Below are 134,877 nucleotides of genomic sequence, written 5' to 3'. Positions count from 1 at the left end.
TGCTTTAGTTCCCTGCCCTTGTACCAGATTAGATGAATGCCAGTACATGGGAATGAACGGTTGAGATCAGGGAGGAGGAAAAGACCCATCTCCCGTAACACCATCAAACTCTTTTAGGTTGGTTTAGTTGTATCAAACAGTTGTACTGTAGCATAATTGCATGTTAGATATATGAGTGTACCTCCCAAAAAAGACAAATATATATAGAAAACATGATTTTTACTTCTAAATAATGTTCATTTTTCAATAACATGCGGAATGGGTAAATATAACCAAAAATGTGTGCAAAGTGGAAGAAAATGGGAGGAAAGGCAATTTTCCTGTCTTTCATGCCTTTCTCCCTTAAACTCTGCTGCGAGTGCTATTGGTGACTTCCACTTTATGGATGCACTCGCTTTTTTCCAAGTCTAAAACTCACAACATGCCCTGGTTAACACTTTCCCTCCACCCCTCGCTCTCTCTTTTATGTGCAATTTGCCAGCACTTCACACACGTTCAGGTCCAACGTTTCCCCAGAACACCACAATTCATCTGCGTGCAAAGGGAATGCTCTGAAAAGGCACCAAGATGATTTTAAATAACGGCCGCAGCTCGGAGCGGTGACCCTTTTGGGGCCCGGCGGCGCTTTGGGTCTCTGGGCTGAGAGGGCGGCCCGGGGCCCGCGCGCTGCCCGCCGCCCTGACGGGGAGGCCGGGGGAAGCCAGGCTGCCGCCAGCCGCCCGCGGAGCTCCGGGCCGCGGCCGTTGGCGCCCGGGAACGGATCAACCGGGGAAAAATTTAATGAAATATAACAAGGGTAAGTGTGGAGTCTTGCACCTGGGCAGGAACAACCCCAGGTTCCAGTGTAAGTTGGGGAACGACCTGTTGGAGAGCAGTGTAGGGGAAAGGGACCTGCGGGTCCTGGGGACAGCAGGTGACCGTGAGCCAGCACTGTGCCCTTGTGGCCAGGAAGGCCAATGGCATCCTGGGGTGTATAAGAAGGGGGGTGGTTAGTAGGTCGAGAGAGGTTCTCCTTCCCCTCTACTCTGCCCTGGTGAGACCTCATCTGGAATATTGTGTCCAGTTCTGGGCCCCTCAGTTCAAGGACAGGGAACTGCTGGAGAGAGTCCAGCGCAGGGCAACGAAGATGCTGAAGGGAGTGGAGCATCTCCCGTGTGAGGAAAGGCTGAGGAGCTGGGGCTCTTGAGCTTGGAGAAGAGGAGACTGAGGGGTGACCTCATTAATGTTTATAAATATGTAAAGGGTGAGTGTCAGGAGGATGGAGCCAGGCTCTTCTCGGTGACAACCGATGACAGGACAAGGGGCAATGGGTGCAAACTGGAACACAGGAGGTTCCACTTAAATATGAGAAGAAACTTCTTCACAGTGAGGGTGCCAGAGCCTGGACCAGGCTGCCCAGGGAGGTTGTGGAGTCTCCTTCTCTGCAGACATTCCAACCCGCCTGGACACCTTCCTGTGTAACCTCATCTGGGTGTTCCTGCTCCGCGGGGGGATTGGGCTGGATGAGCTTTCGAGGTCCCTTCCAACCCCTGACATTCTGTGATTCTGCGAACCGCTGCGCACGCGCGGCTCTCCAGCCCCCTCCCAGCCAATCCCCGTCCCCGCTCGCCCTCGCTCGCCAGCCCCGCCCCTTTCTTTGAACATTACCGCAGCCGCCGCTCTCGGCCAATCGCCGCCCGCGCTGCCGCGGCGTCGCCCAATCGGAGAGGAGGGGCGGGGCGGGGGGGCAAGGCATGACGCAGCGAGTTTTTCCCCTCGCGGCGCCCGGCGCCCGCTCTCCACGGCGGCGAGGTCGCCGCTCCGGCCTGTGACGCGTGACGCACAGGTACGTGAGGGGCTGGCGAGCGCGGCGGTCACGTGGGGCGGGCGCTGCTGCCAGGCGCCGCGGGTCCCGTGCGCTCGCCCCGCCGCTCCGCCGCCCCTCCCCCGCCGCATGTCGCTGGCGGCGCGTCCCGCTGCCCCTCAGCCGCCCGCCCAGCGCCGCCGCCTCCTCCGCTGCCGCCGCCGCCCTTGATGTGGTTCGGGGCCGGGCGGGGAAGAAGATGCCGCCGTCCAAGTCCCGCAAGATCGCGATCCTGGGCTACCGGAGCGTGGGTGAGCGCGGGGTGAGGCGGGGGTGGGGCGCGTGTGAGGGGCTGACGGGGACGGGCCGTTGGGGCGGAGGTGGCGGCGCCTTCCCCCGGCCCGGGCTCCGCAGCGCCCCGTGAGGGAGCGCGGCCCGGCGGCCCCGCCGCATCGCCCTCCCCCGCGGCAGCAGGTGCAGCGGCGGGGAGGGGAAGGGAAGGGAGGGGAGGGCCGGGCCGCTTCCCGCCGCCGGGAGCGCGCAGCCGCGGCGGGCGGGCGGGCCCCGCCATGGCGGCGCCGCAGAGCGCGGCGGGCCCGGGGCTGCGGGGCCGCCGTGCCCTTAATAGGAAGTTTCACCCCCCGCGGCCGCCGCGCTCCCGGCCGGGCCTTCCCGCAGGGCCGCTCGGGGGAGAGGAGGGCGGCGAGGAGGTCCCTGCCCCGCCGGGGGCCGGCGGTGTGCGGGCGGCTCTCCCCGACGCGCCCGGCTGCCGCCGCTCCTGGGGAAGGGGGGTCCGGGCCGGGGTGCGGTGCGGACCGGGAGCGCTCCGGCCTGCTGGCTCAGGGACGCTGTGCTCGAACTCCCTCCAAACGTGCCCATACGTAGGATTTAGAGCCGATTTTTAAATACCGAGGGGAATCCCGTTGGTCTATTCCCACTTCTGGGTTTTGTTTGTTTGTTTTCCCTCCGTAGAGATGCTCGGCAGCTGCATCCGCAGCGTGGCGTGTCCAGCCGGGTCTGCTCATTAGGGCCGTGGGGTTGTGTTGCCTCCGTGTGTCCTCTGCATAGGACATGCGGCTCTTGCACGGTGCTCCTGGCACCATCCACGCAGGCTCCTCTACGTGGAGGAAATTCCTGGAAGCGTCCAGCACGAGTCCGTCCGAGCGGACAGGGGTTTGTTCTGTAGCTGCCCACACCTGTAATCCTTTCGCCTCCTACCTTCACCGTCTTTGACGGAAAACAGTTTCAGATGTTTCAGTGTTCGGGTTCTTAAAGTAGAGGGGAGTAAGCCGTAGTACAGCTATCCTGATCCATCAAACCTAAAAGCGTAGATCGGTGTGGAAGATAACGTGCGGTTGGAAAAAAGAGATGCTACAGTTAGATACTGTGCTGCTCTAAAAAGGGGTTTTACACTAAAATAGTGGCTAAATCAGTAATCCGTCTTTTGTTGTGCACTCAGCAGAAAGAACGCTTAAAACAAAGCTTTTTTTCTTTTTTTTTTTTCCCCAAGATCATGGAAAGGCTAAACAAACCTTTCTTAGATGTTTTGGATGTAACTGCAGCCACACTTTGAGACGGGGTGATGTAGAAAGGATGCCGAATTTGTCTAGTCCTTGAAAGGAACAGCGAGCAGTGGCTTGATCAGTTTACACAGTGTATTTGACGTCACTTATTGCAGTCTGTTTCACTGTCTGTCCTGTGTTATGTTTTATCTCTTTCTTTGAGCACTGGCAAAACCAAGCAATGGGCAGTATCAGTGGGAAGGAGGAATGCCTGAAATTCTGTTGTTTAGAAGTCTGTGATGGGGACTAGGTGCGCTGTTGAGCTTTGGTCTTTCATCTGTTGACGATGACAAGCAGCAGTCAGAAAATCAGATGATAGTATAGACTCTGTTGGAGAAGAAATAGAAGAACTAGTGTAGTATTGTTAATCTGGTTGGTGATGTTTGAGCAGTAGTACTCATGTGGAAAGGATGAATAAAAAGTTACTTAACATCTATTAAGACCTACTGCTGAACTCTTTCAGATGAAGTTTCCAGGGACTAGTGTGATATTAGGCTTGATGGGACAAGATCGGTTTTATTGGGACAACTGCAAGTTGTAGGAACATAGAATTAAGAGCTGGGGTTGGAAATTGTGGTTTACTGTAGTTTTCCTTTAATTGTCCTTGATAATTCTGTGTTACCCCTTAGGTAAAAATCTTGCATGTTAAAATGGCAAAGTTACTAATCTTAAATATGGGAGCATTAAATCTCTAAGCAAATACTTACATAAAAAGTTCAAGCAGTTGAAGCAGGTCATTGGTGTCTTCCATCTTTTAAAGTTTTTAGAAAAACAGTAAAGTTGAGCTGTAAGATTTAGGTTGGGTCTTCTGCTTATCCAAGTGTAACTCCTAAAGTCTAGGAGGACAGCTACTTAGTTTGGCTTCAGATAAACTTTTGAGTAAGTCTGACTTTGTATCATGATGACAAGAATATTACTTGAACCCTGGGTGAGAAAGGATCTAATCTCTTCATAGGACAAGCTTTTGGGTGGTAGAAAATGCAGAACGTGTGTGGGGAAAATGCAACGTTTGAATAGAGCTGATGTTCATGAAGTGGGGGCAGTAATTTCAAAATCTGAAGGACTGGAAGAAAATGTTTTCTGAATTTCATTTTATAATTAGGGAGCTACATTAGCATTAGCCATTAGCATTAATCTTGACCCTGGAATGAGGCAGGCCAACTCTGGTAGGTTGTAAAATATTTACAGTTTTATGGGTTAGCATAAATGCTTAAGTGATCTGCTCTGTGAAGTTGCATCCTCCCCTCATAATTTCTATGGTGTTTGAGGTGAAGCTAATCAGGAAATGACAAGCTTTTTTTCCCTGTGTCTCTTTCAGTTATGTATTGAAATAACCAGGTTTTGATGACATTTCAAGCAGTGAGCTGTTCCCTACAGTTGATGATTCAACAATTTTGAGGATCATTCAGGTCATGAGCCTGTATAGTAATAGACAGACACGTCCTCCATGGGGATCTGCGAAACTTGTCTGAATCTTCTACTGGCTTCATGCTAATCCCTTGTTTCTTTTATTTACTTCAAATTTTATTGTTATCCCAGTGCTCTTCTCAAAGAGACTAGAAGTTGGGAGTGGTGTTCTGATATGACAGTCTCGGAATAGAAGATTCAGGAGTCTGCTTGTTTGAATACACTCCCTCCATCTTTCAACAGCACCATCAACCCTTCTGTACGTGAAACTAGTGTGTGTGCTGATGGGAGAAATCACGGCGGAAACCTCACAGATTCCCAGGCAGACGTACTTCTGAGATGCAGAGTATTTGCCAGCAACTTCGGGACTTGTTTTTTGGTGAGGAAGGCCAATTATGTGTGGATGTAGCATACAGGTTGTGGCATGACGCTAGACGGAATCACACAAGAATGTCTCCTTTGCGTTTTGCTCAGGCAGAAATTGGTCTAAGTTAAATTCCATGATGTAAGCGTGCTTGTCTCAGTGAGGTTCTGAGTAGAAATCGGGTGGATTTCATCCCCGAATCTGATCATTTCACAATGGGGAGGAACTTGACTTTGATTATTCTTGTTTGATGAATGACCAGAGTGGACCAGTTCCTGGAGATTTGACTCTCAAAAAAACATCTGTCCTGTGCATGATGAAACATAAGATTTAAAAAAATTACTGCCTTCACTAAAAAGAATCTTCATACTAGTGTTTTGGTCACAATTTATTATATCTGAAATGTATTTGGAAATAATGGATTTGCATGGGAATAAATCAAGCAAGACTAAGATTTTTTTTTTCTGAATCTCTTCAGAGTAGCAGCTGCTCTAAAAACCAGCATATAGTTGTCCCAAATGCCTTGTGCTCAGTTTGGTTCTTTTTTGTTTATAGAAGAAATATGTAAATTCAGACCACAAATGCCTGTATCAAAGAAGAGGTTTCTTTAGATCATCTTGTAAAGTAGCTTATTACCGGGATTCTCTTTTATATTGAGCTGATGGATTTCAGATAAGCAGGGAAGTGTTTGGATCAGCTGCTTCAGTCGTAGGTCACAATCTCAGACTGGTTTTGGTTTTGGGTTTGTTTTTTTCTGTTTCTATAACTTATGCTGCTGGTATTACAGATACACTTGCAGAAACTGGAATTGTTTCTGAATTTTACACATTTGGACTGGTGATCTGAGAATGCTCTCCTGGTCAGTTTATAGCTCTGAGAGTGAAATCCACTTAAGTTAGTGGTGACTTACCTATTTTCTTCCCCAGCTAAATAGTACTCGGTGACTTTCAGGTTTTATACACCAGCTTTTTGTGCCGGTGGACAGCAGTCCATACTTCAGGCAGAAGTAGTTGTGCTCTGTGACTGCGGTATGCAGGTAGTAAAAAAACTGGTGGAACAAAATCATATGCCAAGATTAGATTTATATGGAAAGGCTTCCAGGTGGTGGTAGTAAGCCAATAAATGCTTCTCCCCTCTATATTTTGCCTGGAAGCGAGAAAGGCAGGAAAAAAAAGTAAAGCGCTTAATACGTACCTGTAAATAGTAAGAATAATTGTTGAGACAAAATGTGGCTACTGGTTTTGAAGACGCGAGTTGTTTTACTACTAGGAGGTTTGTATTGTAAAATGGAGTTGAGGCTTTGCTTTTCAGTTCTGAGAGATGGCATCTGTTCGCACAGCAGTATTCCACCCCGAGGAGAGATCCCTTTGATATTGGATGGAGGGAAGTGGTAATTTTAGCAGGCAATAAATTGCCTGTTTAAATGTCAAGAGAGAAGGAATGGAGAAATTACTGCTGTCGTGTGCTGTAATTTGGTTTACAGGGCTGGTTGTGTCCGCAATGTTAGAAATCCTGAGATTTAACAGGAAAATTGAGCGGTTCAGGATCCAACCGATATGCAAGGTTAAAATTTTGCCAGGTTCCTAATAAGTACCAAGATGATTTTCATAGCGCTTCCCTCGTCAGGGCTGCGTTCCCTCTGCCTGGGTGCAGCCATGCTGCTGGAAGGAAAGGTTGCGGCTACCAGAGAACCGATGTGAGGCTGGAAATGCCAACTTTAATTGCATTTTGTTGTGACTGACCATGCTGTTCGGCAGTGAAAGTTGCTGCGGTGCATTCGATAACAAGAACGGGAGCACTAGAGGTGGTGTGTTCAGCTGTAATATCAACCCACCGCCAGGTTATTTGAGGACAGCGTTCCAGGATTAACTCTTCAGTTGCCTACTCTGATTGCTTTTAATGGTAACGCTTGCAAGTTTTGCTTTTATATTTGAGTGGTTTGGTATTTGATTACTCAACTCAGAGTTAACATGGAGGGGAGAAACCAAATGAAATGTAGATCCTGTAATTTCGAAGCTATTTAAAGCTGAAGCTCTTCCTTTAGATACACTACACTGCTTTAAGTGAAGGTTCTGAGGAAACCAGCCACCTCTGCGGTATGTGCTGCTGCGGAAATTCAGCATAACCATGCATTTGGGATTAGAAGAGCAGGCTGAAATGTGATGAACCACTGATGGTGATTAACTTCCTGCAGCTCCCCTGAAGGTGACATTCAAGGGCGTATTTTAAAAACTGCTCGACTTAATTGTGCATTCAGCCCAAAATCGAAACAGCTTCTCTGTGGGATGTTCATAATGTACTCAAGCTCTGTGAATCCCGCATGAGTCAAAATTGTTTGGTGTCAGCCCAAATCATCCTAAATCGGAAACCGCAGACATGAAGCACAGTATGGGAAAACATGAAGCTGCCCTTGTCATGGATCTGTCTCCTTAAGGACTTGATAGGTCTCCTTTTGTTTTCCAAGGCCTATATTTGAAGTGAATGCCAAATTTGATGTGGATTTGATAATGTGAGAAACTAAACTGTGCCTCTTGAGATTGAGGGGTGGTTGTTGCTTAAAATGTCTCTTTTCCAATCCTGGTCAGGACATTTGCTTTCCTATACAGGTCTTGCACGCTGGTGGCAGCTATTCTGCAAATGAGGGTATATGGGATGGGGAAAAAGGGAAGAATGTGGAGAAAGTCTAGGTTATATGTTGCCTAGCAGAGCTCTTAACAGGATTTAAGATTACGTTTACCAAGAACACATGAATGTGGCCTGTTAAATATTACATTTCCTTCTTGAGAAATGGGATGTACGGGGGAATTGTTTTTTGGGGAAAAGATGCTTGTATTGAACTTGTAACAAGGAAGTAAACTGAGGCAGTTTTTGAACAGAGTGCCAAAAGAGGCTTTCAGGTACAGCTTTTCTCAAGAGACATCTCTGCCGCTTTCTTTTTTAATCGCCATGTAATGAAGGCAGATGCAAATGAACGACGTAGGGAGAGCTTCCCTTGGCAGAGTCGCCTTCCTGCCCCTGCCCGGGTGCTGGCACAGGCATGCTGGAAGCCTGGGCACCAGCTCAGGGAATTGATTGATTTGAAAAGTAAAGGAACCAGAAGGAAAAGTTTTTGGGAAGGGGCTCAGGAGCATGAGCCGTTTGGAGGAGGTGGAATAGGCTCTTTGCTGCTGTGCAGACTTTGGTTCAGTCAGACCTATTATGAAAAACTACATCTGTATCTTCCCGTGCTGCTCCAGATGAGTGTGAATGCTTTTTCGTAAACTTTCAGCAGTGGGCCTTTTGAACCTGAGTAGTTATCTTGATAGAAAAAAAGATAGCCCTGTAAAGGTGGACTGTGCTTTTCAAGATTTCTCGTTCAAATAACCTGGGTAGTCAAATCTGATCCTTTCATGCAGAATCGAGGAAAAGAAAGATGTTTAACCTGAAGTAAATGTAAACCTTGTCAGGAAGTCTTCAGATTCAGATGATGCTTCAAGCGATATGATCTGGAGTTTTCTGGAAACACTTGGTAGTAAAGATGCTGCAGTGGATCGAAGCCAAAGCTCCAGACTGTGATGTGCAAGGCATTCAGAATCACTGGTTGCCTCCCTACTTTGAAAAGCAACAGAGCCTTTAAATTTGTTTCTACTGGCTTTCAGACTAATCTTCAGTGTTTGCTAAGATACCCTACAAAATACCTGTTGCCTGAAAATACCTGGTTGACTCCTCAACCTGCTTAAGGCTCCTCCTTTAGTTGTAAGTATTTATTGACGCTGCTCGAGTATGATGTTGATTCTCAAATGTTTAGAAGCGCTGGTCGTTCCTCAGTTTACCATCTGCACTTTGCTGCACATGCAAATTTTAAGTATAGTTGTAAGAAGGATGTGGGACAAGACAGTGGTGAAAGAGGTAGTGGTATAAACAGATGATACAAGTTCTCAAAGTGCAAATTTTGGATTGTCAAGCATGATGTGCCAGTCAACATGAAGCTAGGACAAGCAAAGAATAGCTTGTGAGCCTTGGGGACTCCTGCAGAAGGGAAAACTACTTGGAATTTCTTATGGGATTTCTTATGTGGATTGGAGAATTTGATAGAACGTGAGGAGGAAATTTATAGCAGTTTAATTTGGATGAAATCCTTAAGAGTTTGTGGATCATGGCCAAAGATTAATCTTTTAAGGCATAAGACTAAGTGAGTGATTTCTGAAAGCCCTTTAAGGAGCAAAAGACCTTAATGTGTGACACTTGGAAGACCCATTAGGAAAAGCTGTGGTGCTTCTATATTAAATAGATATGAGCCGAAGAAATCATGATTCCCTGAAAGATTATGCTTTAAACAGTGAAGTTTCCTTTTAGCTTTCTTTTTTTGATATTACACTGAAGTCTTAAAGAATGAGTGATTAATACTTCTGGAATAGTTATCGGTATTCTTACGTATTCAAGGTTACAGGAACCAGAACAGCATGCATGACAAATCTTAGCTAGTTATTTGTGTTCTGCGGAGTATTGAGTTAAATGAATTTTAATTTGGAAAAAGAGAGAATACATAAGTGGTCTTCAGTGTGTGGGTGTGAACATGTGCAAGTGTAATATGAAATTAGGATATGAAAGTGTCTCTTGACAACATTGTCTCCTGAGTTAGTGGGATACATCTGTCTGGCTTCAACAGCTTGTCAGATTGTATTGCCAAAACTTCATTCAATATGTATGACCTCCGTTCAAGGTACTCTTCTATATGCTAAAGAGTTAGGATGCATAATATGCAGGAATACTCCATTAAATCTGTCCTACAAATTGTCAAAGCAATCAAGCACTTGACACTAATGCAGTAAAGTGTATTTTGCTTTAAGGCTTGGCCCTTCATTAGTAATGAATTTTTTGTTCTAAAATCTGTTCCAGAATTAGCATTTTGAATTGGAACTGGAAGTTTTTGCTGTGAAACGTGCATATAAACAAGCACCATGTTTCTTAGTTTGCTGCAGTATCTTCTGAATGGCTTTTCTGGAAATGTCTTTTTCTAATAGATGTTCTGCTTCATCTGTATGGCCTGGCACTGATGAATAAGTCCTAAAGAAAGGTGTCAGTTGTGCTATTTTAACTTCTTTCACGTGTAGAGGGAAAGGTGGTCAGAATTCTTTATAAACCTTTTGTCGGTTGCTAAACTTAAAAAAATGTTGAAATTCAAGTTAAACCAAGTTTTTTCTGAGAGAAGAAGACTAAGAAATTGCCTGAAAGTTTCAAAATCATGTTCTTTATAGAGAGCGTATCAAGGAGTCTTATGAGACTTAAACTGTTTTTCTGCTTGTCCTTCTTCAACTGCAAAATATCTTTTATCCTTCAGGGTGGTGGTAGGACAGAGGAAGAGTTAAAGTGAAGTTACTAGAAATGTTTCAATGAATAATAGCTTGTTGAAATTTCTTCTAGATAAGTATCTTAGATGGTGTTGCTAAGCCTGATGTCAAGTTGTGCTTTTGTCACAACCAACCACTATGAACAAGTTAATGATAGTACAAAAAAAAAAATATGATGCCTTCTCTCTTTGCATTTTCAGGCAAAAAGACTGATCTTAAAAAGCCATTATCTCATATACAATTTATAGCTAATGATGAGGCTGTAGGATATATGTTTATTGTTTTCTGCAAGTGGTTGTATGAACATCCTGTTATTTTGACATACGGCTGCTTATGTGAACGTGGGCTGTATGTCCCAGAGGTTGAAAAGGTTTAATGGTGGAGCTTGGGGAGGAGAGAATAGGATGGTATGACAAGGGGTGTATGGACCCAAGTTTTAAGGGCAGCTTATTGTGGAGAAAATTGGGCCGTGCCTCTCCTGTTCCTACAGCATGGAAGTGTGGAAACCAAAAATGAAGATATGGGTTGTTTCCCAATCAGCAAGGCTGTGGAAGTAAGCAACTCCTGAGAGTCTTTGCTGTACTTATGGCAAATCTTGACTTATTTGCATGTCAGTTAACATTTTGTCCACAATGAGCTGGATTAAATGTGATCTATCTGGATAATAACAGAGTAATAATCACTATTGCACTTTTCAAATTTTGTGTGTATGTTGATACACAAAGACTTACATAGCAGACAAATACAATGCACTGCTCTGTCTTTTGAAGGTCAGCCTGAAGTTTAGTTGCCTTAAACTGTAGCTTGATACTCAACTCCATGTCCAGGTTGTGTTGGAAGGTGCAGAATCCAGCTTCTCTTGGCAAGTGCTTCCTCAGGTGCTGGAGCTGCACTGGCTGGAACATACTTTGCTTGTGAAAGACAGGCTAAAAAGAAAAATAGTTTACTGTCAGATTGCAAGTGTTTTATCTCCCTGGGCTATTTTCAAGTGGTTGGGATGGTAGGGTGTTGGTGGTGTGTGGTTTTTTTGTGTGTGTGTTTGGTTGGTTTTGTTTGTTTTGGTGTTGTGGGGTTTGTTTTGGTTTGTTTTTCCAGTGCTTTTTGTTGTTGTTCTTCCTTGCAAGTGTCAGAGTTCTGATTGTGACCTTTCTGTACCATATAGTATTAAAATGGAGAATAAAAACATGTGATTCCTACCCCAAAACTCTTAATGCGGAGTACCTTATAAGCCAACAAGTGGGTACACACTGGGTAGGAAGGTAAGCAAGCCAGCTGACTGTAATGACAGGCAAGAACTTTACAGTATGCTGTCGCAAACAAGGGTTACCTGTTCTGTCTTCTGTGCCCTATGGCAAAATCAACTACGTCAGGTCATATCTGACAGATCTTTGGCTCAAATTCCCTTAAAATTTCCCAAGGCTGGGGGCTCTAACGGTTCTTCTGGTACTCTGCGTAGTGTTATCCTTACCCCAGAGTATTTTTTTTTTTATGGGTGTCTTATCCACATCTGTCATGCTGTGGTTTTGGTATGTTGTTACTTTGAACCTTCCTTACTGTTAACAGCCTGTCTTCTGTATTTGGGAGCTACTCTGTTTTGTTAATTGGGTGTGTAAATGAAGAGGATCAGAGTTAGTGGGGAGGGGTTAATGACTAACTCCAGCTGTATGAAGTGCTGTGATATGAAGATGGCATTTAACAGGAACCTTGATTAATAGAGGGGAGGAACTTCGCATTTTACACAGAAGGAACACAGAAGATGCCTATGAAGTTAATTCAAAGGAGATCTAGAATTGAATTTGAGGAGAGAAAACAGTAACTTACCAAAAGTTGATCTGAGTCTGATGCGGGGAGACAGTTTTTGTAGAGGAATGTACAGTTCAGGCATGCTGTTTGTGTTGGCATGAGCATATATAGATCCACAGCAGCCTTCTGCTAGCACAGGAGGATTAAAGTGGTGAAGGCTCAACTATCTCAGTGTCTACCTATGCATTTGTTGACAAAAGTGTGATGGAGTCAACCACGTCCTGCTCCACTGGTAGGAGTGAGAGTCAACACTAATCTTTATCCCTAAAAACCATCTTTTTCTGGTTTGTGCTAAGAGACATTGGTATTGTCAGGGGTGGTAGCAAAGTTCCTGATGCTTCATGCAGCTTTGGGACCTTCTACCAGTGCAGGTCAGAGCAGGTGAGCAGTGCTGTGTGCCGCTGTTGGATGCCCATGGCAGCATGCTTTCCGTGAATGTCAGGGTTTGGCTGCCACGTGCATCGCTGGCATTTGTTGACGTTGGGTTCATCAGACTTTGGACCATCAGTGGGGACATGAAGAGCCTCTTACATGGACTGAGTACTTCATAGTCAAGCATACTGCCGTAGGCTGAAGCTGCCCTTTGTTGCTAAGATCTTCTAGTTATTATTATGCAGATATATATACACACACACATACACACATATTTAATATGTTGTAAAAGTAGCCTGCCTTTGTTGGGACAAATCAGTAGTATCTTTAGGTTTTGCTGCAGGTTGGTGAAGAGCTCCGTGGACCTCCCCTCAGAGTAAGGATGAAATTTCTTAGCTATAGCTGCTGGATATGTGTCGCATTGTTTTCTTGTGTGATGTTACCAAGAGAGGAGGGGATTACTATCTTGTCAGGATTTAATCAGATACTTCTGTCATTCTACAATAAGAAGTAGAGAAATACATCTCTTAATATTGTTCTTGCAGTTCCAAGAAGACCCTTGAGGCCCTGTATGATATGCGTTTCAGTAGTACTGCCAAGAGGGTCCATTCCTCACCGTTTCAGCTACATTTCTAACAGTTTACTTGGTGTTACAATACACTCACAATCAAGCTCCTAGACTTGCATTTTTAAAATGACACCAGGAAAAATTCACTGATCTTTTCAAAGACTTATCCCAGTGCTTGGGGGTGGTAAGTAATGATAAGGTGTGTTGGCATCAGTGAACGCTGTGGTTCCAGTCCTCAAAAAGATCCTTAGGGAGGACCTGTGACCTGTATTTTGGTGAAACAGCACTGATCTGTTGAAGGACTTAAGGTCTTTTGTCTTGGTAAGGGTTCTGTGCTATTAAAGCTTTCTCTGTTATTGGTGTAGATCAGGTGATCTAAAAATGTGAGATTTGCAGTGGAAGGAAGGAAAGAGTTTATCCTGTTTTCTAATAGAAATGTGAAGTTTGAAATCCTAATTTGTACCTGAATGCTGCTTTACCAGGTGGTCAGTAGTAGCGTGTGACTTAATGTGACTGATGCTGTCAACTTCAGCCAGTTGTGTAGAACTGAAAAAAAAGGAAAATGATGGCTGCAAACCCCCCTTAAACCTTCACAGCTTCTTTATGCCCCATGGTGTGTGTAGAGTGGAGTTTTTCGGCTTCTGCCATTAAATTCAACTGCAAGTGCAGTTACGGCAGCGTCTGTGCGGCGGGTGGAGAGCTGGTGTGGGGAAGTGCAGTTGGAAAGATCTGCTTCTCAAAGAAGTGATAAAACCTGCTAGTCCTGATGTTTATTGGCTTGCAGAAAAGTAATTGAGGTTGTAAACCCCAGTAATCTTTAGTGCCAGGGAGAAACAGACTGGAAGTTGGGAGTTCATTCCCTTGTGTTGAAACTAAAACCTTGAAGATGGAAAAGGGGAATGCATGGAATGTATTAAAGCAAGAGATGCACATTTTTATTTCTAATAACATAACATTAAAAAATTGATTTCATGATGAAACAATGACAGTTCCTGAAAGTATCTTTCAAAGACATTTTGTATTGTATGTAGCTGATGATCCAAGGAAAGGTCAGGTTCATTCAGACACCTAATTAGCTGCTTGATGTGTGTTCATGGAGAGAGAGGACTTGGCTTCCACCCAGCAGTACAAGTTGAATTTTGCCTCTTTGGGGGAAAATCAGTACGAAGTTCAGGCTCTTTTCCTCTGTGTCATAAACTGAAACATTAGGGTCTGATCCTTAAGCTTAATAAGGTTCCCTTTAGAAATGCAGTGTATCAAGTTGTACTGCCTTAGTTTAGGAATAGACTTGCTAATTACGCTAGCAGCACATGCCCAATAAGTGGAATTGCTTTTGAATTTCTGCCACCACCTGAGATATTTTAGGCATGGGGTTGTGGGGAGGGAGGTGGGAAGGTGCCGCAGGGATACCCAGTTTCTGCAAGAAGTTTGAAGAGAATCTGAGCGCATCCTGGTTGACTGTATTGGGTGTGAATGTCTGAATTTCCTTTGTAGTTAGGAGAGCCCAGGATGTGGTTCCTCTGACCTGGTTAAAGTATCCTGGATGCAGCCACCTATGCATGTATACCATACCCAGGACTTTTCTGGGTATTTTAGGCTTCGTACGAGCTCTTCCATTTTTGAAACTGATAGTAAACACATGGAATTAAAATTGGTTTACCTCCTTAAAAGGGAAATATCAGGCAAACTGTGGCACTCTGCATTTCTGCCAGCAAGGGTAGCAATCAAAGGTAACTGAGCTGTGCACTGAAATAACTAGAACATTTCTTCTGACAATCCTTTGCTGTGGTTGCTGACTTAAATGGAGACAAAGCGGACACCTGGAAGTGACAACTAAGCTGTTGCAGCAAAACAGGAATTTTTCTGTACATATTTGCCTGGACACCTAATATGTTGTGACAAAGTGCAAGTGAACATTGAGGGGTGAGCACTGCAGCAGGATGGAGCAAGCTTGCTGTTACATATGAGGGAATAAAGCACTTGCTCTTTGCTTTTCTTCCAGAAAAGATGATCTAAATAGCATTATTAGGACTTGGGTTGTGTTTTGAAGGCTCTTTGTAGCCAACCTGCAAATACACTTGTGAGTTTGACTAGCTGCTTTGAAATCTGAAGAAAATCAAGGAAGTCAGATGACTTCCGAAATGACAGCCTCTCGGATTTCGTCTGGCTTGCAGAGGAATACCTTTGATAAACCTCAAGAAGATTGTGCAATACGTGTGTCCTTTTCTCGCTGCAGGCTGTGTTCTTGGTGTTACAGACTGTCATGTGAACCTCCTTTTTAACAACAGGAGTGGTTCTTGCTACAATTCCTTAGACTGTCAAATGTATTTCCTTACATCCTAATATGAAGATAGATCAGGAGAAGGCTGGGAACAGTTGTAGCAATGGGATAGAGTGCCATAAAAATTGAAAAAGAGCTTGTGTTGTCCTGAAATGCTGATCTGCTCTTTGGTTTGTCATGAAGGTCTCATCTGTTCTTGAGGTCCCTCACTACTTTACCAAAAGGTATCTCACTGAGGTCCTCAGACTTTGGCTCTTACAGGATTGTAAGGGCAGATCCGTTAGTCTGTCATTTGGAAAGCTCAGTCAGCACTTTGAGAGACTAATGCCACCACTCTTCGGTTGCAGATCGAGCATGAGTATCATACGAGCAAGTGCAGCAATTGAGCTCTGTGTTGGTGAGAGTTTTCTGTGTTAAACATAAAAAAAAATTTAATCCTGGTATCATAATGTTGATGTCACAAGGAAATCACCACAAAATAAGTAAAACTGTGTCTCAGTGTAGATGTTCATAAGTGATAATTCCTTATGATTATAAGTCTATTAGTAGATTTAAGTTTCATCTGAGTAAAACACAAGCTGCTCATTGTATCACTGTCTCCAGAGGTTTAGAAACAGAATTTTTTATCGGCCCAAATGTATCATTTTGATAGTCATTAGAATGATTCACTGAGCTACATAGCAATGGTCAGCAAAATAGCAACTATAGTACATAGCCATAATTAGTACCTGGGGGGAAAAATGTTAATTAACCATGGAAAGTTGCTAATGATGAAGCCTGAGATGGATGATGAGCTAGTGATGGGTTCTGAGATCATCTGCTATCTTGTGAAAAGATTTTTGTCAAAGACTGATGCTGTAATTCCATTTGCTACCCAGTTAAAAAACCTCCATCTGCTCCAGGAAGTTGTTCTGCCCCATTCTGTGCTCTGAGGGCAAATAGATAATCTGCACTGTGGGAATGCTGGTGTCTCTGTTTTGTGCATCTTGGTATTCTGAATTAAAGAAGATAACGATCCCAACATTCCAGTTAAATTGAGTGTAACTTTTAGTATGAAAACTTCCTATCTGAAGCATAGTAAGTTGGGCATAGCTGCGTGTGATACGTTGAAAGCTGGGTATGCATTAAGTCTTATTTAATCTGACTGGCAGCATCTTGAACCCTTTTGTGACAAAACCTAAGCTACATTGTTCTGTAGGTAAGGTCTATGTAGAGACTAACTTAAGTAAGATGCTAGGCTTGTCGTTGGAGTGGATTATTTCCAGCCAGCTGTTGTTTAATGATTAATCCAAGTACATAAGCAGGCATTTCAATGGGAAAAGGTGAGTTAAAGAAACTGTGCATCTAAAATTCTAACAGAATGGAGAATTGCAACTCTTCAGTAGCTGTCATTCTTGACCCTGTCAAACTGTTTACTGATTGCTTGTGCAGATGATTTCGAGCATTGAGAAATCCTTCCTGTTGAGATAAACTGCCCGCCGGTGCCAGTGGCCGTCACGGCGGAGATGCCACGTTAGTGGCAGCTGCGGAGCCGGGCTTGCACAATGCCTTGCTTGTGGAGCTGGTGTTGGACCTGCTCGCTGGCCCTTGCATCATTTCTCCCTCCTGAGCTTGGGGGAATGTCATCTGGGCTTTCCCTCTGCCTGGAGAATGAAGGATGTGAGGGGGTCGGCAGGCAGGTGGTGGGTGCCCAAGAGACGATGTGGCCTCTTTGTGGGGGACACCCGTTCTTTATGAACCCACCCATGCTCGGTTACTCATGTTCTTGGTAAACTGCCTAGTGTTGTAAAACTTGAATTTTTAAGGCTAGATTAAATACCACAGCTCTTGTCAAGGCAAAACAATTGCCAAATGGAGTTTTTAGTCATCCTTTTGCTTCTTGGACAATTGCAATGGCATTTGAAACTGATGTGCTGTGACTGTACTAGTCAGTGTTTATGGGACATTCAGCTTTATGTAGCGAGTGTTCTCTTGTATGAACAGAAATATGACAGCTTTATTTTTTGAAATGGCTTTCTGTCTGGAAACCTGTTCCTTTTCTGTTTTGACAGTACAAAACTCTTTTCTTTACCACTCCCACATCATATGATAAATAACAAATTGTGTATGCAAATAACTCTGGATAGTTCTAGACAACTTCAGTTGAGCTTTGGCCATCTGAGACTTGTATTCTAAACCCTTGTAAAACACATTGCTCCCAGCGCTTACCTTCTGTCTTGTTCCTCCAGGGAGTGGGAGAGTCAGCAAACTTGGAGCATTTTGCTTACAACTCCTCTGCCACAGAGAGTAGTATCTGGTGCTTTGAGTTACCATAGCAAGTACAGCTGGAGGAGTCATCCTGTTGCCCTGCCCCAGTGTTGCCCTTATGTGATTCATTTAGTTATTCCTAATAATTTTAAGCTCTCTGATTCTGAACAGAGTCAAAAGGTTAAACCATAATCTTCTCCAGTAAGATTTTGCAAGTGCTTTTTCATCTTAAAATCACAGGTCTCCATCAATTTAGTGAACCACTTCCAGCAGACTTTGCCTTGCTTTTGCCTTGCTTTTGCTTCTCCTTTTGGTCTCAACAAATGTTTGTTTTCCTAAAACTTGAGGACAGTGGAGATGCTAAAAGTACCGGCACGGAGAATGCTACGAGGAAAAGCTTAGCAAACTAAAAACCATTTGGTGTCTGTTCTGAATGAGAACACATTAGAGCTGAGCCTTTTTTGAGGTGTGCACTCTTGAGTGATCAATTAATCAAGTCTTTGCTGCTGAAATCAGGCTCTTGTCGTTTTAGGCTGAAGTGTGCTAGTGGTGTCTGCACATCGTGACTGCGGTGCTCCAAGTTAGCACGTCAGTAAATGCAACTGGGTGCAGTTCTTGGCCCCTGCTTTGTGGGTGTCATGTTTCTGTTGTAAATGCAAATGTTGCCTGATCTTTCTGGAGAAAGAGGAGATAGAACTAAATTGTCAACTTTGTTTTCCTCTCCACGAGTGTGGGTCAAAGGCCTGGAATCAAACCTGTGTGACAAAGTTCAAGCCGAGCTGTTTACAGTCTCCTGCATGAGACAAGGCAGGGAGGTGTTAATAACTCGGGTTTAAAATTTCTCTTGTCCCCTTTGGAAGCTGTGGTTTAGTGCACTTAACCTGAGGGGGTAGGTGGCTGGATCCAAGGCTGGAGAGCTTCCCGTGGCTCATCTGGGACAGCCAGTGACCTCTGCTGAGCACAAACACATGCTTACTGGAACGCTCCTCATAAAGCTTGGAGGAATTTGGGAGGAGAGTGTTGGAATACTGGTTTGGTCTGTATCTGTTTCCTCCTCTTTCACTGTTAGGAGGAAAGCAGTAATTAATACAGCTGGATGCTAAATGCTGCATTTTCTGTTGGCTCCACTTCTTTCTAGTATTCAGTTTCCAGATTTAACACAGACGGTAGCAGTCGAGTCTTTCAGTTAATCTTACTTCTTAGGAGGAAAAACGTTCAGTGATGATCTGTGCTTAACTTAGCTCCTCTTATCTTGAATATGTAAGAGCCTAATATAGGAATAGTTAACTGGTTTAAAGTTGAGTGCTTAATGTGCTGGTATTGGCAAAGAATTTGGAAGCATGAACGTGGGTAGCAACTTCATAAGGTTATAGCTGAAGAAGAAATAGGTCGAAAGTTCATTCGTTCTCTAGGTGGTGTCCAAAATACACAGTTTCAGAAAGCTGTGAAGATGTGTAGCCCCAGTTCCAAGTCTGTCCTTATTAGGATGATTTTAGATGTTCATGGTTGCTCCCTGCGCCGCCCCCCCCCTCCTTTCTGGAGCAGCAGTTTGAAGTACAATTTTCTGTAAACTCATGCACAGTGAGTGATGCCTGTAGTTGCACTGTTACATGTATCAGAAAAAGGTAACTAAGAACTTAATTTGAGAAAAGACCCCTCTTAAAAGGTGGCGTGCTGGGGTTTTTCACATTGTATCTTGAATAAACTGGCATGATTGATAAGAGACAGCAAAGGGATAAGCATGGCGGAGCTGGGCAGTGATGTTAAAATAAAGCGGTGAGTTGGTAAAGGTTACGGCTTTTGGAAAATCCCCAAACGATGGTGCTTGTGTAACATTTTCATCATTCCTCCTGGACAAGTCAATCCTGGAAGTGTTGCAGTTAATGAAGGAATTGACTGGACATGTAATTACAAATATTAATCCGAATTTCCCTTGCATAATGTTCATCTCTGTACTTTGTCTGACTTGCGATTTTTTTTTTTAGAATGTCTTTAACAAAATGACTTGCTAAGCATGCTGATAATATTAGTAAAAAATCAAATGTGAACAGGTCAAGAGCCTTGTATGATGAAGCAAGAATGGAGAGGTTGGAAGTGGAAGACTGTTTTTTACTATCTTCTGAAGGAATGCTGAGGAAATAACTTTCTACAGTGAAGTATAAACATAGCATAGTCTAAGCACTGCAGATGGGCACTCTTTATCCAAAGCAATTAATTCTTGAAAATAGTTTTGCTACAAACTAGTTCATCTACAACATTGGCTACTACGATGTCATTGAAAGGCTTCCACTGAATAGGTTGGTTTTGTGTCTAAATTTTAACTTGAGGTTCTATTTTGTTTGTGCTTGTTGCCAATGAGAAGAATATAAAGCAGCATGAAGAATCTGCTCATGTCCAAAAGCAGCTAATGCACTTGGCAATCTTCGTAAGAGTGTATTTGTCCAGTAAACATAATGTAATAGGATCTAGTGGATTCCCAAATGTAGAAGATGTGCTGTAATGGAAATAGTGTTAAGACCTTCAGTAACGCTTTGAAAAGTCTTCAGCTGCAGAGCTTTAAAGGTGCTTTTTATGGTCAATGTATGTGATTCGTTTGTACCATTTCGTAAAATCTTCCAAGACTAAATTAGTTTTCATTTTCTCAATCTGCTACTAAGTGCAACGTTTTGCATTGCTCTTTATTGGAAGGTGTACAATCAGATCAGCATAGCTGAAACTGGGGACGTTGTCTGTAAAAGTAGCAGTCAGATGGCTTTAAAAAAAAATCCAATGATGCCTCTTCAATCAATGTGCTTAAAAGACATTAACAGGGTTAATAAAGAGGAGAGTACATTGGTCTGAGGAATTTTGAGATCATCCTTTTGTTGTGGGAAACACGTCCAGTCTCCTAGTCAAACCCAGTTTGGCTAATTCCATCCAAGTTCCTAGTTTTCTGTACAATGACTGAAATTATTTCTAGTTTTCTATGCTTCTCAATAGAAAAACCTTCCAAGTATGACAGTTTGTTAAATTTAGTTTTATGAAGATTGGACACTGCAACTTTTAGATTTGTTTTAAACTGGAGGAGACACTTAAATTATGCTGTGTTTAAAACAAAAGCAGAACACGTGCCGAGTAGCTCTTGCACTACTTTTTATATGTTCAGGAGACGCAGTTACTAGGAATAGGCACTTCAGTTTAAAAATAGGTCAGTTGTCGTGCATAGATATTTCAGTGAACCATACAAAGCTCATATTGGCTCTTATACAAACATTAGTGTATCTACTAGTAAGTGTGAAGTGGTAACAGCCGGAAGACTTGTTTTCAATACAAATCATCTTTTCCTTGCTTTACAGGAAAATCTTCACTGACGATTCAGTTTGTGGAAGGACAGTTTGTTGATTCATATGATCCAACCATAGAGAACAGTAAGTAACTGACAAGCTGTTCTTCTGTACCTAACTAACTTTTATCAGAAGCCATTGTGGTTATACATACTACTCATGTGGGCGTTTACATATTACCATTAAAGCTGATTAATTAACTGTTAAGTTTTATTAATCTTTTAAACAATGCTTACCAAGCTTATGGTATTGCAGCGTGGAAATCACTGTGCATTTCTCTGAACAGCTAAACTCTTAACACTAAATGAAGGAAAACCTAATCAGTCTGGCTAAAATACATCTCCTTCTTGCATTATATGTATGTTGTTGGACATCTGCTTCCCCTAATACGGTTGGGGCATTTCAAATTGAGTATGTCATACCTATATGAAAATGTGCCGCTATATACAATTATGGCAAAGTCTCAAATGTCTCATGTGGTCAGTATATCCAGATGAACACAAAGCCAGCAGCACCAGCCAGGAGCAAATGACAGTAGACATGGTAGACATGCTGGGGCCACGATAACATGATAGTTTTTAAAATTTCTCTTTGCCAGCTGCTTGCTAACAAGCCTGGTACACAATCGGCTTGCTGCAAATACTGCATAACTGACTTCTCAAGTGCCTTTTTTTCTCTTAACAGTTTTTTTAACATTAGTGCCTTTGTAAATAGCGGGTAAGTAAAGATACTAATACTAAAAATGCTGCCAAGAGCAGTAAGTCACTTGGGAGGTGAGTTACCCTGTATTCCTTACAATCCCTCCACCTCTTTCTGAGCTAGCAGTGGTCATAAAGTGCTTGAGCAACTGTGGTACTAGGCTGAGTAACTCGATTGTATTTGCTCACTTTAATCATGTGGCAAATAAAACTTTGATTTCATGATTGTAACCCTGGACGTCTTGTGTTGTAATGACTTGTGAAATTCACCGGTAGTGCATTTTTACGGTTTTGAACCCGTGCAGTAGGATGTTAAGCCTGTGTGATATTCTGGAAGTTTGGATGAAGTAGTCAGCAGAACAGGGTTTCTTTTGGATGTATATGGTAATAATTACAAATCAGTAGCTATCAAGATATTCTACTCAGGATTATTTCTTAAAACTAAAATTCAAACGCTACTTTTTGAAGAAGCTCTACGTTTGCTTTAGCAAGTTAGGATGGATAATTTGCCCCTTGACCTGAACGACCTGTATTTATATTATACATACAGATGTCATTAATATTTACACTTTTCATCATCCCTTTTTACTTTGTTAGAATTATAAATAAGATTTGTTTTGAATTAAAGCTGCTAACAAAATATTGGGGATTAAGTTTCTGCATTCAAAATCGTAATATCGATTGGCACGGGTTATTTTTACCGTGCTACGTAAATGCAAATTATTTAAAGTAATCTTTTTAAAAGTTTTATGCAGGTATATGGGAATGAGTAAAACTTGAGGGACATGGCGTCAACATCTCTCCAAAATACTGAATCTTTATCTTGGTTTGGGATTTTGACACCTTGGTACAGGTTGGCTTGTTTCATCCTTTACAAGGTCTTGTCGTCCACAGAAACCTTTTGTCTGTAACTGTAGTTGTGTATCTCACACTGGCAACATTTCTTAACTATTCGAAAATACAGTCTGGATGAATTCCACGTTTATTTGGCTCCTGTAGTTTGTGCCGCTTGCTTGATCTGAACTCTAAACATTGAGCAAGTCATGGCCATGAAAACTTTGGATGGGGGCATCTCGAAAAGGCTTAACTTTTCACTTGATTTCTTACTTGTTCAGAAAACAAAGAGCATTATTCATCTGGTGAAAAACCATGTGATCTGTGGCATGGCTAGATGAATTTACTTTCTGAAAGGTAGAAAACTGAAGGGCCCTTCTTGCATCAGAACACATTGCTGGGAAGTACAGATTGAAAACATAAAAGATGTGCATAGAGATTCAAGACAGCAGAAAGTCTGTCCCATCCTTAAGGCCCGATAAAGAAGATGTTTTAAAAATGCTTCTGTGGAGAATGGAAGAGATAACACTTTCAAATTTACCACTAAAATGTAAAATATATTACAGGCATCTTTTAAAAAAAGAAAGACACATGAAGCTAGTTTTGATGGGATTAGTATAAAATCATTCTTTTGATTTAAGTTCTTGATCTTTTTAAAGTGCTTTTTCTGAATATAAATCTTTGATCAATCTAGTCTTTTAATGCTCCCAGCTGTATGTTTCTGATTCCGTGCAGGGTCATAAGACACAAAGTACACGATCAACCCTCTTACTGTTTTCCTAGCTTGCAGTTTCAAATCTGGTTGACCATGCTGGCAGAAGGGGTTGAGAAGTCCATGTTCTTATCCTAGGGGCGGCGTTGGAGAGTGTTGCATTTTTCCAGTGCTTTATAGCAGGTTATAAAACCTTTTCAGTTTTGTCTAGTGATTGGGTCTACTTCAGTGTCACAAAACTTGGAAATGAAAAAAATACAGGCTAAAGAATAGTCTGGCCTGTGTGATTGCTATTTTGTCTCCAGAAAACTGTTACTGATAACTTATCACAGTATTTCTACCAGCATGGATGAAAGGGTAGAAAGTTGCAGTACTGCTGGTAGCTTAATGTTTATGTTTTTTTGTCTTCAAATAATAAAACTTGCACAAAAAATTGAGTCTAAATTGTATAGAAGGCAAGCTATAGTTAAGCTCTTAAAGGAACAAGTTGCACAGAATATAAGCCTTGAGTGACAGGAATAAGATCTATTCTTCTAGTAGTTTCATTTTGCCAGTATAAAAAATTTCTGCCTTCTTCAGAAGTGGTAAAGGGAAAATAAGCTGCGTCAGATTTCACTTAAGAGTGTCAACTTTAACAAATACTTCACTGCAGCATTTTCCTTTGCTTACTTTACATTATAACCAGAAAAGTTAGTTAATTAAGTTAACAAGCATGTTGAATTCAGGTGTTGCTACTAAACTTGTGCATCAGGAAGAGTAACTTGTAGCATTTTGCAGCAGCAGAGGCGAGAATTAATTGCTCAGCAAAATAGGTTTTTCCCTTTCTGAATGTCCCAAAAGGAGTGACACCACGATGGGTGGCTGTTCTGAGACAGGCAGGTTGAGGAACTAGTGGAATGATCACTCGTGGGAGTGCTGGAAAGAGAGGGAAGATCCTTGTGGAGCAGGAGCGTGTGCCCAGGGCAGTGGTGGAGTCACCATCCCTGGAGGGGTTTAAAAGACGTGTAGATGAGGTTCTTAGGAACATGGTTTAGTGCTAGAGTTAGGTTAATTGTTGGACTTGATGACCTTGAGGGTCTCTTCCAACTGAATGATTCTATGAGGGTGTCCATGTGGACACTGAGCTGGATTGGGCTATGAAGGCAGATTAGCTAAGACCAGAACAATTTAAAACTCAAAAATTTTACTGGAATAAATCTAGAATCTTAATTTATAACTCCAAGCAGATAGGTCAGAAGGATTAGTTAATAAAGATGTGTGGGTAACTTCAGCCACCCCCATCTTTGCAGGGATGTCTTTGCTTATTAATTCAGTGATTTTTGTGTTGCAGGAAAGCTGACTTGACTGCCCAAGTCTCAAACATGTTTCCTTCAGCTCCTCTGAGGTCTGTCTGGCTGCTTTCTCTTGCAGTTTCGGAGAGGCTGCAAGCACTGTGCTGCAGCTCTGTCTTTGCCCCTGAACAGGCTCAGTAACTCCCTAAGGGGAGGAACAGTCTTTCCCCAAGGGCTTCCTACCTCCATCCCTTGGGTTTTTTTAAATGCACCTGTGAGTTAGAAGCTTATTAGAAAGGGCGAGGGAGCTGGAGGAACCCTTGTAGTTGTGGAGGAGATACTTATATAGGTTTAGATGGGTCCACTAGAAGTATCTCTAAGGTTCAGCTCTTCTGTGCACATCATGGCAGCTGCCCTGGAAGGGTGAAATACGCTGCTTCCCAGGAGCTGCTGCTGGGCAGCCTTCCCAAGGGGTGGAAATGAGGCTTCTGAGAGAAATTAAATACAGCTCTGTTGCATTGCACATCTCAGTGTTGTAAAAGATGTCCTGGCAGATTAGTGATGGGCATTGACTTTACAGTGAGGACAAGTAGAACGGGATGCGGAAGGTAGTAACTGAGGAACCCTTGCAAGGTGGTTGTATTTGGCTCTATGGGGCTAATGGCACACCACTGCTGTACCTTTACTCAGTAGCACTATTGACCTAAAAGCCTGCATTCGTAGCCTGGTGCTATTTTTTTTATCATATTGGCTTGTTTTCACAGCAGTTGTCATTTGAGTTGCATATGCAAATTATTTAATTCATCTTAGTCTAACTGAAATATACTCGCATCTGAGCTATAGCAGCACTTAGGGCTGCACTTTCCATGTAATTTTCCCAGAACTTTCTCTGAGGGCAAAGTGGCTTTAGTTTCTTTGCAAGGCAGCAGCTGACTGCTGCACCCTCAGCTATACACTTATATCTGTTGGGTGCTATGCTGTTCGCTGCAGCACCAAATTCTGCAATTTTCAGCAGTGCATTAAAACTAGGAACAGTTGTAGGTGAAGGTGAGGATTGCAGCTTTCTTCCTATAGCCACACTTGGGTTGTATTACAAGCCATAAGCGTGTCCTGTTCTGAGATCTGTGTGCCTCATGGAGCTAAAACCGGCCGTACCCATGGCCTTACCCCACACCCCTGCTTCAGCTCATGAGCCGTGCTTTGCAGATGCTCAAATTATAACTAGTACTGCAGAGATTGTCCAGCTCTGCCGAAATCTGTCCTTGGCACGTCAAGAAGAGCCACACCGTGCTGTGATCGTATTATCGGTTGGTTGTCTTGCTCCTGGGCGCAGCAGAAGACGACATGTCCCACCATAGGAGGTGATGGAATTAGAAGCGAAGACTACTTCTGGATCGAGGGGACTTGTGGATCGCTAATCACATTTAATACAGCTGCAGCTTTTCCCAAGATGAAATTCTTACTGGGAGTATTTTTTAAAAGCTTCAGCAAAGATATGGGAGTCATTAACTATGACTGCATCAAAGCAGATTTGTGTTCACAGTGGGCTGTTTGAGCGCTACAAGCCTCTGCACTGAAGTACCAGTTCTCCTCACCCAGTCTGCGGTGACTCCTCCAGTTTCCCTTCCCCTTGCTCTGTCACGCTCTGCTTCCACTGCCGATGGTGATGATGTCTCTGGGTCTATTCTCAGCTTCTAGAATAGTCTGAAAAAGCTGCCATCTGTCTCTCTTTAAATATTAACTTCGTGAGGCTCTTGAAGCTACTGTGATTGCAGAGTGCTTTTATTGTGTATGTGAAGTGTCAAGAGACTAGAGACTTACTTTTAATATACCTGTTAATGCAGTCCCTCTCCAAATGAGTCCATTTTCCCTCCGGCTTGCAGTGGTGATATTGTATATAGCAATGCAGCACGTTAACATCCGTTCAAGCAAACGATTGCTTCTGTCCCCACCCCAGTGTTCAGCCAAGGCAAAAAGCTGTTGTGGATTCTTGCTTCGTAACACTAAAATTTTATGCAGCAATAACAACAGCATCCAGCCGGCGATTTGAGAGCAGCTTGCATGCGCGAGTGTTAAAGCGGCTTTCTTGGGAACAGACAGGCTATGGTAGGAGCTCTCTGAGGCTCCATTTCAAATTGCACTTGTCTGTGTTATAATGGAAACTGTAGGTATGTTTTACTCTGTTTATTTAGACACTCTGCATTACTTTGGCTTTGCTGTTTGAATTGCTCCTTTTTTTTTTTTTTTTAAAGAGTGCTTTGATTCACTAGGTGGGTTGAAACCTCCAGTTTCAGATATTTCAGCCCACTTACTCAAGATAATACTCGCATTGTGGAGACTTGACAGGGCAACAAACATTGTCGGGGAGGAGGAAGGTTGGTGAACTTCGGCTCCTACGAGACCCCGTATGAAGCCCAGAGGGTGTAGGCAGGAGACTGTACAGCGGGATCGAGAACATTCAACTCTGCAGCTTCGGGAAGCTGTTAGACAATTCAGAGTATGATGAACAGGTCACTGCAGTGTTTGCTGTTTCCCTGCTCATCAGTGCAATGAAAGATGCAACTTCTTAGGACTCTTATTGTTTGGGAAAACCACCTCAACCAGAAGACAACACAGACTTATTATGTCAGTACTGTCCAGTAATTGTGTCTTGAGCCAAAGTGAGGCTCTGGAGCCAGGTTTGTGTGCTCTCATTAGTACATGAAGTGCTTGGTAGTACATTATTCCTACAAAGGCTGTGACGCTGTTTGCTTTTGCAGTTGCATAATACAAACACTGAGTAAGATTCCTCAGCTCACGGTGCGTTGGCATTTCATGAATCTGAGGAAGAGAAGCAATTTTCGTTGTGTTCAGGGACTGAATGTCCTTCCTGACTGAGGACTAGATAGGCTGGGAGCAACTGTAAGCTTCTAGCTAAACTCTCATTATATAGGTTTGGTATATTTGTAAGTTAGGCTGTGTGTGGTTCAGGCCCTGAAGAATTTTTTTTTTTTTAATCCAGATCACTCATGCTATTTACATTTAGGAAACTGATTTTGCTGAAGTGCTTGGAAACTGAGGAAAATATCCTATAATAAGTTCAAAGTTAGCTTTGATGCTAATTGTATTTAAGCGTCTTGTGTTACCACAAGTTCCAGTTGCCTGGAAGTCTCTCAGAAGCACATGTAAAAACTTTTTACTCTCTCAAGTAAGTAAAGAAGAAACAGCTGAATCCAATGTGAGAATCTTCCAAAATTTGAAATTTTATAATAAATTTCTGAGTTTCATTATCTTCAGTACGCTCATTTAGATTACAGCCACCTGATCTAGCCTTTTACTGATCCTTTAAAGCCTAAAACTAAAGTTATTTTTTGTAGTGCCTTGGCTGATGATGGCATAGATGAATGAGTTCCAATGCCTTCCTTGTGTGTAGTTCTGACATGTTATTTCTTGTTTCTTGTAGCATTTACAAAACTGATCACAGTAAATGGCCAAGAATATCATCTTCAGCTGGTTGACACTGCTGGCCAAGTAAGTTATCTTTCTTTCTTTGAATCTTTCTGCAGAGTTAAGACAACAGGTACTCATAGTGCTGCAGAGCTAAGTCAGTACCAACCACGTGTTCAGAGGTGAAGATTAACTTAAATGATTCTGCCTTGTCGTTTAGTCACCAAAGATTTTCTGCAGTGTTTATTTAAAGGCTTTGTTGATTTGGTTTTTCGTTTGGTTGTGTGTTGTTTGTTTTTTTTTTTTCTCCTGTCTGAAGGTATGTGTAAAAAAATAAAAAGTGAAGAAGGAACTGCCTTCACTCTGATGTACCAGAAGTTCATAAGCAGCTTGACTGATATTTACAGACTAAACTAGGAATCTTGCTTTAGGTGGAAAATGTTGCTTCAGTACGCCGTGAAGAAGTTTTTCATTAAATTTTCTCAATTGTGTGCTCCAGTACATCACCATGACTTGTATCACCATGACTTGTGACACAGTCATGGGCAGTAGGCAGAAATGCATATAGGTAGTACTTACTGGACTACCAATAAACTGCTGCAGTTTGTTTACATTTTTAAGTGAGTGATGATTTACACGTACTTCTGAGCCTTCATGTAATGATGGGGAGCACAGGAGGAGATGGGGAATGCGTGTCCTGTAGCTTGGTCAGTAGCTTCCTGAGGTACAGGTGTTCATTACATAGCACTGCTTGGCTGAATTTGCACTGCACGTTCCATGCAGTTTTTGAAAGACTAAATTAGGGAAAAAACCAGAACAGGGACTGTTAAACCCCTTATCTTTATCCTAAACTTTTTATTGCTTACCTTCTGTGAGTTCTGATATATTATTGCCTTTGGATTTTTCCAAACTATGAGTAGCTTTAAACAATGTTAGTGTTGTAATTACATGCTGCCAGTACTTAAGACTGCAGAACTCTTGCTCATACCTGGAAGACTATTCAGAAGGTTGTAACCTTCCGGGTATGTTTGATCACTTTCCTCAAAGAGAACTACATGACTTAAGAGCAACCATGCTGCATTTATATGGTATCAGCTTGTGGTGCTAATCAGCAAAGCTATATCCACTTGTAATGAGTCAGAGGTGTCTGAAGTGATTAAAAACACAATAGTGGCCACTCATGCTGGGGCAAGATCTTGATGGGGACTATTCTGCAAAGCAGAGTAGGGTTGAGGGGAGCAGGCTGTGTGGTGTGAGCAGCAGAGCAAGCTCTATGGGTTTCACTTTGTACCAATATGTGTGCTTGCCTTACATCTCAAATTGTAGCATGGAGATAAAACTGTCTCTTTGAGGAAGAAACGGCCTCTGAGAAGGCAGTGTCGCTTTACCAGTGACCTACCTGACAGAATCATAGAACATTTTGGGCTGGAAGGGACCTTCAAGGTTCATCCAGTGCCACCCCTGCCATGAGCAGGGGCATCTTCACCCAGCTCAGGTTGCTCAGAGCCCCGTCCAGCCTGGCCTGGGATGTCTCCAGGGATGGGGCATCCACCACCTCTCTGGGCAACCTGGGACACAGTGTTTCACCACCCTCAGTGTAAAACATTTCTTCCTCATGTCCAGCCTGAATCTCCTCTCTTTTAGTTTAAACCCATCACCCCTTGTCCTGTCCTAACAGACCCTTCTAAAAAGTATGTCCCCCTCAATTGCTGAAGCTTATTTTCAGGGTTGATTTACTTTTCTACAGTGTTATAAACCAAAAATAAGTTCTTTCCCAGCCTGTGGTCGTTTCCAGATTTGTTTCTTCCTGTGAATGACTTGAACTTTGAGTTCTGGCTCCCAGGTTAGAGGGGAGAGATGATGTTGGGTTATGGAAGGTGTGGCTTGAACACGTTTCCTTCTGAAGTCTGTCTTGCTTAGTCATCCATAGGGAGTCCTCATGTGTATACAGCATAGCAAGGATTATATTGTAGATTTGTTATGTACTTGAAAACTTGGCTATGATTTGAAAAGTTACAGCTACATTGTTTTATCACTTGGCAAAGTTCTTAATGTGACCCACAAGTTCCAAAAGCATAGCAGCTTTTCTTCTAACAAGCTAAAAATTAAGTAATGAATTAGAAACAGTTGAGGTTATGGCAATTATTTTTCTTGGTACTCCTGTCCTGTGCCCCTTTACCTTTCATGGTTTTCTGTCCAGATTTGTGTAGTTCAGTTAAACTCGAGTCTCGGTACAGGATCACACGAGAGGAGCACAAAAGGGAATCTTACCTAACACTGAATTCCAGCTGGGGCAATCCTCAGAAATTCCGAGTAAAGCCCAACAACTACAGAGTTGCACTTTCACCTGTTTTACACGCAGACTGGCTTGGATCCCTGCGGTGTTGACTTTGGGATTACACGGCCAAATGAAATGGCAGTTTGGCATTTTGCTGAGGATGGGGGGGGCTGCCCTCAGTGTGTAGCAATAAAGGCAAATAAGGGCATCTTTTGTCAGGTGTTTTTCTTTCAAACTTTTTTGGCTGAATCTGTGAAGTTGATTTATAAAGGGTTTTTCCTCATTTGCCAGTTAAGTAAGTTTGATTCCTTTTGGCTGTCTAGATTTAAGCTGTGTGACTGCACTGTTCCATCTGTTCAGTCATGACAATATACAGAGAGGTTATGTGATCTTAAGCTAAAATTAACATCTCAAGGAGCACAGGTTTAAAAATTGGAGAACTTGTACATTAGGAAGTGTGGCTCTTGTCAAAATGTAAATGTTTCCTGGGAACATCTATCAGAACAACTGAGATGTTTAACATGGGATTCATAGTGTTTGTGTTGCATTTCCTGCAATATGTCAGTCTGTTTAATTTCCCTATTTGGTCAATTCCTTTTCTACAGGGGTAATAAATACCATTACTAAGTTTCTGTGAGGGTGTGTGTGGTTTTTTTTTAGCAAAATGCTTGTCATATAATGAAAACTTCTAGTTGTAGTAAAGTAACTAATAACTATTTTTCTTGCATCTACAGTTGGTAAGCATTAATTAGTTGATAAGCCACACTTATTTGCTTTGAAACATCTCTTAGGTAATTTAGATGCGATCAGTGCCACCTGAAATTATGAATTACTAGATCCTGTTGAAATGAGGAATTTGCAATGTATCACCAGCAAGATAAGAGGCGCACCAGTGAGATAAGAGGCATAATGGCTAATTAGTGGTAGGACAGAGTGGATGTTTTGTACTAATACAAACTGATAATTAAGTAGGATAAAAGGATTTGGAATAGCTTTAGCTGATCAGTAGTCTTAGAGGGAATAAACCAAAAAAGCTGTAGATTAACCTTCTAGAGTACACAGACTGCTTTAGCTTTCTCTTAGTTTGGTAAAGATTCCATATCTGGCATTATGGTGAAAAAACTTAATTCTGAAAGTACTACTCATATAAGATGGTCCTGCACCTCATGTCCTAAAGTGTGACTAACTTACTGCTGTCATCTCCTAGCATCGAGTTCTGAACTGTGGCAGTAAGTAATTTTAAATGCAATTATTCCTTCTACAGGATGAATACTCCATATTTCCTCAGACGTACTCCATAGACATCAATGGCTACATTCTTGTTTATTCAGTCACGTCAATAAAAAGGTAATAAAATCTGTTGTGTTCTTCTGATTCAGGTATTAACCAGATATATTCCGAGTTCAACTCCTGCCTCTGCTATATTTTGTTTGCATGTGTTTAATTCATAATCTATCTTTCCCTTAGAAGTACAGTGAAAATTAAAATCAATTTTTTCAGAAATTTCACCTCAGATCCAAATGTCACAGACACTTTGCAGACTAATATGCAAGGTACCATGTAAGATATGAGACAGGGCTGAACTATGTTGTTTTGAGGTCTAAGTACATAGAATGGTTTCAGGAGTAAGTAGAGTTCATTGCTCTAGCATCAGACACAAAGGCAGGCTTAAATATGAACATAAAGAGCCCTGTACATTTATGTGAAGTACCTGATTAGTTGCTAGATCGGTCCCTCAGCCTTGTGGCTCATTATAGTACTGAGATTTTTTTCACTTCTTGTCTTGGATTGTTCTGGTTAACCATCAGAAATTTTCATAGACATATCAATATATGACTTTTGGCCTGTAGACTCACTCTTGGAACGCTGCAGCAAATAAGATTATTTGAAAAATTTCCCAGAGTATTTAGTCCTTGCTGTCAGCTGTCCGTTCTGACACGAGGGCAGAGTCCATCATAGCTGAAGTCTTGCAAGATTCATCTCTGCCTTTGTAAGGCTTTGTCATCTTCTATTTTGTCTCTTCCCCTTGTCTTCTTGCTTTGTTTAAATACTGTTCATTCTTGAATAGAGCTTAATTTTCTAATATTGTACAGCATCTTTTTATGACAGCCAAAATAATCCTATTTTCCTTCATTTTTAAGTAAAATTGTTAAAACCTTAGACCTTTCATGCTCATCAAGTAGCAGGTGAGGTTGATGCTGCCCTTCTTCTTGCAAGGAAGCTCATCAGCTTTTTCCGAATGCTGGAGTGTTCCATGTCCTTTCCCCTGAATCAGACAAAACGGGTCTCAAACTCATCTCAAAAAAGCCCTCATCTCAAGTGCTTTTTAGACCATCATAAAATACAGGTAAAACAACTTGCCGTTGGCTCTTCAGCACTTCTCAAAGAAAGGATATAGTCTGGTTATGAACTTTCATTGCTTGCAAGGTCTTTCATATTGAACAGATTTTCACAGTCCTTTATTCTTGGTTTTCATTTTTAGTTCTGAAGTAGTGAAGGACAAGCATGTGTGATCAGAAGGAAATGCAACAGATGTCAGACTTTCATGTCTCTCTGGAGATACTAAACTCCTTTTCTTTTTTTCTTTTTGGTCAGAGATGCAGTGTTGGCGCTGAGTAACTTGTACTAAATAGGAGTTACTGTTCTCAGCCTTAAGTAGACAATCTCCCACTCATAAAGTGAATAGAAAAATGTTCATTGATAAGTGCTCCGGTGAGGACAAAAATGTCTTTGAGTAAAATCAGCATAGATCGCGTGGAGGCTTCTGCAGCTTGTGCTGTTCCTGGCTTGGCAGCTAAAGGACACAGTCCATGTTCTTTTTCAGCTACTCCAGTTGTTGCCTCATGATGTCTTGAACTTAGCAGCCCAGCTAAAGAAACGAAATCTGTTTTCTGTGGTAGCATTCAATCAGTTAAAATAGAAACTAAATTATGAAAATACTAACAGAACAAGGTATGTTAAAACCGTAGGTAGATAGTATTTTCATGAGTATTTTAGTCTTGATCTGTTTATTGCAAGTTTTTTGTTCCTTCCTTTAAATTTCCAAGTATCAGTGAACCTGTCGTCTTCAATTCCTTAGATTGAAGACAGCGTCAGGTAATAGGAAAGATCTTCCACAATACTCTGGTGATTTAGATGACTTGCCTAGGTAATCAAACTACACTCACTGCCCGTCTAGACTTCTGTCAAAGTGTGTATATTGATCTGAGTATTGATCCAGCAGGGGTGAGAGCCTTGACAGCAAACGTAATAGAAATACCTTTTCAAAATTATCTTCCCCGCTAACCTCCAGTGGGAAGTTTAAAGGGGACTTGAGTCAAAGCTGACACCCTGCATTTTTCATATTCTCGGGCTCTTAGCAGCAAGGTTACTGGAAGACTTTTGCTCTAGTTCAGCTTAATTAAATTCCAATTTTGTATCTTGCTAGGTCCTCCTTGATTTTGTGTAACACATCTATCTGACAGATAGTATTTTTCTTTTATTCTTGTTTCACACATTTAGCTGTTTGCTGTAACTCTGTTTGAAAGGATCTGTTGTGGTCTCCAGATCTCTTGCTGTTTCACAGCTTGATGTGATGATGCCCTTTTTGGATTGGTCAATATCTGTCTTAAAGCTTGCCTCCGCTCCTTCTACCCTTATTAATTTGGAAAGCTTTCTTGAACATTAAAGTGATCTGGTCGAGCCCGTTTCATTCGTGGCAGTTCTTAGCAGCTTGTTTCTGTGTCAGAATTGTGTTTGAGTTGAAATAGCACCTCTCTTTTGCATTCCACCTTGATCTCCTAACAAAGATCAGCTCTTTAGTCTTTTTACTAAAAATGGAACTCGTGAACTAGTACTGGATAAGCAGTTACACAGAACTGGGCAGTGAAGAGCCCGCGTTGAACAAGGACTTTGCTGCCCTGTGCGCTGGAACCTCAGGTGAGGGCTCTCCGGGTGCTCTCGTCACGGCATAGCTTTTTCTGGCTGTGCTGGGGACAGCCGACCTGACAGTGGAAAGGAAACACTGATTGTATTGTGTTAGTGATTTAATTATCCCGTGGCTCATACGCTAGATCTTTCCTGTTGCTTCAGACTGAGAAACAGTTTTGTGGTCTGTAGCAGAATTTTTTTTGTAGTTTTATTCCGCTTTCAGTTTGCAAGGTCACCTAGTTCTATGTTTAGCAATGCCTCTCAACTTTGTCACAACCAACCTCCATTTAACTCTTATTTTTAAATAATTGCAAGGATGTAAGTCTAAGACAAGTTCTCAAGACCAGAATCTCACTTACACCTTTTCAGCATAAACTCTTTGTAGCCTTAAAGTCCTTTCATTGATTTCACATTTTTACATAATCTGTAGTACTGTATTTGAGTTAGTAAATTCTGCCAGACTAGGTAACACTTCTGTTTGAAAAGAATTCATTTTCTTGATAGGATATACTAACAGTATTAGCTGAACATGGAGAGGTATTGTGTTCTACTCAGTCTCAGAAATTATTGCTGGTCAGACAACTTGACCTGCTTGACAGAAAATCGTTTTTAAATATGGTGGCATTTTTTGTTGCAGAAATGAGAAGTTTTAATGAATAGTGGTTTTAGGCACCAGTTCTTTGAGAGCTCTTAGTTGGAAGGCTGTCTAAGCACTGCTCTATTTTTAAGAGTTTCAACTCTAATCGAAATGCAGTGCAAGTCAAGACACTGCCTGTAGCTAATAACCTGAGAAGCTGGAAAAGTTTTGGTCACTTTTTTTATCATACAGTTGTGTGTATCATCCATGAACCTGTGCCTCTCTTAATTCAAACAAATCCGAATTGTGCAATCCATGTACCAGTATTTGGTACATACTGTAATTAGAGGAGCACAACATCTGCTGTGCAACCCCATTTATCGCTTGTTCTCAAAAGTGCTAAAAGTCAAATGCAGTGGAGTTTGTTAGTGAGGTTTTTGGCTTCGTGGTATTTCACAGTGCTGCTTCTTATCTCTTGTCATCCAAACTTATGTTATGTGGTAGGTGAACAGATAACAAGTATGTCAATAATCACTGTTTCTGTACCATCTTGTAAATCAATTTACTCGATTTCCAGAAATAATTAGAATTTGGGCGTCTTTTGGCTTCCACATAAATAAAATGAAAGAAGAATTCGATATGAACTAAGTGTTCTTAAGTAATGTATTCCTTCAAGATGGAATGTGTTTAACTTAAAGCAGTTTCAAAGAGAATGTATTTACTTGGACATGCTGACCTAGAGTTGTTGGACCGTAGCAGTTAAATATGATGGCAGATTGGGAGGCGGGAGGAGCTTTTAGTGATGCTCTGTGAGATGCATCAGTCTTGGGTAATGTTATTTATTTCTGCAAGTATCGTAACTGGGGAGGCTGTAATGGTAGATATAGGTCAGTCTTTGCTGCTTCTGGAACCATTTTGTCTGTTGTACACAAACCAGTAACACTTTCAGCATCTTTGTAGTTCTGCCACTATGCGTAGACTAAGTTTTAAACACAGCAACCTACATATGCATTTAATTGCTTGTGTATTGGGTATTAAGGATAAACATCGGAGTGCATGTGTGACTTCATCCCTTTATTTTGCAGTTTTGAAGTGATAAAAGTTATCCATGGCAAGTTATTGGATATGGTGGGAAAAGTCCAGTAAGTAGTGACACTTTCATCTCATTTCATTGCAGGCATGTTGCTAGTACTTTGTTCAGTATACTATAACTGTTCTGAAGTTCTGAACTCTCTTTCACAGAATACCCATTATGCTGGTTGGAAATAAAAAAGACCTGCATATGGAACGGTATGTGAACTCCAGTACGTGTGAAACGCAAGACGGCAGCTGGCATTCCTGTGGCTGCACTGAGCTAGTTTTGTTCTTGGCTTTCTGTAACTAAAATCAAATTGTAGGTTAACATAAGGTACTGGCAAAGGAATTGTGTCAGAATGGAACTAGGAGCCATGAACTTCTGTTGTAATGTTGACTTTTGCTATAAGGTTCCAGGGAAGGTCATTTAATACTTAGTTTTTTTCAAAATAAGTAACAGAAGTGTATTTTTCACAACTGTAGAATACCAGATGATATTGCAGATTACAAAAACAAAGCAACACTTTGGGACAGCTGCTCTTCTGGGTCACAGAGGTGTTTTACCTGGCCCAGTGGTGTATTTGACAGCAGCTGAAAGCAAATGCTCTGGATCAGACTTCACAAAACATTCCTATTATATGCATTTATGTGCTTCAGTACTCTGAGGACTTTCCTGAAGTGTCAAATTCCAATTCTTTTGCAAGTTATAAAGAAACATACTTGTTTTTTCTTCATTCAGGGTGATCAGCTATGAAGAAGGGAAAGCTTTAGCAGAATCCTGGAATGCAGCTTTCTTGGAATCTTCTGCTAAAGAAAATCAGGTAATGGATTTAAGATTCACTTTATTCAAATAGCAATGGAATGGAATGACTCATAGTTTCACTTAATAAAGGAAGCTAAAATATTTGCATGTACTCTATAGATATTTCGTGGAGATGGTTGGAAACAAAATGGTTGTCTGCATTCAGATTTATGTGTATAATTTTTTCCTTGCAACTGTAAAGGGAAGGAAGAAGTGAAGAACTGAAACTTAAGTTTTGTTGAACATAGTAGAACAGTCAGTGACAAACTAAAACTCGAATCCACGTGGTGGGTAGAACATGGTCTGTGATCTGCTGCAGTTACCTTAAATAGGAGTCATTGTGGTTGCAGAAGAGTGAGTTGGTATAAAGGGATGAACCTCACATTTTAAGGTGCTAAGCAAGGTTTGGCCTCTCTCTGAGGAATAATCATTTTGTGGGGACATAGTGGAGGGGAGGAAAGGAAAGTGTTAGAATACAGCAGAGGATGTCAGATACTGCTGTGATACAACTGCCGTGCAGTTGCACAATCTGACCCAATACAAACCGCACACATTTACACTTCTTGATCTCCTATCACAGAAATAAAGTGTTTAATAACGTGTTAAATAACATGTTATTCCTGTTTTCTCTCATTTTCTTTAAAAAGCCTCCTAAATACATTCTGGTATTTGAATTTGTTCCTTTAGCTGTTAATTATACTTTGTCATTGATTTTTTTTTTTTGACATCTTACGTATCTAAGCTACAAGAGCCTCCTAGTTTGGGTTTGAAGTAATGGATAACTGCTCTGGATTGAGGGGGCATCTTTTCCCCCCTGCCTCCTCTTTTCTTTCTGTGGGTTTTTTTTTTTCCCCTATAGGTCTCAACAGCATAAAAGCTTTTGCATTTAGGGAATATAGACTTATGATAAGGTCAAAACGATGTTACTAGGCAAGTTTTAAACAAATGAGCCCTTATGCAAAAGAAACGTGTACGCTGTGTGATATTGAACCTAGCATGTGACATCCTCGGTCTCCCTGATAACATCAGCACAATCAAAAGGTCCATCCCATAGCTAGTACAGGACCTGCTTACGTAGCCTTTCTTTCCCTCTCCTCCAGCCCCAAAAGCAAAACAAACAGCTTTTGTTCAGTGTTTGTCAGCAATTCTACAAGTTACTTGAGTAAAGTTGGATTTTCCCTGGAAGAAAAATGTGGAATTTTTTCTGCAGATAAGGAATTCTTGGAGTTAGTTTATCAGTACTTGTGTTTCTGGCGAAGACTTGCATTAACCTTGTCTTAATTGTGCATGATTAAAGCATGAAATTGCTCAGTATCTTCTCTGTACTGCTGGAGAGCTTCAAATGCATAGCAAAGGAAACTAAATTGACAGTGTAAAGAATAAACCAGTTAAAAGCATCTGATTTCCGCCCCCCACAACTTAATACTTGTGGATTAGGCAAAGCAGTTGCCTGTACTCATTTTCTTTTGTCTTATGTTCACAATGTGTAACAGGGTAGCAATTCATATCTAGCAGAATATCTTAACTGATAACTCCTCTGAAGTTTGTATTGTTCTTTGTTCAAGAAAAAAAAAGTTGGGTATATTTATGCAAAGAAGGTACAAGCTTTGGCATGTCGTGCATATTAAATTGCTGCCCTAACAAAGTCCCATTGACTGCCATGTATTTGTGTCTGTTCCTTAGTCTCAAACTGGATTTAATTACACTGACAGCTGAAATTTGTGTAGCAAACTTTGGAGCCTTCAGGGAAATTGGAATGGCAGTTGTATGTCAGGTATTCAAAATTCTGTACAGTCCTGTATAAATCCCACAAAAAATCAGAAGCTGTATTCATTCTTGCTGTCAAAGTTGTTCTTACCAGGTCTTCCTTTCAGCAGGATCCTTCAGGGTAGCAATCACAGGTTGCTGTGAGTTCTGTCCCTCTAGAGTCAGATGCTGATTATTAGAAACAGGTGCTTGAACACAATTCCTCCTTCGTGCCTCTCACATAATACACTGGGTCGATTTGTCTGCCTTCAGAAGTCTGGGAGGTCGTGCGTCACTTCTGAGATGGGTGCCCACAGCACATGATGACCTTGCGGGCTCCCTGGCTCCTTTCTCTCGAAAAGGGGGTGGCAGAGCATCGACTCTCCTCGCTTCCTGCTTTGGCCAAAAAAAAATCATATTTGGAGCATCTGTGGGAGTCCTGGGAGCATATCCCTACTGTACTGGGCAACTAAAATAGTTATATCGATTAACTTCAGTAAATTAGGCCTGTTTCGGTAGGAGTTATCAAAAGATATCGCATTTGGGAACTGGCATGACTTTGAACAGATGGAAAGTGAGAGAGGGAAGGATCAAAGCTGCAGTGAGGATAAATGGTAGCAGCTGGCAAGAGTTCCCAAGGTCAAATATATTTGAGGCTACGTATCGGCTCCTTCAGCCCAGGTGACCTGGTGGGACTTTTGGAGAAGCCTGCGTATCAGTAATGTATCAGTCATCTAGGGAAACCCCTGGGCTTTGGGAGGGCAATTCTGAGACTTAATGGGAAAGACCTCTTTTAGATTACCATTGGGCTGTTACTGGTGTATCTTCTCAAGCTGCTTAATTATTACCAGATATGTTGAACTGCTTTGGCTAACTTGAGGAGCTTCAAGCCTTTCTTGTGGGATTCCCTACTTGTTTCTTCTAAGCCATTTTGTAGTACTTCATCTTAATCCCACTACAATAAAGTGGTAATGGTTTAAAATGCAACCAGAATCCAAATTGGTCTTAAACCCAGTTGAAGTTGGGAGCCAGCTTTTTCTGGAAGAATTTGGGGAGTAACAAGCAGCCAAATTCAGTTCATCCAGTTATGCAAAATTCATTAGATAAACTTGTTTTAGAAGGAGTGAGGAAATAGCAAAAAATCTGCTTGCCAAAACAGCGCTCTCTTAAAAAGCAGTTGCTTGGGCATTGCTTCTTTCTCAAGGGCAGCTTCATGTTGAAGCTCAGAAGGTGCAGTGCTCAGTAGATGCTTCCGAGTGGCTGGGCACCTTAGGCCATCTCCAGGGGTCTGACACGATCACCTTGGGAGGGTGTGTTTGGGCTGGCAAGGAACTGGGGGGTGGAAAAACCTCTCTTCCTGACTATTGTTAAAGTTCCTTTGCCCAATTCTGTGCCAAGATCAACTAGTAGTACGAGCAGCTGGAAATTTCCTTTTAGAGATAATAAAACAGTCGCATAGCTGAAAAAATACAGCATGCCAAGGGATGTGCTGCCCGTGGCAGCTGTGGGGCTGGGACGGGTGTTTGCACCTTCCCGCGCTGGCTCCAGAAGCACGTTCCCAACTCCCCACTCGCGTAGAGAGGGTTACACCTCCCAACCTGTCTGTGTGACACCAGAGGACACATCTGCAGCAGCTGTTGAGCCGCTGGTGTCTCTTGCCTGGTGCAGAGCTCTCCAGGCAGCATGTGTTGCCCAGGCTGACATCTATTTTGTTTCCTCAGGGGAGAAAGGTTTAAGAAAGCCAGATGGTTTTCTGCAGGCTAGGTGTGACCCACGTTGTGTAATTGCACCATATGGAGACAGACGCACATTAAGTCTGGCCATGTTCGTTATTCCTTGTCACAAAACACAGCTTCCTGCGTTGCTTGAAAGCTCATTCAAAAACGCTTCTGTGTATTTGGGCTGAATTACAAATTCCTAAGGGTTAACTGCAGGACAGTGATTAAACCTTCTCGGTGAATACATATTTTCTGTGAAATGAATTAACAAGCCCTGTAAACTCCTACATCTTAGTGTTTTGAACAACGTGGCTTTGACAGAGTATGTACAGCTTCTTGGTTGACAGAGTAAGTTGTGGAGGTTTTTTTAGTAGGGGCATAAAGAACTTTTGCATTAAAATGTAACCATTGAAAATGTCGACCCTTGTGTAGGGAAGCATTGGTGCAGTATATTTGTAAATCTGCATATCGCCAGGTTTTGATTTAAAGGAGACTCTTCATTAGTGGCACCAGTTTGATAGCAACTGCAGTCCTGACCATGGTTCTCCAAGAGTCAGATTTGCCCAGGAAATGTGTTATAAAGTACTGGGCTAATGAGCTACTTCTGTCAGAGTCAGCTGGGATTGCAGGGGAACTTCATTATATGGAGCAAAACTCTATTTCCAGCTGCTGAAGTATTTAAAATAGTTCGAGAGTGCACAAATGGTATAAATGTGGGAAACTTTAAAATTCAGTCTAATCGTGTTAGGATTCTATTAAGATTGTTGTTGGGTTGCTTTAGTAAATGGGATTAGTTTGGAAGTGATTTAGTTAAGAATTACACTGTGTGGAGGTAGAAAAATATGTTAGGTCAGAATGCATAGTCATAAATCAGAGGGTGCTCTTCTGCCTGCTGATTAAAACCAACAAAACCCCCTTTCTATTCTCTTTCATAATGTGACTGCTTTTATATAATGAATATGCTTTACTGCTTGAGAAGCGTATGCTTGGAATTCATGAAATGGATGGCTAGAGGTTAGATAAACTTAAAATGGCATGTCTGAGATGATCAGGAGACCATTTCCAAGCTGAAGATTTACGTGCTGAAGTACTGATCATATGGTGAATCTTCAACTTGAAAACACTGTAGAGAAGAAAAGCACTTGAAAATTGTCCTTGACCTTAGTATAGATTTTTTTAAAAAATTCTTAAATTACTTCTAGGCAATCTCAGATGCTGCATATTGTAGCTGTAGTTCCTCCATATTCTGGTGGAGGCTAGAGTACAATTTTGAAACGTATTGAAACTGGGTGAATCCTGAAAATACTGGTCAACTGTGTAAGGTATTTACTATAAGGAGCATTCCTGGTGATGTCCCAGGTACCTTACTCTCTCCAGCTTTCAGGATCTTTAAAAGCAAACAAACTGCCTCTGAAAACCTAGCTATACTTAATAAAATTCTTCCGCAACATGTCCTGAATCATTCAAATGGTCTGACATCCTTTCCTAATGTCTCTGTTTTGGTTAAATATATTTTCTTGGGAGATTCTATCTTTCCAATACTCCACGCTCCAAGCTCCTTTCAGGCAGGTCAGAGATCAGAAGGTCTCCCCTCAGCTCCTGTTCTCCAGGCTGAACCCCCAGGTCCCTCAGCCGCTCCCATCACACTTGTGCTCCAGCCCCTTCCCCAGCTCTGTTCCCTTCTCTCAACTCGCTCCAGCACCTCAACGGCTTTCTTGTCGTGAGGGGCCCAAAACTGACCCCAGGATTCGAGGTTTGGCCTCCCCAGTGCCCAGTACAGGGAGACGGTCACTGCCCTGGTCCTGCCGGCCACACTATTCCTGATCCAAGCCAGGATGCTGTTGGCCTTTTTGACCACCTGGACACACGCTGGCTCATGTTCAGTTGCTGTCAACCAACACCCCCAGATCCCTTTCCCCAGGCACTTTCCAGCTGCTCTTCCCTGAGCCTGTAGCGCTGCCTGGGGTTGTTGTGACCCAAGTGCAGGACCCGGCACTTGGCCTTGTTAAACCTCATACAATTGGCCTCAGCCCAACCATCCAGCCGGTCCAGATCCCTCTGTATGGCCATCCTACCCTCCAGCAGATCAACACTCGCACCCAATTTGGTGTCATCTGCAAGCTTACTGAGGATGCACTCGATCCCCTCATCCTGATCATTGATGAAGAGATTAAACAGAACTGGCCCCAATACTGAGCCCTGGGGAACACCACTTGTGACCGGCTGCCAACTGGATTTGGCTCCATTCACCACAACTCTTTGGGCCCAGCCCTCCAGCCAGTTCTCTACCCATTGCAGATAGGCCCATTCAGGCCATGAGCTGCAGCTTCTCCAGAAGATGCTGTGGGATATGGTGTCAAAGGCCTTACTGAAGTCCAGGCAGACATCCACAGCCTTTCCCTCATCCACTAAGCAGGTCACCTTGTCATAGGAGATCGGGTTGGGCAAGCAGGACCTGTCCTTCATAGACCCATGCTGCCTGGGCCTGATTGTCCTAGATGTGCTGTGTGATGTCACCCAGGATGATCTGTTCCATGACCTTCCCCGGCAACCTGGATCTTCCTCCTTCTGGCCTTTCTTGTAGATGAGTGTCACATTTTTCAGCTCCAAGTCAACTGGACCTCCCCAGTTAGCCAGGATTGCTGATAAGTAATTGAAAGTGGCTTGGTGAGCACCTCTGCCAGCTCCCTCAGCACCCTTGGGTGGATCTCATCTGGCCCCATAAATTCTTGTGTGTCTAAGTTGAGTAGCAGGTTGCCAACTGTGTCCTCTTGGATTATTGGGGCCTCATTCTGCTCTCCATCCCTGTCCTCTAGCTCAGGGGGCTGGGTAGCTGGAGCACAACTGGTCTTAACTGTTAAAGACCAAGGCACAGGTGGCATTTAGTAGCTTAGCCTTTCCCTCACCTGCTGTCACTATGTCCCCCCGCATCCAATAAAAGATGGAGATTCTCCTTAGCCCTCCTTTTGTTGCTAATGTATTTATAGAAACTTTTAAAAATCATCTTTTATGGCAGTAGCCAGATTAAGTTCTAGTTGGGCTTTGGTCCTTCTCATTTTCTCCTTGTATAACCTCACGGTGTCCTTGTCCTCCTGAGTTACCTGCCCCTTGTCCCAAAGCATCACCCTTGGAGCCTGCACGCTTTGTTTCATCACCTGGCTATCCTATAGTTCAAGCTGTTGAAGATATAAACCCACTTTCTCTCAGAATGACTTTATCAAAAGAAAATGCTTAATATTAGATGGTGCCTAGTTTGGCTCGTGTTTCCCCCTCCTGTTCTTGTACCATGTCTAATAGTGGTCTTACCTACAGGCAAGGCGAGAAAGTCAAGAATATTAAAGTAACTCTCCTGCTGGGCTGTGCAAAGTCAGTGTTTAGAGCTGAAAAATCTGCTGCCATCTGTAATTACTTAGAATCTAAGAGATTACTTAGAGAAAACAAATTGGTTTATTCTCTGGAGCAGCACAGCGTCAAAATCTTCAATGTTGTCAGTCACTCAGCACAAACTTACTGTTTAAAATAAAGCCGGATTACAGTTATTAGCTCTGCTGTGAGTATGGCTCAGTTTAAACTTGCCCTCCCTGCAGTGACAGAGAAGATAGTTGAGGATTGATGTGAGAAGGGGGTTACGTGTTCAAAACTGAAATTACTGTATTTTCCCTCTTTGATTTTGGAATAAGTGTTGGACACATTTTTATCTGTTGACGTAGCCAGTAAAACTGTTTTAACTTTTTTATTTATTATTATTTTCTCACTAAGTGGGTGGTTTCTTCTTACCTACTAATTTTGTGCTCTCTCTTTGCAGACTGCCGTTGATGTTTTTAAGAGGATAATTTTGGAGGCAGAAAAAATCGATGGGGCAGCTTCACAAGGGAAGTCTTCATGCTCAGTAATGTAATTCCACTGCAAAACCTGAAAACACTGGGAATACATTCTACCTGAAGAAGCAAAACTGCCCATTATCTTTAAGGATAAACTATGCTTCTTTTTTTTTTATTTTTTTTTTCTTCTGTTAACCTGAAAGATAAACAGTTGGTTTGGAGCCTTTCCCTTCAGATTATGTTAAACTCTGACTCCTGTGCAAATGGCTTCACTTCCATTTTCAAATTTTAAGCAATCATATTTTCAATTTATATATTGTATTTCTTAATATTATGACCAAGAATTTTACTGGCATTAATTTTTCAGTGTAGTTTGTTGGTTAGAATAATCATCAAAATGATGCATATTGTTACACTACTATTAACTAGGCTTGGATATCAGTGTTTCTTTGTGTTAAATGTATACTTGTAAATAAAATAGCTGCAAACCTTAAATTCTCTGTTTATAATTTTTTTGTCGATTTCTCCGTAACAACTTTTGTGTGAAGAATGTTCACCCACTGACCTTCAGAGGAGGCCGGAGATCCGTGGAGCCGATGGACTGGGTTTTGCTTGGGAAGTCGTGACTGAACGCAAACACTTGTGCATTTTGGTTTGTGGAGGGGAGATGCAAGCGACACCTTTGATTTGGAGGGGACAGCTGAGGGTTCGGTCAGACAACCCGCACTGTGTTTTTCCGCTGTTAAGAGTCTTAAAGGGTGTGTGGATCTGTCCCTGTTCATGTGGACTCGGAACTAGGAGCACTTTTAGGATGGAGTTACCCAGGTCACAAGCGTAGACTTGCTAAGAAAACAAAAGTGCTGTTGGGTTTTGGACCAGAGCCTTAACAAGCCTTAATCTCGTAAGTCTGGAAACAAACTGTGTCAACTGTATGTTTAAAAAAATGTGCAGGTGACCTACTTAGTATTTAAAAATGAAACAACCCCCAAAACAACAGCAGCAAAACCAAACGAGGCTGATTAGTGGAACAGTTAATTAAATGAACTGTTTCTCATGCATTTTTGTGTCCATTCGAAAACTCGGTTTTTGGCAGGAGTAAAACAGAAGGGAAACGTGCATTGGTTTTGCAGCCAGCATCAGTCTGTGCTAAAGGATACAAATTCAGCGTGTCTCATCTCTCCATTTCTTCTACAGTGGCTACCTCACATTATATAGAAGATTGTCTAAACCCTTCGATTAACAGCATACATAGAAAAACTTAATATTTTCTTTGGTCACCATGAGATTAACTTGCTTCTTGGCAAAAAATTGCCTTTTTTCCCCATTTAGGCAATTTCCCGAAATTTCTGAGATTTGTTTGTTATCTGAATTTTGATCCCTGGTGCTAAATACAGGTGCTGTAGCTGGACGACGGTCACACGCGATAGATCACTGAAGTTCAGCCAAGCCCAAGTGCTCGTTCTGGGAAACCAGTACCCGCTTTTGTTTCACAACTGGACCAATGTGGAGCTGGGCAGCAGGTTTCCTTCACAAGAACCTGCGACACCAGAACAAGGGTGGTTTGGCTGATAACGAAGTGGTTGAGAATTCAGAAAATTATCTTCTGTGGAACTTGGGGCAATACGTGTCTGTTTGGTAGTGTCGTTGCCTCATCGTGAGGTGGGAGGTGACTCGTTGCATGGCCCAAGTCTTTGGCATCACGTCACAGACACAATGCCATGCGTTCTACATCAAAAGGTAGAAGTTGTGGAATACCAGAAACCTCAAAGACCATATTTATTCAATTTTTTTCTGTAAAATAGTGGCTGCGGTGTACCGGTGATCCATCTAGAGCCTGAAATAGCTGCTGCATTGGTGCTTGAAGCGTGCCAGCTGCTCAGGCTGTACGGGGGATGGATGAGGAAATGTGCAACTTGATAGTCCTGGGATTAATCAAGGCCCTGCTTTCTAGGGATGGGGCTTTTCAGGAGGGCTGAAAGGCCGGTGTAGGTTCTCCAGTTGATTTCGCGATGTCAACTTCCATGACTTCATGTACTCAGCGCCGCGAAGCACAATACGGCTCCCGCATTTTCTGTAATAGAATTGCATTCATCAATGTCCGTTACTTCTCCCATTGCTGGCTCATCCAGTAAGAAACGCAAATTATTCCACTCGTCCAAGCCTTTCTCTGCTAATAAGATGTAAAGACCAGCCGTGTGCAATTGTCTTGCAGTTTTAATGAAATGCGTCGCCAAGCGTGATCAGCAAATTCCTTGTCCTTTGCCGTACGGAGATCTCGATGGGATGGCACCTTCCAGCAGCTGGAGTCAAACAGCGCCTGGGGCAGCCTTGTGTTTCCTTCTACTGACTTCGAGAGCTGGCACGGGTCAGGTTCTTCACCACGAGAGCCCGAAAATGGGGTGGTGGGCAAGCTTGGAAGTTCTGTGTATGTACAGAAGCAAGAAACAAGTATTTGGCAAACTGCTGCTCGCCTGGGATTGATGAAGTTATACAGGCTCATCTGGCAGCTGCCCTGATCCTTCGGGGGCTTCTGGAGGATTGCGAGAAGTGGTGCACGGATTAAAAGGTAAGTCACAAAGGAAATAAGTTCTTTGGCCCAGGCTAGAAAAAAGTTGATATACGTTTAGTGGGGCCCAGCCTTATTCTTAAGGGATGATCCTTGGCAAAGGTGAAAGTGCAAAGATCCTTTTCCTGTTGAGGAAATGAGCAAAATTTAACTACCATAAGTCACGTTAAATTCCCCTTGACTTGCACACATTTAAAATGTGCTGTTCTGGAAATTATTCCTACCGTGCTTGTGCTCCTGTCCAAGTCCTTGCTCTGCTGCGTGAATTCTGAGAAACCTCTCGGTATCCTGAGCCCGAGAGCTCAGCTGCCCGTCTCCCAGCCTGCCACACGTGGAGTGCTGAGGGTGAGGAACCGTAGAGTAGTTTGGGTTGGAAGGGACCTCCAAAGCCCATCCGGTGCCACCCCTGCCATGAGCAGGGACATCTGCACCAGCTCAGGTTGCTCAGAGCCCCGTCCAGCCCGGCCTGGGATGTCTCCAGGGATGGGGCATCCACCACCTCTCTGGGCAACCTGGGCCAGGTTCTCACCACTCTCAGTGTAAAAAATTTCCTCATGTCTGGCCTGAATCTCCTCTCCTTTAGTTTAAAACCATCACCCCTTGTCCTATTGAAACAGGCCCTGCTAAAAACTCTGTCCCCATCCATCTTATAGGCCCATTTTAAGTACAGAAAGGCCGCAATAAGGTCTCCCTGGAGCCTTCTCTTCTCCAGGCTGAACAATGCCAAGGAAAGGGTGATGGGGCTGGTGCAGCTCAGCAAGCAGACGATGGAACGCAGACAGAAAGCAGATGCATGATTGTCTTTTTTCTGTCCTTGTTTCTATGCATAGCCAAGTTATCCCTGCCCAATTAACTCTGCAAGGGGGAAGGCTTGGAGACAATCTGCTTTGGGTCTGTGGAGTCTTCTGCCCAGTGCTTCTTCCCAGCTTCCCTAAAGGGCTGATGAGCGCACGCTGGAGAATAAAAAATCCAGAGAAATGGTTTTGGTGCTCCCGTCTGTCTGCAGTAGCGGTATTGCAGTGTCTGGGCCAGGCAGCCTTGTGTCGTTCGTCAACCAAGGGCAGAGGAGCATGGGCTGAAGTTGGACTTTGCTGCGGAAGTTCTTGCAGCGTTGGCGGTGACAGTGAAGACTTCGGGCTTCCCATTTTCCACCTGCTTTCAATAGAGAAGTTTCTATGTCCAAACTTACACCCTGGAAGTGAGCAGGGACATCAGGTGCTGCTCTTACAGTTACCCTTGTTTCTGGCAGGGGTGAGCAGAAAAAGTTGAGCTGGGTCTATCCCAGTGCGAGAGGGGCAGCAGCCTGAAATGAGAAGCGTAGCCTGTGTCATGGTGCGCGTTTTTCTTTTCCATCTTCTTTAAAAGAAACGTGCCGTTGTACACCCTCGTTACTAAAGGATTTGTGCTGCTGCTCCATTCAGATGTCGCAGGCTGTGGCGCATGCGGTGACGATGCACCCAGGCTTGTTGGGCTTGTCCTGCTAATTAGTGCTGCGACCTCTCGAGAAGGAGAAATCAACAGGTTCTAATTAGTCCTTCTGTAATCAGTACTGCTTATCTTCAGAGCATTTTGCTAGTACTGAGTAATCTGCACAACCTCATCTAATAAGGTCGAAATTGCTCCCCTTTGGCAGCCGGGGAGGGGCAGTGAGAACCTTTGCGCAAACACCCCGAACTCATCACAGGGATGGCAGAGACGCGCCTAAACTAGGGCTGGGTGATGGGTGTCCCCAGCACCCAGCTTTGTCTTAGGTGTCCTTCCTTAGGTGTCCCCACTGGAACCTTTACTTTTTGAAATAAAATGAAAATTGAAAGGATTTCACCCAAAACCCTGGGCTTTCTGATGTTTCCCAAAACTAAATCCAAGGCCTGCCTCAGTCAGATGCTGGCTGCATGATGAGCTGCACTAATACTGATCCCCAGACAGAATATTACCAAAAGCAACTTTTGAAGATTTTTTTCAATATCCATCCCTGCAATGCTGCTAATAAATATTTGGCTAAACCTGACCAGCAGCTCCCATCTCCAAGGCGAGGAGCTATTTTTCTTGGTGGGGACCTGGCCGGCTCAGAACCATCGTTCTGTGCCAGGGTTTGCTCAGGCGTGAGGAGGTTTTTTGGAGTCTCCACATGGGGTAAGCTGGGTCTTGCGTGGCAGGGGCCGGGTGGTGGGTCAGGGCGTGGGATGGCCACCTTCGGCAGAGACATTGCCTAGATGTTGCAAAGTCTTGGTGCATCCAGGATGAAGACAATGCATTGAGGCCAAAACCATCGCCTAGCGGCTGATTCCCATTTCTAGCAGGCGGTGATGTGCTCTGCCAGTGGGGAGGGGTGTTGGAAGGTCCTTCCTCTGCTTGGAGAGTTTGCGGAGATGTTCTGCAGACGGTGTAACCAGCTTCCCCAGCAGCTCTGCGAGGCGGCACGTGGCGTACCCAGGCGCGTACCCAGGCGCTGGGAAGGGGTTGGTCACCAGTGGAAACCAGTGATTCAGCAACTGGCATGAGGTGGGCTGGGGCTTAACGGAGCGACATGGATTTCATAGAGGAACTCTCCCCTGAGCCAGGAGGATGGTTTCTCACTCTGTCTCTTGCTGCTCTAAAGTGGCCCACAAGATGTGCTTATCCTTTTCAGCAGCCAGCCAAAAAATTTTCTGTGGGGAGGAACTAGACCCAAAGGTTGTTTCTTATCTAATGAGCTAGAAGTATCTCACACTAAGGTACGTGAAGAAATCTGTGATCTTCTAAAGCAAGGTGGGCTTTTCAAAGCCCTGAGATGTGGATGTTTCTAGGGTTGGGTCTTCTGCTGCTTTGCAAATACTAAAAGCTCCTCCAGAGCTGGGGTGTGGCCCTTTCAGAGGATGAGGTGCAACTCCTTGGCTGTTGCTCACTTAATTATTATTTGCATGGGGTTATACTGTCCGTAGTAGGTACCTCTGAGCAGAATGCTAATCCTGCTCAGCCCCTGCTAATATTCCTGTCAGCATCAGCAAGGTGACTCCCAAAGATTCACCCCCAGGAGTCACGCCCCGTGCTCTTGAGGAAATCCCTGCATCAGAGAGGGAGCGAGTTTGACACCTTCCTACCGTACATCGGGCAGCGTCCTTCTGCCAGCGCCACGGATCATTGCAAGGTGTGTTGCTGGGCTGGACAGTGTCTGCTGAGCTGCATGGAAAAGTTACCCCCTTAAATCCTATATAACACCCCTTGGAAAGAGGTGGTGACGTCTCACAGCTGCATTTTGAAGACCACCCAGCCTGGACTTATTTATGCCAACATAACCTTGCTCGCAACGCCTTGGCATGTTATGGAAATCACTTTGCAAGAGGACAAGAGCTGTGCCCGGATCCTGTGTGTAGGTGGGATGCAAGGAGGACAGTGGGGTGGCAGATGGAGCCACCACGTTTATCCAGGCAGGTGTTGTGGTCCTGGGTGGTCGAGTTGTGGTTTCTAGCATGGCTGGATCCATCTCTGGGACTGGTGTTGGTGCCAAGAGTGTCCCATGTCATCGAGTCCTTCCTGCCTCGGTTTTGTCAGGGATGTAACCACAGGGTTACAATGGACCTGAGATAAACCTTGACTATCTTGTGTGGTTGAGGTGTTCAGTTTTCTCACCCCAGGATCTGGCCTGGACTTGGAGAAAAATAGCCCCAACCGCCTCGGCCCCACGACAGCAAAGGCAGGTGGGGACAGCACAGCCCCAAGCTGTCTCTGCGGATGTTGAGCCCAATTTCACACTCCCTCCTAAACCCAGTCGTGCGAAAAAATCTCTGACTTTTCAGTTTTGTCTGTTAAATCCAAATGCTCGAACTTTTAAGTTCATCTCTCCAGTGCTTCGTCCTTCAGACAGCCTCAGGGGAGGAACGCTGCCTGTGGTCCTGGTGGTGTGGGGCAGCACAGTTGGATGTGATCCTGCACCTGGGCATGAGCAGGAGGCAAGATCTGCCCCAAAATAACGTGCCTGAAAGGCCGATAGTGGCCACAAGCTCCTCAGGCTGGTTTTTTCCTTCCATTGGCAGCCTTTCCACCCCTGGCAAGGAATCAAAGATGTTTGTCCAGGAATTATGACTTGCCATTGTTCAAAATTATTTTTTCCCATTGTTTTCCCTCTTTCTAGAGATGGGTCCTTTGTTGTTTTGTATCTTTAATGTGGTTTCTCAGATAAATGAGAATTAATTTGCCACACCTTCTTTCCATCTCTCCTAAAACAGCTTTTGAACTTGCTGGACAACATCTCTGACAATCTAACAGTCGGGCACAAGTCTCAGACACTTCAAGTTCCTGCAGATTTAATTAGAGCTAGCACCTTAGGAGAGACAGATGAATCACAGAATCGCAGAATGTCAGAGATTGGAAGGGACCTCAAAAGCTCACCCAGTCCAATCCCCCCCGGAGCAGGAACACCCAGATGAGGTTACACAGGAAGGTGTCCAGGCGGGTTGGAATGTCTCCAGAGAAGGAGACTCCACAACCTCCCTGGGCAGCCTGGGCCAGGCTCTGGCACCCTCACTGAGAAGAAGTTTCTTCTCAAATTTAAGTGGAACCTCTTGTGTTCCAGTTTGAACGCATTACCCCTTGTCTTACCATCATGTCATCCCATCATGAGACAGAGCCAGAGGAAATCAGGCTTTTGTGGTTCCATAAAAATCTTTTCCTGCAGTAATATTTGCCTTACTGGGTACTTTAGGGCCAGTTTGTCATGGATGCTGTGGGTCTTCCTCTCCAGGCACCAAACAGCTGATGGCCAACACAAAGAGCGCGTTGGCGGTTATGACCCCAATGGATGGGAGAGGTGGGTCCCAACGCCGGCCATGGTGCCACCTCGTCACCCTGGTGCTCCCCGACATGACTCGGAAGAAGGACAGGTCTTGTCCTTCACTCCCGGGGCACCAAGTGCGAGGCTGCGGGGAAGGGCTGGTTTTGGGGACGCTGCTAATGCCCCCCACCCCAGCTGCTGCTCTTCCAAGTGGGATTTTCCATCCGCTGTTACTTTTCTCGCACCATCTGGTGACTAATTTAGCACCTAGAAAATAACACCAGCATTTCAGTGAGGGTTTGTGTGGGTTTTTTAATTCAGTGAGGTTTTTCTTCATTATTTCCTGCCTCCCATCAGAACATGTAAATTAAGCAGCGTTTCTATGATGCCGGAGCAGGTTTACCTGCATCAGCTGAAGGATGCGTTTCTTCTCCAAACACAACGTGCCATCTTCCTCCTCCTCCAGCTCATCCCAGTCAATGCAACATCTTCCAGCTCGGCCTACATGTGCACACACACGCGCTTATTAACTTTTACGTCTTAATTGAAAGGGCGGTGTATGTCTAAGCCTTAATAATGACATCCTTTCTTCCCAAACGGTCTTTAATCTTGAAATGGAGCGGTGAACAAAGCCAGCAGAGCAGGGTTGACGAGCGAGGCTGGTGGCACATGTGCGGATGGGAGTGACCTGCCAAGAAATGAGTTTTTAGGGTTGGGATTCGAAGCGTTTGCCCGGCCGTCCGGGAAGCAGAGTGCCGCCGGTGGGGGGAGGCAATGACAGCCCCGTGGGTGACGAAGAGGAGGATTTGATGGGCAGGAGCTGGGTGTGAGGTTTGTTCCAGGGCTATTAAATAGCACAGAAGACAAATCTCTAACAAGGTGCCCTGGCACATCTCTGTGTGCTGGCCCATGGGCCACCCCCATGCATTTGCCTTTACATCTTTCTAGCCCGGCTCAGTAATATAAACTGACAGGATTTATGGGTTGGGGCTTTCCATTGCTATTTGTCCTGAGAATAAGACAGTTCAAGTCTCTGGGTGCTCTTATCGCACCAAAAGAGGAGAATACGAAGCAGCTTTTCCTTGCCCTGGTGTTTGAGATACCAGACTCTGAAGCCATAATTGCAGCTATAAGGGAAATATTACTTTATGGTCAACAATATGGCTTAAAAATCCCTCTAAGCCTGACTTATATCTGTGCCTTGGTGCTTCAGTGCTGAAAGATAATAAAAATGATGGTCATGAATAACACTGGCGGTTTTGTGAGCCCAGTCTTTGCTCTTCGGAGGAGATTAGGTCCTTGGCTTTCAGAGATGCCATTTAAACAGGTTCAAAGGTTGAACGAGAAACTGTTGCCTTGATGGATGGAGTGCAATGTGTTATTGGTGAGGTGTCTTCCAAGGATGCTCACTAAAAAGAAAACAAAAAAAGGAAAAAAAGGGCAGAAGGAAGAATAGGGAAAGAAGGTGGGGAAGGAAAAATAAAAGAAATAAAAGGAGGGGAAAAGGGGAGAGGGGAGAAAATAAAGAAAAACAACAAAAAAAGTTGTTGTTCAAAAAGGAGCAGTAGATGTGCACTGCTAATCAACCAAAGCCCTGCCAAGCAAATCTTTTGTCAGATCATCTGCCCGAAATCAAAACCCCGGACTCAGCAGGCCCTGGTACCGGCCGTTCTGCCTACGAAGCAGGAAAGCGAAAAGCCCCCGGTTCCCGCTGCTTTGTTAAAAAGCCCTCGCGACACCAGCCCCGTCTCCCCCCACCTCCAGCTGCTATATAGCAGGGTGTCCAACGTTTCTGTCCGTCACAGTGTTGGTTTGGTTCCCGCTTTTGGTCTTGGATAGCAGCCGGCAGAAAATGTCTCAATACTCAGGAAAAGTAAGTAACAACCCAACTGCTTCCCTTTCAGCCTGGGGCTGGAGAGCCCGAGCATCCTCCGGGTTGAAGGAGTAGGTTGAGATAATATCCCGGAGGATGCGATGTGAGTGTTGATACCAGGAAGATGATAGATGATAGAGGTGGTGGATGAACCATCCCAGGAGACATCCCAGGCCAGGCTGGACGGGGCTCTGAGCAACCTGAGCTGGTGCAGATGTCCCTGCTCATGGCAGGGGGGGCACTGGGTGAGCTTGGGAGGCCCCTTCCAACCCAAACTGTTCTATGATTCTAAATTCAGTGGCAGGGATGGGGAGGGTGCAGCAGAAGGAGTTCCATTTGGGGAGCAGGCTTTCCTGTTTAAACATTCCTGCTGGAAATATGTGCGAGTGAGCGCAAGGTGGTGAGAAGTGTTGTAAATGTGCTGCGTTCCCCGAAAAATAAATACAGTTCTTAGGAAAAAATACCGGTGATGCCTTGCTTCTCTTGTTGGAAAGCAGCTAAACCCCCCCCCCAAACCATTCTAAAATGATGCATCTGCAAGAGATTCCCATCTGCTCGAAATGTGGGTCTGGCCATGCCATTGCTCCTCCCTGGGGGCCCATTCTCTTATAGGATAGAATCATAGAACAGTTTGGGTTGGAAGGGACCTTCAAAGCCTTTCTAGTCCAACCCCCATGCAAGGAGCAGGGACATCTTCAACTAGATTCTCTTTCCCCCCCCAGATCACTTTCTACGAAGGCAAATGCTTCACGGGCAGAAAGCTGGAGGTCTGCGGCAGCTGCAGCAGCTTCCAGGACCGAGGTTTCCTCAACCAAGTCAACTCCATCTGCGTCCAGAGCGGGGCTTGGGTCTGCTTCGACCACCCCAACTTCCAAGGGCAGCAGTACATCCTGGAGCACGGCGAGTACCCCAATTTCCATCGCTGGAACGGCCGCAGCGACCACCTGGGCTCCTGCCGGCCCGTCGGGATGGTGAGTGGATAATGCTGGTGCTTCACCGTCCTGGCTGGAGCATCGGTGCGACAGGGCTTGTTTTAATGAGTCCTGTGAGTAAGTGTAATAAAAATCAGTGCTTTTTAGAAACAGCCCATCCTGTTAGAAAGAAAGAGTCTCCCAGGGAAGGTTTGTCGCCCTTTGGAGTGGTCTGCACAGGCCACGAAGCCGGGAGAAGACACGTCGCCTTCTTCCAGCGGCACAAAATGCAGCGGCTTTAAAGGGATGGGATTTTCCCATGTTTTTTTTCAGATGGGGTGGCAAGTTCCTGCCGGCGTCACATGCTTTTCCTTTTTAATGTGAGTCACTATTAAATACTCACGGGGGAATTAAGCAGGAGGGTCATTGCCCAAGGCACGTTTGAGCCGGAGCAGCCCAGTCTCCCTGTGCACCCAGAGCAGGAGTGAGCAGCCCAAGGGCTTTCTGAACCCAAAAAGCAGCTGGGCTGCTCCTGCAAACTGTAGCTGAATGCTATGCTGTTGCAAAAAAAGCCCAGTAATCCTAAATTAAACCATATTTCCCCCACACTAGCTAGCCCTCCCCTTAGGAAGCTTTTAAAAGCAGTGCCCAGAGGAAGAGTTAATCGGGGAGATCGAACAGTAGCAAAGAAAAGTTAATCTGGGTGAGGTCCTTCCATTGGACTTTCCTATCACTCATGACCACTGGGGCAATGATGAACCCACTTGGAGCTGGTGGGGTTTCTCGCTGACCCCAAAGCCGCTTTTTGGCACAGCAACATTTGTTTTGGGTCTGTAACGTCCTCCCCAGAGCACCTCTGCAGTCCGTACTGGAGGGATGCTGTACGTCGGGCCCCAGAGCCCCACTGGCATGAGGACGTGCTCCTCCTTCCCTGGCCCACGATTTTTTCCCTGTGAGATGCCAGCGAGCGCCTCGAGGCATTTCTGCAGCGCGGATTCCTGGAGGAATGTTTTCTCAGGCGCGGCGTCTGCTCAGCTGCTGCCGGCAGCCGCCTGCTGAGCGCTTCGGCATCGCGGCCCGGCCTTCTTGTGCGTTGACACTGTTCATTTGAGAAGCGCATTTAGGTATTCTTTGAATTTGGCTTAAAAATGTCCTTTCAGCTCGTGCTGTCCCATATACCTATGCCTCGGGCTGCAGAAATCTCCCCGGAGGAATTTATGTCGTGTCACCCTCAAGGGCTCACGCAGCAGCAATGGTGCTGGGAAAGTTTCCTTTTCCCTTTTTTATTTTCCTTAAAGAAAGGCACAACATCTCCCATCAGGAATAGCAGCTCAGCGTGGCACTGGAAGCGATATAAATTAGTTTAGGGGAATAGTCCAACATCCTTGTACAATCTGGATATGTATCTTTTTTTGTTGCGTGCGTGCATGGAGAGCTGGGCTGTAGCTGATGCTGTATTTGGGATGGAGGGTCTGTGGGCTGGAGGGGGATCTGCAGATGGGCGAGGGGCTACGTGTGCCTGAGCATAATGCCGCCCGCGGGTGATGCATTTGCACCTACATGGCAGCTGTAAGAGGGTGTGCTAGGAGGTGGCACAAGTTTGGATTTCAGATTGGATATTAGGAAACATTTCTTCACAGAAGGGGGTGCCAGGCATTGGAGTCGCCACCCCTGGAGGGGTTTAGAAGACACATAGATGAGGTTCTCAGGGACATGGCTTAGTGCTAGCGTTGGGTTATGGTTGGATTTTATGATCTTAAGGGTATCTTCCAACAAAAATGATGCTATGATTGTAAGTTTGTGCGGGCACTGGGAGTGTTGGGCTGCTTTTCACGTTTCCCTTCTGTCCTCCTCTTTGTCCTATGAAATCCAGGGAAATAATTTACTTTTTTTTTTTACTTCGTTTGTTTGGTTTTGGTTTTTTCGGTTGACTCAAATCCCTTCGTCTCCAGCACGGCGAGCATTACAGGATCAAAATATTTGAGGGGAGCCATTTTCGCGGTCCCAGCCTGGAGCTGACGGAAGATTGCTCCTTCCTGCAGGGACAAGGTTGGGACAAGACCTGCATCAACGCCCTCAAAGTGTACGGCGACGGCGCGTAAGTCACCGCGTGTGTCCAGGCACGCACCCCTGCCCTTGTCCCCGTCACTCCACCACTGCAGGGAGGGAGGCGGCTGCAGAGACTCCCCCCGTCATGGAAAAGCCTGTCGACGCCGGGGGGGCTTGGAGAGAGCCTAAAAGTGTGAGTTGAGCCTGTGGTTTAAAGATGAATTTTGGTGCCTGCCTGCTAAGAGCTGGTTCAAACGGGCATGATTTGTGGCAGGTGGCAGCTAAGCGTGAGGTACAAGAGCTCTTAAACACCTTTTTAAGGTGTTTGAAACAAGGAGCCTAAGCCCAGGTTGTTTGGCTTTTCTTTCTTTCTTTCTTTCTTTCTTTCTTTCTTTCTTTCTTTCTTTCTTTCTTTCTTTCTTTCTTTCTTTCTTTCTTTCTTTCTTTCTTTCTTTCTTTCTTTCTTTCTTTCTTTCTTTCTTTCTTTCTTTCTTTCTTTCTTTCTTTCTTTCTTTCTTTCTTTCTTTCTTTCTTTCTTTCTTTCTTCCTTCCTTCCTTCCTTCCTTCCTTCCTTCCTTCCTTCCTTCCTTCCTTCCTTCCTTCCTTCCTTCCTTCCTTCCTTCCTTCCTTCCTTCCTTCCTTTTTCTTTCCTTCCTTCCTTCCTTCCTTCCTTCCTTTTTCTTTCCTTCCTTCCTTCCTTCCTTCCTTCCTTCCTTCCTTCCTTTCCTTTCTTTCCTTCTTTCTTGCCTTCCTTCTTGCCTTCCTTCCTTCTCCACCCAGAGGCTTTTGGGGAGGGTGGAAAGCTCTGGGCAATGCAGATCATAGGTCACAGGATGGTTTGGGTTGGAAGGGACCATAAATATCATCTAGTTCCAACCCCGCTGCCATGGGCAGGGACACCTTCCACCAGATCAGGTTGCTCAAAGCCCCGTCCAACCCGGCCTTGAACTCTTCCAGGGATGGGGCATCCACAAAGGTCAGGGTGTTTGTTTTGGAAGTGGCCTCATCAAGGTTTGCTGTGACACCAGACATCTCCTCCTTGGACAGTAAAAATTAGGCAGTGGTGTCTCATCTTAAAATTAAATCCTGTCTCTGGGAGAGAGGGACAATTGCAGTGGCACAGAGATGGGATGGCTGCATGCACGGCCACTCCAATGGGTTTTGGTCGCCCTCGGTGCCTTGTGAACCTGCTTTGCAGACATATTGCTGATGCTCAGCCCCATCCTTCTGCCCTGCAGATGCTCCTGAAAGCCTTGGAAAGGTGGCGGCTTTGCCTTTTTCTTGCTGTTAGGTGGCAATTTGCATTTTCTCCATGGTGTAAATCCTTTTTTGTGTGGTATTTTTTCTCCAGTTGTGAGAAGGGTTGTTATCTGGCTGCCTCCTCTGTCCGACAATGGAATTCTCACTGCGAGTGTGCTGGGAGCTGGGGAGTGCCATAAAACCCTCCTGGAGCCGGGCAGGGGGTGGCTGGAGCGAGGCACAGGGCAGAGGGGAGACCCTGCAGAGGAGGGGGCATCAAGATGCTCTTCTCCACGTGTCCTGGACTGGATATTGCACGTCTCACCTGTGCCCATTGCGGAATGGTGGACCCTTTCTGTCCACAGCAATTTTTTTCCCAGAATAGGATAATTAGTTGCCATCCGAACTGGTGGCATCCTGACAGCAAGTGTCTTGCAGACCCTTTCTGATTTAGCTGAGACCTCTCCTCTTCAAAAACATACCCAGGCTTCTGATCAGGCAGCGGTGGTTCATTAAAAATAAGGACCAGAGCTACCAGCTCCTAATGGGAAGAAATGGCTGGAGCCCACCGGGGACCCCATCAGGGCTGAGCATTTGAAGCAAAAAGCATTTGAGTACCAACACTATAAAGCCGAGAGAGAGCCTGCAAGTCCTCTGGCAAGAGCTTTAGGGCCAATTATTTACCACATGCATCCCTGTAGCAGAGCCCAGAGCTGGAGGAATTGGGATGCTGCCCAGAAACTTTCAAGCACTAAAATTTTTCAGATTGATTTTTCCCCTCCCTTGCAAAATATGTAAGGGGCACAAAGCTTGCTTTCCCTTGCATGGGAGCCTAGACTGTTTACACGACCTCTCAAAGGCTTTGAATCGTGATAAAATAGAATATATATATATATATATACTGAAAGGAGCACGGTAAGGAAACCTGCTGAATTTTGTACAGTTACATTCAGGGAAGATGGTCATTGAAAGGTTGGGATGGGTCTATGAAAGACATTAAAAGGCAGGATGGTGCGGAGGGACCTGCTGGCAGAGGAGTGAGACCATGGAGGACAAAGGGACACCCTACGACACCACTTTTCCCCTTTGGATGGACCAGATAAGGCCAGGTGACTCCAGGTGCTGCTGTAGCTGGTGCTGGGCTCAGCCTGGCAAAGTCCCCCAAGGACACAGCCTAGAGCGTTTGGGGAGCGGAGGAGATGGGGTCACCAGAAATGAGGGGAGTTCCAGCCCCAGGCGGGCTTGCTCTGTGATTTTCCCCCTTTCATTCCCCCAATGTGACATCTGTCTGGTTTCTTGGTGGGGTTGGGGGTATCCGGCACCTTCCCCGCTGCCTTTCGGGGTTGGCGACTGCTACCCCACCCATCCAGAAAGGCTGGTGATCAAGCTGCTTGAGCTGTGCTGGCAATGATCTTGCTATTTCGGTGCAGCTTCAGGATGTTACCGCCTCCTTGGAAGCTGTCGCGGTTTGCGTGGTGAGCAGCTTTGCCTGTCCCACAGGCAGAACCAGCTCCCATATCACATATGGCATCATCTGGTTTTAGATGAAGACGTGTGCTTCTTGTCCTCTTTGGTGGAGCCACTCCACAGAGGATTGTTTAGAAATAAAAACTTTTAAAAGCTGAATTTGTTTTACAGTCCAGGAGAGAATACCCCAAAATGGGCTTTTCTAAGCTACAGTGACATAACTTGAAGGAACCAGACCAACCATTTATTCTGCTGAAGCATTTACGAGCATTTGGTAGATGTTCTGCAATCAGACTGTAAAGTATCAACCAGAACAGATGCCCAAATACTGCTGCTCAAAAAAACCCCATTACATACTTCTCAGTAGAGGCAAGAGCTGCTCATGGGACTGCTCAAGTCCTATGTGGACAATGAGTGACCTGGAGCCCTTCTGAAAGCATCCGCATGGTCCAGGCTGAACCTGCAGCTCTCCCCTGCTAGTTTTTCAGTGTGAGCAGCCGGTTTTGGCTGATAGGGCTTGAGCTGGTTCCATGTGCGTTTTATTCCCATGTCCTCTGGGTTTCTGTGCTAATGAAACACAGCATCGAGATGTTTGAGGGCTGCATGCTGTGTGCCTGGATCAGCTCTCCCATGCTGGGCTTGAGGACAGGATCATCTTTTTTTTTCTGTTTTCTAGCCTCCTGGCTTGCTTGATTTCCTCTCTCACTGACAGTCTTGGAGAACGTAAAGTTTCGGCAGTAAAACAACGGCTAAGTAAGCCATACAAGTCTTCACTCATCACCTTGCACTGCCAATACACTTCACTCCCATCTTTCTGCTATTCCTTTTATTCCACTTTTTTGCAGCCTTCCTCTAAACAAAGGGACAAACCGGTGGGTTCTTATCACCACATCAGGTCACGTTGTCTGCTTCCATCTATGCCAAGGACTGTCCCATTCCCTCTGTGTGACTGTGCAGACACGCCAACCATGTGTCTGGAGAGAAACGTGGTGGTCTTGGGAAAGGCAGTGACTTTGAGGGGCTGCTCTACCCTCTGCAATATTCCCAGGCATCCACCGCTCACTGAAAGATGCCCTAGAGCAGAGCAGAGCTGGAAGATCCACCATGTCCTGGTGGGCCAGCAGCGCCCTGCAAACATCCCTGTCCTACCACCATGTAGTATTTTCAGTAACGTTGGGTATTCTCAGCAGGAGGGAATGATTGGAAAGTGCAGAAAATAGGGTCGGGAGCACTTTTCAGGAGTGCTTGAGGGAGGCATGGTGAGTTGATGGAGAAAGAGGCCCATGATCATCCAAAAATATGGAGTGGTGTATATAAGCTGAAGGGATGGGGCAGAAAAGGAAGAAAGCCATGGAGTGCCTTATGAACAAGGTGTATCTAGAGGAAGAGGATAACTCTGTAAATTGTTCTTAGTTAAGCTGAAGAGCTGAGCACACTCTCTGATAGTGCACATCAGGATACGTGATAGGGGGGACACGGCTTTGGGGCAACCTGCCATTACACGAGCAGTGGGCAGGCTTCTCCACGCGTGGCAAAGCGAGCTTCAAAGGGAAAGCCTGAGGGTGCCTTTGTAAGTCTGGTTCGGATATAAACTGGCTGCAAAAAGTGCCAAAGAATGAACTTGTTTGTTTGTAGGAAATGCTCGGGATCCTGATGTCTTGGCTGAGCACATCGCAGCGATGCTGCAGAGTGGGGATGTGCGAGCGCGGGCAGCGGGAGGAGTGCGGCACCAGGCAGAGCTGTGCTCAACGTGCCCGTCGTACCAGTGCTCAGACAGATGGGACAAGGAACCCACCACAGTCCCACCTGGTGTCCTCTCAGAAGCACAAAATAAATCCAAATATGTCAAGGAATCTATAAGGTGGCTAGACTAAATACTCTAACCTTTTGACTCTTTTTTTTTTTTTTTTTTTTTTTTTCCTAAATAATGCCCATGGGTGGCTGGTTTTATAAACGACTTTTTTTCCTAGGACTCCAGCTTTTTGCTCTGGGTCAGACTGATCTGGGTTCACCAGCTGTTGTCTGACCCTGAAGGCCCAGCAGTCTTTGACCCATCCAGCAGTTAAAGGAGTTTCTCCTTTGAAATCCCACATACAGGAGGTCCTAACCCAGATGTCACAGCTGAATTCCTGGCAAGAGAGAGACCACAGAAACCAAATTATTTAGAAGGCTGTGTTTGTGCTCTGTTGTCATTCCAAAGCCAATAGGTGGGACAAGCAGTAGAGATCCTTATAACATCCTTAAAAAAGCTGGGAAGAGGAGAACGAGACAGGGATGAACAGTTCAGCAATGATGGGGTGGAAACACAACTGTAAAACTATCAGAGCAAAGGCAAAACACGGTTGAAAAGCATGGGAGATACAAACAGAGGAAAGAGGTGACACCTGTGGCCACAGTAGGATCATGGCACAGTGTGTACTAAAGGGACGAAAGGAGAGCGGAGCAGCAAATTTGTCCCTCTTGACCATCAGAATTGCTCCTGACTTGAAGACCTTCAAATGGAGAAAGACATGCTGAGGAAACATAGCCAAGCTAAGTGAAAAAGTCAGGCACACCAAGGCTGTTGAGTGTTGCATCTATTTGACTGTATTCCATGGGAAAGTTGGAGTTAACTCTGGATGTAGCGATAAAGTGAAGATAACCAAGCCAAGTCCTGCTCTGTTGGAAAGCATCAAAGAGAGGCCATTGAGAATTACTAGCAAAGAGAGAAATTATTAAATATGGTTCCCATCATAGCTAACGACTCAGTTCAAAGAGGTAAAACATACTTCAAGTGTTGGACATTTCTCCTTACAGTGCAAAATGGGTTTAGCCAGGGGCTGAGGGGACTCATGTCCTTCTTCAGCACTATCAAATGCTATTAAATTGTTTCTTTTGCACATGGTGAAGCTCAGAGAGATGCAGTCCTACAGCAACGTGAATCAGGGAGCCCCTGGTCCCTGGTTTCATCACTGGTGTAACCCAAAACAACTTCTTCTAATAGCAAGGTCCAATCTTGCTGTGGATAATTGCCAGGCTACGCTGGAAATGGGGGGAAGCACCAGCAGTTACCTCCACCAGAGGCATTTCTGTGCCCAGGATGGGGCTGGAGCTGTGGTGGAACCATTGGGCCCCAGTAGTTTGCAGCACTGAAGTCCCTAAAGGCAGCCACTCAACATGGGCATGAGACCACCTCGCATGACCACATCGTTGAACCCAATTACCCAATTACCAATTACCAACCCTCCCTTTCCTCTCAGGTGGGTGCTGTACGAGGAACCCAACTACCGAGGCCGTATGTACGTGGTGGAGCGAGGCGACTTCAGCAGCTTCAACGCGTGGCAGGCGCGCAACGCGAGTGTCCAGTCTGTCAGAAGAGTCGTCAACTACTTCTAGCTGAGCTTTGATCCCACCAGCGATGGCCTGCTGAGACCGGGCATCACTCTCCTTCCCACTCACTGACCCATGGAATAAATTGTTAAACACCAGCTTTTGGCTCTAAGTACTTTCTTTTCATCACTTGTGCTCAAGAGGGAATGGATTGCAACCCTTCTAAGCTCGATTTACATGCTATTAATTTGCTTTTTCATTCTGCAGTGATTTATAAGGAGGACACGGGAGTGATGGCGCAGAACCGGTGGTGGCAAGTGGACCTGGAAACGCACTCCCTGGTACAGTTGTGGTCTGACACGTGTTCACTCTGCTCCGTCCAGGGCCACCACGCCATGGACCCAGCCAACTCCTGGTGCCTGGAAAGGGTCACGTTGGTGCACACGTGTGTTGTGAGCATGGGTGCACAGCTGTCAGAGGGTCGGCTCGTGCCGTGTGAGCATCACGTCAGAATGCGACCAGCTTGTGGGGTCTGTTTGTGTGCGACGTGCTGGTCCTGACCTAAAGGTGGTAAGATCATTCATCCTGAGTTACTTTGACCTTAGATCAACAGACATTAAAAAAATATTAAAAAAAAAAAAAAATTCCCTGAAGGCACAAAACCTGAGCAATCTTCTTGTTGCTCCCTGATTCATAAGCCCTTCAGCTGATAATGACATTTGGAGGGGGTGGCAGCTAAGAAAACAGCCGCGGCACTGTCACTTTCTGAATAACCCTGTTCCCATCCTTCTGCTCCTTTGGTGCTCCCAGTCTACCCCAGTTGTTTCAGTGCCCCCAAACCCCACTGGCAGCCAGGATGGGAACAGCTCTGCCCGTCCATCTGTGGACCATCCACTGCAGCCTGGGTGCTTCTCATTGGATTCAGCACCCAAAAGTCCTTTCTGTAAAGTCAAAAGCTGTGCTCAGTATTAGCTAAGAGTGTTTCTGGCTATTTCAGAACGGGGTAATTTTATTCTTTTCGCCTTGTTATTCTATTAGCTGTTCAGGCTTGGCTGTCTGATGGATGCTGACAGGCAGGGGAATGGTGCCAGCAGAGCTGCTCAGGTCTGTGTTAATGTGGTGGGAAGGCTGCTGAGCCAGCCACTGTCCCCAGCCCTGCAAAGGGACATGAGCGAGGCTGACAGGTCCCCAGCGCGCTGGAGCACGGGGCGGGTTGCCTGCAGGGCTGCTTTGCTCTGCGGCTCTGCGGTGGGATCCTGCTCTGTGCTGGGGCAGGTGGCTGGTGGGTCCTGTACTTTGTCCTGGTGACCCTGGCTCCAGCTGCCATTCGATCACAACAATCTCAACCGGGTCACAACAACCCCAGGCAGCACTGCAGGCTCAGGGGAGAGTGGCTGGAAAGGTGCTTGGCAGAAAAGGACCTGGGGATGTTGGTCGACAGTGGCTGAACATGAGCCAGCGTGTGCCCAGGTGGCCAAGAGAGCCAACAGCATCCTGGCTTGGATCAGGAGTAGTGTGGCCAGCAGGACCAGGGTAGTGACCGTCCCCCTGTGCTGGGCACTGGGGAGGCCAAACCTCAAATCCTGGGGTCAGTTTTGGGCCCCTCACGACAAGAAAGCCCTTGAGGTGCTGGAGCGAGTTGAGAGAAGGGAACGGAGCTGGGGAAGGGGCTGGAGTACAAGTGTGATGGGAGCGGCTGAGGGAGCTGGGGGTTCAGCCTGGAGAACAGGAGCTGAGGGGAGACCTTCTGATCTCTGAACTGCCTGAAAGGAGCTTGGAGCGTGGAGGGGGTTGGTCTCCTCTCCCAAGGAACAAGCGACAGGATGAGAGGAAATGGCCTCAAGTTGCACCAGGGGTGGTTTAGATTGGATATTAGGAAAAATGTCTTCCTGGAAAGGGTTGTCAGGCATTGGAACAGGCTGCCCAGGGCAGTGGTGGAGTCACCATCCCTGGAGGGGTTTAAAAGGCGTTTAGATGAGGTTCTTAGGGACATGGTTCAGTGTCAGTGTTAGGTTAACTGTTGGAGTCTATGATCTTGAGAGTCTCTTCCAACCCAATTAATTCTATGATCAATTCATACTTCTCTGCCTTGCTGTTTGTATTTCCAGTTAGAGCTTTTTGGCTCACTCTGGCTCTCTGCCAATAACAGGACTGGCGCAATAGGTAACAACCAGGCCTGTGCCTGTGTGAAGGACACGTGCTGTTCCCATGATGAAGTGGCGCTGTCGGTAGAGCTGCGTTGGCTGAGATTTGCCCTAGATGCACACACACCATACATGTGTTACGGGGCGTAAGGAAATTTTAAAAAGAAATCTACTTTGTGAATTCAACAATAGTTTGGGTCGCGTTTGCCTTAGCAGTGATACAAGCAATTATGACCTCTTGTAGACAACCTACACCCTGGATGTCATCCTCTATCCAAATCATTGCAGAAGGGCTATAGTTGCTCTAGAACAGCTCTGGCCTGATGTGGTCCTATCCTGGGTGGCTTGTGGTGACATGTGGTTCATTGGAGCCGTAAAAATATTTAAGCATCTTTAATGGATAGCAAGGTATTTCTGTGTCAGAGAAGACAGCGAGGAAATGATTCATTCATTGAGTGGGATGCACAAATGTACAACTCGTGCATCAACTCTTGCGTATTTCATTTTCTTTTAATTAAATGCAGCTTACGAAAGATTTTAGGAGTCCTTCCAGAATTAGAGTTGCTCTTGCTTCATGAAGGCTCTAATCAGCTCCTGAGCTCAATGCACTCTATTAGAAGTTAATATTCAGCCATATGCATTGCTTTCTGTTGTGACCTTCTAGCCTTTTATCTGTTAAAAAAGCACAAATGTGGTCCCAAAGAAAGACAGGCATTGAATTGCGACTAGCCTGACAGAGGCTTTTCATTCATTTGAAGCATGTTTGATGTCATGGTGCAGCACGAAGGATAAAGAAACAAAGGCTTTAAAATAGACACAAACTGGAATCCCAGATGCTCTGGTAGCTGGAGGACAAAAGAAAATAACTATCCACCCACATTCCCCTGAGAACAAGAGCGTAAGCACAGAAATCCCCACACCTGGGTTCCTCGACGCTTGGTGCACACAGCCTGGGGAGGTGACTGTCCCACGAATGTCGGGGTCGGAGCTGCAATATCACAGACCTTCTGCTGGATGTGTCCGGTGGTCCAACCTTCTCCCGTGCAGAGGGACCTACTGACATCCCCCCCCGTCCGTAATGGGACACGTGGGGCCGTGCACATACACGCAGATGCATGGGCTGACTCCAACACGCAGCTACTGTGTGCAAGCCCACTGCACCTCTATGCCTCAAACTCATCGTTTGCTTATAGGTACTAGTAGATTAATATTTGTTATTTAAATTGTGGACTGAACTCTGCTGCGTGCTGGGAGTTAAAAGCACACGAAAGGCAGTCTGGTAAACCTGTGTTGTTGTGTGGAACCCCGTTTGCAACTAGCTAGAGTTCAGCCACCTATAGCACATTTTATGCATGTCTTTAATATGCCTACAGACCAAATACGCATCATTTATTAACATCTGAAATCCCATTTATGAACACACTCTCAATGCAAAGAGCTGGTCTCATGTGAACTCTATTTAAAAAAATCCTCTGTATGCAGAAGACGCCAAAAACTGGCAGCGGGGAACTGAATTCCATCTATTTTTTCTTTATTTGGAATCTAAGTAGGGTGGCCATGGGCCTGATCCAAACACGGATGCTGCAGGAACATGCATTGCATTGGCAGTGGGGGATGTGGCTCTCCTCTTCCTTTTTCCTCCCCCTCCTTGCTAAATCTGCACTTGTTTAAAGGACAGAACGTACAGATCCCATATGTTTGCTAGTGGTTAGGGTTTTGGTTTAAAAAAAACCCAACAAGCCAAAACATTATTGACACTGCTCTCATATGAAATGGTATGATTTGTGAGTTTATAGCATATAAAATATAAATGACAGAAATGCCAGCTTGATGTGAAGTGGATGTGAGATTGTGCAGCAGAGGTTTGGGCTGCATGTCATTAAACTGTATGGCTGAATGAGTTCTGCTACGTGCACCGAGGAGGCAAGCAATGGATTAAGTAAATCGGAAACTATTCTACAAAATGCTAGAGATAAAACAAAGATTCAAAAATGGACAAAAGAGACAAGTTATTAATTACGAGAGAACTAAACGAAATCAGCTCCATCTGGAAAACCAGGAAAGCCCTAATAATCAGCATTACTGGGCTTGGCCAGGCTGCTGCAGTGTAATATTCAGAATAACTTCGAATTACATCTGGCCCCAAAGCAAATTGTTCCTGCCAGAATGCCTGCATACATGAATGTCCTTTCCCTGTAGCTGGATAATGTGGGAATTTCATAGAATGTCTCTTTCAAATGAATCCTTGGAAGTTATCTGAGCCACCACAGTACTTTTGCTTTGCTATGTTACCCAGTACATGTACATACAGTGAAGGTAAGGAGGAAACTGCCTACTGACCCACTGTTGGCATGTTTGATGTTGCCACAGCTCAAATGAATCGCTACTAACTGCTTACACAGGTGAGAGGGCTGCTCGGCCACCTCCCTTCCCTGAGGAACTCAAGAGATGTTATCCTGCGATTGAGGCCGCCCAACGCTCACACCTTCCTGGGCTGCTTCTCTCCTCCTCCAGAGACACCTACCTGGACCTGGTACAAAGGAACTCACTCCTTGGTGTCCACTAGAGCTGTTTTATTAGCTCTTTAAATAGAAAGTCGTGCCCACCAGTGACCTCTTTGATTGCAGAAAGGAAATGAATGTCTTCAAAGGACATTGCTGACCTCTGGTACCAGCAGGAGAGCCATGGTCACCATTAAAGCCCAAGCAATGACAGAGTGAAAATGTAGAGGGAACATATCTTAATAGTCTGGGAGCACTGACAGATATCCTAGCTCCCATGCTTTGCCTGGTTTGTTTTTAGTTTTCTTTTCCTTGTTGTATTGAAGTAAACGGAAAATTAACTTGAGTCAAAACAGGTTTGGCTTTGAATTTTTTCTACCCATGGGCTCAAACTCTTGTCCAGGAGTAAATCTGATACAGACAACAAGTTCTTGAATCAGATGATATCTACCTGATGTGGTCAGCATTGTCAGCATTGCAAATGGTTATTTGTTTTGATTTTTAATTTTAAATCATCCAGTTTGTTGAAGAGGTTAAGTTCAGTTAAATTAGCCTACAGTGGTTGGGACTCAGGTAGCTTGGTATCCTCTTGTCCCAAGAGTAACAGTTCAACCAGCAGAGGAGGTGCAATAACATCTCATACAACGTGAACTGTTCCCATATTTACTGCTGGCTATGAAGGAAACCAAGCACACACGGAAGAAAGTGAAAAACGAGAGAACTAAAACGTGCATTTATTTTCTGTGGAGTAACAGAACCACTGAAGAAAGAGCAAATGGGCGCATCACGTTTTCCATGGACAGCTGACCAGCTTTATGTGGTTCGGCATAAGTCGGTTTGTAATTAAGTCAAGCTGTCCTGGTTTAAGCATGTTAACATATGGAGGAATGTACCAGTGTGTTCAGTCAAATTGTGCATGAAGCAAACATGGAATCATATTGAAATTGTTAATGTAAATTCCTTCTTTAAATATGATGGTCTCTAGTGGGTTGAGGTAAATCCGCACTTTGTGTAGGCATACACACCTGCACTCACACCATCCAAAATGCACTGAATGCCTCTCCTCACTCAGAACAGTTTCATGTGCTCCTGGAATCGTAGAAGCATTTTGGCTGGAAGAGATCCTCAAGATCACTGGGTCCAGTTGTTAACTGGCACTAAACCATGTCCATGTCTGCATCCTGCTGAGACACTCCACCGTCTGGGACGGTGAAGGATCAGCCCCTGCTATTTCACGGAAAAACTGCACTTAAAAAAAAAAATGTTTAACTCATCGCAGCAGTTTTGGGATGCCACTGCTTGGTTTGTTTAGCCTGATACAAACTCAGAGAGCTGTTTTCTTGTGTGACTGGTTCTTGGTGGTCACCAGCATTGCTCATCATCTGTGATGGACTAAGAGAGCAGCACAACTCCTTCCCTGCATGAGACCGCACCAGGCAAGACAACCAGCTCACGGTCAGCACAGGTTTATTCATGCTTTGAGAGAGGTGCTTTTAAGCTTTGACGTTTCCGCCCCGTGATCATGGTGGTGGGAAGGTGGGTAAATGATCCTGAGTCACAGATGGGCAAGACTCTGTGGTTTCAGCTGACTTTCCCCTTCTATTTTTTTTTGTGCTGTTGGAAACCAACGGCTTAGATAGAGAAATAGCAGAAGAGTGTCTGTGGAATGGACATTTTCCTTGCACACCCTACTGAAGGTGGCCAACATCAAAACAAGTCTTTTGCCCGTACATGAACTAGTTCTATGTGGTATATAAGCCATAAGGTACTAGCACATAACTGAGTCCCTTCTGACACAATAACGTGCCTGATACTATAAGCTTGGTTTAGTTCTTGCAGGGTAGGCTGTACATGAATCCTGCTCTTAAATCAAGCTGAAGTTTTCCAGAAGACAAAGCACAGTGTGGGCCAGTCCAGGTGCAGAGCTGACCTGCTAAACTACGCGAGTGCAACAGCTGCTCCAGTAATGGAACTGGGAATCAAAACTGCTGAGATTTGCACAGCTTTATGTGGTTGTCATTGGTTTTCTTGGCTGGTAATGCAAGAAGAAAACAATAACATTTGAGTCATCTGAACCTACAATAATAATAATAATAATAACAGGATTCCAAAGGCTTTATTTTGTGTGTATCCTGCCATTATTGACTTGCCCTTTGAAATTATTTTTCTGAAAATAATAGAGCTTCTTTTTTCACTGAGGGTTGGGGCCAGATTCATTTGTCATCTACCTTTTAAAAAGAGAGGAAAACAAGCAGGCAAACACCATTTTGACTTCCAGAATTTATCATTTCTGTTCAAGTCTAATTACAGAGCTGACAATCTGCATTTCAAAGGTTTCAGACTTCTCTTCTTACAGTTTATTAATAAATAATAGTTAACAGTCAGCTCTCTTGACAATTAAGGACCACACATCCCATCAGAAATAGGGACTTCCATGATACTGGGAAAACTTACACTGAATGATTCTTCTTTTCAGCTGCATTCAGACAATACAGGTTTAGAGACATAAAAAAAAAAAATCCTGATAGGAATTCAAAACCTCTGTAACAACCCCCCAGGCCTGGGATTTGACTGATAGTTTGCTATTAAAGAGATCTTTGGCTGGAAAGAAGTACCAGACAAGGCTTCTCTTGTTCCAGTTATTGGGGTATTTTTTTTTTCTTTTTCTTTTAAATTGGCATTTGACTCTTCAGCACAAACTTGTCAAGATGATGGAAGCTCCAGGGGAGGGCATAGGTTACCAGGTTCTCAAAGCTTGTGCTGATTCCTCGTGGAAGGTGTTCCTTTCCCAGCATGTCCTAAGCAGGACAGAATGACAATAATAATAATAATAATAATAATAATAATAACAACAACAACAATAACAACAGCACTAATAAAAACATTCAAAGCAGTGATTTTTCCATTTGAGTCCAACTAGCCCCTTGAAAGAAGGAGCAGAGCACTTTAGCTTGTGTGGAAAAGACCCAAAACTGTGTCAGAAGATGTCGGCCTCGGTCCTTTGCTCTTCTTGATTTCTGCTGGGTGCAGCCATGACAGGGAAGCTCTGATTTCCCAGGTGCAAAGTGTGATTAACTAGTGTCAAAGGCAATCAGCGCCAATTAGTGTGAATTAGGGCAGACCCCGAGCTGCACGTTGGCTACTGCGGCCTGTCCCAAGGGGACACCGGCTGGTTTGGGAGCCTGGTGCAGAACTGGCTCATCAAGCAAACCAGGTAGTTCAGTCAAATTTGTTTAGCCTGACTGGACTGATTTACTGCAGCCAAATGGCTGGTGCAGAGCATGTGTGTGTATTCCTGTACGGTGAAAAGTCACTCTTCGCATTTCTGTTCCTGTTCAGGAGTTCCAAGACTGCATATCTGAGTAGCGCCTCTGCAAAGTAACTATTGTTTTTTATCATTTCAGTGGTTTAGTTGTGAAATTCATGCTTGAGGAGAAGTCCCAAAGCAGCCAGCCGAGGCAAATAGCATCTCCTCTGTCCCGATTCTTTCCTCCTGCCGCTTCTGTGCCGTTGTAACTCCCTGGGAACTCATCTCCACGCCTTAAACATCAGACGTTCACTAATAGACTTGTAGAACACTGATGAGATGAAAATGGCATATCAAATTCAAGGCTGGCAGTGAATCAAAGCCATTGGTTTGAACCAGCTTCTCCTTGCCTTCACCAACACAGAAATCAGGAGAAAAAGCACCTTTCTCATTAGCAAATAGTAACGGAGACCATAGCCAAATTTAAAGAGGAGAGAGGAAAGGTATATGCCCTGTGGTTAATACCCTTAGCTAATGTAACTGATTTGGCTTTATCAAAGTCAGTTGTAGGTGAAACTGAGCTCTGAATCTTCTCCTTTCTCATTGCATGGCTAGGCAGAACAGGGATCCGAAGGGTTAACAGCACAACTGCTAGTCTCCTTTGTATTTATCTGTATGACCGTAAGTAATGTATATTTTGAGCAATTGCATCCAAAACGAACAGATCTGTGAGAGGAGATGGATCACTTGCAGAGCAGAACAGGAAGAGCCTGCAGCTGCCTTCCAAAAGCACAGGCTGGGTATTTTCTAGGTCCTAGCGCCGTTCCCAGCATATCCCGAGGCTCGAACACTTAATCAGCGTGATTATCACCACCCAAACACTGCCAGAGTTTGCTTTGCACGTTTACTTTTTTCAACTAAATGAATAACCTCTCGAAAACCCTGTAACGTTTGAGGCTCTGTCGTAATTCTTCGGCGTTTTGGACGGCTTTCCTGCCTGCATGGGGTTTGGCGCTTGTGTAAAGAGGTGTGACAAGAAAAGTTATTCACAGGAGAGTGTAAGATAAAGCAGGCAGCTCAGCCTGGTCTAGCGAAGGCCTCATCCTCCTGGGGCTGAAGCCTGGCCATGGTGTGAGCAGATGCAGCAGCTCCTATTGCTATTTCAGGGCGAAACTGTATCTGCTTAGACAAGGGGAGGGATTTTATTCCGGGTGAGCAGATGTTTTGTCAAAGTGGCGTGAGCTGCAGGGAAACTGTGCTGGGTCTGTGTATTTTCATTACCTTTGGATCTCAGTGGGTGCATCGCTGCTGCCTTGCGGCAGGTTTCCTTCTTCGTGTGCTCGCGGACCAAATTCTCCGGGAGCCCATCCTGCCTGGACCCCAGAAGGTCCCTGCTGGCGTGAAACTGCCCAGGCTGAGGTTTATGGGGGTATCTCAGAAGCACCCTCCTGTTTCATCAGTCTCAAAGCATCTCTTTGGGCACAGTGAACAACTAACAACCAGGGAGCGACTCGGCTAAGCCTCCCGGTCTTGGTTTCATGGCACAAGCTCTCTTTGCTCCTCTTTGGAGGTGGGATGAAGAAGACCAGCTGTCCTACACCTCCATAAACAGTGTCGAGCCCCAGGCCACTCCAGTGCTCCATGCTCACCCCTTCCAGGAGCTCCGTCTCTGCTGTAAGGGCTGTACAAGGCATGTGGAAGTGCCTGTGCCTTTTTTTCTTGGCCGCAGCTTTCCATTTATGCTTGAATGCCACCAGAATATAATGCTGAGGCTTTTGAGGAGCCCAGGGTCTTCTCCCTCCCTTTACAGCCTTGGTTCTTGGCTTCTCTTCTGAATCACAAAATGTCCCTTTCCCTGCAGCCAACTCACTGCTCTTTCTCCCATTTCTTCTCCATTTCTCTCCCTCTTTCTCTTAAATAGTTGGCAGGAGGCCCTTTCTTTCATAACTTTCAGTCATTTTTGCCAGGTGACCCTGTGAGTAATCTCCCCCAACAAATAAGCAAAGGCCTGATTAAAAGACCACTTCTGGCAGAAAGAATATTCTTCTTTTGAACCCCCTCATTATTCTCTCCAGTGCTTCTCTCAGGCAAACACCACGAAATCCAGATCCCCCGCGTACCCAGGCCAGACACAGCTCTGTGGCACACTCACACGGTTCTGATTTCCCACTCTGATGAATGGTTCTGGGAAGAAGTTAACCTCTTGAGGCCAGGAAAAAAGGCAGCAAAAGATTTAATAGTTTCAGCGATTTGCACACGATATTCCATGAGGTGGCATGGCAATTGCCTTTATTCCCCAGAGCTGGGCACACCTTTTTTTTTTTTTTGGTCAAGTTTCACCCAACGGGCATTTTAAACGCCATGGTTTTATATCCTAGATGAATTTCACTTGTGAGTGTTGTTGCTAAGACAGACCATATTCCGGCATCAATTTTTAATCAGGCGGTTCCCTCAAACTCAACAGGGAGTTCTGCCTGAGATCTGCTGGCGGTATAAATCAAGAAATTGAGCTGTTAGCATTTTTTATTACTCACTTCATGCCTCTCAGTGAAAAAGAAGAAAGATAAAAGAAGCAAGAGAGAGTTTAACAGAAGAATTATCTAAATATTGCACCCTTTCTGATGAAATCGGTCTATTTTACATCCATGAAAGTGCAGCATCAGCTTCCCTTGGAATTCAGTTTGTTTTCTTTCTGGTGCTTAGGTGCTTGAGTTTGGCACTCCTGACATTTGCCTGGCAAGGAGCTGCATGTTGACCCTGAAGTCTGGCATCTGGGCTGGGGAATCCGCAGACTGCTTCTCCACCATCGTCTTTCTCATCATGTCATGCCGGTATCTGCTCCATTTTCCAGGACAAAGAATGCTCCCCGAATCTCCCAGCCCCACCTAACCCTTTGCTCTGGATGTGGTTCAAGTCCACACAGAGTGTATCAGTGCATTGTTTTTGTGGGCAGCTGGAAAACCTCAGGAATGAATGGAAACAGACGGTTACAGACCAGCTAAATTGCATTCTCTCCTCCTGACAGAAAAGGACTCCAGTCGGGGTGCCTTCCTCAAACAGGGGTGGGATGAACACTACTGCAGATTTGGTGGGGGAGGGAAAAAGGAGAAGAGAGATGAGGAATGATTTATTCACTGAACAAGACGTGGGGTATGCTCGGGAAGTGAAAGCAGACTGACATCCCGTTACCTTATCCGTCATGCTGGTACCAGTAGCATCAGGCTTCCTCGCACTACTCCACAGCTGCCAATTTGTGCCTCCTCAGCAGAACATCTGTCACCATCTAGTCTTCTGCACTTCCATTGTGCCACCGATTTCAGTAGGATTTCGCTTGGCAATGGCCCTGTGGGCCTGATGTTGCTGCTGCAGCTCGTTCCAGCTCTATTCAGAACAACAACAAGAAGTAAGAGAGACAGACCGTGCCCACTGATGAGCCCGAACTCACACAAATAGAGGCGGAGGTTCTCGCAGCGCACGGTTTCCCTGAGCAAACCTGCGTTAGATCAGGTAGAAGTAAAATCCAGCCCCGAGGGTGAGAGTATTTGGGAAGGCAAAGCCACACCTTGTGCATGAGAAACGCACCAAAAAAAAGAGAAAAAACAGGTGTGTTATGTGAATATTTTCTCTATGAATCCAAGCTGGGATGCTGCATTTGAGCAGCTCAAGCTTCAGAGGTGCTTGTAATCCTCATGGTAGGCTGAATGCTTACCCTGGTGTCCTTCCCTTTATCAAGAATCACCAGGGCATTTGGTAGAGAGAAATGATGGATGGTATTGGCTGTAAATAAGCTTTATCAGAGGCGCAGAAGAGGGCAGAGATTTGACACCCCCTGAGATGGTGCTATTTGCTCCCCCGGGCAGCAACACCCGTCTAAGCCCTTCCCTGCCTTTCGCAGACCTTCTGGAACAGGTCTGCAATTCCTGCGGTACCTGTGTCAGGAGCAGGGGCAGTCTGGCCCTGGAACCCTGGTGCAAAGCTCAGTCAAGGCTGTAGATTATTCTATTTTGGGCGGCAGGTTTTGTATCAGTTGTTCATGTAACTCTCTTAGCAGCAATGAGCTATAAGAGATTGTGAATGTTCCCCCCTCACTTAAGGTAACATAGCGATTTGGCTCTGCTACCAACGAGGCACACAAACAACTGAGAAATCTTCCAGAGGCCAGATGCAAATGCAATTGTTAAAATACTGCCTAGGTCACTGGTTGCAACTTCAGCATTTTTATAAATTTGTTTTTGTACCAATGTCAAAGGCACTGGGGCTCTCTGCTTGCATCAGTACAAATCTGGATTAATGCAGTTAAAGCCAGCAGAGTTGTATCAGTGCAAAATCAGTTAAAATGGGCTCGGAATCAGACTCAGAAAGTTACCCTTGTGTCACTTACTAAGACATATTTCTTTTGGCTTCCATTTAGATTTGGTCCTTAAGGAGCCTGTCATAAGAGATATATGGTCTGGGCAAGAGGCCAACTTACCGTCTGGAAGAAACAGCAGGGCTCCCAGCGAAGTAGGGAACAGGGTAAAATGAGCTCTTGACTATTATTTTGTAATTTTGTAAATACGTGTAATTTTGAATTATGCAGTAAAATTCCCAGTATGCAGTGACATGATGGAAGGGCCTTGCAACCTACAGACTATTCGAGGGGGAAGCTGTTTACAGAAATCATTGAAACAGCTGCCATGAGATCTTACACTCCCTGGCATGTAGCACCTTAAAAATTTCTAGGAAATTGCATCTGCTTTCTTAGCCAGAGAGATAAGATGCCTTCACAGCAGCGGCTTTTAAGCCATCAGCTTACCACAGCAAAAAGTTAATGCAATAGCCGCCCCCCAGCTTTGAGTTCATGGTTAAACTCTCATTGCCACCAGGGACTGCCATTAAATTAGGTGCTAAGACCCCATTTGTATCAACCAGCAATACTACCATCACTTAACCATCCATTAGTCATTGGATACCACTTGATTTTTCCAGAGCCCAGGCTTTCAGGCTCCTGACATTGATCAGGAGTAGTCCATCCACCTAGGTAAAGCAGCAGTGGACTGCAGAGACATACATGGGTTTTGCAAACAGGTATGCTTGTTACAGCTGTAATAGGAAACCTAGAAAACCAAGGATTTTCAAAAGGAAGTGTTTGGAAATGCTCCTTCAGATCTGATTGAAAACCAAAAGAACTTAGCAGATGTTTACAGGAAATCCTAGGGTACACGTGACAGTTTCCAACCATCTTTTGCCCTGTAGGGGAAGTTTGCTAAAAGTTTATACCCAAGCTAGACTTCTGAGCACTCCAGGACATTTTAAACTGCAGGATCCACTCTTAGATGAGAAAAGGAAGAGCTGTGTTGCCTGTATGAGAGGTCAGTTGCAGAGGGGTCAGAAGGAGCTGCAATGCTGGCTTAAGTTGTGGAGCTTGGGTCTGAAGTCTGAAAGGATAACTTCAGATGGCGTGCAGAACTGCACACACAGGCACTGTGCCCAGAGCCTCTGAAGGCTTTTGGATGACCCTTGGAGAATGCATGGAATTCCAGAGTAGGCAGATGGGGAGGGTCTACATGGCTTCCAAAACAGTTTTTGATGTTTCCTAATACATATGCCAATGCTACAGTTGTCTGTGTACCTCTACATCGTCCCATTCTGCTTTGCACTGGTGCGGCCTCACCTGGAGCACTGTGTGCAGATCTGGGCGACACAGGATAAAAAGGATATAAAGCTACTGGAGAGTGTCCAGGAGGCCCACGAAGTTGGTGAAGGGTTTAGATGGGAAGGTGTATGAGGAGCAGCTAAAGTCACTTGGTTTGTTCAGCTTGGAGGAGATTGAGGGGAGAGCTCATGGTGGCTCCAGCTCCTCACAAGGGGAGGAGGAGGAGCAGGCATCGAACTCTTCTCTCTGGTGACCAACAAAAGAACCTGAGGGAATGCCAGGAAGATGTGCCAGGGGAGGGTTAGGTTGGACATGAGAAAAAGGTTCTTCACCCAGAGGGTGCTGGACACTGGAACAGGCTCCCCAGGGAGGTGTCACGGCCCCAAGCCTGACGGTGTTCAAGAAGAGATTAGACAAGGCCCTCAGACACATGGTGTGAATTTTGGGGTTGACCTGTGCAGGGGCAGGAGTTGGACTCGATGCCCTTCCAGCTCAGGGCATTCTATGATTCTCCAGTCCTGTTCCCAAACTGTGCCTCACACCCCACTGGTGCTCTACGGTGGGGAGCCTGGATCTGCACCCCAGCTACAACCTGACACGGTGTTGGGCACCACGGTGAGGGGTACAAGCACACACCGTCCCTCCTGCGCTGCCCACATGGGAACCGAGCCTCAGCTCACAGGCTGGAGGGGAACCACGGTGTCCTCAAACAGGTCTTCTAATCTGGGGGACAAGAGGATTGCCCTAGAAAGCCTGTGGTCCCACGTGTAGACACCACTCTGACAAGAAGATTGCAGCTGGTCTGTGGAGCAATATTACACAGAGCCTTCCCCTGCGCTGTGACCGGGGTGTAAAGCCCCACACGGATCTAGAGCTACAGGGTGGTCTATGATAAATACTGAGGGCTGGCGAGGCCCCGCTGGTATGAATTGTTTGGGAATTTCTTTGTTAAACTCTTGGCCACAACGGCATCTTGTGGCAAGGAGTTCCACAGGCTGATTACACGTTGCCTAAAAGGTATTTCCTTTCAGAATTGTGAATTATCTGCCTTCCATTGACTTGCCCTCATACTTGTGGCATTGGACTGGGAAGTCAAGACATTTTATCCTACAAAGCTATGCTGTGGCATTTTAACACAAAGCTCAGTGCCCGTCTTTTAGCTGAAGAATGGCTCTGCCAGGAAAAGTCGAACGTTGCTGTTACCAGGCTTACCAAAGGACGGAGGGAAGAGAAGGAGAAGCTCTTGCTGAGTCTGTGGAGCAGAGCCTGGTCACATACTGGTCGGGAAGCTGTGCTGACTTCTGCTCCCCCATCTTCATTTCAGAGTAAGGCTACATCTGCTCGAGTTTTGATAATTAAATCCACATAAAATCAGTCGGCCTTCAACACTGCCAACTCTTGATGCAAGTGAAGCTATTTAGACATAGATAATGCTCTGAATTAAATCAAACCAGTAGATGCTACATTTAAATCTATTTAAAGGTAACTTTTATTTACATTGCACCACTGTAAATGGATCAATTTTTAAATCAAATTTAACCCTACCATGGAAATTTCTTAGTGTACACTAGGTTTACTCAGTGAAGAACCTTGCCTCTGGAGACATCACGCAACATGCTTTTGTGGCTAACAGTTCCCATTCATTATACAATGTGCTTGATTCAAAAAAAAAAAACAACAAAAAACCAAAACAAGGCTGGATGTCAGTGCAGGATATGCCACTATCGATCTTCCTGGCCCCTGACAGTAGTTTTAAGAGAGTTAGTTGGCCTTTGCAATCTTCTGAGGTGAAGAGGAGGGAATACTTAATTATCAGCAATTCTGATAGGGATTGGGGCTGACAGCCTGAAGCAGAGCAACAGGATGAAAGCAAAAAGACGCTGGCAGCCAGAAAGGTCTTTCTGTAGGAATGGGGGGGGAGTTGGGGTGACGGAAGGGGTTAATTCTCTAAGAAAGATAATTTGCATTGCTGCGCACTTTATTCTTTTGTTTTTGGTGGGTAAGCGCAGCTCTTCATGCTGACTTCTTTGGGGCATTATTGGCTCTGCTTCTTTGACAGAACAAAAGAGCCTTTGTTGTCCACCAAGGACCACTGCAATCCATCCACATACGCAAAGCCCCAGGAGGGGAGGTGGACGTGGAGGAGCTGCCTGTGGTCCTTCCCCCACAAACAGCATCAATAAAATTATTGAAATCATTCACATCATTATTGAAATCTTATCGAGGGAAACATTCTTCAGCATTTACATCAGTGAGGCTCCTGATGTAAACGCTGACTTAAATAAGACTCACAGCAGGGCTGGGAGTCTACTCTGTATGTCTGAAGGTCTGTCAAGTGAGTCTAGACACAAATAATTTGGGACGAAGTTGCTCGTAGAGCCTTTTGGACCTGACCATTACTGTCTTGGAGGGGATTTAAGGAGTTTCCCTGCATTCTGTTGTCTCTGGATCACAGATGTGAGAACAGGTTGAACCTCCAGTGCAATGAAGATAAGTTTTTAAAACACAAAGGTCCCAATCCATCCTACTTAATGGAAGAGAATTAGGAACCTGCTGATGTTGGACCCCTGGTACAGTCCATGGTGAAGGACAGAGGCACCTCCTCTCCCCTTCCAAAAGACAATGTAGCTGATCTAAACCCCATATCTTTTGTTTATTCCTTGGTAAGTGCCAAAAGAGTTTAAACTTGGCTCCAGACTTAGTAACAGCCACTGGATCCCTCAAATCATAGCCACAAACATCTAGGCATAAACATCTAGATGCCTTCTCAAGGTTTTATATTCATCTGGATGTTATAGGAGCAGTACATGCATCTGTGTATGCACATATCTGTATTTATGTAAATAGCTACCAGAAAATTGTTGGACAATGATAAGTGAAATGTATACCAGCAATCCTGAGTTTCGTGCTTGCGCATCTTTGGGTATCTGGATGGAAGTGGATTCATTGCAGGATTTGGGCCCTGAGGAGCAAATCAAACAGCGGATATTTTTCTCTTGCATTCGTCATTGTACTACAACTAAGAAAAAAAAAAAAAGGGAACACAAATGTAATACGGAAAAACTACCTAAAATTCAGGCAGATAAAAACAACAGAAAAAAAAATTTAAAAACCTCGAGAAAGTGAATAAATATTCATGAAAATATTCAAAAGCTCGTATGCTTTCATCAGTCACCACAGGAGGGAAATATTAATTTGAAGCAGTAATAAAAAACCTTAAAAAGGCTTTAAAAAGGGGGGGAGGAACAGCACGACCTCTGCTCCCATGGGCTCCTGCAGCCGATGCACGGCTGAGCTGTGGCCAAGAGCTTCCCCTCCAGCTCAGCCTCCCCTGGAGACTTCAACTGCCTCTGTTTAAAATGCACATACTTGCCTCAAACCTGACAAAATACCCCTTCCGTTTGAATTTTCCCTTGCATCCACATCACAGCAGTGCAGGAAAAATAAAAAGGAGTGCTAATCTATCCTACAGTTACTCGAACGAGGACTCCGGGCAGGGGCTTGTGAGTGGATTTGACAGATGTACGAGCAGATGGTGAGGGACACTCCCTGAGAGCAGCTGATTCCCAGGCCTCCGTGTCCAAAAAAATAACTTTCCACGGATAATGTGATTTTCAGAGGGAAGAAATACAGTGTTCACGTCTCACACCAAAACTTCTCGATCATTTCTTGGACGTGCAGTGGCTGTGCGAGAATGCCTGCCTTCACGAAAGTGCTGGCTAGCGATGATACGCCACCGGGCTCGACCTGACCCTTGCAAAACCCGAATTTGCAACCCAGCAGCCCCGTCTTGCAAGCTTCTCCATGGCTGCAATCGGCGGCCGAATCGGGATCACCCCGTGTTTGTGCTGGGTGTGACGTATTAGGCCAGTTTTGCCCCTGCCAGAACGAGCTGTGTGAAATAACATATCCCTTGAAGTCTTCATTTAACGTGTACATTTCTGCACTGAAATACACCGTGCAGGAGCAGGGCTGGGGCCTTGTTAAGTGTCTGTGAGTGAACCCCTATACCGAACATGACACTGTGAAATGGAGCCGATGGGCCTGTTTCGAGGCGGGTGATTTGACACAAAAAGGTGCTTTTTTGATGAAATGGGGAGGGAGCTGGGAGAAGTGAGTTTTGTGATTTATCCTACCACTACTGGCATGTTTTTAGCAGCAAATTAGCCTCAGCTGCCTATTTCTTATAGGGGCCGTCCACGTCACACCCTGATGCCGTCTTGCTGAGGGCTCTCAGTCTCCCTACATCGCCTTTCTCTGCCTGGCAGATTTATCTTTTGTACATTTAATTATGGCACGGTGGGACAGGACCCTTTCAGCCCGTGTTTTGCACAGCTCCTGAGGCAGCGGAGCCCCAGTTCAGAGCAGGTCCACCCCACCACGTCAGAGCCCTTGGCCAGGCATTTTGGGGCAGCAGGAGCCTCCTGCGAGGAGAGATCATGGCAGCTCCAGCTCCTCACAAGGGGAGGAGGACGGGCAGGCGCCCAACTCTTCTCTTTAGTGACCAACGACAGAACCCGAGGGAATGGCAGGAAGATGTGCCAGGGGAGGGTTAGGTTGGACATTAGGAAAAGGTTCTTCACCCAGAGGTGCTGGACACTGGAACAGGCTCCCCAGGGAGGTGTCACGGCCCCAACCTGACAGTGTTCAAGAAGAGACTGGACAACGGCCTCAGACACACGGTGTGACCTGTGGGGTTGTCCTGTGCAGGGACAGGAGTTGGATTTGATGGTCCTTGTGGGTCCCTTCCAGCTCAGGACATTCTATGACTCTCCCTGCCAGCCCAGCCGCAGGGGTACCAGGAGTGGCTGGGGCAAGAGGCTGCGTTAACAAGAAATAACCCCGAAATCTTTGAGAAGGCTCGGAGCAAGAAAAGGGCTTAGGGGCTCCTGAGGAAAAGCGTGGTCGGAGCTGGCCCAGGGAGGGGGCGAGAGGAGGGACGAAACGCAACGGCTTAGCTGGGCAGCACACGCCTGTGTCCCCCGGCAGCCACCGGCCTGAGAAGCCGGCGGCAAAACGCGCCCGCCCGCCGAGGAGCCGGTGCCCCCGGGGGCTGCCCTGGGGCGGCGGGGCCGGCGCGGCGGGGCCGGGCGGCAGCCTGAGGGGGGAAACGTGCCGCAGGAAGCGCTGCCTCCCCCGAGGCCGCGGCTGGGGGCTCCGCGGGGGGGGGCGTGGGGTCGTTGCCGGGGTGTTTCGGTTGTAGGGCGGTTATCGAAGGGTGCCCGGCTGGGAAAGAGCCTCCCGCCACTCAGCTCTTCCCTCCCCACCGCCGGGTGACTGAAGTGAGGTAAGGGCTTCAGCCCTGGGGAGGCGAGCGGCGAGAGGGGTGGGGGATGCCTTTTTCCCCCGAAAAGAGGGGCTGCTGCGGGGGGAGGCCGGCGCGGAGGGGCAGGGCTGCCGGGCACCTCCCGGGAGGGGAGCGGGAGCACCGAGGAGGCGGCGCGGGCCCGGGGGAGGCCGCGGCTTCCAGGCCCGGGGAGGGGGGGCGGCTGCCGCGGTTGGAAGCGGCTCTAGCATGGAGGGGGAGGGAACGGAGAGAGGGCCGGCGCTGGGGGTAGGGACCCGCCCCGGGGTGGCCTGAGGGGAGCACGGCGGCGGCGGGGGCGGAGGGGAGCCCTGCCCGCCTCCCCGCGGCGTGGAGGCGGTGGAGGCGGCGGCGGGGATCCCGTTGCTCGCTCCGGCGCTGGCTCCGGGAGGTTCCCCCTTTTCCCCGTGGGGTGAGTTCGCGATCGTCCCGCCGGAGAGAAGCCCCGCGTCCGGGGCGGTGAGTAAATGCCGAGGGCGGAGATGCCGGGGGGCCGTGTGGGAGAGTGGCGGGGAGGGCCGGGGCCGCTGAGGTGATCCCGAGGGGGCCGCCTGAGGCCGGGGCTTCCCTGGCTCGGAGGCGCCGGCTCTTCAGCGTGTGCCTCGGAATCGCTTTGAGAAGCCGCGGCGTTGCCGGCAGGCTCGGGGCTCCAGGTAGCGGCACCGCTGGGTCCGCTCCGAGGGGCTGGATGTCCCGCTCTGCCCATGGAGAAGGCGCATCAGAGTCGTCGAAGGGGCATCTTCCACGGTAGGGCTTGGGTTCCTGTGGAGAAGGAGGAGCTCAAAGGCTCCGGCACACCCTGACTGAGAAAGTGATGCATCCCTGGAAGAGATTAAATGATTTAACGTGTCCTCCTCTTCCCCTTGTCCCTGTGCAGGAGCCTGGACCACCCTGCTGATTTTTCGGCGTTGAGGTAATGGCTGAAGCTGGTCGGTTGGTGATGGCTGGAGGCCCGGAGCAGCGTCTGGGGGTTGCGCAGCACCTGTGATCGCGACCCGCAGCCTCTGCCTTCGGGATGGGGAACGGTGGCTCTGCTGTGAAGGTCTGCACGGATCACCAAGGAGGCATCAACTGGCTGAGCCTGAGCCCCGACGGGCAGCGCCTGCTGACGGGCAGCGAGGACGGCACTGCCCGGCTCTGGAGCACTGCCGACAGCCAGTGCCATGGCCACTTCCAAGGTACGACAGCTTCTTTTCCCCTAGTTCTTGAGCCTAAGGCATGGCACAGGCCACACATTGTGTTCATGTCTTTCAGTCCCTGCAGCTTGCCGGGCAGGCAAAATCTTTGCTTGTTTTGTTTTGTGGTTTTTTGAGTATTTGTTACGGTAATGTTAAGCAGAAGGTGTTTCAACCCACAACAGGTGGGTTCTGAATGCATGGATCTCTTTATCTCAGGGTGTGGAATATAGCAGTTGTTTAACTTAGTCTCTTTCTGGAAGCTGTCTGTTTTACACTCTGATGAAATACTGACTTTTTGTTACCATCTCTCGCTCCCTTTTTCTTTTTTCCTGTTAATCATCTCATTTTCCAGACAATCTCTCTTTAGATCCTCTTGACCCAGAATTCTGGAAAGAAACCTTACTAAGCAGGCAATTTTTTCTCCCACATTTGACACACACAAATCCTAATTGCTGGGCTTTTTAATTTTAAATTGATTTTGCATTTTAAACAGAAATTATTATCCTTAGACTAGCATCTCGATAATGAAAAAGAAAAGGAAAAGTACAGTCATGCAGGAGTCAGATGTGGATTCAAGATGTTTGTGTTCTCACTCACTCATGTTCTTTTTTCAATACAGAACAAAAAAAGCTCTTAAATTTGGAATTTCTAATCCTTTCTTCTTCCAATGAAGAAATCACATTGCTGTGATTTTTTGTGGTTGGTTGATTGCTTTCTTGCTTGTTTTTAACTATGGTTTATTGTCTTTTTCCCCCCACATCCTGCCACGGTTCTAACTCCTGGAAAACTCCCTGCTTTAGGCTTAGAAATCCCTTTAAACCATGAATTAACTTTTAACTAGGAAGAGAACTATATTGGATAATACTCAGAATCTGGCCTATGCGCTGCTGGTGTTTGGGATAAATCCTAAAGAAGGTTGTCTGGATGGTTTGCGAACTGTCCGTTGAATCAGATAACCGTGTGTATTTTATATTTATGCACGCACACAGTTGTTCTATAAATTTGTATGGTACAAGCTAGAATTACTGATAAACCTGTGTCTATAACACAGTGTCAAACTTCCACCATAGCATAACCAACAGATTCTGTGGTGGCTGCTTTGGACCAGACCAGCACCAGACCTTGTCTGCCGCAGGGGGTTTTGGCATCCTTTGTATTACCAATGGTTAAAATGTGACTGGCAGACTTTGGTGCAGTAACCGAGATCCTTTTTTGATCTTCTTGCATTAGGATTACATGATGCTGTGAGAAAAATCCTGGTGATTGAAACCTGCCCCATTTAAGGTGCTTTGCAAAAATGTGTGGATTGGTGTAGTTTTGCTTATAGCCCTGGTGATCTGTTTAATTCTTGTCATCTGGTGAATTTGCTTAAGAGGAAACAAGATGCGTGTTTGTAATGTGAATTCTGGCTCACTTTTGAACTACAGGAGTTGTAGTAAAATCTGTTTTTTTGCAGTCAGTGAAACAAAGTGTTTTACTGGGCAGTCTGCTTTCTCTGAGTTTTTTTACCATCTCTTTATTCTACAAAATGTTTCTGGTTTTCTAATATCTTTGTCCGTCCATCTGTCTCTCTTTAATCACATTTGTCCTTCCTGTATTTTTTTCTTTTCTCCTCAAAGAATAGTGTTATTTAAATCACAGTAGGACCCACCAGCTTCAACCGAAGTCTGGGGCTCTCTGTGACAGTTACTTAAGAGGAAACAGTTCTGATCTTGAAAGCTTACAGTCTAAATAATGAAAACAGAAGGGTGCAAGATACTATCCCAACGATGAGATAGGTGACTGCAATTTCACGCGACAGATCATGGTACTAAGCTGGGACTTGAATCCCAAGATGATTTTTAAATGCAGTGCATTTAATGATACAAATAGGAAAAGACGCATCTTGCTAAGCAACAACAAAAGCTTAAAGTTGTAATATTGAATCCTCTTCGCTAGCATTACTCTGTTTTTCAGCATGAAATTTTTAGAGTAGTGGTTTTGTCTGTTTTAATTGTAACTATAGAATCCCAAAATGCTCTGAATACTGTATAAATATTCTTCCTTCCTTCCTTCCTTCCTTCCTTCCTTCCTTCCTTCCTTCCTTCCTTCCTTCCTTCCTTCCTTCCTTCCTTCCTTCCTTCCTTTCTTCTTCCTTTCTTCTTCCTTTCTTCTTCCTTTCTTCTTCCGAAAGGTATACTGATATTTTGAAAATTGTGGGTTTTATTAATGTTATTAATCATAAAGGGGAAAATATTGGCTGACTTTTTACCAGATAAGTTTGTTTGTTTGTGTTTCATTCTGCTTGGACAATGAAAGTGAACTTGCTGGTAGGTCTCCTTTTTTCATAGTTTCATGCTTTAATTTAGGGCTGTTTGTGTCCTGATAATCAAAGGGCTGGGTTGAAATGCAGCTTTTTATTCCTGACCTCAGAAGAAAGAAGCAAAAGCATTTCTATATTAAAAAATAAGCCATTTTTTTACTGGTTTTAAACTTCGGTAGTCTGAGGTTTTTTTATACTGATGTTAATTTAGCTCATTATGTTTTTATAATACTGTTTGATCTACCTGATTGGTGGAACTGTACTTTTCTACTCTTTCAAAAAATCCATATATCAATGAAGCAGGCTTTTCTGCTGTTAATTAAAAATGTTGTGTTTTATATGTATCCTTAAATGTGAAGAACATGGGTGGTGCATTTAAAACTAGAGTCCATTTGTTTATTATATTTTTCTTTTAGCTAAGGTGAAGAGCTGGACTAGTCCGTCCTGCCTGTGTGCGCAGAGATTGAATGTATTTCTCTTGCTGTTCCTAGGACATGAAAGCTACATCACCTTTTGCCACTTGGAAAATGAGGCTGCCTTCACGTGTAGCGCAGATCACACCATTCGAAAGTGGGATGTGGTGACAGGTCAGTGCGTGGCCATTTACCGAGGACACACATCAATTGTTAACAGGTTGGTTCCATGGAGTTCTTCCCTTGTGTTCCTGTAATCTGTTATCCCATCTACTGTCAATTTTCCTGTAATTCTCCATTACTACACTAATAAAAGGGGTTGTGTAAACCTTTGAGTTCATGCTACACGTGTTCTGTGCTGTAATGATTAGTTTTCCTAGCAACAGTGCTGACGCATCCATAGACAGCAGATAGGAGAGAAATGAAAGGCCCACAGCAGGGGAATTGAATCTAGGGCTAGGAATGAAATTCCAGAAGAAATTGTTCAATTGATAACAGATGCTTCTGATAAATAGATTTTAAAACATCACGTCAAGCCTTTGTGTCAGTAAGAGGGACAAAGTCAGGGGTTTTCTGGAATTACTATTCTTTTTTGTGCAAATGAAGTTTAATATTAAACTGATTGTGCCTGACTTATTGGCCTGTCAATTTAAAGTACCTCTTAATAGTTGGACTGGATTTAATTAATGACAAATAGAGCAGTCAAAGATTGGTGTTCTTCTCTTAATTTTTTTTGGGGAGTGGGTGTTTTTTTTCCTTTTGAAACTCAAAACAAATACGATGTGTGGCTGGATTCTGTAAATAGTTAGGAAGGCTGGCTCGGTCTGTATTTTGGCACTGGCCTGATTTTTGCTTGAATCAGCAAATGGGAAATCTGTTCCCTGTTCATATGACTTTGTTGCCAGTTTGAAAGGTTCCAGAGGACCAAACTCAGCTGACAAAGAAGACAGGTTATGGTGTTCCCTATCTCTGGTTCGGAAATACAAACTGTAGAAGATTTTTCTGTTGTTATATGTTTGTGCAGCTACTACTTACTCATTATTTTGGAAGCCTAGTAGGTTGAATTCTTGAGCTGTAATCTCTGATTCATTCTTCAGTTATGTAATAAGTGGGGTGCTCTTGCTCTCCCTTTTTTTGAGATCCTGGGCTAAGTGAAATTCAGTGTATGTTTTTTTTCCTGCACTCTCTCTATTTGATGATGGAAAAATGATTATCTTCGCACACTATCAGTTACAGTTCTGGTTCCTGGAATGGTTTTTTTTTTGTTATTTTAATTCCAAGCTATTTTCACAGGTCGGTTTATAAAGAATTATTTGTAAAGAAATACTAGTAAATAATTATCAAAGAGTTCTTTTTAAAAAAGAACCAACAAACTCTTAGTTAGCATATGTAACTTACGAAAAGTACATAATACTGCTGCTGGAAAAGATTTTAGAAAAACATAAATGCCCAAAGTTAAAGTGGTGTAATGCTAAAATGTCTGCATCAATGTACCTGAGTAAGAGGTGTCAAAAGTAGAAATAGGGAAGTGTTTGGTGTTTAAAAAATAAAAGAAAAGAATTCATTATGTGTATTAAACAGGGATGCTGAATTTGGGTTATATTTGTTGTGTTCATGCTGCCATTTCTAACTTCAGTGGTATTGATACTGTGACAAAAAAGGCTGTGTAAAAAACCCAATACTATTCATCCCTGCAAACCTTATTTTCTGCAGGATCCTGGTTGCCAAGGACTATCTCTTTAGTGGCTCCTATGACAGGACAGCCCGCTGTTGGAGTGTGGACAAGGAGAAACAAATCCAGGAATTCCGGGGCCATCGGAACTGTGTCCTGACTCTAGCTCACTATTCCTCCAGGGATGTTCTTGAAGAAGAGGAGGAGGAAGAGGAGGAGGAGGAGAAAGTGAGCAGAGACCTCCTGGTGACAGGTAGCACCGACTGCACTGTGAAGGTCTGGTGGGTGTCCAGTGGGCGCTGTTACCAGACTCTGTTGGGACACACTGGGGCTGTTTTATGCCTTATACTTGACGCACCAAACAGGGAGCTGTTCTCTGGCAGCACGGATTACACCATTCGAACATGGAATATTGTCACTGGTGAACAGCTGAAAGTGTTCAAAGAGCATCAAGGATCAGTAATTTGCCTAGAGGTAAGAATGGAAGCTTCTTCAAGAGCCATTTGAAGGGGGCATCCATATCCTGTCTTTTCATTCCTAAAGAAGCTCTTCTGAGACAGGTTATAAATGGTGAACTTAAATGTTCATGTAATAACAAAATAATAGTGCTCTGTGGTCTTGAGACAAATCCCCTTTCCCTAAAACACTTTCCGGTATCCTCTCGGCTTCTAGCGGCTGTCCTGGTCTAACCTCTAGCTCAGTATTTGTTTAAATCCTTCTAGCTCTTGAAACTCATGAGCAGGTTTGCTGGGAGGACTGTTCATCTCAGTAGGATTGTGTACACAGGATCACCAGACTTTGAAGAGCAATAACCTGAGCTGTGGTAGTGCAAGGAAACAGACGCAGGGGCAGATGAGATGGAAAGGGCAAGAAAATTCAGAGTAAACTTGGTACCTTCCAAAAACCCTAACCCAAAGTTGCGGGCAAAAGATAATAGGAAAGCATAAAGCAGAAAGAAATCTTGCTTTAAAAACCACGCGGACATAATTCAAGAAAAGAAGGGGAGAAAGAGATGGCCAAGATGGGCAAGGAGAGTGGAAAAGAAGTAGAGCACGGGGGAGAGAAATCAGGAAATGGTGAAGGAGAGGGGGAAAAAATTAATGTGACCTTTAAAACTATACTGTTTTTCTGTTTGCAGTGTTTTTCTGGTGAATGCTGCCAGGTTTGTCAATGTTGCAGAGGAGAGCAGGAGGTTAGGCAGATGGAGAACAGGAACTGTCGCACAGGCACTTGTCCTGTACACTCCGTTATACACCAGAAAATGATATGTTTAAAGAAGGTGTATGATGGTCTGTAACTTAGTTTCAGGTCAGCAAACCTTCAATTTTTTTAAATGTCTGATGGAAGTTAATGACGACAGTTTTTCTCACTACTCTCCTCGTTTGTGTTTGTTTTCCATAAGTGCTTTTCTTTTGCAGAGGCTACAGTACATATTTTTAATAGATGTATAATAAATGTTGCCTTCGTTTTAAAGGAAATAGTCACAGCTGCCACCAGCAGACTAAAAACCTGGTAGTACTGAAGGAATTCTGTTTTCCCTCAGTTTTAGAAAGGAAAAAATACCACAAAAATCACGTTACCCTGGAGTAATGTTTGTCTTGCTTGGGTAAATTCTCAGTGTTAAAGCTTGTTTTTATGATACTGTGGTAATGTATTTTGAGGATGCTCGAGTAAATCTTTTGCTGTTCTTAGTGTCACGCTATGTTTTGTTGTTTAATTGTAACCCTTCTCCAAGGCACGGATTGACAACAACAGAACTTGCTTTAATTTAATTGGGCTCCTGCTAAAATTGTTACACAAAACTGGCTTGACCCTCTCCCAGAAGCCTGGGAAATTCAATTACGCTCTCTGAATGCTCAAGAATGAGCAATCCTTCTCCGCTTGTGAGCACAGAGTTAAACAATGGTTTTAAACAAACAGAACTTCTCGTAGGGGAGAGGAAAAGCAAAACCAACACATCTACTTGGAAAACCTGAACAATTCAAAGTACACAAGGCTATTGCTGCCAAGACTCTGTTGGCAACAGTCCTGGCCAAATCTCCTTGTAGCTGTGAGTAACTGGTACCCCTCACTTCTCTCATCACCACTTGATGTTTGAGGCTGGAAGAGTCCAGCTGAGGTACACGCTGCCCCCAGAGAGAGCATTTTGTTTTTAGGCTTCTAAAACTTAGCCCAGCTTAAGCAGTCACTGTACTACTGAATAGCTTTAGGCTGTCGATCTTTCCTAATTCCTCCCTCTCCCTTACTGGGTTCAACACTGGCCCTTCTGTTCTACTTGGCTGCCTCTCAGCGCAGCCCACATGGTATTTTCATTCTTTCAGAAAGGGGTCAATCACCAGAATCCATACAAAGATGTTACAACAGAAGGAAAACTTCCTGAATAGAGGTGTTTAAATTTTAAATTTTTTGTTTTCTTCTCAAAAAGCTCTTGGAGCCTTTTTTGCCTAGGGCTTCTTAGTGACAGTGTTGCAATCTGTGGCAGTGAGTTGGGATAGTATTTTTCAAACTGTGGGTCAGGAAGGACTTGGAGGTATTTGAGAGTTGCTCACAGTAGCCAGCAGACAGTTTTAATTGTTGACAGTAGTTCATTTTCTTCGGGGCAGAAGTGAGCTGCTAATTAAACTGGATTTTCACTCTCCTGTCCTGGAGGAGCTGAGTTGGTACCAGCAATTAAAGGTGGTTACCTGTTCTCTGGATGGTATAATGCTTTTGTGGAGAGAATAAAGGGAAAAAAAATAAAGACTTCATTTTATTTATTCAAATAAAGGTCCCTAAGGGAGAGTGACCTTTCAAAGCCTGAGAAATGCTCAGTGTGATCTCTCAGCCTGGACACAGATCAGGAAAAATTTGGATATTGAGACCATATTTTCCCCAACTTTAAAAAGTACTGTTTTTAACGGGAATGCCTCAGGATGTTCTAAACTGCCGCAAATTAGGTCTGGACTGTTCCAGTCGTCTCCCATTACTTTCCAGTAAATACCAATAGTGTCGCTGTAGCAGTGAATGGAAATTCCTGGAGCGTCTTGGGGGAGCCTCTCCATAAAACATACCCATGTTTTCCACCGTGCTTCCTGAAGTGCTGGCGTGTGAAGGGCAGAGGAGTGATGCCACAGACATGTTTAGATTTTGCATGTTCCTCTGCTGCTCTTAAGATCCTGTAGGTGCTGTTGCCAGCCAGCCTGAGTTAGAGGAGCCTGAAGGAACTCTGATGGCAGAACAGAAAGTGTTGGGTTTAGCTTTCCGTTTTCCCCCATCCTTGGTGGTCCTGGATAGTGGAGGGAAGAGTGTGAGATGTTCAGATATTCCTCAGGTTTGTCCTGCTGCCTTGAGGTCAGCCTGAAGATAATTTACCAGCTGAACTGATTGCGTGTGGTCAAAGCAGCTCGTAGCAGAACAGCTTTGACAATAGTTGCAGGTACCAGCTTGTACTAATGCCACTTTTCTCTTCCGCTATCTGAATTAGACTTGACAGAAGTTTTGCCAGGAGACTTTCTACCTGCAGTGGGAATCGTGTGCACACTGGGTGCTTTGGTGGCCTCGACTACTTCACTTTCATAGTCAGGCAAGGTAACCGGCAGCGGAGCAGCCAGAATTCTTCACTCTCTGCCTCCCGCAGTGCATTGATAGCTTGGCAGGGAAGGGACAGCAGCTGCTTCGAGTGCTCCCTCTTCATGTAAGAGCTAGTGATGAGATTTTATAGGAAGCGATGGGAAAAAGTGAGGGTGGGCTGAGCGTAATCACACAGCTCATGCTAGTTCTTCCACTTAAAAATTTCAGGCCTGGCTAAAGACCAGGATTTGCAATTAATAATCAAACATGCATTTTCATTAATGTGGCTGCCTGCAATAGGCTTAATAACCCTGACAAATATTTACTTGTGTATGTTTTTCTAAATGTCTCCAAACTAGCTTTGCAAACTATTCACAAGGAATGCTTTGTCCTTTGCTGATTGTTCTTTCTCTGAGTATTTATCAGAATTGTGCTGCCAAAAGCTGGCAGAGAGAACTGATTCAGCTTGGAATTTAGCTTGGATCCTATAGCAAACATTCTTGCAAGAAAAATCCTTTCTTGCAAAAGGAGTTTTAAATGAACATGAGTGGGCAAGGGCTTGCGTCTGGTTTTCCTGCAAGAGATCCTTTGTTGAGACCATTCCCTTTAGTTGCCTTTTAAAGCCGACTGGCAGAGAAGAATGCTTTGAACAAAGCCATTGCCTGAACTTTGTTTATATGCTTAACTGTTGTGATCACAGGGACAGATTTTTTTTTTTCTTGTCACACCAATTAAAGTAAATGCACATATTTTTTGTAATTTGTGTTTGTATTTGTTGCATAATTCATCAGAGGATAAAGAAGTGAATTAGAGGAATATGAATGTGTACAACACCTGTCGGAAAGAAACATGTTTCTAGCACTGTTACTTTGCACTGCAGTAAAGAAGTAAAAAATGTTCTCAGCCAGACCAGAGAGCTTATTCTAGATGGATTCTAAGGAAAAAAGCGAAAGAAAAAAAAAAACAAAACAACAAAAAAACCCCAATTTCTTGCCCATAGGGAGTTTGTTAGCTTGTTAAAATGAATGTGGTTTGAATGGGATCCTGAAAGTCTAACTCGGCCGGAGGCCTGCATAGTTATAACTTGGGATTGGTCCAAGTTGGTGACTTTTAACTGGGACGTGGCTGTGAACAGCAGACACAGCTGGCAGACTGGGACTACTGACCCAGTGTGAAGAATAAGCTGGTACTGGGACACGTGGTTGCTGACGTGAACTCATTGTGAGGTTCCTGGGAGCCCATCTGAGTGCAGTGACCTTCAGAAAGTGGATGTGTCCAAGTCTGTTTGGAGAGCCAATTGCCTCTCCTTGGATGAGGGTTAAATTGTTTCTTATAGCAAAGGTTCATTGAGAGAGGGAAGTCCATCCCTGTTAGGATTGACATGCCTGCTGAACAGCTCTTTTGCAGTTATTTTTGGCATTCAGACAGATAGAAATTGTCTTAAGCTGCTGCATATGTGCAGTTCAGCCAAGCTTGTGTAGCAATAGGTCTGTGAGTGTTTTAAGAGACCAACCCTAGATGTGACCGTTTGGGTTTTTTATATTCAAACTGTGGTGTGTCTAGGGGCTACAACCAAGGTCAGGGTTGCATAAAACTGGCATTTTTTAGTATTGAAACCTGTTACTACTTCAGCATTTACAACCTGTATTTTGCTACTGCTGTAACTTTGCTGCTCACAAGTCTGACTGAACTTTTTCATGGAATGGTATTAATACATCTCCAGAACTTTGGCCTGAGGATTAAGACAAATTTGTTCTGTTCATGTGTCTCAGTGTTCCATCTGCTTCAAAGTAAAGTCCCTCAGAGTAATGAGCAAAATTAACAGTCCAGTATTGCAGCTATCAATGCAGTGATTTTTTTGCTGTCTGGCTGAGGCTTTAGAATTGAGCATCTGACTGTCAGCAGGTTTTTTTAATTCTTTTGAAGCTACTTGGTTTTGAAATGTCCACTCAGCTCATTGGTATCTGAGCTGCAGATCTGTTCTGTGTCGTCTGCTCTGCTACAGGTGGCCTTGCCTTGCTGTTCATCGTCAGGAGCTTTGTTGGGCAGTTAGCCAAAGTGAGCCAAGTGCTGAAAAGCCAGCCAAGGAAAATACAGCTTTGAAAATATCGCCGCTTCTCCAGACAGTTGCAGATTAGAATATGTAACTAGTTCTACTGATCATTTTTAAACCAAGAGTTGACAGACTTGGGTATATCTGGAAAAATCTGTTGAGTGAAATTTTATGTTTTTCCTTCTAAATCATAAGAAAATTAAATTCTTTTGTAAGAATAGGACTGGGACCTAGGGAGTTGGGTAAAGGTTTAGAGCCTTTGTGCTAGAAAGGCCCAGGATTTATGGACCTGAGGACCTGGCCCGCAAGTATTTGCTGAAAATGGCTGTGTGTGGATGCCCATACACAAAAATGGGTGCCAGTCTTGGCAGTGCGGAGGCTTAGCTCCTGACAAAGCGGCGGCATGGTCTTGCATTTTGGTGAAGAAGCCAGTAGACTGTCTAGCTCCTGAGAGGGAGAGCCAGCAGAACGTGACCTAACTGGAAATCACAGAATCATAGAATAGTTTGGGTTGGAAGGGACCTCCAAAGCTCATCCAGTCCAACTCCCCTGCCATGAGCAGGGACATCTTCACCCAGCTCAGGTTGCTCAGAGCCCCGTCCAGCCTGGTCTGGGATGTCTCCAGGGATGGGGCATCCACCACCTCTCTGGGCAACCTGGGCCAGTGTCTCACCACCCTCAGTGTAAAAAATTTCTTCCTCATGTCCAGCCCGAATCTCCCTCTTCTAATTTAAAATCATCAGTGCTTTACGCGCCCGGCTAGAAGTTGGCAGGGGAACTGTGTTACAGTTCTTGGTCTATTTAGATAGTTTTCAATACAGTTATGACTTAAGGAAAAGGATGACAGGAGCCAAGGACCTGTGCTGCTGGCTGACCCTGGACCTGCGCAGCTTCCACAGCAGCGGTGACTTGTGCCCAGGCAGCATGAGGGCATTTGCACAGCGTGTCCAGCCTTGGTGGGTTAGAGCTGAGGCTGCGTTGGGGGAGAGCCACCCCTTTTGAATGCAACCTCCGAAAGAAGACTTAGAGTAAAAATACTGATTTGATGTGGGTCAGATTGGATTGGTGCCTCTGTCTTGCACTTCTCAGACAGAATCGCATCTGGGTTTCATACGCTCTCGTGACCAGTTTCAGGGATACTGTATGCTGTTGCCTGTCACAAGTGCCCTGAAGCATGTAATGCTTCATGTGCCGTGTAGAAAGGGACGTTTGCAGCCTGGATGAGCCTCCCAAGTCAGGGCTGCACCGTGAGATTTAGGCAGTCAAAAGTTAGGATGCTGTAAATTTCAAGTCTGTTCTTGGATGGACTTCAGTTGCATTATATCACGGTTCCCTATCTATAAAGTAGGGAAAGTATTTATTTTCTATTACACAGAGCATAAGGGCCTGCTTATAAGGTGCTTTGCATAGGGGAGCAGTATGTGATGATTATTATTATTTTGGTTAAATATAGATATCTGAAGCATTGTAGCTTAGGCTGGAGTTGTAAACTAGACCTATCTGTAGTCAAGTGAAGGAGTCATCTCACCAGAATTCATACAGATGGCTACAAGTAGGAAGATTGTCCTTGTCAGAGGGCAGAAATAGTGGGTTTTAAGGAGTGATCTGTTTCAGACATCTGCTTCAGGATGAGATGAGTTGTGCCCCAGACTGCGGTGACTACAAAGAGACTTAGCTGTGGATATCTGCATCCATTTAGATGAGATGATGCCTGCATCGTATCACTGAAAGTAGATCTGATTTGCAGCTTCAACCTGAGCTGATAGCTCTTGATGGCTTTCTGCACTAATAGCTATTTCGTGCTCTATGTTTTAAAAATACCAAGAAAAGGAGAAGCTGGGTGGCAGTCAGAGCCTGTGTTGGGTTTTGCTGCTGGCTGTGCTGCAGGCTTACTCTGTGGCACCCAGTAGATTGTTTAACCTTTTAGTATTTCTGTTTCCATGCAAGGCTGAGAGTCCTTTGCTCCTGTGCTCACCTGCTTAAACTGGTGAGGGGGAGGAAGGTGCGTAAAAGTGTGTTGTGCAGCAGCTGGGGTAGCACAGAGGCTTTGAATTTAATGAAGATGGTTGGTGTACCGTCCATCTCACCAGATCTCTGACTGGGCATCGGGACCTTTTACGGCTCTTAGGATCCTGGTGCTGTGAATTACCTGAGTAAGCCCACGTCATTTAACAAGTTTTTATGTCGAGCAACTCAGCAAATCTAGGCAAGTTGCAGCTTTTCTGTTTCACCTCGGCATTTATACACCCACTTAAATGTAGAAATGAAGGAGCATAACGTAATGTGCCATTAAGGCAGAGTGGCATTTACCTGCAGGAGCTTATAACTTGGTGTTTTCCCCTGTTCAGATGCTACTAGCAAGATGTCTGAAAAAGAAATGCAATGACTTGGCCAAGAACAATGCAGCAGGATCTCAACTCAGAGCAACCTCTTTCATTGAGCTGGTGCAATGTGACAATGGACATTAAGCCTGGAAGTTGAAAGTCAGGTTATCATCCTCAGGCTAACTCTATAGATCTTAGTTTTTGTTACTGCTGCTGGTCATTCCTTCTCATTCCTCACTGAGATCTAGTTCTAATGCCATTGCTAAACCAGCTTGAAATAGGATGTGGCATTTCAAAGTACTGCTGGCTTCTAACAGTGGTAGGTGTTTTACAAGCTCCTGATGTTTAGCTATAATATGAAAATGATCCCATGGGCCAAGTTCTGCTGGTAGGAAGTGTGGCAGGAACCGCGGCCCGTGATCGTTGTGGTCTGCCTGCGTGCATGTCTTCCGTGGGTTAGCACAGTCCCATCACTGTGGGGCTTTGTACCTTAAAATACCTTTTGTTTCATGTTCTTGTAACACGGCGCAAATGTTCTTTTGCACAAGGCTCACACATGATGCCTTTTGGGAATGGAGGTGGAGATGGGAGGGCGTGAAAAACATTTCAGCCTTACAGAGTGTGCAAAGCGTGGAGGCCAAGTGTTCATAATAATCTAAGGTGATGGAAGAACCAGACCTTTGAAAGTGACCTAAGAGCAAAACCCTTGTCAAGTTGATTTGTCATTTGTTCTGCAGTTGGTTCACATGTGAGGAGTGTAAGGGGTTAGTGCTCTGCTGGTCAGTGGAGCCTTCTGACCTGTGTGCATAGGGAGAAAATGGTATTATTAGTCCTTATTCAAATTCTTCTTCTTTGAGGGGGGGTCAGTGTTCTCCCTTGTGTCTCTCCGTCCTTTTGATGCAGAGATTGCTGCAAGTCCATGAGATTTCCCTCGCGGAACAGCCTGTGGGTTGCTCTGGGAGCCTGTGCTGGCCGGCTGCCTTGGGGACCCTGCAGGCAGCTGGGGGGTCCTTGGAGGGGCACACGATCAGAGCCGTGCCTAACGATGGCTGTCACAACCTTTAGTTTGTTTTCATTAGATGGATGTAGAATGCAAGATTTATCTCTGCCCTGTGAGCTGCCATCATTTGGGTAGATTGTTACTGTGTACCAGCTAGTTTCAGTCTTGCGAAGGTCAGTTGTTTTCTCTCTGCCTGAGTTTCCCACCTGCAGTCCTTCCTTTTGTCCTTCTCTGTCATGTCTGTGTGGAATAAAAACCAATCTCCACCCTGGTGAGTTCACACAGTGTGCAGGATAACTGCTCTATTCTTCTTTGGGATTTATAGGCAGGGGTGCTCTGAACAGACAGCAGAAGACAATCTGATCGAAGATGTTTAGAAACCTGTGTAAGGATAGTTAATTATTTAATCATTTCATAAGATACAAAACAGTTTCAAGGAAGAGTTAGCATTTCCAAATATTGACCTTGTGCAGAGCGATCATGTTAAACCCTAGTTTATGTTGTGTAGGAATTTATTTTTAATTTACTTTTTTTTGTTACTCAAAATCGTTCTGAAATTTTTGTTGTAATTAAAACTTACAGTCTGATAAGAGTTCTTGTCAAGTATGCTTTGCAGAAACTACACCACAGGGGATTTTTGGGGGGCTATATTAAGATAACTAATTATGGAAGTAGGGTTAGCGTTGTTAAGCTCACTGAAATCCTGCATGTGTGCACCAGCAGACTAAGCTTTTCATCTTCTGAAATGTGGGAGCTGTTTTTAAGGCCCAGAAGTCAATGTGAGATGCGATCTTGAAGACCGCAAAGTTGGTTTTGCGCACCATCCCTCTGTTCCAAGGTGTAGTTGTTGCTCTTTGTAACTGTTGAGTTGGAAACCGTGACTCTGTATGAGTCACTTCAGTGCAGTTCTCTCCCAGACGTGCCTGAGAGGCAATTGCTGATGTTTCTTTTTTCTCTTCCCTTCAGCTAGTGAATCGGCACTTGTATTCAGGAAGCGCGGACAGGACAGTGAAATGCTGGTTAGTAGACACTGGGGAGCGAATCCAAACGTACAAGGCTCACAAACACAGCGTTAGCACTTTGAAATACCACGCCGGGATCTGTAAGTTGCCTTTCCTATGTTCAGCAATCCCTTGTCTCCTTTTCCATGTATGTCTCTGATCGAAGATTGTTAATAGAGAATACCGTGATTTTGAAGGCTTGCAAAATCGTCACTTTTTTTGACTCCAGCACATTTATGCTCAGCAGCAAACTTCGCTGCTCCGCGTGGGAAGCTTAGATCTTCCCTCCATTTTCCACCTCCCTCCGCTGGCAAATGAAGAAGCAGTCGCTTTATTTGTGTTACCGAGGGAAGTGGCTTAAATCCCGAGCTGTCTGTGGGTTATTTGTGTAACCGTGGTTTAACCCCACTGGTCTGATGGCTGTCACTGCTGTGCGCCTGGGGACAGCAAGCGCTGCTGCTGGATCTGCAGCCCTGTGCCTGCCCCTGCTACTGTCCTAAACCAGAGTCGCGTCTCAGATGCTCTCTCCTCCTTTGTAACAGTTGGGCTTCCCGTTCAGGCTCTGACCGTCGCCCAGGCGCATTTGCCACATAGTTCTTTGCCCTTTATCTGTTCTCTTTCATGTATTTCTTCCCCAAAACACCTTTCTGCAGCAGCCAAGCATTGCTTGCCTTACTAACGCTTGGGACTCGGTTCCCCTGCTTTCGCTACTCCTGTTCACGTGGTATCTTTACTTAGCTGTCTGTTGTTGACATAAAAGTATATTCTGACCATGAACTGCCCTCTTTAAATCCCTCTCTGGGCTGGGTTTCCCTTTGCACATCATCCATCCATTTCTGGGTTTGGCTTACGAGACTGCGCCTCTGTTTTTATCATCCTGAACCTCTCTCTTTGTCATCCTGATCTTATTCTGACACTGATGTTAAACCTGTTGTGCCTTCATTTGCTTCCCAAACAAGTTCTTCCCTCCTTCGGGGTAACCGGGATGGCAATGCCCATCTGAAGCTAATCTAGAAATTCGCAACACTTTTCCGATTTCATTTTCTGTACTTCGGCTATGAAACCAACGTGTAACATCAAATGAATGTTGTTATTTGGGTCCTTGATACATCTTTTGGCAGATCATCAGTATGACGGTGATAAAACACTGACAAATGCAAGACGGTGGCACATTAGGCCAGAGTCGCACCTGCACAGACAAGTTCCAGTTTAGTGGCAGTTCTCTAGCACCGTCCTTGACCGACCACATTTATAACCCAGTAACTGAATTGATTTCTTAATTATGTTTGGAAGCTTAACATGTAACCGAGGTAGATTTTGATTTTAATCAGGAAGCCATTTTTTAGTCTTCCTTTCAGCATTAGACCTGTGGCACTACTTTTCTCAATTAAAATAATTAATCATAACTTACAGTTAATTTCAGTTCTCCTCACCCATATTGCAGAATTACCCCACTCTCCCCTACCTGCAGGTTATAATTTCTGCTGATTGCAGTTTTTGCAGTTGGCTGGAAGAAGGGGATGGAAGGGGAAAGGGTCTGAGCTTATGCTGCACCCTGAAGTTATTATTGCTCAAAGACGCAGGCAGGTAGGGCAGGGGAAATGAACCAGGAATTGTAATCCAGGATAAACACTGGCAAACAAAACACTGTTGTGTTTTTCTTTTTCCTGTGTGTTTTTTCCCCTTTTTAATTATAAAGATACAAAACACTGAATTCATCAAGACTAGCCAAAGGGAGAATAACCGTGCTGAGCTGTTGTTGCCTGATGCCATGAGGAATCTTCATATCTGGGTGGGACATGGGGAGGCTGTCTCCTTCATTAATGACACCTCCAGAGCTGCATTTTTCCAGTATTTATCCTGCTTTTCATATAACCAGTGTAGACTTGACTAGACTGTCTAAAACCATCATAAAGTTAGTTTAGGCTCAAACAAAAGTTTCATTATCTGGTGCCACCCCCATCAGCTCTGCAGCTTTCTCTCTCTTCCCCTCCCATCCCAGCATCCTGTCCCTGCCATCCACATACATTATTTTTCCATAGAACTCTTTTTTTCTTAACATACAGGCAATATTGCTGCATTTAGTCAGACCTGTGAAGAACACCCTGATAGCGTGATGGAAGCGTTCACAGAGTTATTTAAGATCTCATTTTAAATCAAATGCAAAAATACTAAAAGTGTCAAACTGGGAGAATTGAATTATTCCACTTGAAGGGTAGAAAAAAATGTCATGAAAAAATATTAGGGACTTGTTTGAATAGAATTTAGATGCATTTTAATTATTGAAAGAGGAAATTTCCACTTAAAAATTAATTTATATGCTATGCTTGCATTTTTGTAATACATTGATGACTTGTTTACAGAGTATCTGATGGTTTTTGTTTCAATTAGAACTACAAAGAGATGTTCACTGGATAGCAAGAGCTCGAGCTAGTGTAGTTTAAAATTCTAGCTGTTCACCTGGGACAGGTCAGCAATGTGTGTCCATTCTTTATCTTTCAAAAAATGTGGACAAAATACTTCAATATAAATGACGTTTATTATGGTTTGTGTCACATTTGCAGCAGCCCAAGAACATGGAAAGTATTTCAGCTGAGAAATGGTGGCTTTCGGTTAGATCTTAATTCTGTTGCTTGCTCTCTGCTTAGTACCCAAAGGCTCGTCCCAAAGAATTTATAGTCTAAGTAAGAAAATACAGTAGAAGAATGAGAGGAACAATATATGTGTATTTCCAAAATGGCTTTATAGTGTGCAGGGAGTCCAGACAGATCTGAGAACTAAGCTTTAAATCATCAGAATGTGTTTCTAGTGGCTTTCCTCAGTCTACTTGTTTAATTAATAGCATGGGGAATATTAAAGCTGGTTCTCAATATAATTTACTTAATGATATTATGTTGGTTATTCCTCTCCTACAGTATGTGCACAGTCATTTAAAATTTAATGCCGTTTATATTTTTTCATGTTGCAAAAACTCCAAGGGAACGTTTAAAAACTGCTCTCTCTCCCAAGGGTCTATGAATTTTAACTAAAAAATAAAAACGAATTGTTTCATTTTTTGTTGTTGTTTGTTTGTTTCACAGGTGGTATATGTTAGCATATATTTAAGTGCTAAATCTAGGTCAGATCAACAGCTCTCCTTTGAAACTCAGAGGTGCAAAGAGACTTCCTAAATCTAGAGTGGCAGTTCAAAAGACATAAAAGATGTCTGTCAAAAGCAAAATCCTGACAGCAGTAGCTGAAGTAAACTGACAGCTGCATAGTGAAAACAGCTCTTAATTGGTTCCTGAGCTCTGCATGTATGTAATAGTATTAAGTGATTTCCATTCACTGGAAAAAAATCGGCATCTTGTTCCCTGCTTTACACCGCTGTTACTCACTTGCAGAATGGGACATGCTGCTTTTTCGGGATTGCATTGGCAATTGAATTTATAGTGACCCATATGAGGTGACATTGATTTTTCCACATCCAGATGTTTCTCGAAGGGGTACCCAGGACGTACCCAGCCTCCTGCTGTGCCGTTTGAAGCTGGAAAGCTGATGGCAGTAGGTGGCCTCCTCTCTTGTCTCTTGTTGTAGTCCTGAATTCACTGCCATGGTAATTTCTTCACCTCTAGGAACCCTGTGCCTGACTTCTCCCAAAATATAAGGTATCTTGTCTCCAGGCACTTCAGTTTTGTAAAAATCTTTTTGTGGTAGTGGCTTTTGCAAAGGCAGGGAACCGTGAATATATCGCTTTTTGCAGTTCTGAAATATTTCTCTCTGGATAAGCTCGGGGAGTTTGGGTTAAGTGAAGGAAAATGAGTTTTTACAAAGCCAGTTTGTAACTCTTAAAGGACACAAACGTGCTCCTTTTTGGGCATATTGCTAAGTGTAAAATCTAAATATTCAACACTGCCTTGCGGATTCTGGATGCAGAAGTTCTTGGGATCTGACGTGAAGATCCCAACATATTGAGAAATTATTCTTCGAACACGTTAAGACACCCTCAACAAACCTGATGAACAGCCCAAATCTCACCCCTCCCCATCTCCCTTGTAGCACATGTACAATATAGCACACAGAATACAGGAGTTACAGCCAAACCCCCTCGGTAGTTCAGTTCCACACTGAAATGGAGATTACAGCCTTGGCCTTGAATCACTTACCGGCTCTGCTGTATGCAGAGATCCTAAGCTACAGGATTTAGCCGAAGAAATCTGCCGCTCTGAAAGAATTTGTAAAGCTTCTCTGTAAAGCTGCTTACCCGTGCCGCTCACCTCTGAGGACACAAGATTCAACGGTGGTATTTCAAGAGAGATGGCCCTACCTACTGCTAGTAAGCTTTTGTTGAAAATGGGGGAAAAAACCACGGTATGTTTAAATGAAGCTAAGGCCGAATTCATGTCGTTAGGGTGAGAGAGGGTAATGCTGTTATTGTGGTTTGCAGCTTGATGCAGCAGCAGAAGTGATGAAGACACTGTAATACTGACTGGAAACCTGGAAATATCTGTGGTAAAACAAATGGAAGGCTTAGTGGAAATCCTTAAAACCAGACCTGAGATAAATTGCCCGCTTAGAGTTATTGAGGCATGTTCAGGCAGGGAAATCTGTGTGGAAGAGTAGAGCAGAAATAGGTATTTGAGTGCGTGTGGAGTGAAATGCCCATTTATGTAGGAATTTGAGGCTTAAGGCAGTTCAGTGTTTTGAAAAATACAAATGAAAACAAGTGTGCTGGGGTCAGTGAAATGAAAAGCGTCTGAACTTGCTATAACTGAGAAGAGAATCAAGCCTAAAAATGATACATCATGCTCCTTGGTGAACTAGTTTTAGGTACGTTTCTGAACTCGCATGATCTGCTCACGTCTGGCCGTGTCGTGTGGTTGCGTTGCAGTGTTCACGGGAAGCGGCGATGCCTGTGCAAGAGCTTTCAACTCCAAGAGCGGTGTCCTACAGAAGATCTTCCGAGGACACAAGTTCATCATCAACTGCATCCAGGTCAGGAAGGGCTTTCTTTGCTGGGGTTTCGCGCTTCCGATCGCTCCCTCGTTTGCGTGGGGGGACTTGGTGTGGCTGGCGGTTCTGTGTGTCTTGGATTGGATGTTGTTCTAGGGTAAGACTAAATGTGGCAGACTTGAATATTCCTTATGTAATTTTAGAAAATCTCAATTAGGATAAGTGAAACCACAGAACGAGTCCCCAGAGCCAGGTCCGTGCCTGTGATTAGAAGATTTTTAGGTCAGGTTAGACGAGCAACCAGGAGAAACGAGGCGGATGTACCTGGTCCTGTGTAGGCACAGGGAATGGGCGCCGGCCTCACGGGACCCCTTGCGTTACAGGACATTGACAAGTGTTTGTGAGTTTCTGCCTTATCCAAGCAGAATTATCCCCCCGACCGCCCTGGGGATGGTCCAGAAACTGCTTACCATCCTTTCTGATCTTGGTGAAGAGCTAGTGGTGATATAAACATTTATATAAAATATTTCCATTGGGATCTCTTTTTCTGAAGGTATAATGATGACAAAGCAGCTCAGTATTGATGTCTGACCCACACCCTACCAGACAAACAGAAGTCTCTGCCGCTGGAGTAAAAATTTTCTAAAAGTTAGATAAGTCCCGAAAAGCTGTTTCCATATTGTCTAGGCCTGAGTGATAGTGGTGTGTAAAAGTTAAAAGGGGAGGAATTGGTAATCCTCTGCAGCAATGCGAAGACCAGTATCATGCAAGGAATCCCGGGGGGAAAGTTTTTGAATCCTTGGATGCTTTGTGCATTTGAGAATCCACATCTCCCTGCATCAGTATCTCAGTCAGAGCTGCGTGCAGGATGAGGATTTTGATTAAGAATGTGAGACACTGTCAGTATTTCTGGCAGGCTGAAAGTCAAAAGATAAAAAGAGAGGAGGTGAAATTCCTTTTGGAGTTGATCCCAAGCATATAGGGTTGCAAATATGGTTGTCTTTGTATTTTTCTGAATTAGCAAGTGGCTAGTTGGTCTTAAATTGGGTATTGAGCAATTGGTTGTGTAGCAGATGGATGGATTTGGGTGATAACTGATATAATCACTCTATGCAGCCCTAGATATTGACAAGATCAAAGCTTGGCTTTGTATTTTTTTTTCCGTGTAATTTCAAGTGTTAACAGGGCAAAAAATCCTGGGAAGAGAGAGGACTGAGAAGTGGTGACCTTAATAAGATCATAAATATACGGAGGAGTGATGAGGGGGCTGACGTGAGCCGGGCTGCCGGCAGGATGCTTGCTGTCACCGCTCCCCTCCGGAGACCGCGAGTGCCCGCGGTGAACAGACCGATGCAGGGAGGGGTAGATGATCGAGACCGAGGGCTGAGTGAGGACAGTTGGAAACATTTACCAAACTGCAGCAAAATGTTTCATTAAGGAAATGAAACTGCAGGGGGGAATCAAGGTTAAGTTCCTGTAGGTTTGGAAGAACAGCAAATTTTGAAGGAGGAATTGTACTTAACAGCTTCCTGCAGAGGAAGGAGGGAAGTGAGAAGGAAAACATTCCTGAACCCCCCCCACTGCCCCCTGACGCTGATTGTGGTGCCTCCTTAAACTTCATCTTCAGAACTACTGCTCTGAAACCAGCACAGAAATTCCCAGACTACAGCCCATCCTGACACTGAGTTTAGCTCCTCATTGCGTTTCTGGTGGGTTTAGGTTATAAATAGCTCTCGCTGTTTATATTTTATGGCTCTGTGAAGCGGCTGAGAAATGAGTCCTGACTTGGTAATGTCTCATCCCGCTTCAGCAGCTTTCCTGATAATTTATACCGGCTCTTGCGATGAGCCGTCAGGCCATAAGCGTTAGGCTCAAGCTGTGTTTGCTCTGATTTTTGACAGTTAGGTTGTGCCAATTCCGAGCTGTACAGTTTGGTATTAAACGTGACCCTGTTGTTCCAGATCCACAACGAGCTGCTCTACACAGCTTCCCACGATGGCACGCTGAGGATTTGGGACATCCGGGGAATATGCAAGAGAAACAAGCGGCGTTTGAAGAAGGAGAGGTCTGCCCAGGGCAGGAGCTCTCAGAAGGGAAGCCTGTCTCGTCTCTTCAACAATAAAGTCGGCTGCATGGTACAGCAAGAAAACGGGGAACACGAGGCTGTTGAACTAATGTGACTCTCCAGAAGAGACTTTCCCTCAGTGACCAAAGCTGAACCTTTTGTTTTCTGCACCACTGTGTCCATGTAAACCAGAACCTGGAAAGGGCCGGGAAGCGGCTTTGCTTGAACCTCTCGTTTCGGAGCAGGGATTCGCTGTGACTGTTGGATGGACTCACGCCAGACGCTGTCGCTGCTGAGGGCTCAGCTGGGCCGCGCTGGGGTCAGCGGGGGCTGCGGTGCGGTGCAGGTGATGTGCCTGGGGGGGTGGGTAATTAAGAACTTACAACTGCTTGTTTTCAGTTCCCACTGGCACAGAGGTGTTGCACACGGCTGCCGGTGTAGTATCTAATGAGAAATGATTTCTCCTGTTCCTGCTGCCCCCTCAGATGCCCTCGTTCAGCCGAATGCAGAAATGAGGGGGTGCTCTGCAGTACGAGTGTGAATTCAATTTTCGGAGCTGACCTTCAGGTCAGCTAATTATACCAAGTAATGGAGGATGGCACGGCATGGCAGCAGGAGTTCAAAGCAGACCGGACACTTCTCTGAGAAGCTGGGAGTAGTAGGACAGCAATTAATTCTTTTTTTTAACAAAACATAAGCTAGAGAACAAGCTGAACCTCAGACCTTTTGTGCCAAGGTCAGCTGTTTGCTGAGGTGTAGCAGTTCTTCTCCCAGCAACCTAATGGGTTCTTTTTTTTTTTTACCTGTTATGATCTCACACCTCAGCAAAGGAAGCACCAGAGGAGAGAAGAGGAAGATTTATTGGGTGCTTTAGATCTGTTCTGATTCCTCCTGCCGAGGTTTGCCGGGTTGTTAGCAGCGTTGGATAAGCAGTCACACTCGAGAGAGGTTCTCCCAGTCTTTTTCCAGGTTCATCCCTCTCCGATAACCACTGAGCCATGAATAAACAAGGGTTCTTATATTTTTCTATTTGCAGATATAACTCTTTGTAGAACCAGTACTAAAATATCTAAGCACATGTTTTTATTTTTATGGCTTTATTTATTCTGTACTACAGCAAGATAAAAATGCTGTAATCCTTTTTTAGAATGGACTAATAAACTTGTGGCATCTACAGACAACTACCTGTCTAGTTTTGATTTTCTTCTCATTTAGAGGGGATTTGGCCAGCTAGATGCACAGTGGTTAAGAACGGCTAGAATATGGGGGGAAAAAATAAACATGGTGTGCAACGCAACCAATTATATTTGTATTTCATGTATAAGGTCAATGTGAAGTTGGAGGCCTTTAGTAGCGATGGACAGTTGCACAGATGGCCTGGGCTGTACTTTTTGTTTAAAACATCACACACAGCGTGTTAGACATGAGCTTATCCAGCCGTACAGCAGCTGCCCGTGGACTCAGCAAATGAGTGGAATAGACACAGATCTTGTAAAGAGTGGAATCGACTCATTAACACTTCTGCCTGTTGCTAAACAGATCACAGTGTCTTCAAATACATTCTCAAAATTAACCGAAAATTTTCAGCCAATGCTTCCTGCCCTGCTGATCACTTAAAACTCTACACACAGTTACTGAGGGACAGCACCGGCCAAATGATGTCATTGAAGAATGGCTTCTCTGACAAGCACTGTGTGTTACGATGCTCATTTTAAGTTCTCCAAGGACAAGTGTTCACTTCTTACGTTGTCTCTGCCGGTTTGCTGTGCAAGACCCCTCAAAGAGAAAACTGCCAGGAGAGACCCCGCTGCCCTCGTGCCTACAGGTCTGGGAGCCCCTCTGGCTGAAGGAATAAATTTGTACTTTCCTACCTATTCTTCAAACTGCATGCATCACGTTGTATGTTTTTCCCATTTTGAATTGTTTCGTATGTTTTAGTTTTGCTCTGCATTAGTCTAGTGGTTCCTCAGTGCTCCCCTGCAGAGAACTGGGATATTACAGTTGCTGGGGCTGTTGTTTTTTTCCTCGTAAGCTCTTATTACTGCCTTTAGAAATGCTTCAGCCTTCTGGGAGGAGATACAAAACTACTCAATTTTTATAGCATGTCTTGATGCACAAGCATGAAATACAAATAATTCCTTAACTGTGTAATCACTGCCTGCTTTTGCTGTCCTCAGCTAATGTAGCCAAGAAAAAAAAATCCATTAAGTCCCTCAGGCCCAAGCTCTGCTTCCTCCACATTTGCCTAAACAGAACTTCAAGCCCCCATTTCCCCACTGATAATGCTGGATACGAATAAACTGTCACCGCGCAGAAGGTTCATTTTCCAGCAGCTGCTGTTAGGCCCGGCTCTAAGCGGAGATCAGTGCTGGTTTCCCACTCAGCTCTGGCACCACGCTTGGAACAGACAGGGCATGAGCTCCCTCTGCCGCAAGACTGAACTGCGGAACACAAATAAACAGTTTTTAAGAAAAGCTGACAAGCAGAGGATCCTCTGTTCCCAGTGGGAAGGAGTGCTCACAGAGCAGAAAATGGGATGTTATAAACCACACTAAAATACCCCCAAATATTTCCCCAGAATGCTGAGGCTGGGTGCAACTACTGAGACAGTTCCTGAGCCAAGTTTCGTTCCAAGAGCTGACCGAAGAAAATTTTGTGTTCCCCATGAAATCCAGCACTCTGCAGCCCCACACCTGCACGAGATTCAGTTGCTGCTTGTGGAAGCTGATTCTGGAGTTATAAAAAGCAACACCAGTAGCTGGGTCGCGGGGTCTGACAGGACGCAGCCCGGCCAGGTCGTTCCTGCTGGTCTTAAACACCAAAGCACAGAAAAGACCCTGAAGAGCAGCAGCAGCACAGAGTTACCTTTATTGCCTGTGTAACACCCGCGTGAAGTGACAAGCAGAGCACAGTATAAATCCACGCACAACAGAGACGTAAATGACTCTTAGAAATCTTTCAGAAGAAAAGAACAGTTTGAGACCTCTATAACCTCATGAGCTATGTTTCTGATTTACAAACTTTTTTTTTTTAAAGCTGGTATTTTAAAATGGTATAGAAATGCTTCTTTACTCGAATACTAAGTGAATTAACTTAATTCACAATAAAAATATAGTTTAGTTCTATTAAATTTTCTTCTGAAAATAAATGCTTCTATATTTCTGCTATGACAATAAATTACAATGTATCACAAATGTAGGCTTTAAGCAGATTTATAAATAAGCAGGAATTAAGTGTTCCACCTAGAGTTTAACTGAATTCAAGGCATTTAGTAGGAGATAAGCTGAAGGTGCATTTGTAATCCAAACTCAATTTGTCAAGGAAAATACATGTAACTGAAGTAGATGTAATGGGATTTAATGCTGTGGTACTTGTATATAGGATAAGTATTCATGAATGATCTGTTCCTCTTCCTCCAGTGTTAAATCCAGGTAATCCTCTTCGTGTTCAGGAATATCCTCCAGGATTTCGTTGACAGCATCAGTCTCCATGTCTTCATCTGTTTGGGAACTAGAAGAAGCTTCTAACAAAGAAAAGCAGCAGTGAATTCAAAGCAGCTGGTACTTTGCCTCTTCCACCAGCGTGACCGATCTGCGAGTCTGTTACTGCAAAACTACCTCTTATTTAAAACAGCTCTGCAAAGGATATTGCAGGACGGCCTTCTTTTTCCTATTATTTAAAGCTGTGGGAAAGCCTTTAGTTGTACAACAGGGATCACTACAGCTCTGACAAATAACGGAAGAGAGAGAGCGTGTGCGCAAGTTTCCCCTTCACTAAATGGTGAGTATCACCTCCAGTTCAACCACGCAGGGGACACAAGGAAGGAGTATGTGGTCACAGCAGCTGGCTGCATAGCACAGATTTAGAATATACTTCCTAGTCATCAGAACCCAGATGTTAGCAAGCCAAAAAATCATCATTATCAGTGGCAGGTCCAGGGGACGTGCTCCAGCAACTCAGCACTTGCTTCTCTGAATGAGCACAGGCAGGGAGAGGTGGGTTGGTTTTTCAAGAGAACTGGTGCGAGTACAATGAGATCATAGAATCACAGACTCATTTCAGTTGGAAGAGACCCTCAAGATCATCATTGCTTAATTGTTGTGTACAAAAGCCAGCAAGAGAGTCTTTCCACTCCCCTCTGCAACGTTTCTTACCTGCAGACTCCGTAGGCGAGTCTTTGGATGAGGCTGATTCCTCTGATGGGCTGGACCCGTCTGGAGACGGTTGCAGTGAAGCAGGAAGAACTCCCCCGTAATGAGCAAGGGTTTGGGAAGCTACGTGGATGTTGCCTTTAAAGACCTTCAAAGCTTGCTCTGCCGCCTCCCGGCTGAAACCCATATACACCAGCTACAAGAAGGGGGGGGTGGGGAGCGAAATAAAAAATAAAAAAATCTGGAGAAATCCAAGCTCATCCGCACCAGGGTCTGACAGGAATCTGACAGTCATTCCTCTTGCACAGAGGCAAGCGCTGCATGCCAGGAATTCCTGGACACTGACTCTGGTTTACTGGAACAGTTAACAACAGGGCACTGACCTATTAAAGGAATGGGGATGTTGAGCAAAATCAAGAGCCTCCTGTTTAATATCAGACCAATTCTGTTTGTGTTTTTCAAAAGGAAACTTCAAAGCACTCCAGCGTATCAAGAGGGCGCATGTGCTATTTCCTTTTTCTAAGCAATACAGTTTTCTTGCGCGACATTGATTATGTAGCCGCACTAACCACTGAAGAGCTTTTCAGACGGCCTATGATGAGAAAGACACATTCCAACTCTCCCCTGTGCACTGCAGTGTTTAGAGACCCGAATTAATTTCTCATTTGGTGTCTTTTTTGGGCTAGAGCATTAGTGCACAGACTTCGATCCACATCCAGGCATGACAGGTTGGTGTAATGGGCAGGAAGATTTTATTTTAGCTTGAGTGGGACTTCACTGTGAAGAGCAGATGCCAGACAGTGGAAGTGCGACAGCTTGAGTGACATGGGTCAAAGAAAATGTGTACAGCTTTGCTCAAGGAAGATCTGGTGTGTTGAAAGCATAATTCAGAAACTAGACAACCAACTCCTAAGAAAGCAAAAGCTGTAACTTACTTGGTCAATACTTTCCTGGGAAACCTGAAACTGGTCCATGGCCACAGAATCATCGTCGTCATCTTCCAACAATAACTCTGGATTGTCAAGAATAAACTACAATAAAACAGAGAGGAGTCAGAATAGAGCAACAGAAATATAATAGTCCTCCTTATGGAAATGTATTTAGCCCAACAGTTGATTTAAGCAAACCTCAGCCAACTTAAATGATATTTGATTCACTGTGTCAGGAAGTGGAAGTTCAGTCATTACCGATCAGAAGAGGTTGCTATGAACTAACAAATACAGACTATAGAAAATAAGAATCTGCTACATAATAAACCACAAAAAAGCAAACAACTTTTTTTTTTTTGTACGAAAGTACTACTCCTGAAAATCACTTACCTTAAAGGCTTGGTCCAGGTTTCCTTGTGTATTATGAAGAGCAACTTGAGCAGCTCTCTCTGGGTAGCCCATACTTTTCAAGGTGTTTATATCCTCCTGTCGCTGCCGCCTTTTAGCTCTCTCCTCCCTCCTGATCTGTGCCTTTTCCTGCAAGAACACAGCCATGACAGAGCTCACCGTGCAGGGGAATGCTTCACCCTCCCCCATGCGCATATGGGGTTTCTGGATTTACTTCTTTGAGTTTGGAGCTCTTGAGGAAAAGAGACTTTTTCTTTTTAAATACAGACTGTGCTGCCAGACAGTCATTACTAAATAAAGTTGCATTTCCATGTTGCCATACTCCCGCTCTGCAGTCTCTGCAGATCGGATCTTACGCTGTCGCAGCTATTTTAGGCCCTGTGTGGTAAGTGACAAACCCATTTGGCAGATGGGCCTGTAGACAAGACTTGCCAAGGACATACAGCCAGAACTGGGCACAGAACCAAGGAGTTCTGATCAGCCCTTCTCTCAGCCAGTTGACTTTTCCATCCACATTTCACTGTCTGAAGTCTAAAAGTGCCACCTCAGCTTACCAAATGCAACTTTGGGCACTTCAGATCTGGGCAACGCTGTCTGCACTTTAGCCCAAAAAAGTCCTTCTCTCCTCCTGGATCTTCCAAGTCCAAAGCCATTAATACAGTCTAGCTTGATGGTTACCCTCATAGCACTTTACTGTGCAGCCTCTCATCTTCCAGAGCAGCCAAGCCCAGAAGTGACAGCTTGATTACTGTGTTTTTGTTCCCATATGTAGCATTGCTGACTAGCAAACACTGGTGCAAAGTCCTCCTGTGCACTCTTTGGCTCTTTGTCTTTGGCTCTCTGATCCCACCTCTTTTGGGACAGAGCTTCCCTCGTTGTATTAAGGTTTGGTTTCAAACTTGTGGCAACAGATGTCAAACTCTTAATTACACTAACAATGCCCAAGCAGGATAATCAAAGTCCTTAATTTAGCACTACGATGCACTAGTCACACAAAACATGATCTTAAGGACACCCTAATTAATATGATCCTGATTTAATACTCTCACCGCACCGTACCTCTCTCCTGTTGGTGATGAGATTGGCAGCGTGCTCCACGTTCCCCTGGCACGCTCGCAGGGCAAGGCGAGCTTCCTGTTCGGAGAATCCCAGGAGTGACAGGCGATCAACTTTATCAGGATCTATGGACAGCTCTTTATATAAACAAGATGCCTGTACAGAAAAGGAACAAAATGATACTACTTACACTGTTGCTTGAACATACAAACAAAATTTTTCTGAGCAAGCAAAGGACAGGTGCAAGGCAGAGCCCAAACACAAGAGCTACTGTGAACAACTCAAAAGTCATACCTAGCGGTGCCTTACCTTCTGAATATACTCAGCAGCCTCCTTTTCTCTGCCACTGTGATAGTGTCCTATCCCTTGGAGGAGGTAAAGCCGTAGAAATAAAACCTTCTCGCGACCATAGCTTCCCTAAAGAATTGTTTAAACAAGGGGGAGGCATGTGGTTAAAAGCATATGGTACAACATCACCTCATTATCAATAGAATGCTTTACCCACTTAAAGAAGACACAGTCACTATTATGTGACACGCAGATAAAGTATTGCATCTAAAACACTGATGATGTCTGTGCATATAAATGCACGTTTACCACAACCTTTTTGTCAAGTCCAGTGCTTTCACTATGCTGACAATTACAAAACTACATTACAGGCTAAGGAGACACGAGAAAACTTTGAACTTCTAAAAGTCAATGTTGTAATACTTGAACAATAACTGAATACATGAAGGAAAAGAAGGGCACTGTAATTAAATCAAAACCGGCATACTTTGATATCAATCAGCCTTTCATGGTTCTCCCCATAGCACCTCTGGAAGCATCTGTGTGCTGTGGACAGTTTTTTCTCGGCATCGTCCAGGCAGTCCAGCTGCTCCAGGCGAAAGTAGCACCACACTATGTCCAGCTGCAGCACCGCATAATTATCAACGGTGTTCAGCAGTTCTGTGCTGCACTCACTGGAAAATAAAACAATTACTGGTTTTCTGGGAGGGGTTGTTTATTTTTTGCCACATCCTTTTTAACATTAATGAAACAACATGCTAGAAGTATGCAAACTCACATATTTGAGAAAGCACAGGCTTCATATTTGAGGTAACAAACTGAGGTCAGCGGAACTGTAATAAAGCACTGATCTCCCATCACATTCACTAATACATGGGGCACCAATGACGACACTATGTCTCAAAGAATTACAGTAGAAACTCATTTTGTTACTTTTCAAGACAACATCTCTTTAAAAGCAGACTGGAATTTAACCCTGTGTAATCTTTGAGAGGACAGAGATCAACTGTTTTCCATAGTGCACGTGAACATGCCGAGTTCTGTGCCAGTCTCCTCGCATGTGCACACAGACGAGAAACAGATGGGACAATATTACTTTCGGGGATCTCTGAAGAGCAGTTTAGGGCTCTGGCTGCTGACAGGAAACTCGTTTACCTGCAGAAACCCTGGTATGGTCACTGACCTCAGCTATCTGCTCCACCTTTTACAAGAAATTATCACTTCAGAGAAGCAATTGCAACTGAGTACCCGTAACTGTCTCTCAAGCTAATGCAATTTATAGCCTAGTACGAGAATATTGACAGTTTGTGTTGGTATGAAAGATTAAATTGCCCAGTGGCAGTATCTGTTTCAGCTGTTTTACATGAAGCCACCTGTCACTGCACGTCAGAGCCTTTGCTGTTTCCCATCTGCAGAGGGAGGGGGTGAAGTAACCCCAGAAAAACAGTCCCTGATGATATGCACAGGTGGAGCTAATGCTGTTCCTGTATTCAGTTGACAGTAAAGAGAGACACAAGGACTTAAAAAGGCTCTTACCAGAAGTGTTTATCTGCATCCAACAAATATGGCAGCGCTATTTCATATTCTTTCTTCTTCATCAATGCTCTGCCCTTCTCATGATAACCCATTGCCAGCACAAGTGCCTAGAAAAACAGATTGAGGCTTTTTTTACATCTCTCGAACTCACTTTTATAACTAAAAAGAAATATCTAGCTAATCCATTAAGAGCCCTTGTTCTTCCTAGAAAAATACTATTGTACGAGTTCTGTAAAAGCAGTACTATTTCATATCACTTCACATTTTTCTCTCATCTGCTACTGTTAAAATTTTGTCTAATTAAAAGCAACAAATGCTACTGACACATGAAATGTGGCACCAAGTTTATTTTAAGAATGCAACCCTAGACAGATTTTCAATGATGACTGACAAAGAGCTAAGCATTTTTCTGGGTGCTACACTTCCTAACAGCATCAAATTTGTTTTGCTTTGCTATCACAACTATCTTGTAAAAATCTAATGATTCACCTCCTACAAAACCTCAGAATTGAAAATTAAATTTTGAATGTGACCAGAAAACACTCTAGTTCCTGCAGTATGATAAATGGAAATGTAAATAGCATTTCTGGATAGAAACAACCTGCAATATTTCCTCTCACCCATGTTCAATACTGATGAAATCTTGTGCACTTGAACATTTGACGCTTTAACTCTTCAGGTGAATTACTGCTTTCAGCACTTTACCAGAGGAGCGTGCATTGTGAGACGGGACAGTTGTTATTCCGATCATCCAGATACTCCAGATGATGCAGAAAACACCATTTACCTCAGAAGAGGCTGGAGCAGCAGTTTGCATGTGTTGGGGCCTGCTCATTTCTTCCCAAGGTATTTTTTTCTTCTTTATCAGGTATAATTCCGAGTACTTGTAAAGATTTTTATTTATCTTCAGAAAATCCAGCAGTCTTAAAAGATAAATGCTACCACTATTCTCCCACCTCAGCAGCCAACATCAGGTACGTTGCTTCTACTGTAATTCAATGCACGCACCCAGCCAAAGGTGTTTTCAGATGAGAACGTGGAACTTTCTTGAATGGTGAACAGATTTGAGAGGGGTCACAGTACAAAAGATCTCAAAACTATTTTAAAAGAGTCAAATTTTGAGGCTCAGGGAGGTTCTAACTCAGGCCTAACAAACAAGTTATTTTCACGTTCTTCTGGGACATTCAATGTTCAAAATAGGTGCTAGGATATAACAAACTAAAAGTTCATCTCAAAACACAAAAATAAGATATGAAGCACACAGGGGTCGTCAGTGCAAGACAAGACCTGCAATTAGATCAGCAACCAGAGGTCTGTCTCCAGATGACTGAACTATTTCCCACTGTAGAGTTCCACTGCAATTTTATTTCAAAATTATTTCTATTAAGCAAACATCTACTGGACCCAGGGTTATACCCCCAAAAATTCTGACTGCATTCCAATTCCATATTGAAATGTTTCGTGAACCAAGCTTTAAAAAGTTGCCTTAGTACCTTTGTAAGATACTTTTACCTACTTTTTTGGCTTGAGGAGGAATCTCAATTGACCTTCCAGTCTGATTAGCTATGTCTAGATATGGAACAGAATCTGGATCCAAGTACTCCTCTAAAAGATAAGAAAAAACAATTTAAATTTTAAGGACCACCTTCAACAGAGTATCTCTGCTGTTCTAAGATTATGTCAGTAAGCGCATGTTTAAACAAAAAAAGCAAACAGACAACAAAAAATCAGGATTACATAGAAAGGCTGTATCTGTATTTTTCTGGACATACCTACCAATGATGGCCCTGATCAGGCAAACATGAGGAACTTCTAGAAAAGTCACTAAGGAAAAGGCCCTGTTCATCTAGAAGTTTACACACAACATTAAAAGTTACATGAATTGTAAATAATTTTTAGCAGAAGATAAAACACCTACATTTTACACAATATAACATTTGAAATGCTTTATCAAATAAAGCATAGAATATAAAGAAAAACCTACACAACTGAGCACAGTTGATAAAACTGAAAAAAAAAAAATACAGCTCAGTATTTTGCTTTTCCCACATCTTTAATGCTTATAACCAAACTATCAATTTTGTTTTCACTTCCACCTGATTTTACATGAAAAGATGCTTTTCTTGTAAACAAAAGACAGTTAAGCAGGAGTTTGCTGAGATTAAAAGCTTCTGCCCTGCAATCTTTCTCAGATGAAACAAAGAGAGTTGTTAGATCCTTTCTACCATTCACACAGAGCCTGCAGCCTGTGAGCCCATCATAGACTCCATTCTGTACTCTGGTTTTGTGCTATAACTGACAGTTAGTGGTAAATACCTTATAGAGGCCCCATCCAGGATTCAAGGTCTGGGGTCTAAATTACCCCTTAAATCCATAAAAGGAATCACTTGTTTCACTGGTTCAAAATCTGGTATTATAGTAAGAAACAGGCTGTCACTGACCGTTAAAAGCAGCTTTGTTCAGGTATTTTTGCGTTTGGCAGGAGTTCACTACATACTCAGAGTTCCTTGTTTGTGGATTTTTGAAACAATAAAATAGAGAAGTGACTTAAACTCATCATCTAGCAATGCAATTCACAAACACAACCTCATTTTGAAGAATTATTACTGTTACATTGACTATATCCCTTTAACTTAATCCACAGTTGCCAGCAATCAACATCAAACGCCATGAGAACAGAACAGCCACGTGACAGATGAGAGTGACAAGCGACCTGTTCTGCACAATGAAATTATGGTTACTCACAGCCACAGTGGAGGTGAACTACAAAAAAGTGTTTAATGACTTTTAATACATTATTCTACAATAAATTTAAGGCCTGTTCTCAAGAGTCGTCAGTCCCTTAACTGTCAAGGGCCAATTAAATAACAATTGATTCATATTATATCCTTCTCAAAGTGCAAAATGTTTTCTAGCATTCTAGCTGTGTAAAAAGAGTTGAAGAAGTTTTAGTCAAAATCCAGTTTTGAAGTAGGGAGAAACCTAGAAATCTGTCAACTGAAATCCAGTCAAGGTACAGGTACTCTTCTATGCTCAAAGTCTAGTGAGAAGATATTTTTTGATGTGCAAGAATTAACGAACACCCATCTTCCCCCATCCTGCAAAAAAAAAAACCCCAAACAAGCCCTCTTACCTCTCTCTGCTAGAATTTCCAAACCCTTCTTAGTTCTTTGCATCTTGTCATTTATTTCTTTTTCTTTCTTGCATTGAAGTTCTTCTTCCTGAACTCTTCTTTTAGTTTCCTCATCGCTCTGTTCCAGTTGAAGTACCATCACTTTTGCATTGTGTGTTACACCCTGGTCTTCAAGGGTTTTGCCTGCAAAATCGAGTATGATAAATACAATCCAGATGCTCCTATTTGTGAAGAGAGACTGTTTGACACTGTACTGGCACTGGGTGGGGGGAAACAACACCCACAAACAAAACAATCTGAACAGCCCATGCCTTACACATACTGTACTGAAGAACTACAGTAATTATTAGAAATACAGTAATTACTAGACTCAAGAACTCAATCAAAACCCCTGCCAATTACGGACACAGTCAGCAGAAACTCAGAAATGAGGATCAGACTTGCACCTTACAGTGCTTTTAAAACGATTAGTATGTTTCTTTGCTTGCTTTTTTTCATAACATTTTTAAAAATACGATTGTTTCTATTTCAGTTAATCAATTTTCAGAGAAAAACTGGAATAACAACATGTCCAGGATCAACAGTACCAGGACAGAGGAGCTGGGAATTGAATCTGAGTTCCTTTTGTCACTTCCACGGCTCTAATTCTGACATATTCTAAGGGAAATAAGTAAGTCAGATGCTCAGGCCATCAATAAAGAGGAAGCTGCTGTCATCACTTCCCACATGTCTGACAAGTAGAACGTGTAAAACATTACAAGAAGTTTTTGAATGTGCTGTTATACAATATGGGTTTTGAGGAAATTTAGGGTTTCTCTCAAACATGTATTTTCAGTGTTTCAGCACTTGAAAAATGGATGTTCGACATTTATTACAGGATTCCTATTATTGCTTTAACTCTAAGAATTTTGATCACTATAATTTATTACATTTCCTGCAGAGCAGAACCTGACAAATACAACTGCTATTCCTTGGGAATTTCTGAGTTGCAAGAAACTTTTCTTTGGAGAATCAGTAAACTAGAAAATTATCATTAAAGTATACTTGAGATACATACCCAGGTCAAGCTGCTTCTTGTTTATGATTATTTTGATAGCATTCTCTTTTAATGCATGTTCCTGTGCTATCCTGTGAAATAAATCATTTCATCCATGAATATGAATATGTGAGGCTATATACATTGCTGTTAGAATAGCAATAAAACTTAAAAATGAATATGCTCATAACTGGTTTAAACTTTTGCTACAAAAGGCTGCTAGAAGTAAAATAACATCATCAGAAAGCTTTGTAATCCATACAGGGAAAATCTGGGATACAGAAAGGGAAAAAGCAAAACAGACAGAAAAGGATCTGGTTTTATTAGGTGTAAAAGCACAAAGGGAAGAGAAGTTAATGTTGACACTTCAGAAGACATGTCTAGTTACAGATCTGGAACACCAATCACTGGTGACGTCTCAGGTACTTGCTGGGGATTTACAGGGAAGTACCCTCTTCCACAGTTGAAACTTTCCCATTTTGTACCTGTTAAACCACAGCTTCTTACGTGAAGAAGTGGCCCACACGGACACTGGACATCCTGTTCAGACACACTGAACACACATGCTAAAAAAAGCTTAATTGCACCAATACTGCTCTGTTTGTCCTCTTTTTAGTACTGTGTGACAGTATGTTGTCCCATTAGAGAGGAACCAAGGGTGATTACACTTACTGTGATCTGAGCTCCTTGCCTGTGATGAACAGGTTCGTTTCCAGTGGGATTTTTCTGCTCTGTAGTAATTATATCGCACAGGGAAAAGGATGAAAGGAAAGAAACATGGCCTCAAGATACTTTGGACATTTTCTTAACTAATTGTTTGACAACAAGTAAAATTTCTTTTTCAAATTGTAATCATGTTAACAGAGTTATGGCTGGGCATACGTACTAGCAATTTCTGTGTAAGGAACCTTGTACTTGCTTTACAGTGATAAAAATAAGCATTATAACAGCAGAAGATTCAGAATTAGATAAATCTAAACTCAGAATCAAACAATTTAAACTCACTAATTTAATTATGCGCTTCCAATCTTAACTCTGGTTTCTAATTATGTCACCCACCTGTGACTGGCTAAGTTCTGATTAATTCCTACTGGTGTCTCTGGTCTCAGATTAGATAAACTGGAATTTTAAATTAATTAATTCCCTTATGCCCAGTAGCATTATAAAGAGGAATTATGAAACTATTTGTTTGTTTTAACTGTAAGGCAATCACTTAATACCCTCTACCCTTTAGCCCATCACATTCCCTGGTAATTATTTTTCACTACAGGAGAGGGAATAATTATGATTATGTGTTTTTGCAAATATTCAGTTAAAAAAAAAAAAAAATCCTTCTGAAGTATAGGTTTCCATCTAAGATCTTCTAGAAAAAAAAAAATGCACTTTTCCAGAGTGAACATTCACTTCTGTTGCCAGTGACTACAACCTTTAAACGCCCCTAAATAAAGAAGTTCTCTTTCACTGTTCTCAGAGTGGATGAAGACGCACTGCATTGAGGAAGATGCTGCTCCTGCAGATCAAAACCAAGGAGTGATTTGAGACGGTTGCTGTGTTTGCTACAGACTGTTTTTAAGGGGGAAATATTCCCAGGTAAGAGGCACTGTGTTAATAAGAACCTAACCAAGCGTCCAGTTCTATTTTTGTGAAGCTTTAGGAGCCTTTAGAACAGACGAGTACACCATCACAACAGAAAATCCTGCTTCTCGTTTCTAAGTTCAGATATAGGACATACTTTAAAATAGGTAATTTTAGCTGGCTGCCTGGGCTGGAATAGTTACACAAAGATAATGTCATCACTGAAAGAACATTGCCATGGTTAAAAGCTAAAGGAATTATTTTCAATGTCATCAACCACCCATGGCCTAAGACAACATCAAGTTCAAGTTGCTTACTGCACTTAAAGAGAATTTTCTTAAAATTAAAGCTGTCAGTTAAAGAAATGCTATGGTAATACAGTGGTATTCACATGCTAACTCAATTTTAGGCATTCTGCAGCTGAAAAAAATACATCTGCTCTTTACTGCTAATAGGAACAGTTACATCAGAAGGAATCAAACTGAACTAGATAGGCACTTAAATCTAATTTACTTTTGTTAACTGAAAGATAATTTATTATTAAATCCTAAAGGAAAGGCAATTACACATTATATTCCTCTGCCATGATATTCCCACATGCCTGGGAAACTGAAATATACCTCCATATGTCCTCCTCCCCCCATATTTTATACACCTAACACAGATCTCTCATACGAAAGACCTGAAAAAGTTGAAGAACTGAAAATATTTGCATTAGATACATATCTAGGACTCCAAAAGCCATCAAAGTAAAGCTACTTATCCCGACTTTTCTGCAACGTCACTTACTTTTCTACGAGGCAGATATATATCAAGTCTCGCAATTCCAGTCACTTTAAAATTTTCATTTCCTGTTCCACGCTCAATTGCTTTACACCGTATTTCTTCAAGCATATTCTCTGTATCATTCTCATTGATATTCAGCTTGGATGAATATTTTTGTACAAGCTCCTAAGAAAACAGCAAGAAAAACTGGGAAAATGCACCAGCAGTATAACGTGGAAGATGCATCACATCAACTCCGAGAGAATATTTACCTTCATCTCTTCACCAGCTTCTTTTTTTTCATTTGTATACGGTGGTTTCCACAGCTGAATTTTGTCCTCTCTTAAGCAACTTGTCAGTTTTGCTATTAAATACTTCTTTTGTGCCATTCTTTAAAAAAAAAAAAACAACAAAGCACGCAATTAGTAGGGAAAAGGAAGAAAAATAATGTTTTAATATAGTTTTCCTCTACTGAGATACTGAACTTTTTCAAGAAATCTAAGTGACATCTTGGAATTCTGCAAAAGAAGTTGAATACAGAATGCATTCCATGCATTTTGGTCAGGATGGGAACCTGAGTCCAAACCATTGTAAAAACCTGGAAGTGGGGTGAAGCCTGGATTGGAGCTGGGATAATTCCTTGCTGTTTCAAGAGAAACTAAACCTCTTCCTAACTCCTCACGTGAGCTGGAATTGCAGAAGGTGCCAATTCATCAAAATCCACGATTCAGTTCTGCCCTGGACAGGATGGCTCAACCCAATCCCCCTATAAAATGTGTCCTTGTGGTACCTCTGCCTTCCTGTTTCTCCCACTTCTGGACTTTAACAGCCTTTCTACACCAGTGGATGGTTGAACACAAATTATTAACCCTCTTTGGGAGGACAGAAAAGAAGTGTTAAGAGAGAACATCTCAGAACAACAAGCTCCACCATAAAAAGGACAACAGGAAGAGCTTCTTCAAATACATGGCAGATAAAACTAACACCAGAGGCAATGTAGGCCCACTGATGAACGGGGTGGGTGCCCTGGTAACAGAAGATACAGAGAAGGCAGAATTACTGAATGCCGCCTTTGTCTCTGTCTACTCTGCCGGAGGCTGTCCTGAGGAGCCCCGTACCCCTGAGGCCCCAGAGGAAGGCAGGGTGATGGAGGAGTTTGCCTTGGTTGATGAGGACTGGGTTAGGGACCACTTAAGCAATCTGGACATCCATAAATCCATGGGTCCAGATGGGATGCACCCGCGGGTGCTGAGGGAGCTGGCTGAAGTCATTGCTGGACCGCTCTCCATCATCTTTGCCAAGTCTTGGGAAACGGGAGAGGTACCTGAGGACTGGAGGAAAGCAAATGTCACTCCGGTCTTCAAAAAGGGCAAGAAGGAGGACCCGGGCAACTATAGACCGGTCAGCCTCACCTCCATCCCTGGGAAAGTGATGGAACACCTTATCCTCGGTGCCATCTTAAGACATATCAAGGATAAGAGGGTCATCAGGGACAGTCAACATGGCTTCACCAAGGGGAAGTCGTGTTTGACCAACCTCATAGCCTTGGTGGATTGACGATGGCAGAGCAGTGGCTGTGGTCTACCTTGACTTCAGCAAAGCATTTGACACCATCTCCCACAGCATCCTCACGGCAAAACTGAGGAAGTGTGGACTGGATGATCGGGTAGTGAGGTGGACTGCAAACTGGCTGAAGGAGAGAAGCCAGAGAGTCGTGGTCAATGGGGCGGAATCTGGTTGGAGGCCTGTATCTAGTGGAGTGCCTCAAGGGTCAGTTCTGGGACCAATACTATTCAATATATTCATCAATGACTTGGATGAGGGAATTGAGTGTACTATCAGCAAGTTTGCTGATGACACCAAGCTGGGAGGAGTGGCTGACACGCCAGAAGGCTGTGCTGCCATCCAGCGAGATCCGGACAGGCTGGAGAGTTGGGTGGGGAAAAATTTAATGAAATATAACAAGGGAAAATGTAGAGTCTTGCATCTGGGCAGGAACAACCCCAGGTTCCAGTATAGGTTGGGGAATGACCTATTAGAGAGCAGTGTAGGGGAAAGGGACCTGGGGGTCCTGGTGGACAGCAGGATGACCATGAGCCAGCACTGGGCCCTTGTGGCCAAGAAGGCCAATGGCATCCTGGGGTGTATTAGAAGGGGGGTGGTTAATAGGTCGAGAGAGGTTCTCCTTCCCCTCTACTCTGCCCTGGTGAGACCTCATCTGGAATATTGTGTCCAGTTCTGGGCCCCTCAGTTCAGGAAGGATAGGGAACTGCTGGAGAGAGTCCAGTGCAGGGCCACAAAGATGATTAAGGGAGTGGAGCATCTCCCTTATGAGGAAAGGCTGAGGGAGCTGGGTCTCTTTAGCTTGGAGAAGAGGAGACTGAGGGGTGACCTCATCAATGTCTATAAATATATAAAGGGTGGGTGTCACGAGGATGGAGCCAGGCTCTTCTCGGTGACAACCAACAGTAAGACAAGGGGTAATGGGTTCAAGCTGGAACACAAGAGGTTCCACTTAAATTTGAGAAGAAACTTCTTCTCAGTGAGGGTGACGGAACACTGGAACAGGCTGCCCAGGGAGGTTGTGGATTCTCCTTCTCTGGAGACATTCAAAACCCGCCTGGACGCCTTCCTGTGTAACCTCACCTAGGTGTTCCTGCCCTGGCAGGAGGATTGGACTAGACGATCTTTCGAGGTCCCTTCCAATCCCTAACATTCTGTGATTCTGTGAAAAAGATCATAAAGTAAAGACCATAAAGTGCAGAGGCTGAGATCAGAGAAGATGTGCACTGTAAATCTGCACCAGGCATTAAATACCCATCACTGGAGAGAAGGTGACAGTGGGGTAAGAGTTTAAGCTGAATACATCACCAGAAGTTATACTCATTCAGCTCAGATAAAGTAACAACCAGTGAATCAACATGCTCATGAAAAAAACAACACCCCCCGCCCCCCAAAAACCACCAACAAAACCCAACCAAATAACAAAAAACACAAAACAAACAACAACAAAAAAACCACAAAAAAAACCCCCAAATCCCTCAAACAAACAAAAAAACCACCCAAACCAACCAAACAAAAAAACCTCAAACCAAACAAAAAACCCCACAAGAAGCAGGGAAGGCAGACAGAGGGCAAGCAAAGGCAGATGCAGGACCTCAACGGGTGAAAAAAACCCAAAGAAATTCTTAATATAAGTGCACATTAAAGCATGGGAGACTTTTGGCTCTTGGACACTGGGATTCATATGGGAAAAGATGTCCTTTAATTTATGCAGAAAAGCATTTAAGATGTTGGCATTTGCACGCTAAGGTTGGCATTGAAATTTGATTGATCAGTTTCACTTTCAGAGTGGTTTCATTTTCTCATTCTTGTTTATTAGCACATCGCTCTCAGGAGAAAAAAGGGACAGAAAAGAAGAATCCAACATTTCTATCCATTCTTCCAGTCTCAAAGACTGTTCCTCGCTCAGACAAACACGATTTGAGAGCAAAAAAACGCAGGCAAACATCGACGTGTGGTAAGTTTACTGGTTAACCTTACCTCAATTCCAGCTTTAGTGAGCTACAAAGAATCTCTGAACGCTGAAAAGACAGTAGTCTCTTGTAAAGAGAAGCCAGAAGGATTAAACGAGCGAGTGAACAGTTTAACAATCCTTCCTGATCGCTAGAATTTGCATAGTCCAAAGTAGGAGAGACAACCATGCACCCTTTTTCTTACTGGGATGAGGTGGTTGTTATTATTTTAGGGACAAGCCAAAACATGTCATTTACAAAACAGAAAGTAACAAACATGCTCAATTTTCAAAAGATTACATTGAAGTTATTAATGCAGCTTTCCCCCTTTTCAAAATGTGCCAGGCAATTCTCATGAACAACCTGGAACCACCGTTTTCCCACTTTTAGGTTACACTAAAGAACCATTTTACAGCTATAATTCTACTTAACATTAAGGTGAGGAACAAAGAGATATCCATGGCTTTGGAACATCAAGGTAAAAGTCTAAAATTTCAACTACACGTAAGACTATGAATTGTTAATATAAGTAGCATTTATAAACCAGTTATTCATCTTTTAATCAACAATATTTAATGTTTTCTTAAGTTTGTGATTTCTTACTAAGTTATTAAAACAGAAAACACCACTGGAGTCCCCAGTTAAACTTACTGTTTCCAACCCTCTAATAAAAAAAATACGAACACAAAAGCTGTCATTCTATATGTCACATTTCTAACATTTATCATAAATTCCTATTTCACCATAACGAGATCCCTTAATAAAAACATTTATGACTTTTCCACCAGTCAACACGACAACCGCTCCTGACAGGGTTTCACTTTCATTAAGAGTTCAAAGGGACTTTCTCAAAACTAATTTGAGTGAACGACCAGGGGTGTTTCCCAACGGCCACTCAGAATGCAAGACTGAGCTTTTGTAACTAAAACGTCACCCTCTAAAGCCTTATGATATGACACAAAACAATTACAGAGAGCCAAATTTTTGACGGAAGGCACAGAGGATTCTCAGGAAAAAAAAAAAAAAAAAAAGCAACATGCATTAATTTTTCGTAAAGACAAGGAGGAAAGCTACCTGGTGAACTGTGGTTGACCCCTCGGTGGCGCAGGGAGGGTAAGAGAAGCCGCGTTCTGTGCAAAACCCCGGGCCAGAAGCTCCATGAGAGGATGCAAACCCAGAGACTCCCAGCCTGGGGTGTCCTTAGGCACATCCAGCCCCTCACTTTCCACAATTAGGGATTCCGCCCAGCCCACCAGTGCCACCCGTGTCCCCGGTGGATTTTTAGCTCGGCCACGAAGCCGCCGCCCTTCCCAGGGCCCTCCCTGACCCCGGGCAGCGCCCGGGCAGCCGCAGCTCGGGCCTCCGGTGGTGGCGGCCGCGGCGCTGACGCATCCGGCCCGGCGGGAAACCCCAGCGCGGGGGGCGGCCCGGCCGAGCGGCCACCGCGGGCTCGGGGCTCCCGCCCACCTCGGACACCCACCTGCGCCTCGGGGCCCGGCCGGTCTGTGAGGGGAGCTCGGCAGCACGCAGCCGCTGCCCCGCACAAGCCCCTTCCCGGGGCCGCGCTCCCTCAGGCCCGACCAACGGCCCTGGCCGGCGAGGGGCGGGGCGAGTACAAGCCCCACCCCCCGTGGCGCTGCCGCGCGCTTACCTGCGCACCGGCCGCTCGCCTTCCGCGGGGCGGGGCCAAGAGGAGGTGGTGGGCGGGGCCTACGCGTGCGTCATATTGAGCGTCGGGGAGAGGCGGGTTCCTACGGACACCCAGAAGGCCCAGAGGAGTGACGTGAGCGCTCGTCACGTGGTTGAAGCCGCGCTCCGCCCGCCATGCTGGCGCCCTGCCCTCACTTGCAGGTGGGGTGCGCGCCGGTTTTCTGTCGCTCGGCGGCGGGTGCTGCTGTCCCCGTTCTAGATGAGGCTACACAGGGATGTTTAATGGCCCAGACTGGCTTGCTTGTCCCGTGCATCTGGAATATTGTGTCCAGTTCTGGGCCCCTCAGGTCAAGGACAGGGAACTGCTGGAGAGAGTCCAGCGCAAGATGCTGAAGGGAGTGGAGCATCTCCCGTGTGAGGAAAGGCTGAGGAGCTGGGGCTCTGGAGCTGGAGAAGAGGAGACTGAGGGGTGACCTCATTAATGTTTGTAAATACGTAAAGGGTGAGTGTCAGGAGGATGGAGCCAGGCTCTTCTTGGTGACAACCGATGATAGGACAAGAGGCAATGGGTGCAAACTGGAACACAGGAGGTTCCACTTAAATAGGAGAAGAAACTTCTTCATGGTGAGGGTGCCAGAGCCTGGAACAGGCTGCTCAGGAGGGTTGTGGAGTCTCCTTCTCTGCAGACATTCCAACCCGCCTGGACACCTTCCTGTGTAACCTCATCTGGGTGTTCCTGCTCCGTGGGGGGATTGGGCTGGATGAGCTTTCGAGGTCCCTTCCAACCCCTGACATTCTGTGACTCTGCGATGGGAGGTGTCCCCAAGGCACTTGGCTATCTGAGCGAGTTTCCCTTCCAGGAGGCTGGGCTCTGCTCATCTGTAGGCTGTTTGTGAGAGAAAGGGGCCTGAAATTGCTGTGTGTGCTGAGAGGGAGCTTCTCCCAAAAAGCTGAGGTGCTTTGAAGGATCAATGTGTGTTTTGTTTTTTTTTTTTTTTTTCCCCCCCCTTTCTCTGTTCTTTGGGAACAGCAGTGTTTGGGGGGAACTTTGGTGTGTGGGCTCACATTTCACCTCGGGGTGGTGGGAAAGTTCTTGCCTGGTTGTGGGGCAGTTAAACTTCACCTGGGCTCAGAGGCTGGGCTAGAAGAATGATAGAATCATTTTGGCTAGAAGAAACCCTTAAGATCATCAAGTCCAACTGTAATCTAACTCTGGCACTAAACCATGTCCCTAAGAACCTCATCTAAATGCCTTTTAAACCCCTCCAGAGATGGTGACTCCACCACTTCCCTAGGCAGCCTGTTCCAATGCTTGACAACCCTTTCTGAGAATAAATTTTTCCTAATATCCGATCTGAACCTCCCCTGGTGCAACTTGAGGCCATTTCCGTGTGTGTAGGAAATCTGGTGCTCACCACCTCAAGCTGAGGGGGTCCTGGAGCGTCACTTTGAGTCTCCACAACGTCCCAGAGCAGGAGCAGATTTGGGGCTTCACAGACACCTGGCTGCACAACGCTGGCTGCTCGATGTTGGTTTTGTGTATGAGGTCCTTGAAGGGTTGGGGCTTGTTCCTGGAATCTTTTTGGTGTCTGTAGAAGACGTAAGTGTTCCCTTAATGGCTTACATCAGAAAAAAATTAACTCGTGGGTTAATTCTTTCATGTGACCAGCTGTCCCAGCTGCAAAGGGATTTTATTCTAGCGACTGTGATGTGTGGCTGAAATAATTTCACTGGTATATTTATTACAGATTGGACAGTCCTGCAGGACTGTCCATATATAAGCCATTTTATTAGGCGGTCATGCAGACTAAGTGGGGGTGCTGCAGCTTTGGAAATGGGAGCCCCACAGGTGTTGTGACTTGTGAACAAGACACTGAACCAGAAATTCAGGATTCTAGGCTCCTCTATGTGCATAAATCTGTCAAGTTTGCCTACTGACAAAAAAAAGGGTAAACTTGCTTTTATGGCAGTCTTGAGTTCAGTGCTTGAAACTGAGATACAGCTCTGGTAACAGAGTGATGAAAGCTACTGTCCCATGACTGCCAAACATGAAGACGCTAAGAATAAAGGGGTTTGAAAATCAAGTGCACTTGAAAACTGGGACTTTTTAATATTTGGAGTTTTGCATTTTTTTCCTCACGTTTCCCTGTTTTGTTTTCACTACACCTGCTTTAGGAAATAAAACAACTTTCTCGTTAGACAGTGTGCCTGTGTGATATTTCTGTCTCTTGAAATTAAGTATAACTGCTTTTCTCATAACTAAAACTATTCTAGTAACAAATCAAAATTTACTGCAATTATTCTTCCATAATGTCTTTCCATAAACTGAAAGACTTCTCCGAAGGCAAAATGCCTTTTATAAATGAGAAGCGTCAGGAAAGGACAAAGTGTTTGTATAGAAGTCATTACAAAGGAGTTAGTTACTTAGTCCTTGCATAAACCTGCACTGAGTTTTAATTCAAGGTATTCTAGGTCTGTATTTAATTAAGATAACTAATTCAAAGCACTTTAAAATTGATGTAAAAGTTTTTGCAGAAAATAATATCACTTAGTTCAAATGGGTTTATAGTGTAAGTGGCTAGATAAGATTATAAACTTTCTGTGATTGTGATTTAAAAGTTTAAGTTTCATTTGCTGAAATGTTCTCAAGTGTATCATTGCAAGTATCTAGGCAAAATTATCTTGAATTAATTTTTGAATAGTTTTAATAGTGGCCTGTTGCTAACATGGTATTTTTCTTTCAGTTATTCTTTTATCTTTATGTGGTTTACAGACTTGGAGATATAACAAAAATAACACTCCAGAATAATGTTAGGCAGGAGTACAAATCAGTATACTCTGTAATCAGCAGGACAAGTAAATAGAAATCTATTGTATGCCACATACTTTAAAAATTTCCTTGTACTTTGATATTTCCCTCCAGGAAATTGCTTGTTTTGTATGGGCTGGTGGTTATCTAGTATTTTCTCTCTATTATACCTATACCTATTAGGCATATCTGTGTGTTTTGCTTTGTTCTTCATTTCTAATATTTCTTTAGATACTGTAACCACTGTGTTAAAAACAAACAACCCCCCAAACAAACAAAAAAACCCAACCAGACAAAAACCAACCAAACAAATGACCCAACACACACAAAAAACCAAACCCGAACAAAACCTCCAAAGCAACTAGCTATGTTTTTTTATTAATGCCTGCTCAGAAGACATCAGCATCTGAGGTGGAAACTGATCTGAGGAGGCCAGTTAATTGAAAACACTAGAAAACCTGAAAAATGACAGTGAGCATCTCTTTCGCAAACCTGTGTCTTCATTCTAATGCTTTTACTGAGGATGAGTGGAAGAATCTTCAGGAGTTATTCGTTACTATTGGTAAATAGCTGGTGCTTTTCAGCACCATCTTGAGGACTTGGAGCACAAGTGTGATGGGAGCGGCTGAGGGACCTGGGGGTTCAGCCTAGAGAACAGGAGCTGAGGGGAGACCTTCTGATCTCTGAACTGCCTGAAAGGAGCTTGGAGCATGGAGGGGGTTGGTCTCTTCTCACAAGAAACAAGCGATAGGAGAAGAAGAAATTGCCTCAAGTTGTGCCAGGGGGGGTTCAGATTGGATATTAGGAAAAAATTCTTCCTGGAAGGGGTTGTCAGGCACTGGAACAGGCTGCCCAGGGCAGTGGTGGAGTCACCATCCCTGGAGGGGTTTAAAAGACACATATATGAGGTTCTTAGGGACATGGTTTAGTGCCAGAGTTGAGTCAATGGTTGGACTTCTTGATCTTGACGGTCTTTTCCAACCAAAATAATTCTATGATTGTCACTTGCAGGAGACAAGGTTCCTGCCTATGTGCTCGTGGTGGCTGGGTTGGTGTGGGACGCTACAAAGTTTGGGTCTGAAACTGTTGAGTGGGATAGAGAAAAGGGCGTTTGGTCAGAGGGAGTGAAATAGCATTATATCACATGATATTTTTTTTCTGTTTCTGTGGGCTTGAAAAATACCGTGATACACATAGAGCTGTGAATCTCCTGTAATGGAACCGTAGGCTGTGACAGATCTGTGCAAACATCTCCAGATGGAGCATCCTCCATCAAGCACAACAAAAGCCAGTGGAATTGTAAGAAGGATTCATGGTTTGAAGTTGTGTTGGGTGCAAAGAAAATGAATTTCTCTTAGAAATGGATGACACTCCTTAGGCTTTTATTTGCACATTGGTATCAAATCTATTTCCAAGATAACTTGTGAGAGAGGGTGGTTTATCTTTCCTGCTGAGAAGAGTTTGTGTCTAGAAGGACACAGCTGAGCATCTTGGGCATCTTTTTTGGTTTTGCTCACATTTTGTGTGTGGACCATGTGATTTTGAGATGATGGTGGTCACTGGGCATGGGTGCTTGTGGGCTGTTTGCAGGGGTTGTGAAGAACTTTGGGGATGCCCATCTGATCCTCCTCCTGCTGATATGCAACCGTTCAGGAGAGGCAGTGGCTGCCAGGTGTATAGCTCAAAATTAATGTTATCGTGACATGAGGAAACATTTCCAGTCTTCAGTTTTTCCGAAGTGTACATTTGAGAAAGAGACCTGTCTGAATACTTGCAGCCAGAAATGGGTGATACGTACCTTGTGTTTTTGTCACTGAAAGCACCCACAAAAGAGCGTCTCCATCCTCTAAAGGTCTTGCAGGAGAGGAGATCCAAAATAGCTACTTTTTGAATAATTTCACGTTTGTGGTGCAGTTGAGCCACAAAAGAAAATGTTAAACCCTATCTATAAAAAATCGTTGTACTACTACAGTTATACTTGTGCAGTTGAAGTGGTTCTATCCCCTTTGTGCGCACACAGTTGTAGCAGCAGAAAAATGCATTAGACTTCTGGTAAGGAAGGTATGTTGATATATGGTATCAGGGAGCTAAGCAATTATTTCGGACTTTTGTTTTATAATGAAATACTGGGGATAGATGGGAATTATGGTATTATAGAACTTATTTTTCGAAAAGAGTTGACATTTACTAAGTCCTTTTAGAACAACAATAGAAATGAGCAGAAGTTTTATTCATTGATTTTACAAATACACACACCAGAAAGTATCATGAATATATATTTTTTGAGGAAAGTAAATGATGAAATCCCTGTAAGTGTAACAATCCCCTTCAATACTGTTTCATTTGTAACTTGTTTATTGTCTGATTAAATAGTACTATGCTGAAATTTAGCCTAGCTGCTTAATCAGTAGTTCTGCTAGTCTTTTTCAGATATTTCTAATATTGCTGCGATAAAATCTTAAGTTTCTAAAATCAGTAACCTGAAAATAGTAAAAAAAAAGGAAAAAAAATTGCTCTTATCTCAAATAACAGAAGCAAATATCTATCATTGTGGCCCAGCATCCTCATGAGAACACCTTGTTTTACACTGTACAGTAAAACAACAGATTATAAAGTAAGGATCTTCCTTGGCTAATAGAAGTAGTAGACCCTCAGCAGGTCAATCAGTGTAACAGGAAGACTATTTTGCTGTTTTAAATTTTAGTCAAGGTTTTGACTAAGTTTTATGTATCGCTGAATGTCTTCATTGTGAGACATACAATCCAAGCCTCTTCGCTGCTTCGGAAATTCTTGGTCCTTTTTTATTGGGGAAAGGGTAGAAGCTGAGGTTGTTGCAGGCCCGTGTGCATTTCGTAGCAGAAACGTGTTGCTGTGTCCAAACTGCCGGAGCGGCTGATTTCAGAGGCGGCTTTTGGCAGGTGCTCGAAACGTCGCTGCCGTTCTCTTTGCTGAAACCGTTCGACGTGTTTGAACTTCCCAGCTGACTGAGGGCAGCCAGTTCACTCGCTCCTTCTAATTCCGGGGGTTGCAGTGTTTCTTTTCCTGTTGAAATCAGTCTCTGGTTGTCGAAACCGCACGGCCGGTCCTTGCGATGGGAGGGATCCCGGGTCACCCCGCGGCGGTGGATTCCCAGGTGGGTCCGCCACGGTGAACTGTCTTGCATGTTGTTGCCACTGCCGGTCATCTCCAGGCTGACCTTTCTGACAGGAACGTGTTCCGTAAAGGACTTCGATCTTCTAACTTTTTTATTAATTAAAACAGTGTTGACCATCGATTCTGGGAGAACAGATTCGTGTTGACCTGCAAGAGAAATGCAGATATGCACATTATTATGGTGGCAAAAATGAAGGGTGTCGTTTCTGTTGCATAAACTCAGCTGAAGGGCTTTAACAGATGAGTTTCTGTACTCTTTCCATCTGTGGCTGGGAGTAGCGCAAGTTCCTTCGATGCCTGGTTATGGAGCAGAAATATCTCATGCTCAGTTTTGCAGTTCTGAGGACATAAATGGTACCCAGGGTTAGTCAGAGGAAAATGGAGATTTATCAAGTCAATATTGATCTTACTAGTACTCTAAGACTCATTAGCAACACAGATTAAGAATTGACTTCCAGTAATTATTTGCTTGTAAGCAAAAATTCTTAAGGTGAGCAGGGACTTGCCCCGTGTGTTGGTAGATGCTGAGGTTTGAAAGAGAAAAATGTTCTGTTTGATACTGTTTGAAGTTTGTATTCACAACTTAAAAATACCATGACTGCTTCTAGAAGCAATAAGTTGTAATTTATTTCTTCTTTTCCTTAATGAGGGATCATTAACATAGAGGCTTGTATCTTAACATTTTACTGCAATTTTACTACTGTAGTCAGTATCAATGGTGTAAATAGCTTATCACACTAGTGTTGCCTGAATGATGGCTTAGAGAAAAAAAATTGCTCTATGAATGGTATAGAATCTCTGTAACAGTAGGAGAAAGTCTGTCAGTATAGAAGTTACTGTTAGAAGTGTGTAAGATATCAGGGGTAGAAATGCTAATGCTGCTTTAATTACATGTAGCAGCCATCAAATTACTGAATGTGACTGGTTTTCTGTGCCTTGAAAATGAAGAGAAACTGAACCGACACTCTGAAGATAAACGGTGCTGCTGACATTGCAAGTATTAATGAAATATACTCCAGTTAGTATAAATGTAGTTTAAAGTAGGAGTTGTGTAGGGTGCTGACCTTATTTACAGGTTTGAGTAATAGGAGCTATGCCTGTTGCAGTATGAGTTGTGAAGGATATTATAGTGAAAAAAGTAGGCATAGCAGAATGCCAAAACACTGAAACAGAATATCTGAATAGCCATTTTAAAGGAATTGTAACCCCGAATTTGAAACTAAGCTAGTTTGAGTAAGATGCTGCCTTTAAAAAAATCAACAGCACAACTTACCCCCCACCTTTATAAACTGTCTTTTCATACCATCTTTAGAGAGAAATATTTGAAGATGTCAGCCCTGGCTGATTTACTGGCAGTAAATGAACCTGTACAACATGGCTTTGGGTAAGGAGGGGCTTTCACTGCTCTCTTTGCTTCAGCAGCGGGAGCCAACAATTCCAGCACAGATATAGATAGATATCTATATCTGTTTCTGCTCCCTGGGTAGGCCAGCTTGATCTGATAAGAGCTGCTTTGCAGCACGGCTCTGGGAGCGAGAACCATGTCAGCTCGCATCTTCTGCTCTCCTGCAGCGTTACCAGGAGAAAGGAGACTAACCCACATGCAGAGCTTAGAGGTACAGATGTGTTTGTGCATATGTCTATACAGTGAAGTACGTCAACAGAATTTCCAAGGGTGAAACCATTTGCAGAGATAAGAACACACTGTTCTCTATCATGGAACAGTGAGAATCAAAGTTATGATTGGACTTCATCCAGGTAATAAGCTGAGCTTGAGTGGCTGCAAAAAGCCCGCTTGCAAAATAGATGCAGAACAGCACAGTGTAGCACCAGGCTGCAAAAATTAGGGCTTGTTCTGCATATGGAAGAGGAAAAAGCAAGAGAGGAGGAGTGGAGAGACTCAGGTGATGCAGCTTTGCATGTTCTTGTGGATGTAATTGCACTCTTGGCTGAATTGGAGTTGATGGGTAACATCAGGTTTTATCTTGACCCTAATGAACTGGTCATCGGAAGAATTACAGTTTGGCTTGATTTGATCAGAGAGTTCAAAGTAATGCATCTAGCCCAATTTTAACAGTCCGGACTGGTTTTGAGTTCAGGTTTGATTTGATTCCTTGGCTACAGGTGCAGCACACAAAATTGAGCAATGACCTCTGATAGAAATGCGAGAGTCCTGAACCACTGTGTGTTGAATTAACACACATTCAGCACTCTCTACACTTCTAAACAAAGCTTTAATTAAGACAAATCATTGGTCGGTTTTATTTATTTATTTTTAATTGTGCATAATAGCCTTGTTGCAGGATTGTTTACCATTTGGCCTTTTTCATACACTGTCATCAGGGATATTTTATAAGCTTCTGGAGTGACAAAAGTTAATCTCATTTCAAGTTAGCATGGGAAATTCTTGGGAGAGATTTCTGCAATCAGAACCCCAGTGTTTATTCTGTTGTGACTGCATGTGCTGAATGCTCCCATTTAATTCCTAAAGTAAATACTGTCTTTCAGCTTCTTAGCCAATAAATAATGAATACGCTGCTGTGTTATGCCCTAGCTGGTGACTTTCAAACCTTGCCATGCCCTTTGTTCTCAGATAGTCGGGAACGGGCAGAAGCGTGAACGTGGCTGTGGGTGTTGGGGAAGGAACAGAAAGTTGGTTTCAGGTCATTCCTCAGTTACTGACCCACCAGTCAAAAACCTGGAGAAGCCAGAGAATCTAAAGTTCTGTTTAAAGGTCCACAATTCTACAACTCTGGCAAATAGGTAGTGACATACAAAGCTAAAAGTCCTCAAGGAAGCGTGGAGTTACTAGTCCAGCTGTGGTGCCATAAACCTGAAATGCTCAGAATCCCCGTGGTATCATGGATGGACAAGCTGGTCTGTCCAGCAGAAATAATTTAGGGGTTTGCTAGTTAGAAGAAAGACCTTTGGCAGGGATTTTTAAGAGCACAAGGGACTGGAGGTGCCCTTCCTTCGTGAGGTTTTTGTCTGGTCTCTGAGGTTTGTGTGTTGTTGTGGTGGTGCTGTCATTGTCATCCCCTTCCCAGCCATAATCTCACCTTCTAGGTATGGAAACAATTTGCTGCCAGTACAAAATATTGACACATACATGATCTGCCTTTTGGTATAGCTGGAATTTCTGGATGGTTTTAAGCTCATAACTTTAGGTGGGTAGGGCAGTAGGCTATCCTGATATGGCAGTGTTCATTCCTCCTTGACATGCTCTTGGAAACTGATGTATATAACAGGTTCGAAGTGCTGAGCTATGTATGTTTTCCCAGCTTTCAAACCATAGGAATATGTTAGATCAACTTTCAGGACATGGAGAACCCAGTGGAAGAAAAAAAACAACCAACCAAACCAAACAAAACCACAAAGAGAAAACCCCAAACAAACACATACAACAACAACTCTCCCCCCCCCGCCCCCCAACCCAACCCAACCAACCAACCAAAAAAACCACAACAAACCAACCAACCAAAAACCCAAAACTTCAGCTGTTTCTAACAGCAACATTAATCCTTTCCACACAGGTTGCTTAAACATAGAAGTTCAGTGCAGTAGGTTATGTGGTTTTGTGAATGTTTTGGGTTAAGTGTATGTATATGAAACTATTTGTATGTGAACTTCCAGTCCTACTTCCTAGAAACTGTGCAGCCCTACTTATGTCTAACCTTCAAATGGTGTCCTTGCAAGAAATCTGATTACATTCATTATATATGAAACTTAATTTGAATTTAATCTGAATACAGATTTTTTTAATCCTTTCTTTAACTGACCTATGTTTTTGCTATAGCTGATTAGATGGGCTGTTTTGTCTTCAAGTTAGTTGCCTTCCCATACCTGGTAAAATGTATCTTTCTCACAGACATTTAAATTCTTTTAACGTAAGAATCTCTAGACATACGAATGAAAGAATATTGAAGAAGTGAATCTGTTGTATAGTTAATAATTATGTGTTTTGATGATATAGTCTGACACAGCCAAAATCTAGAGCTGCTGAAAAACCTAGAGGAAAATGTAAGGAATGAAATAACCCAAGTTCTGCGTTTGTTGAGCTAAATACTAATATGAGAGGTGAATGAAGCTTGTTTTTCATATTGCAGTCAAATTCAGAACACAACTTGATTAATTGACATAGTATTCTCAATATCACTTTAACTTGGAAAGTAAATGAAAATTTCAATGTAATATTGTAATCAGGAGTCTAATTAAAAACTTTAAAATATTTGAAAGTTTCATATGTAAAATTTGTCTGACATAGCAGGTAGATGAGTGTTACATACTGTTACTTGTTTTTCTATATATGTACTTTCTAGGCAATATGCAGTAAATACTTTCAAAACAGGACCTCTAGTTCAAAACTGGTATTGTAGTTACCCACTGTGACTCCTAGTATATGATTTTATAACAAAAACCCAACCTGTGCTAGTCACTTGATATTTGCTATTGCTTCCCATAGTCTTGTACGACACAATTCTTTACGCAGATAAAGAAGGGAAATGTTACACAGTACATTGCACAAATACACTGATGATAGACATGAAGTACCTGGCTCCTGTAAGTGTTGCCTTTTATATTTAGAATTTTACTTTATTGACATAAAACCTGTAAAACCTTCTCTCAAATACGATCATCTGTTTCAAATTCCTGTGTTTCACTGCTGTGAAACTAATTGATATAAACATGAGACCACCTTTCAGTGAGACAAATAAAACCCCAAAATGACAGAAAAAGAATTCACTTTGCACCTCTCCTGAAGCTGAGCATAAAAAAAACAAACGTAGGAGTTATTCGAGACTTAAAGCAATAGTCTTCACATCTACATTTGCATTGTTTCCTATAACATACCTGTTTTAAAGACAATAATGTGTGACTGCAGTTTTTGCTTCTGTTTTATGTGGTCATACTGCTCCTCGAGCAAGCTCACATCCATCTTGGTTGGCTGCTTATCGTGCTCTGAAGCCTGTTGCTCTGGGCTATGAGTCACTGAAAAAATACCAGTCACGTATTTGTAAGCCTTCGCCATCTGTTCCAACAAGGAAGAAAAAGTCATGCAGAAGCAGGACATTTCCTTCATTGTGTCAAAAAAAAAAAAAAAAAAGGCAAATCAAGCATGAAGCATCTGAAATCTTCCTAAATGAAGAAGTAACTTTCTTGTAAGCGCGGTGACTTCTTTCAGAAGTTGCGTGGTCCGCGCTGGAGTTGTGGATGTCAGTCAGGTTGTTTTCGGGAGCTGGAGAGTTCATGATTATAACTGGATAGTTGGATTTAATGTTGACTTAGGGTTGTGAGTGTGTGAAGCTTTGCCAAAAAAAACAGTGAAATACAAAACCTCATTGAACACAGGTGCACAAAGGGCTGGGTAATACTGGTTTATGTAGTAATGTTAATTCTTAAAGGGATGCTGCCATGGCGACCTCCCTGAGACAGTAAAAGACACCAGGGAAAACTTTCTTCAGGTTTCTTTCCATGTATTTTG

At 44.1% G+C, this 134,877-nt stretch overlaps 5 protein-coding genes across 13 annotated transcripts; 3 read left to right on the top strand and 2 right to left on the bottom strand.

The window, feature by feature from the left end:
- The first annotated feature begins 1,831 nt into the window (after positions 1-1,831).
- On the top strand, positions 1,832-44,401 carry RHEB (Ras homolog, mTORC1 binding). The gene is made up of 8 exons (XM_065628357.1): positions 1,832-2,094; positions 21,053-21,124; positions 27,998-28,065; positions 31,524-31,606; positions 35,831-35,887; positions 35,988-36,035; positions 36,559-36,640; positions 43,891-44,401. Exons 1-8 carry the CDS (start codon positions 2,043-2,045, stop codon positions 43,981-43,983), a joined length of 555 nt encoding a protein of 184 aa, XP_065484429.1. The 5' UTR covers positions 1,832-2,042; the 3' UTR covers positions 43,984-44,401.
- Positions 44,402-53,074: 8,673 nt separating this feature from the next.
- On the top strand, positions 53,075-62,136 carry CRYGN (crystallin gamma N). Its single transcript, XM_065629852.1, has 4 exons — positions 53,075-53,095; positions 53,818-54,066; positions 55,959-56,104; positions 62,001-62,136. Exons 1-4 carry the CDS (start codon positions 53,075-53,077, stop codon positions 62,134-62,136), a joined length of 552 nt encoding a protein of 183 aa, XP_065485924.1.
- Positions 62,137-81,274: 19,138 nt separating this feature from the next.
- On the top strand, positions 81,275-103,704 carry WDR86 (WD repeat domain 86). Its single transcript, XM_065628356.1, has 7 exons — positions 81,275-81,361; positions 81,780-82,080; positions 84,874-85,015; positions 86,509-86,941; positions 96,360-96,495; positions 101,265-101,368; positions 103,288-103,704. The coding sequence occupies exons 2-7, from the start codon at positions 81,918-81,920 to the stop codon at positions 103,504-103,506; spliced, it is 1,197 nt and encodes a 398-aa protein (XP_065484428.1). The 5' UTR covers positions 81,275-81,361; positions 81,780-81,917; the 3' UTR covers positions 103,507-103,704.
- A 2,536-nt stretch (positions 103,705-106,240) lies between these two features.
- On the bottom strand, positions 106,241-123,470 carry NUB1 (negative regulator of ubiquitin like proteins 1). 9 transcript variants are annotated; one of them, XM_065629626.1, is made up of 19 exons: positions 123,264-123,417; positions 122,858-122,913; positions 121,812-121,852; positions 120,915-120,993; positions 119,805-119,958; positions 118,541-118,658; positions 118,293-118,454; positions 116,601-116,659; positions 115,950-116,020; positions 114,893-115,075; positions 113,276-113,364; positions 111,760-111,866; positions 110,711-110,897; positions 110,245-110,352; positions 109,939-110,091; positions 108,862-109,008; positions 108,478-108,573; positions 107,546-107,738; positions 106,241-106,914 (listed from the first exon to the last, which is right to left on the bottom strand). In XM_065629626.1, the coding sequence occupies exons 5-19, from the start codon at positions 119,807-119,809 to the stop codon at positions 106,748-106,750; spliced, it is 1,845 nt and encodes a 614-aa protein (XP_065485698.1). In that variant the 5' UTR covers positions 119,810-119,958; positions 120,915-120,993; positions 121,812-121,852; positions 122,858-122,913; positions 123,264-123,417; the 3' UTR covers positions 106,241-106,747. The 9 variants fall into 9 exon arrangements, with proteins under 9 accessions (XP_065485698.1, XP_065485699.1, XP_065485704.1 ...); XM_065629627.1 differs by lacking the exon at positions 122,858-122,913; XM_065629632.1 differs by lacking the exons at positions 119,805-119,958; positions 120,915-120,993.
- A 5,515-nt stretch (positions 123,471-128,985) lies between these two features.
- On the bottom strand, positions 128,986-134,475 carry C2H9orf152 (chromosome 2 C9orf152 homolog). Its single transcript, XM_065630035.1, has 2 exons — positions 134,247-134,475; positions 128,986-129,542 (listed from the first exon to the last, which is right to left on the bottom strand). Exons 1-2 carry the CDS (start codon positions 134,473-134,475, stop codon positions 128,986-128,988), a joined length of 786 nt encoding a protein of 261 aa, XP_065486107.1.
- Between the last annotated feature and the right edge of the window lie 402 nt (positions 134,476-134,877).

Source organism: Caloenas nicobarica, chromosome 2, assembly GCF_036013445.1.
Source record: "Caloenas nicobarica isolate bCalNic1 chromosome 2, bCalNic1.hap1, whole genome shotgun sequence".
Lineage (NCBI taxonomy): Eukaryota > Metazoa > Chordata > Aves > Columbiformes > Columbidae > Caloenas > Caloenas nicobarica.
Note: the sequence above shows the minus strand (reverse complement) of the source record. Positions and strands in the feature narration are given on the sequence as shown.

Coding starts and splice junctions, on each gene's coding strand:
- RHEB (XM_065628357.1), top strand. CDS start 2,043: ATGCCGCCGTCCAAGTCCCGCAAGATCGCGATCCTGGGCTACCGGAGC. Junction 2,095..21,052: donor CCTGGGCTACCGGAGCGTGG/GTGAGCGCGGGG, acceptor CTTGCTTTACAG/GAAAATCTTCACTGACGATT. Junction 28,066..31,523: donor TGGTTGACACTGCTGGCCAA/GTAAGTTATCTT, acceptor TTCCTTCTACAG/GATGAATACTCCATATTTCC.
- CRYGN (XM_065629852.1), top strand. CDS start 53,075: ATGTCTCAATACTCAGGAAAA. Junction 53,096..53,817: donor TGTCTCAATACTCAGGAAAA/GTAAGTAACAAC, acceptor TTCCCCCCCCAG/ATCACTTTCTACGAAGGCAA. Junction 54,067..55,958: donor CCTGCCGGCCCGTCGGGATG/GTGAGTGGATAA, acceptor CTTCGTCTCCAG/CACGGCGAGCATTACAGGAT.
- WDR86 (XM_065628356.1), top strand. CDS start 81,918: ATGGGGAACGGTGGCTCTGCTGTGAAGGTCTGCACGGATCACCAAGGA. Junction 82,081..84,873: donor GTGCCATGGCCACTTCCAAG/GTACGACAGCTT, acceptor TGCTGTTCCTAG/GACATGAAAGCTACATCACC. Junction 96,496..101,264: donor GAAATACCACGCCGGGATCT/GTAAGTTGCCTT, acceptor GTTGCGTTGCAG/TGTTCACGGGAAGCGGCGAT.
- NUB1 (XM_065629626.1), bottom strand. Junction 110,898..111,759: donor GATGCAGATAAACACTTCTG/GTAAGAGCCTTT, acceptor TTTATTTTCCAG/TGAGTGCAGCACAGAACTGC. Junction 107,739..108,477: donor CCCAGGAAAGTATTGACCAA/GTAAGTTACAGC, acceptor CCCTTCTTGTAG/CTGGTGTATATGGGTTTCAG.
- C2H9orf152 (XM_065630035.1), bottom strand. CDS start 134,475: ATGAAGGAAATGTCCTGCTTCTGCATGACTTTTTCTTCCTTGTTGGAA. Junction 129,543..134,246: donor CATTATTGTCTTTAAAACAG/GTATGTTATAGG, acceptor TTTCTCTTGCAG/GTCAACACGAATCTGTTCTC.